The sequence below is a fragment of the Bos grunniens genome, chromosome 29 (assembly GCF_055505025.1).
Source record: "Bos grunniens cultivar Pamir isolate PY7600 chromosome 29, Bosgru_T2T1.0, whole genome shotgun sequence".
NCBI classification, from domain to species: Eukaryota; Metazoa; Chordata; class Mammalia; order Artiodactyla; family Bovidae; genus Bos; species Bos grunniens.
The window spans coordinates 7,485,372-7,623,795 of record NC_141193.1 but is presented as its reverse complement, the minus strand read 5'-3'; the positions used below and the strand labels follow the sequence as shown (position 1 = coordinate 7,623,795).

The 138,424-nt window shown below is 50.5% G+C and overlaps 5 protein-coding genes and 4 long non-coding RNA genes across 17 annotated transcripts; 6 read left to right on the top strand and 3 right to left on the bottom strand.

Moving 5' to 3' along the window:
- The first annotated feature begins 1,376 nt into the window (after nt 1-1,376).
- Nucleotides 1,377-7,227, top strand: CDC42EP2 (CDC42 effector protein 2). 4 transcript variants are annotated; one of them, XM_086384916.1, is made up of 4 exons: nt 1,377-1,447; nt 1,571-1,794; nt 5,798-5,969; nt 6,267-7,227. In XM_086384916.1, exon 4 carries the CDS (start codon nt 6,330-6,332, stop codon nt 6,720-6,722), a length of 393 nt encoding a protein of 130 aa, XP_086241042.1. In that variant the 5' UTR covers nt 1,377-1,447; nt 1,571-1,794; nt 5,798-5,969; nt 6,267-6,329; the 3' UTR covers nt 6,723-7,227. The 4 variants fall into 4 exon arrangements, with proteins under 4 accessions (XP_086241042.1, XP_086241041.1, XP_086241039.1 ...); XM_086384915.1 differs by lacking the exon at nt 1,571-1,794; XM_086384913.1 differs by lacking the exon at nt 1,571-1,794 and having other exon boundaries at nt 5,798-7,227.
- Nucleotides 7,228-17,239: 10,012 nt separating this feature from the next.
- On the top strand, nt 17,240-29,876 carry DPF2 (double PHD fingers 2). Of its 2 annotated transcripts, XM_086384909.1 has the most exons (12): nt 17,240-17,291; nt 21,507-21,667; nt 22,052-22,159; nt 22,486-22,649; nt 23,461-23,553; nt 23,716-23,794; nt 24,304-24,345; nt 25,335-25,472; nt 25,600-25,728; nt 25,869-25,981; nt 26,502-26,583; nt 28,578-29,876. In XM_086384909.1, exons 1-12 carry the CDS (start codon nt 17,260-17,262, stop codon nt 28,652-28,654), a joined length of 1,218 nt encoding a protein of 405 aa, XP_086241035.1. In that variant the 5' UTR covers nt 17,240-17,259; the 3' UTR covers nt 28,655-29,876. The 2 variants fall into 2 exon arrangements, with proteins under 2 accessions (XP_086241035.1, XP_086241036.1); XM_086384910.1 differs by lacking the exon at nt 24,304-24,345.
- A 2,880-nt stretch (nt 29,877-32,756) lies between these two features.
- On the top strand, nt 32,757-35,733 carry TIGD3 (tigger transposable element derived 3). Its single transcript, XM_086384912.1, has 2 exons — nt 32,757-33,031; nt 33,952-35,733. The coding sequence occupies exon 2, from the start codon at nt 33,968-33,970 to the stop codon at nt 35,381-35,383; it is 1,416 nt and encodes a 471-aa protein (XP_086241038.1). The 5' UTR covers nt 32,757-33,031; nt 33,952-33,967; the 3' UTR covers nt 35,384-35,733.
- Nucleotides 35,734-46,833: 11,100 nt separating this feature from the next.
- SLC25A45 (solute carrier family 25 member 45) lies at nt 46,834-53,093 on the bottom strand. Of its 2 annotated transcripts, none has more exons than XM_086384908.1 (6): nt 53,021-53,093; nt 51,577-51,620; nt 51,318-51,389; nt 50,816-51,001; nt 48,419-48,677; nt 46,834-48,294 (listed from the first exon to the last, which is right to left on the bottom strand). In XM_086384908.1, exons 3-6 carry the CDS (start codon nt 51,342-51,344, stop codon nt 48,026-48,028), a joined length of 741 nt encoding a protein of 246 aa, XP_086241034.1. In that variant the 5' UTR covers nt 51,345-51,389; nt 51,577-51,620; nt 53,021-53,093; the 3' UTR covers nt 46,834-48,025. The 2 variants fall into 2 exon arrangements, with proteins under 2 accessions (XP_086241034.1, XP_086241033.1); XM_086384907.1 differs by lacking the exon at nt 53,021-53,093 and adding an exon at nt 52,529-52,584.
- A 7,342-nt stretch (nt 53,094-60,435) lies between these two features.
- FRMD8 (FERM domain containing 8) lies at nt 60,436-81,775 on the top strand. Of its 3 annotated transcripts, XM_086384904.1 has the most exons (11): nt 60,436-60,555; nt 60,866-60,950; nt 62,602-62,769; nt 64,939-65,040; nt 65,369-65,427; nt 65,552-65,718; nt 67,972-68,196; nt 69,546-69,669; nt 70,576-70,719; nt 76,875-77,073; nt 80,080-81,775. In XM_086384904.1, exons 2-11 carry the CDS (start codon nt 60,866-60,868, stop codon nt 80,196-80,198), a joined length of 1,392 nt encoding a protein of 463 aa, XP_086241030.1. In that variant the 5' UTR covers nt 60,436-60,555; the 3' UTR covers nt 80,199-81,775. The 3 variants fall into 3 exon arrangements, with proteins under 3 accessions (XP_086241030.1, XP_086241032.1, XP_086241031.1); XM_086384906.1 differs by lacking the exons at nt 76,875-77,073; nt 80,080-81,775 and adding an exon at nt 71,433-71,738; XM_086384905.1 differs by lacking the exons at nt 60,436-60,555; nt 60,866-60,950 and adding an exon at nt 61,349-61,488.
- Nucleotides 81,776-91,174: 9,399 nt separating this feature from the next.
- LOC147341892 (uncharacterized) lies at nt 91,175-94,575 on the top strand. Its single transcript, XR_015157953.1, has 2 exons — nt 91,175-91,829; nt 92,015-94,575. It is a non-coding gene; the product is annotated as an uncharacterized LOC147341892 (long non-coding RNA).
- Nucleotides 94,576-111,695: 17,120 nt separating this feature from the next.
- Nucleotides 111,696-112,441, top strand: LOC147341891 (uncharacterized). The gene is made up of 2 exons (XR_015157955.1): nt 111,696-111,836; nt 112,068-112,441. It is a non-coding gene; the product is annotated as an uncharacterized LOC147341891 (long non-coding RNA).
- A 3,102-nt stretch (nt 112,442-115,543) lies between these two features.
- LOC147341890 (uncharacterized) lies at nt 115,544-131,216 on the bottom strand. 2 transcript variants are annotated; one of them, XR_015157956.1, is made up of 3 exons: nt 131,079-131,216; nt 116,193-116,310; nt 115,544-116,000 (listed from the first exon to the last, which is right to left on the bottom strand). It is a non-coding gene; the product is annotated as an uncharacterized LOC147341890 (long non-coding RNA). The 2 variants fall into 2 exon arrangements; XR_015157957.1 differs by lacking the exon at nt 116,193-116,310 and having other exon boundaries at nt 115,907-116,000.
- A 1,812-nt stretch (nt 131,217-133,028) lies between these two features.
- Nucleotides 133,029-136,917, bottom strand: LOC147341889 (uncharacterized). Its single transcript, XR_015157958.1, has 2 exons — nt 136,672-136,917; nt 133,029-135,369 (listed from the first exon to the last, which is right to left on the bottom strand). It is a non-coding gene; the product is annotated as an uncharacterized LOC147341889 (long non-coding RNA).
- Nucleotides 136,918-138,424: the final 1,507 nt, after the last annotated feature.

Genomic DNA, 138,424 nt, shown 5'->3' with positions numbered 1-138,424 from the left:
AGATGTTGGCAATTTGATCTCTGGTTCCTCTTCCTTTTCTAAAACCAGCTTGAACATCTGGAAGTTCACGGTTCACATGATGCTGAAGCCTGGCTTGGAGAATTTTGAGCATTACTTTACTAGTGTGTGAGATGAGTGCAATTGTGCGGTAGTCTGAACATTCTTTGGCATTGCCTTTCTTTGGGATTGGAATGAAAACTGACCTTTTCCAGTCCTGTGGCCACTGTTGAGTTTTCCAGATTTGCTGGCATATTGAGTGCAGCACTTTCACAGCATCATCTTTCAGGATTTGAAATAGCTCAACTGGAATTCCATCACCTCCACTAGCTTTGTTCGTAGTGATGCTGGCAAACTTAATTGTTCTTTGCCATGTAACAAAACACATTCACAGGTTTCCCTTCTTTAGGGGGAGCCATTACTCTGCCTACTGGATTCTGCTTCTCCCCATCCTTCCCTCCCTCCTGGCTTAGGTGACCTTCGCCTCCACCCTCAGCATCCTCCCCTCCTTCAAGATGCCTTCCTGACCCCCTCTCCTCCCCTCCCACCTTTACAGTATGGAAGATTTTATCATCTTGGTCACATTGTACTGTCACAGCTGTCAGGTCCCCTTACCTCGTTACCATCCACTCTTTGCAGGATCTGCCTTTCAGTAAATGTTTCTTCTACTGAATGAATGAACCCACCAACCGACCAATCAATAAGCCTCCTGGTCACCGTCATCCGCAAGCCCCAGGACCTCACCCTGCCGCCGCTCAGGCCCCATCCAACGTTGTAAAGAGACTGAGTACCAGTCCCACCCCCGCCCCGGAAGCCACCTAGCCTGAAGATAAATACGGTAAATACGGGCGTGGCCTGGCCATTCATCCCGCGCACACCCTCAAAGCCCTCTTTTCTAGGGGACGGCAAAGTCCTGAAAGCTCTCGGAAGTCTGTAATATATTGACGTAAGCGCCTCCGAGGCCTCATTCATTTCCTCAGCAGTCACTCAATACTTTTATGCCCGTGCCCTCCAGGGAGGGAACCCTCCAGGGACGCTCCTCTTCTGAATTCTAAAGAATTCGGTCTTTCGGCTACCTCCCCGCTCGGCCTTCATAGAACCGAGAGTTTTGGCTCTGACGGACATAGCCGGAGTCCGCGGAGTCCAGCCCCATCACTCGACTCGGCCCAGCCCGCAGCGGCCCGAGTTCGGACAGAACCCCCGGTCCTGCGGCTGCTGGACCCCTCAGCTGCGCCTCGGAAGAGGGAGCCCAAGCGGGCCCGCGAGTGGGGCGAGGCTGTGGGTGTGGCCTAGATGGAGCGGCTCCGGCATTGGCTCTACGGGCAGGGGGCGGGGCCATAGGGGCCACAGTCTTCCCTGTAAGTTCGCAGCTCAGGTCTATCCCACAGCCGCGCGGTCCAGCTCCTGCGCTTTCGCCTCTCGCCGGTCAGCCGCCTAAACGCACGTCAAGGTGAGTTCAGGCACGAACTCTGCAGCCAGACCTCGGCTCCTGGGCGGGGGGTCCCTCGAGAGGTGCATCCTTAAGGCGCCTCATCCCCGATCGCTCCTCGGTCCCCAACTCATCTCTACGTAGGTCCTTTCTGCCATGAGATGCACGGCATTTCTCACCCGCGCTTCAGTCCCGGCGGCCACGCCCGCGTTCCCCTCAGCCTGCGGGGCGCCGCGCATCCCGAACCCGAATTCCCGGTCCAGTCCTCCATGCTGCGCTGGGCCCCCCGCCCCACCCCCGGGACCCAGGAGTGCCCTCCTGCCTTTCAGCGCCCTCGCCAGAACCCGGGGTCGTATTTTTAGTCGATGGTGAGGTGTCCTCCTATCTTTAGCCGTGGCCGCGAGTGTCCTGAAACGGATCTGGACTGGGTTGGGCTGCGCTCGGGTAGAGGGCGGGGAGGGGGTCGGCCCCGGAACCCGAGCTGGGGCTGAGTAGCAGGACCCGCCGGAGCCACGGGGCGGGGGCCGCACGCCCGAACTCTGGCCCTGCGCCGAGCGGACACTCGGACATCGCCTAGGCCGGAAAGCACAGGGGAGGCTCCTCCCTGAGCTTGGATACCCGGGCAGGGTCCCCGATCGCTCCCTCTTCCCCCGATTGTCTGGTTGTGAGCCCAGAATCCTCCAAGGGAAGAAGATCCTGCAGACAGTCCGCACCTGGTAAGCCAACTTGCGTGCCTCTGCTTGGGAAGCGCCCGCCTAGATCTGTAGATTCGCTGGAGACCCCGGTGCGTGCAGGACCCCTCCGGGACAAGGGCGGTAGAGGGAAAGCGCGCGCCACCTGGTGGCCACGGAACCGAGCGCCGCTCTGCACAGGGAAGTTGGGAGACCCCGCGGCCAGCGAGGGCGCCTGTACCGGCGGACCCCTCGGCCCAGGGGCTGTTATTTTTCGGTCTTGTCTGGAGCACTGTCCCCGGAGAACCAGAATGCTTGAGGAAGTCCCTATAGGTATTTGGTTGAATAAATGTCAAGGCTGACAGTGACCCGCTAACCCCCTCCTACATCCACACTCTGACTTCCAGGAACTCCCTGGTAATGGCCTTGTTGTCATCCCATTTCATGGATGAGGAAGGTGAGGCCCAGAGAGAAAAGATGTTTTCCAGGTAGCAGTGAGTTCAAGGTTAGGGGCCTGCCTTTGGATCACCCCTGGTGGGAAGTGGCCTAGTATTCCTTGTGAGGAGGGGGCTCTGCCTCCAAGAAGTCATTTTCTCTAAAGGAGGCCCCGGGCTCCTTCCAGAGCAGGCCCACAGAGCTGGAATGGCTCCTGTCTGCTCCTCCCAAAGCTGCAGGGTGCAGCCCAGCCCAGCCCCTAGAGCCTTGTCCTGATGGACAGCTCATTCTCATACATCTGGACACTTGCACGTTGAGACATGGAAGCAGCCAAGAGGTAGGACTTAAATGGAGGAGGCTTGGGGACCTGGCAACCCCAGCCCAGATGGATCCGTTTCCCTCTTGCTCCCCAGGCAGTGCACATATTATGGTATGGCCCATTGTATCAGAGACACTGGAACCCAGCTGGGTAGCAGTGCCCACTCTTCCTCTTACTAGCTGGGTGACCTGGGCAAAGTTGCTTGATGTCTCTGAGATTCAGCGTCTGCCTCTGTAAAGGCCAGTGATGACACTGTGTTGTGCCTCGGAGGTTAAAATGGAAACCATGCAAGGCTAGCTGGAGCCTGGGGTCTTGGTGTTGCCAAATCTGAATATTTGGGGCTTGATGGTTGCAGTTCCCAGCTCTCCCCTGGTGGTTGACACTGGCCCAACCCTTCCCCCCAGCCTCAGTTCTCCTCACATCTGGAATTGGGTGGATACATCTGGCTCAGAGCACGAGAGCTGTCAGGGACGCCGGATCTGTTGTGGAAACACTCAGGCTGTCTTGGCGCCCCTGTATGATGGAGGGCGGGGGGAGGGGGGAGGTCTGGCCCAAGTTCTGGGCAGATCCCACCAGTTGGCCTCCTTCTCCATGAGTGAAAAGGAAGGAAAACTATCCCAGGATTTCTCGCCTGCCAAGGGGACAGATAGGATATATGTCAGCATGCCTCCAGACCTGGCATGGTGGGCACAGATAAATGTCTTTTAGATAAATGAGTGATGGGAGTCCAGGACCTCAGAGCACGTCCTGCCTCCCTCCCCCTGCTCCAGCTCCTTCCAAGCTTAGCTGGAATTCTGCCACTGGAGAGTCATTCCTTTGTTTCCTGTTAAGCTGCAGGTGCTCTGGGAGGGGCAAGATGTCCGGTCTCTGGCTCAGCACCACTGACCCGAGCTGTCCCGTCCTGGGGTGGGGTTTCCTGAGTAAGGGCCTGGCTGGGGGGAGGACTGTAGTTGGGATTCTGCCTCTCCTGCATCCTCCTTCCTCCATCCTGCTCCCTCCTGCCAGCCCCCTCCTTCTTCTTTCACCCTGCTCCTGAGGCTGAATGCAGAGGGGACTTCCCTGGTGGTCCAGTGGCTAAGACTCTGTGCTCCCAATACAGGGATCCTGGGTTTGATCCCTGGTCAGGGAACTAAAAGATCCCATGTGCTCAAGTAAGAGTTTGCTTACTGCAACTAAAGACCCTAGTGCAACAACTAAGACCCGGCACAGTCAGATAAATAAATAAATATTAAAAAAAAAAAAAAAAAAGATGAAGAAGAAGAATGGGGCAGAGGAACTGGCAGAGGCTGCTTGACCCTTCCCCAGCGATTTCCCACCTGCTCAGCCCCTGTTGGCCCCAGGAGGGTGGGCTCACGTGGTCACCCACTGGGCGACCTTGGACAAGTTTCTTTGCCTTTCACGCTGATTCTACACACCAGGCCAGTCCCCTGCTGTGGGAACTAGACGGAGTGCTCGTTCCACTTCCTTTTTCTGTTAAACCTGTATGACATCCCTCCAGAGTGTATTTATTTTTTCCACCTTAAAAATATCTGTGTTTATTCTGACTACATGAATAATATTGCTCATAAATAATACATGCTTCTTATTAAGAATTTGAGCTTATAGAAGTATGAACAAGAAAGGGGAAGTCACCTGAAATTCTACCATCTTTAGAGAACTACCATCAACATTTGGCAACCATCCTTTCATACTTAGCTTATGTATATCATTTTTTAGTAATGAGACCAGATATTAAAGATAATTTTTTATTGAGGGCAACTTTTCCTCCCGTGTCACAGACCCCCACACTCCATCCCTGCCCCCCTGCCTCTAGGTAGCCCCTATGCCAACCTAGTGCCAGCCTTCTATATTATTTCCTGCTCCGATATAAGATATAATCCTATGCAGACCTGTATGTGTAGGTACACATACATGCATGTATGGGGAGTGGGGAGCGGAACTGCTTTCAGCAAATGGGATCTTCTAGACTACATTTTTGCATTTTTGCTTCTCTCATTTTGCAATGCCTATGGGAATCTCTCCAGAATGTCTGATAGCTCTAACTTTATTTATTTATTTGGCCATGTCATGTGGCTTGCAGGATCTTAGTTCCCCAACCAGGGACTGAACCTGGACCCACAGTAGTGACTGCAAGTCCTAACCACTGGACCACTATGAAATTCCGAGAGCTCTAATTTTAAATGGGAATGAAAGGAGAGCGGTTGCGATGATGAATGAGATGGGTTTGCAAAGAACGCAACAAAATCCCAGGCATGGAGCAGAGCCCCCACTCCCCAAGTATTTATATCCTCCACTCCCTCTTCTCCTTAGCTGCTGGGACAGAAAGGAGGGGCAGAAACTACAGTAGACTCAGTTTCTGCCCATAAGGAACTCCTAACCGGGAGGAAGAGAAAAGGGAAGCTCTGAGCAGGCATCTCCCTTCCAGGTGGGATGTGATTGGGCCAAACCGGTATACTTTCGGTTGGGTGGGCTGAACACCTGCTGTGCATCCAGTCCTGGGCCCAGCCCAGGTGGGTGAGACAGAGGTCACAAGACCTCCATCCTCGGTCAAGTCAGGAGCTGAGACAAATCTGAGACAAGTGCCCCCGTCTGCCCCCCACGCCCCCACCCCTGATGACGGCACTGGTCACGTCTCGGGCACAGTTGAGTGCAGATGATGAAGATGAACAGAGCTGTGGACTCAGAGCAGGAGACCAGAACCAGGGCTGTGTATGTGACTTCAGGCCTGTCACTCAGGGTCCCCACTCACAGAGGGAGGGGCTTGGCGCTTGGGATCCAGGCCTTGAGGCCGCAGTAAATCTGTGGAGGAACACAGGATCTTTCCAGGAGGGCTCCCCACAAGAGTTAGCCCCGCATGGGCTCCTGGGGCTCCTGAAGGCACCTGGAAACCAGACAGGTGCCTCGCTTTTGTCCTTCCATCTCTTACTCATATCCTTCGTGTTTCAGCTCCTCAGCCCGGACCGGAAAGAATCTCTCAAGGACAAGCCCGGAGAGTTGCTGCCTACCAGCTTTGCGCCTGCCTGCTTCCGGTTTTCAGAAGCGTTTTCAGCCTTCTTGGGAGAAAGTGATTTTGGCTGTCTCGGCCCTCTGACTTCGCTGATCGTTTCTTAGCCCTTTGGCAAGTGTTTGGTGTCTGGACACCTCGCTCTGGGTGTTTGTGGTGGACGGGGGTGAGAGGAGACAGCGGAGGGCGCGGTCCTGCGAGTGGCTGGTCCCGGTCCCCGGGGGTGAGGTCGCGATGTCCACCAAGGTGCCCATCTATCTGAAGCGCGGCAGCCGCAAGGGCAAGAAGGAGAAGCTGCGGGACCTGCTGTCCTCGGACATGATCAGCCCGCCGCTGGGGGACTTCCGCCACACCATCCACATCGGCAGTGGAGGTGGCAACGACACGTTCGGTGACATCTCCTTCCTGCAGGGCAAGTTCCACCTCCTGCCGGGGACGGCGGTGGACGAGACCCAGGAGGACAGCGGCTTCGAGATGCCCTTCCAGTTCACACGCACGGCCACGCTGTGCGGGCGGGAGCTCCCGGACGGGCCGTCCCCTCTGCTCAAGAATGCCATCTCCCTGCCGGTCATCGGCGGGCCCCAGGCTCTCACCCTACCCGCCGCCCAGGCCCCCCCCAAACCCCCTCGCCTGCACCTGGAGACCCCGCAGGCCTCCCCGCAGGAGGCGGGGACTGTGGATGTGTGGAGGATCCCAGAGGCTGGCGCCGCCCACAGTGAGCTGACCACCGAGTCCGGGGCGGAGGAGCCCTTCCTGTCCCACGCCAGCTCCCTGCTGTCCCTGCACGTGGACCTGGGGCCTTCCATCCTGGACGACGTCCTCCAGATCATGGACCAAGACCTGGGCCACCTGCAGATCCCCACATAGGACCCGAGGGCGGCTAGTGGGGTGAATGCCACCGAGGCAGGGGGTGGACACCAACCCTGGTCTAGGACTCGGGGTCCCTGGGTCCCACCTGTGTGGTTGTTGGCCAGCGATTTCTCACTTTGAGCCTTTGTCTCCCTCCCTCCCACCCTCTCCACATGGACAGAGTGGCCTCTTTGCTTCCGCCTAAGCCCCACAAGGACACATGCCGACGTCAGCCCAAAGCGCCCCTGTGTGTCTCGGGCCACCTGGACCCCCACTGCCAAATGTTCCTCAGATCCCTCAGACGAAGGCTCTGCTGAAATGGACTCCACATTTCACCTGCCTCTAACTCAGCCTCGATGACACCCTGATGGGAGGGGGGCCAGGGAAGAGGCGGGGCACAGCCAACTGGACCTCTGGCTCCATGCTGTGGATTGGGAACCTGGCATCAGTGACCGGTGTCCCTCCACCCCACCCCTCCCACATGATCAGGGGATTCAAGTTGCAATAAAACTTGCTGCTGCTAGTACTTGTGTTCCCGGTACTCTGTTCCGGGCCCCTCCTCAAGACAGGCCAGGCTCTGGGAGCTTCGGGCTAACTCACTCCAGCCCCAGAGGGCTTTATATGGTGGGATGGGGTGCAGGAAAGGCCTGCCTTCTGGAAGAAACTGTACGGTATTCTGAGCCCATAGTGAGAATGAAGCCCATAGTGAGAATGAGCCCATAGTGAGAATGAAGCCCATAGTGAGAATGGCACTAACCAAGTGCCAACTGGGGATATTCTGACATTGACTGGGGTGTCTGATGAGAGGTAGCTGGAGTAGGCCAGGCACTGGGCCTGGGAGACTGAGGTCTAGCAAGAGAGGCCCAAGAGCCAAGGAATAACCACAGGCCTAGTGCAAGGGACCAACAGCTTCTCTGGCGTCAGGGGACTGAGGGAGCATGCAGAAGGGCAGGCTAGACCTGGCGCTGGGAGGGATCCGACTGTGTTCCTCAGTGGACCCATCTCATCAGTGCTGCTTGTTGGTCTACAGCGCATCACATGTGCTCCAGGTGCTGGGACGTGACCCCCTGATCTCCTGGAGCTCGCAGTCTAGTGGGGGGAAGGATAGCAAATCTGTAATCAAGTGCATTTTCAACCGTGTTGAACACCGTGAAGAAGACACCAAAATCATGAATGCCTGGGGCAGGGTGGGGTGGTGTCAAGATTCTGAGCCAAGCCTGAGGGCAGACGGGCTTATGCTCATTCTTGAACAAACACGCTGAGGCACCTGAGTGAATGAGAGAGGATCCAAAGCTTGGCCAAAAGGGCCTAGGTCTCTGAGTCCAACCTAGCCTTGTTGAGAGTCAGTTTTCCCATCTCTAAAATGGGAATCAGCGACACCTGCCTTGCAGGGTTGCTGAGAAAATCAGGGATAACATTTCTTTATTTGCAGATAGAAGGTATTCAAACATGGTTATGAAGGAGAGATATGTGGTCAGACTCAGGTTTTAGAAGGGTCACTACAGAGGCCAAGGGGGAGATAGATCACAGATTAGAGAGGAAAAAGCTGTTGCAGGAAGAGAATTGGCCCCAAGTGGGGACTGAGAGAGAGGGTGGGGCTTGATGTCTGGAGGCGCGTGCTGGCCTCAGTGACCCCTGCTCTTCCACTCTCTGCTGGTTCTTTTCCATCCTTTTGACCCTACAAATCTGACTCCCACCTCACCTCCAGCCTTTCCTATTTCTAGGCCAAGATTTCATACTAGAGGCAGAGGCAGAATTGGAGCAGGGGACATTTTTCTTGGCCATACTACCTTTTTATTTTTCAGTGATTTTTTAAAAACTGATAAAATATATATAATGTGAAATTTACCATTTCAATCATTTTTAAGCATATGGTTAAGTGGCATTAAATACATTCACATTATTCTGCAACCATCACCACTATCCATTTCCAGAACTTTCTCCATCTTCCCAAAGTGAAACTCCATACCCACTAAACACTGACTCCCATCCCCCAACCCCAGCCACTGGCAGCCACCTTTCTACTTTGTCTCCATGACTTTGACTTCTCTAGGGGCCTGACACAAGTGGAATCACATGTTATTTGTCTTTTGTGTGATTGCCTTATTTCACTTAGCATGACAACTTCAAGGTTTATCCATGCGGTAGCAGGCACTGAAATTTCATTCTTTTAAAAGGCTGAATAATATTCCATTGGGCTTTCCACATAGCACTAGTGGTAAAGAACCCACATGCCAATGCAAGAGAAGAAACACAGATTCAACCTCTGGGTCAGGAAGATCTCCTGGAGAGGGAAATGGCTACCCACTCCAGTATTCTTGCCTGGGAAATCTCATGGACAGAGGAGCCTGGTGGGCTACAGTCCATAGGGTCATAAAGAGTCAGACACAACTTAGTGACTTAGCACCCAATATTCCATTGTCTGTATATTCCACGTTTTGTTTATCCAGTCATCCAATCAATGGACACCTGGTTTGCTTCTGCTGCTGCTAAGTCACTTCAGTTGTGTCCGACTCTGTCCGACGCCATAAACGGCAGCCCACCAGGCTCCCCCGTCCCTGGGATTCTCCAGGCAAGAACGCTGGAGTGGGTTGCCATTTCCTTCTCCAATGCATGAAAGTGAAGTCGCTCAGTCGTGTCTGACTCTTCGAGACCCCATGGACTGCAGCCCGCCAGGCTCCTCTGTCCATGGAAGTTTCCAGGCAAGAGTACTGGGTTGCTTCTACCCTTTGGCAATTGTGAATAATGCTGTTATGAGCATGGGTGTACATATATCTGAGTCTCTGCTTTCACTTCTTTGGGATGTGTTCGGAAGTGAGATTGCTGAATCCTATTATCATTCTATATTTAATTTCTTAAGGAAGAGCCATTTTCCATTGGAGCTGCACCATTTTACATACCCACCTCCAAACTTTTTGTTTTTAATCAGAAATTTTGGCCATCATTTAGAGAATAGGAGTTGCAGTATCTGTAGTGGGATTTTGAACCCAGGTCTGTGAGGCCCCAAAGCCCGTACATGATTGCAACCCTCTCCTCCCACTGGGGTTCAGCTTCAGACCCTGGTAATGTATGAAGGCAAAGGGTGGGGAGCTGAAGGCCAGCACCGTCTTGCCTGCAGGCTCCCCCTCAGTTCTTGGGTGACTTGGCCCCATCTGCCCAGGAGGGGAAGACAGGAAACACGACACTTTCCTTATAGCTTCACCCAGCCAGAAAACAGCACGTCACCTCAGACCTGAGATGAGGATAAAGTGGCCATGGAAGGCGGACCTTCTTGTCCTGGGTCCCTGGAACTGCTCCCTACCTAGCAGGCACATTCAAAGGACTCTGGGAACCCGCTCGGGGCTACCATGCCTGGGTGGAGAAAGGGAACTGGATGGGGAAACTGAAGCATCGGATTATCTAAACTTGGGACTAAGGTGGACAGAAGTGGAGTGAAGGACCTTCCCCCTTCAGTTTGAATAGAGCTGTACATACTCCCTACAGATACCACTCCCACAAAGGAATCCCCCTATATAGGAAGTGAAGTTGTTGGATGGCCAAAAAAAAAAAAAAATCCCACAGGAATTTCCTGGTTTCCCAGTGGTTAGGACTAGTGATTTCACTGCTGTGGGCCTGGGTTCAATCCCTGGTTGAGGAACTAAGATCCTGCAAGCTATGTGGTATGGCCAAAAAAAAAAGCAAATATCCCCACAGTCCACTGTTTTAAATGCCTGACATCCATGCACTTCTTTATTGGAGTATTTACTCTTAAAAATATTACATATATTATTTTCTATAACCTGTATATATCACCTCTGGTATAATGTCTGTCCCTGTCAAAAACACACCCACTTGGGACTTCTCTGGTGGTCCAGTGACTAAGACTCTGTGCTTCCGGTGCAAGGGGCTCGGGTTCGATCCCTGGTGGGGAATCGGATCCCACGTGCCACAACTAAGGGTCTGCATGCTGCAACTAAAGATCCCATGCGGTAACTAAGACCTAGGACAGCCAAATAAATACTAACTCATTAATTATTATAATAACAATTTAAAAAATGCATTCACTCATTTCCCAAAGGGAGACAACTCAAAACCTTGTAAAGGATCACATCCACTTCCGAGTCCAGGATGTCGAGATGATGCCCATTACCCCTGCAGTTCTTTACCAGCTCATCTCAATAGTTTGCAAACTATAAACTACACTGTACAGTTAATCACCACTGTGTACAACAGTGGAGAAAAACAGAGAAGCGTGGGAGAATTAAAATATATTTAAAATTATACTTGACACAGCAAGAAAAGAAATATATGTAGAAGCTATAGACTTTTCTACAACAAAGCTGTAGCTGGTATGAATAACCTCCCTTCTTTGCTACACGGCTCCTGTTCGCTTTCCCTCCAGCCTGCATTTTGCCTGTTCAGGGTTCTTCACCAGGTTGACACATTCCAGACCTACTTTTTTCAAGAATCTGAGCACTTGGTGGATCTCCCTGTAGAGAACTGATATTTCCCCCAAACTTTTTATTTTGAAACATTTCAAACCTACAGAAATACTGAAAGTATAGTAGAAGGGGGCGACAGAGGATGAGACAGTTGGATGGCATCACCGAATCAATGGATATGAGTTTGAGCAAATTCTGAGAGATAGTAAAGGACAGGGAAGCCTGGCGTGCTGCAGTCCATGGAGTCACAAAGAGCTGGACGTGGCGTAGCCACTGAACAGCAGCAACAATGTACACCCACATATCTGCATCTAGATCTGCCAATTATTACCGTTTTTCCTAATTTGCTTTCTCTCTTGAATATAAAAACTTTTTTCCTGACCTTTTGAAAGTACGTTACAGATGTCACAACTTGTCAGTATTTTTTCTGTTAAGTCTTTCTTTAGCTTTCTTGGGCTTTCTTTGCCATCTTCAATGTGTGAGTTGGTGTATTTCATCACTTTTGGGAAATTATTGATCATTTTCTCTTTAAATATTGCCTTTACACCTTTTCTTTCTCTTCACCCTCTGAGATTCCAATTAAATATATCTCAGATCTCTATATTTATCCTGTTTCTACCCTAATTCTGTATTTCCTGTCCATATGTCTTCCATGCTGTATTAAGGACAAGATAATATCTTCCTGCATATCATACAGTTCAGTGGTCCCCAACCTCTGGAATCTAATGCCTAATGATCTGAGGTGGAGCTGATGCAAGAATAATAAAGTGCATAATAAATGTAATACACTTGAATCATCCTGAAACCATCCCACCCTCCTCCAGTCCATGGAAAACTTGCCTTCCACGAAATGGGTCTTTGGTAACAAAATGGTTGGGGACCACTCTGGTAGCACACTCATTCTGTCTTCAGCTGTGTCTAATTTTCTTTTTAACCAATCTATCGTGTTCTTAATTTCTGTTATTGTATTTTTCAGTTGGAGGAGTTCGATGTGATTCTTTAAAAATTCTGTTGTGACACTTAACAGAAACTTGTCACCTGCAGATGTTTTTACACTTGTCTTTATCTTCTTTAAACTCAGTAAGCAGTGTTCTTTTATGGTCGGTATCAGATAATTGCAGCATCTGTAATCTCTGTAGGTCAATTTGTGCTTTCTATTGGGTGCAGTCAGTTCTTATGCAAGGTTTCTCGTTTTTTTTCTGTGCCTGGTTGTCTTTGACTAAGTGCTGGATATTGTATATGAAAAAGTACTTTTAAGACATAATTTAAGGCCTTGGATGACAGTACATTCTTTCAAAAAGGATATTTCTTCGTCCCAAACATGCTCACTTCTACTAGGTGAACAGAGGCATTATAAGGATCAGTTCAGTTCAGTCACTCAGTCGTGTCTGACTCTTTTGCAACCCCATGAATCGCAGCACGCCAGGCCTCCCTGCTAAGTCACTTCAGTCATGTCCGACTCTGTGTGACCCCATAGACGTCAGCCCACGAGGCTCCCCCATCCCTGGGATTCTCCAGGCAAGAACACTGGAGTGGGTTGCCATTTCCTTCTCCAATGCAGGAAAGTGAAAAGTGAGAGTGAAGTCGCTCAGTCGTGTCCGACTCTTAGCGACCCCATGGACTGCAGCCCACCATGCAATCCCCTTCGTTCATGGGATTTTCCAGGCAAGAGTACTGGAGTGGGTTGCCATTGCCTTCTCCATGTTCATCGTCAATTCCCGGAGTTCACTCAGACTCATGTCCATCGAGTTGGTGATGCCATCCAGCCATCTCATCCTTTGTCATACCCTTCTTCTCCTGCCCACAATCCCTCCCAGTATCAGAGTCTTTTCCAGTGAGTCAACTCTTCACATGAGGAGGCCAAAGTACTAGAGTTTCAGCTTTAGCATCATTCCTTCCAAAGAAATCCCAGGGCTGATCTCCTTTAGAATGGACTGGTTGGAGTCTTCTCCAACACCACAGTTCAAAAGCATCAATTCTTCAGCGCTCAGCTTTCTTCACAGTCCAACTTTCACATCCATGCATGACCACTGGAAAAACCATAGCCTTGACTAAACGGACCTTTGTTGACAAAGTAATGTCTCTGCTTTTCAATATGCTATCTAGATTGGTCATAACTTTCCACCCAAGGAGTAAGCATCTTTTAATTTCATGGCTGCAATCACCATCTGCAGTGATTTGGGAGTCCCAAAAAATAAAGTCTGACACTGTTTCCACTGTTTCCTCATCTATTTCCCATGAAGTGATGTGACCAGATGCCATGGTCTTAGTTTTCTGAATGTTGAGCTTTATAAGGATGGGTCCACTTTAATCCAAATTCAAGGCTTGAGTTCCCGGGACCACTAGTCCATTGATGTTGGGATCACACCTTAAAGTATATATGTATTAGTAGCGGGGTATCTGACTTGGAGTATCTGACCTTGCACAGGCTCTGAGTTTTGATTTTGACCCTCCCCACCAAAGACCACCAAATAAGAGCTGAGTTTCAGTTATATCTTCAAGATCAGTAAATGTCCCCAAGACAAAAACTGTCTTGAATTCTGGGCTTACAGCTCTGGGTTTCAACTTTCTAAATGTTGGATCAGTAATTCTTCACTATATTATTAGCTTGTCAATGCTTTTAAGATTTTTTCTTTTTCTTTTTTTAAGATTTTTTCCTCTTAAAAAGAGGAAAAATCTTATTTTCTATTTCTCCCTTTTTTATTTTCTATTCAGTAGAAAGGTTGGAATTAAATACCCAACCAGGAGGCCTGTCTCCCATTAACCACCTGAATGCAATATTAGAAAGATCTCCTGGGTTTTGTTTACATTTCTCTTTGTCCTCAACGGGTAACAGCAATCCTGCTTACCCTAAACAATTAGAATCAATCACCCCAGCCATCAATGATACTTCCTTTTTACTTTCTTGCCCAGTGACAGGTAGAACTCAAAACAGCCCATTGGCAATCTCAGATCCTATTAATAATTCAGAGAAATCATTATTGCGCCCCCTGGTGGAAGCCTTCCTCGTGTCCCAAAGGCTCTGGATCAGCCAGAGCCCAGAGTGGCGAGAACCGAAAACAAACATTTTGCAAAAGAACCATTAGCTGAGATTGCAAGAGGCTGCACTCCCACTTCCACTTCTCTGTAAGAGAAACACTATATGTATCAGTCACTGGTTCAGAGCATATAGAGGATCTACTGTTCAATGATGGAGCATTTCTTAAAAGAATCCTAACAGAGAGATTTCCCTGGTAGTCCAGTGGCTAAGACTACACTCCCAATGCAGAGGGGCCCAGGTTTGATCCCTGCTCAAGGAACTAGATCCCACATGCCCCAACAAAGTGTTCACATGTCACAACTAAAGATCCCACATGCTGCAACAAAGATCAGAGCTCCTACGTGTGGCAACTAAGACCCAGCACAACCAAATAAAGAAAAAATCCTAAAAGAATCAAAAGCCATTGGCACTGGGCTCATAAACTGCCTTTCCAATAACAGAGAACTAGGCTACTTATCATTACTAATATCTTTTATTTTAAAACTTTTATTGAGATGTACCTACAGGAAGTGCACAAATCTTGGGTGGGTCAATGAATTTTTACAAAGTGAACAAAGTTGTGTAACCCAACAAGGAATATTACTAGCATCTTTGTAGCCACCTTATGCCCCCTCCTTGTTACTAACTTCCAAAGTGAACCACTTTCCTGACTTCTGCCCCATAGTTTAGCATGTGTGATTATTTGATATAAATGGAATCACACAATATGTCCTCTTTGGAAATTGGTTTCTTTTTTTCAAATATTAAGTTTTTGAGATTCATTCATGTTGTTGTGTAGCAATAGTTTGTTTTTTTCCATGTTGCTTAATCCACTCTAGTGCTATGGGCATTTGGAATGTTCTAGTTTGGGGCCAATACAATTAATGCTATTGTGAGCATTCTTATACATGGTTTTCCATATATGCATGCACGAATAGAATTGCTGGGTCAGAGGGTATGTGTGTGTTCAGCTTCAGTGCTCACACACTGTCTTAGCTCAGGATGTTGTAACAAAGTACCATAGACAACAGATATTTATTTCTCACAATTCTGGAGGCTGGGAAATCCAAGATCAAGGTGCCAGCAATTTGGTTCCTGGTGGAAGTCCACTTCCTGGCTTGTGGACATCTGCTTTCTTGCTGGGTCCTCACATGGCCTTTCCTCACAGAGAGATCTCCAGCTTCCTCCTCTAAGGAGGGCACTAATCCCACCATGAGAACTCCACCCTCAGGCTGCATCTAATTACCTCTGAAAGATCCCACCTCCAAATACTATCAGACTTAGTGGGGAGGACTTAAACCTATGAATTTGGGGGTGGGAGCTTCCCTGGTGGTTCAGACAGTAAAGAATCTGCCTGCAATGCACGAGACTGGGGTTTGATCCCTGAGCTGCGAAGATCCCCTGAGGAGGGAATGGCTACCCACTCCAGTGTCCTTGTCTGGAGAATTCCATGGGCAGAGGAGCCAGATGGGCTACAGTCCATGGGGTTGCAGAGTCGAACACAACTGAGCAACTAACACTTCCACTTTTCACAAACATTCATGCTGAAACACATACTTTTGAATTCTTTTGGTGTCACCTTTGATTCCCACAATCATTTGGGGAACAAGAGTGCAACAGTATAGTCCCTAGGTTTTCCTTCCAAGCTGCTGACATCTATTCTGCAAACTTGGTGCAGGGTAAACAGTGACAAATACCACTCAACTCTCACCTCCCAAACTTGATTTTAAGGCATAATGATGATATGTCCTGATTCTGAAATACTAAAATGGGGCGGGGGGGGGAGATTATGTGCATCTTAGAATTGATGAAATACAGCATATTATCAGGATCAAAGACCAAGCCCTGGGGACTCTGACAGGTCTAGGAAGATGTGAGGATAGAGAGCCAGCAAAAGAAGCTGAAGGAGCTGCCAGTGTGATAGGCAGCCAGCCAGGAGAGTGTGTCTCAGAGATGAGTTTGAAAAAGAAGTGAATGGCCAGTGTTGTCATGGGGGCTGATAGGTTGATAAAGACAGTGAAGTGAAGTGAAGTGAAATTGCTCAGTCGTGTCCGACTCTTTGCGACCCCATGGACTGTAGCCTACCAGGATTCTCCGTCCATGGGATTTTCCAGGCAAGAGTACTGGAGTGGGTTGCTATTTCCTCCCTGATAAAGACAGGGAGATCTCTAAACCTGTTGAAATGGAGATCATGGTGTCTTTGTTAGATGTTTCAATGAACTGATGAGAACAAAATCCCCATTAAACTGGGCAGAGAGACACTCAGAAATCAATCAACAGAGATAGTGAGTATAAACAAGAATATGTGCTCTGAAAGGGTGAAAAGAAAGAGGGTGATAAAGGCAGAAAGGGCTTAAGGAAGGGCTCTGATATTTTAAAAAGAGGATATTAAGCCATGTTTGCAGATGAATTTGCATGATTCAATAGTGAAGGAGAAGTGAATGGTACAGGAGAGGAAGTTGCAAGAGACAAGTTCTTCAGAGGAGGAAAAGAGCTTAGGGGTAGGAAACAGGGGAGAAGAGGTGGGGATCAATTAAGTTGGTGGCAGGAAGGTGGGGGAACTTTTGTCAGACCCCAATATTCGGGCCAAAGATCTGTCAGGTTCTTGCAGTTAATATTTCTCTCCCTAAAATGGGCAGCCCAAAAGGAGTGTGCACTGCTCTTACCTTCGGCTACCCACCAACCCCTAGTCTGTACGTGAGGGCAAAGGGTTATTAACCACGAGGTTAAAGGTCAGAAAGGTAACAGGACGCATGACCTCCATCTAGACCACCTCTGGGTTTGCCAGTTCTCACCAACCTCTCACCTTCTCATTTCTGGACCTGGTCAGATCCTCGCTCCCTTCTCCCTTCTCCCTTCTCACTAAACGGATGAGGCAAAACAGGAGCAGAAGCCTCGGGGCGCGCGCCCGCCTCCATTGCGCCTGCGCATTCGTCCCCAGATTTCCAGGCCGGGGAGAACCCGGCAGAAGCTCGTTCTCCGTCGCTCGCTCTCGGGCGCACGCGCCCGAGTGGCGCCTGCGCAGAAGGACAAGGAAATTACTTCTCTCTGCGGTCCCAGCGCCTGCGCGCTGCGGGCTCCGGGCCTCCCGGCCTGAGGGAGAGGAGCCGGGAAGATGGCGGCCGTGGTGGAAAATGTAGTGAAGCTGTGAGTGGCCGTTTTTTTCTCTTCCAGGCTGGGAGGTCTTGTAAGGGACCTGGAAGCAGGGGGCGGTGTGGGAACGGACGAGGCGGAGAGAGGGACGTGCCTGGAGACGCCGTGTTGCGACTCCTGGAGGGGAGGGCAACAGGAGACTCGGGAGAAGACGTTGCGCTTCTTTAGAAACTTGTGGAGGCCCTGAGGGGGGCACACGGGAGCCCCTAACGGGCAGCCTCCCTGTGGGGCTGGGCGCTCCTTCAGGCGAAAGGTTTCCAGAGTATGGCGCCCTTGTTGCGTACGGGAGACGGTCCCGGATTCGCCTCAGTCCGGGAGAGCCGGGCCGACCCCCGCGAAGCGCGGCCGGCGACCCCTCCCCATCGGCTGCCCGCAGCGGGCCCCGGAGGAGCAGGCTTGGCCGCCCTGGCGCCGTTGAGCGCTCAGGGCTGTTTTGTTCTGAACAGCCCCGTGACGTTCCTGGGCGGGCGGGGGCGGGGGTGGGGTGGTCCTTGAGTATCAGGTACCCGAGACCAAAAATATTCCTGGGGAGAATTTGTGGAAGAGCAGATACAGAGGGAAAGAACTTCAGGGAAGAGGGGCTTGGCGCCGGCCAGTCCCAACCATCGGAAAGTGGGCACTGGACGGACGCAGTCCAGGACGCCCTGGCCGCCCCTAGGGGCATCTAGGTCGGCCGTCTTCGCTCTGCAATACTCTTCGACTGGGCAGATTTCAAGCGAAGTTAAAGTTCGTGGTTGTTTGGCAAACTGAGAATGGCCTGTTAGCTGTGAGTTAAAGATGCTTTGGGACTTGATTTAACCCAGCCTCCTCCCCGAAGAAGAATCTAAATGAGTTTTCCAATGGGGTCTTCCACCCCCACCCCCACCCCCGTCGGCCAATACAGCAAGCTCTTTAATGGACACATTTGGCTTGGTGCAGCGGTAGGAAAAATGAGGTGACCAGCTGTCCAACTTGGCTTTTGGATTTTGACTGGGTGAGAAGGTAAAGGTTTGGGAACTCTCCTAAGGGGCACACAGCTTCTCATCTGTCTTTGTAGTAGACTGAGCCCCACTGTTCTCAAGAGCCTTTTTTCTAAGGGGACGTTGCTTCTCTCCCTCCTCCTGCCTGGAGCCTTTTCTTTGAGAATGCTTTCCCACTTCCATTAAGCTAAGTGCCTTCTCCTTGTGGGTTTTTTGGTCGTTTTTTTTTTTTTTTCTTCTAACATGCTTTCAGCTCCATCCTGCTGCCTCTTCAGCCACCCCTACTCCCAGCACTATTATCTTCCTCTCTGATCTGCCCACTTCAGTTTCCCCAGCACTCTCTCCAAGCTGACATTTCCCTCAGTTTAGAAATGACGCTGCTGATCTACCATTTATATGTTATCCATACTGACTCAGATGTTCTTTCTTTGTTTCCCTGTCTTTCTCTTTGTTGACTGCCCCTGTCCCATTGTAAAGGGAGGTTTTACACAGGTTTTATGCCTCTCAAAAAAGAATCAAAGCTTCTACCTTGGAAAGCTTACTGTAATGGGGGAATGTCAAAACTTGCCTAGGTTTAAGAGTTTTACGTAGTGAGATTGTTTAGGTTGGAAGACTTTCATCTGAGAAATAAGGTCACCAACCCTTTCATGCAGTATTGGAAGTGAGGGGTTGCCCGTTTAAATAGAACTTGACTTCTTATTTCTCTTTAAAGATCTGTAGAGATAGTGAAGGTCACCAACCGCTGATTCCTGAGTACCAGTAATAACTAACCAACTTTCTGCTCCCTCAGTTCTAGCTGTAAAGAGCTGTGGACCACAGTTAATACATTTTCCTACAGAACCTGCTCTTTAAAAAGAGACTTCCAGTCTTCCTGTACTGTTCTCGTCCTGGAAAGAGACGCTTTTCTTGACCACGGTGTGCCTAGTCGTCTGACTGCTGAGGTTTTACATTGAGGTCAGGACTACTAGCTCATCTTTTCTGACTTGCATCTTGTTCTGGGAGAAGAATTTTCCTTTTGTAAATTCTCCATCCCTCCCAAATGTGGTGTCAGAATTGAAACAATCTTTAAGGGGTCTTACTGGGGCAAAATAATAGTATAAAAGAGCTGTGGTTGCTGACTGGTTTTGAAATCCTCTGAGTTAGGTAACAAGATATGGAGAATGTTAGCTTAAAATTTCTTGTAGTAGGAGCCTTAGATTCTTAAGGGAGCTCTCATTCTTCTTTGCTCTATCCTCATCAGATCCTCTCTTCCTCCAACTTGTATTTCTTTATCAGCTCTCTCACTCACAATGCAGTTTGCCCCACCTTCTGAAATCCCTTTTAACTCACAGGAGCTTTGATAGAACATGTCTCATCCATACCTCAACCCCACCCCCACCCCTGACAGTTTCCAGCCTCCTTGCTCTGACTTTGCAGTTCTCAGCCTGTCTAGCCCTTCCTTCCATCTGACTTACAGTGTCAGTATCAATTTCCATCATCAGAAACAAAGGCGCTGCTGCACTCAGCCTTGTTTATCCAATTTTTCTCTGTTTAGTGAGGACATGGCTGCCTCCTAAAGGCGAGCAAATATGAGCCTATTCCTTCTCTTTATTCTCCAGCACAGGCTTCATGTCTGCCTCAAATTACAGTCATTACAGCACATTGAATCAAGCCAGACTGTCTTGTGTCACTGCCTGCGTGCAGTGTATATCTTTGTTGGTTGCTGGGAACGTTCTAAGCTGTGCCTCAGTGGTCTATTGTGGCTGCCCAGTGAAAGCCCCTCTTAGATTCCAGAGCAGGGTTTGTTGCTGCAGCTTGAGTTATGAACATAAGCTACAGAGATTTACTGTCTTCAACTTCTCATGCTTGGAGTCTCCCTCTTGTAGAATATGTCAGAGCTTATCTAGTTCAGCCACCCTAGTCAGTAGCATACCTGAGGTCCACATGGGTTGACTAAATGTCCACATGTATGTGGTGACTTGCAGCCAAGCCAGATCTTTTTACTTCTGAGTCAGGATATTCCAGACACCTTCTTGGGTGCTGAGGATATTGTGGGGAAGAAATCATCTGCCCTCAGTTAGTTTACTTTAAGATCAATCAAGGGGAATTCCCTGGCGGTCCAGTGGTTAGGACTTGGCGCTTTCACTGCTAAGGGCATAGGTTCAATCCCTGGTTGGCAAACTTTAAGATCCTTCAAGCCACTTAGTGCGTAGAAAGAAAAAGTTTGCTCGAATATATAAATGTGAATTGTATTAATTTAAGCTCTAGTATTACTGTGCTTGTTAAACCCTGAAGGATGAGAACAAGGTTGGTTCTATATACATGCTTCTTAGAACCAGATTACTCCTGGCACTGCAGTTTTGCAGCTTTTTAAAGCTCTTAAAAAGTTCAAATTTCAAAGGAGGTCTTTTGAGTTCAAAAAGGTTCTTTCTTAAAAAAATTGTTAGTGTGAGAATGGAGAAGGGTCTAGAATAGGCCTTTCTGCAAACAGGTTTTGTATCAGTGTAATGGTACTCAGTAGAAAGTAGGCTTCAAGGGTGTTCACGTATTTCCAAATGTTTTCTATTGATTGTAAAGTTAGTATATAGAATTAGCTACTTGGCAAATACCTAGTTTAAAACTCAAAAGATATAAAATGGCACAAAGGAGAAAGTCCCCTAGTCACCTGGTTTTTCTCCTTGGACGCCTACAGTTTCTTTTCCACCACTTAGGGACATCCCATAACACTCCTCAGCCCTGTACCCCACCGCCCCTCTTTTTTTGTAGTTATCTTGGAGATTGTTTAATATTTGTACATGAAGAGCTTCCTGTTTTTTGTTACAGCTAAGTTGAATTTCTTTGTGTAGATGGGGTTTGGTAAACTTTAGTAAGTCCCTCCAGATCTTTTGAACTCTTCTTGTTTGTAAACAGGAGTAACTTCAGCTTCTCAGAATCCTGAGGGTTAAGAGACGTAGCACTTTGGTTACCAAAGGGTTGGAGAGGCACAGAACAAACATTATTTTCTTCCCCTCTTTGTGGGTTAGACTAAGGACTGATTAGACACAGGGTGCAATCATGTGCTCTGACGGTAATTTATTTGTAAGGTACTTTTCCTCATAATGGCCTAGTGAAGGGGTTGGTGTCCCATGAGGCAGAAATGGAAGCAAATAAAAGCAGAGTGACATTCTCCCAGTCCCTTGAGCCTTCTAGAGACGCAGATGGCAAGGGAGAGGGATAGCCCAGCACACACACACACGTGCGCAGTCACACCTGAGTTTTGTCTTTCCTGAAGCCTTGGGGAGCAGTATTACAAAGATGCCATGGAGCAGTGCCACAATTACAACGCCCGACTGTGTGCTGAGCGCAGCGTACGCCTGCCTTTCTTGGACTCACAGACGGGAGTAGCCCAGAGCAACTGTTATATCTGGATGGAAAAGCGACATCGGGGTCCAGGTGAGAATCCACTCAGGAGCCCAAGGAGGAAGCAGCTTCCTCATCTTAGGTGATGAGCCAGCTGAATAGGTTTTCCCTTTTGCTTTCCACCCCGGGATGCGTACGGTCTTCCCGTGATTAGAATCCTGGAGAGGTCGAAACACCTTTTGTTTTCCACAGGGCTACACTGCTCAGGGTCTTGCTGGGCTCTGGAGAGCTATGTGTTAGCCAAAGCTCCTGAGCTTAATCTGTTTTCTTGTCCATAAGCCATGCCTCCTCCAGCCCCAGGTGCTCACCAGCCATATTCCTCCCTTGCTCTAGAACGGTACTCATGTGGAAAGTGTTTGATACTATTTTCTAGAGCTGTGTTAGGGTTTAATTTCTCTCTTTTCCTTCCTTCCTTAGGATTGGCCTCTGGGCAGCTGTATTCTTACCCTGCCCGGCGCTGGCGGAAAAAGCGGCGAGCCCACCCTCCTGAGGATCCAAGGCTTTCTTTCCCATCTATTAAACCAGGTGAAGCATAGTCCCTCCTGAGCGGGATATACCCTGCTGCAGAGTCAGAGGCCTGCTAATCACCTGTTACGTACCAGGCCCAGTGCTAGATTCTAAAGATACTAAAATGAATGAGATGTGAGTCTTTCTGTAAAGAATTCAGCCTAATAGTTAAGAGACAAGTAAACAGACAAGTTATGGTGCCAAGTAAACCAGAGCATCTTGGTTCCTGGGCACCCAGAAACCAGAAGGCAGTGACTGGCTTGTGATTGGTCTGACCCTGTGTAGACCAGGCAGATCTGCGTTCAGCCCTTCTGAGCCTCACCTCCTCCTGACCTTGCCCGCAGACACAGACCAGACCCTGAAGAAGGAGGGGCTGATCTCTCAGGATGGCAGTAGCTTAGAGGCTCTGTTACGCACCGACCCCCTGGAGAAGCGAGGCGCCCCCGATCCCCGAGTTGATGATGACAGCCTGGGCGAATTTCCTGTGACGAACAGTCGAGCACGGAAGGTACACGATTAACACTGTGGTTAAGGAAACTGTGGTGGAAACCAGTCTCCTCTTCATCAGAGGCCAGCCAGTAATCAGAATAGAAGCAGAAGCTATGGGCCAGGAGAGGCCCCTGCTGTTCTGTTCCTGCTCCATTCCTTAATGAGCACTGGGTACTGATGGGCTTCATTGTCATCATCCCGTCTTTCCTGCTCCTTTTCTGGTAACTATAGACTCTCATCTTCTGTTGCCACCTGAGTTTTTTTAGTGCCTGGGGTTACCTAGGTGATGTCCCTGCCAACAAGGAAGCAAAAACTGTACATAAAAATACGTCAGGCACTGTGCTAAGCACTTTCCCGTCATTTTCTGCAGTCTCTACGATCTTAGGAAATAGGTACCTTTGCCCATTTCACATGGTGGGGGGCGGCGCTGCAGCACATTAGTGAAAAGAAAAACTTGCCACAAGTAAGCAGCATAGTTTAACTCTGGGACGTTAGGTGTTGGAAGGGAACCGCTGCTGACATGCTCCCAGGTGGCAGATCAGAGGCAGGAGAGGGCATGCCACTTGGGGTATCGGAAAGTTTTATGAAAATGTGGCATTTGATTTAGCTACTTGGAGATGGTGGGAAAGGCATTCCAGGCTAGGGGAACAACATGAAGAAAGGCCCAGAGAAAGGAGAGCCCAAAGCCTTGAAAGAACAGCAGTGAGGAGTGAGGCTGGAGTGGAGCCGCTGGGTCATGGAGGCGGCCCTGGCAGCCTTGGCCAGTCCCAACGTGGGGGAGCTGTTGGATGTTCTCATTTCTGCCCATCCTAATCCTCCTGTCTACTCAGCGGATCCTAGAACCAGATGACTTCCTGGATGACCTTGATGATGAGGACTATGAAGAAGACACTCCCAAGCGTCGGGGCAAGGGGAAGTCCAAGGTGAGGGGCAGCCCGGGGGATTGGGGAGCCTGCAGAGTCCCACTGTCTTACCGCTTGTTGTTGCCATCATCCTTCCTGAATGAGATTAGCAGCCACTACCAGGAGAGTAACTCTTCAGGCCTAGACACCTTAGTAAGGGCATCTTTTTGCTCTTATTTGCAGAGTAAAGGTGTGGGCAGTGCCCGTAAGAAGCTGGACGCTTCCATCCTGGAGGATCGGGACAAACCCTATGCCTGTGACAGTGAGTGCCTCACGAGTGGGTGGGTAGTCCTTGCCTTGGACCCAGCTCCTCGGGATATGAGAGGAGGGAAGGTTGTATTCTTGCTCAAAGTGGTAAAACAAGCTTGGACTCTTGTCCTGCCTGCTGACTGGTTCCCTCTGAAATCCCTGAGAGGCCCTGGCCTCTGCTGCACGACGGGTGAGCCTTGCATGCTCTGGGGGAGATTTCTCCTGTCCTCTGGGGTGGGGGTGCCCACGAGGGACACACAGCAGGCAGAGTTGGCCTCTCAGTAGATGACATCTGGGCCTGCTGGCCCCAATCTAGTCAGGCCCCAGGAGTCCAACGCTAACTTTTCCAGCGTCTGTTCCCTCTTCCCCTTTTCTCTGACTCGCCCCACTTCTGTCCCTCCACCCTGGGAGCACCGTCGCCACTGGGGTTTCTCTCTCGTTTGCTCTGCTTTCCTGCTGCTGCTATACCTGTCTCAAGTGTACCAAGGCCCTCTTCTCATGACTTTTCTTTCTGTCTTTCAGATAGTTTCAAACAAAAGCATACCTCGAAAGCGCCCCAGAGAGGTAGCTCTCTCAACTTCTCAGACTTTTGGTTTTCCTATCCCTTTTTCCCTTCTCCCTTTGTTCCTGCCTTTCTCATCTGTGACGCTAGTGTTAAGGTCCCTGGAATGGCATGGAGAGAGGAGCCCTGGCCCTTCTGTTGCGGTCCACTGCTCACAGTCCCAGAAGCTGCCTCTCCCTGCTTGTCTCCCACCATGTTGCTCTAGGGCTGCTTGGGCCCACTGCATGGGGTGGCTTTAGAAGCATTCTGAGGGACCCATTGTCCCAGATCCCTCTGCTTCCGCTTCCCCAAAACAGACATGTGGTGGTCAGCTAATGTTCCCCACCATCCTGCCACCCTTCCCATCCCTTCCCCATTCCTTTCCTGCTACCCCCTATTCTTGGTATCACTGCTCAAAGGTACAGGGTGCCTCGTCGGGATCTGCTTTCCTTGCTGGTTGAGGGGTCGTTGGTTGGATAGAGCACTGATGTGGGCATGTCTTTGAGTTTCTCTGGGGGACAGCTACCCCAGGAGACTCAGTTGATAGATTTTCCCCAAGAGATCCAGAGGTGGGCTATGTTGTATTTGGGGAGTAGCATGAGCCTACATTTACTGAGAGAGAAAAAAAGTCTGGAGTCTTAGCTTTCCTCCTGCCTGCCATTATTTTAAAATTATTGCAATACTATAGAAGGTCCCTTTCCTTCCTGACTTGGAGCTCCCCAGACTATTCCCAGGGCAGGCAGAAGGCAATAGCTCAGTCTCCCAGACAGCTTGAGTGGAGGAGCAGAGGTGGCCGTGCTCTGGGCTTTAGTAAGTGGAGGAGCCGTGGAAGCTTGAGCCCCAGGCCTGCTGTTCCTGGCCACGGGGAGGCGGTTCTCAGTAGACGTCTGTCCCTGAGCAGAGCTGATGGGGGCGGTTACCTCTGCCTCAGGTGGAGCCCACAGCTTAGAGGGGCAGGGATGAGGTACCCTCAGATCCTAACACCTTTCTCTGCAATCTTCTCCCCACTCAGTTTGTGGAAAACGTTACAAGAACCGACCAGGCCTGAGTTACCACTATGCCCACTCCCACTTGGCTGAGGAGGAGGGCGAGGACAAGGAAGACTCACAGCCACCCACCCCAGTTTCCCAGAGGTCCGAGGAGCAGAAATGTAAGCTGGTGTCAGGGGCGGGGCAAGCAGGAGTCGGCCGGGCTGTGAAAAACCCTCCTTGCGGGGATGTCAGGAGACCCAGAGGCCTGCATGGGTATCATCTGAGTTCTTCCCTTTCTCGTTATAGCCAAGAAGGGTCCTGATGGATTGGCCCTGCCCAACAACTACTGCGACTTCTGTCTGGGGGACTCCAAGATCAACAAGAAGACAGGACAGCCCGAGGAGCTGGTGTCCTGTTCTGACTGTGGCCGCTCAGGTATCTGAGCCAGTGCAGCCCCTGCCGACACCCAGACCCTGAGGGCCCGTGGCTCACCAGCATCCCAGTGGCTGTCATAGCTGGGTCCCCTCACTGCTCCCCAGCCTTCAGCTCCCTGATTCGCTCGCTCTCCTCCACAGGGCATCCGTCCTGCCTCCAGTTCACCCCCGTGATGATGGCAGCAGTGAAGACCTACCGCTGGCAGTGCATTGAGTGCAAGTGCTGCAACATCTGCGGCACCTCCGAGAATGACGTGCGTGTCCCCCCCCACCCCCCCACCCCACCCCCAGCACACTCCTGCTCGGCTTTTCCTGTCCTTTCCACCAGGAGGAACTTTGATTTGTTTGGCAGGTGTTCACTGAGTATCTGTGTCAGACCCTGTTTTAGGCACTCAGGACACTAAAGACAAACAACGTCCCTACTTTCATGGGCGTCACCCTCTTGTGTGAACAAACAGTTAGCAAGGAAATGAGTGGCATCTTTATGCTGTTCCCTTCAGAGAACGTTCCATGCAGTAGTGTGGTTAACTGTTAGAGTAAGTGAATAACTGATTCAGATAGAGCTTTTCTGAGGCTGTTGGGGTCCCGGTGGGATGACAGTGACTTTCTGGATGGAGAGGGACAGCAGTAGTTTTCTGGCCAGAGGGTCCCACGTCTGTTCTTCCTGCCATCTGCCCCCACCCCTCTTGGAAGAGCCCTTCTAACCCATTCCCAGCGGCCCAGGCAAGGGGAGTCATTCACCTCCCCCTTCCTCTTCCATCTCACCTCCTCTAGGACCAGCTGCTCTTCTGTGATGACTGCGATCGTGGCTACCACATGTATTGTCTAACCCCGTCCATGTCTGAGCCTCCTGAAGGTAGGTTTCCCTGTACTCTTACTCAGAACAAGTATTTATTAGTGACTTGGAAAATCACTTATATAGTGAGTGTATTCCTGTATCAGTGATACAGTCTTCCAGGTTAGGGAGTAGGCTCTTAGCCTTCACTCAGTTCTGAGTGCTTTACTAGCATTGCACCTTTGGGGTTTAACGTTTGTACATTATCACCAGATAACATGCACAGCCACAGAAAACGGACAGCCTGAAAGAAAACAGATGCTGAGCAGAAAATAATTACCAGAAGGAGAGATCTGTTATCTTTCAACCAGCCTACAAAACTCAGTCATAGTTTGTCTAGTGGGGGACTGTGGTTTCACCACTCCATGCCTGACAGATTGAGTGTTCATTTCCACCAGTTGGGAGAGGGAGCTGAACCTGGGACCTGAACAGTTTGCTCAGGCCCTCCAGCAGTGTTTAGTAAGATGCTTCAAATTTATGGAAGGTCTTCAATGAAACCATTGGGGACACCAAAAAGTGGCTGCCTCTCCGCAAGTCCTCTTTGCACCAGATTTCCGTGCTGAAGTCCATCCTTTATAGAAATTCAGAAGCTTACTCAGGAGTACATGAAGCCCAGGAGCTGTTACTGTGACAGAGGATGTGGGCCAACATTGCAGGCGAGAGAAAGTAGCTCACTGCCTGATGTGAGCTGACTTGCAGTGTAGGTCAGACTGCTGTCACCCCCTAGGAGGATGCCACTGACAAAGTCTGAGGGCCCTTTAACAGCTGCAGGGAGGATGTCTTGCTCATTTGTCACACCGCATTTGTTTATCTGTCAGGCCACATTTAGGGAGAAGCAGCATGTTTTGTGTTCTATTGTTTTTTAACCATAAAATACCAATTCACAGGCACAATTCTGCATGAACTGTAGAAAGGCTTTCCTGTGGAAGTGCTGTCAGACACTGCTGTGGTAGAGAGTTGCAGACAGCTGGGGAGTACCCGCCACAACCATCAGATGGTCTAGCCTCTAGGCCAGGAGTTCCAAACTATGACCCCAGGCCAAATCGAGCCGAACCTAGTATACATAATTCACAAGCTAAAAATTATTTTTACATTTTCAAACAGAATTAAAAAAAAAAAAATGACTGAAACTGTGTGGCTCACAAAGCCTAAAGCAGTTAACACTGTCTGGCAGTTTACAGAAAAAATTTATCAGCTGCTATATATTGACCTTTGGGTTAGGAAGGACCTTAGCTTTTTGAGAGTCACCTCTGAAGAGCTGATAAAAGCTATGGATTCTTTCCCTCAGAATGATGTTGAAATACACGTATGTACAACTGTGTTTATAGTTTTGAGGTATTAAGGGCTAATTTTGTTTCTCAAGGCCTAGAAGAATTTAGCTGTAGCAAGTATTAATAAATGAACAAAATAAACCAGTTATTTTGCTTATAAGGAATATTATTTTCTGGTTTTTTTTTTTTTTTTTTTTTTAATGAAACCAGACTTGGGTCACAGTAAGTTGCATCATCATAGCTGGCCCCCTTTTCCTCTCATTGGGTCCTCAGCCTCTGCTCAGACAGCTGGTGACAGTGGAGAGCCCGTCTCTTCTGTCTGTGGGCTTTGCAGAAAACTGTCTTCTGTGGAATCAGTATTGGTTTCTCTAGACCCTCTATTCATCATCTTTATTCTAGCCTTTGGGGCCATGAGAACAAAAGTCTGGCTCTTCTGTAATCACAAGTTTAAAGCTCGGTTGCTTTAAAAAAGTTCTTTGTCTCCCCAGGTCCTCTTTAGTGATTATAATTATAGGGCCCAGAGGCCCTGGGAATCTCTCTTCTAAAATAGGCCTCCAGGTGATGCTTTCTTTCATCTCCATTGAGAATTATTTTTCATGCTGTTTGAAGACCTAGAGTTTGTCCCTGCTCAAGATAACTGAAACTTTGCTGCTGCAGCACATCTCCAGTCCTCCCCGTAGCCAGTCCTGCCACTGGAGGTGAGGATTGTGTGGAGCCCTCCTGACCCTCTGTGCTTCTCTGCAGGAAGTTGGAGCTGCCATTTGTGTCTGGACCTGTTGAAGGAAAAAGCTTCCATCTACCAGAATCAGAACTCCTCTTGATGTGGCCACCCCCAACCCCTCATACATCTAGGGCTGTTTCTCTCCTCTCTGTTTTCCATACCCACTTTCCCTTCCCCCTCTCTTTCTCAAGTCCAGAGAATTGCAGGTGGTCATGCCAGCCTGCCTTTGGCAGCAGCAAGCTGAGGTGGCAGCTCTGACCACCTCTGGCCCCAGGCCCTCAGGGAGAACGGAGCAGCACCCTGGCCCAGGGCATAGCTGTGGGCCCAGCTTCTCCCTGCTCTCCCTGAAGAGCATTCACTCTGTCTACCTTGGGCCGAGGCCAGGGTTCAAACATTGTCCTCCAAGAGAGAGTGGGAGAGCAGCTCACTTCTCTCAGCTCAGCCTCCACTCTGGTCCCACGGTTTTCCCTTCCTGTGAAGGTGAGTCAGACTGGGGCATATGCCAGAGCAGCTGGGAGTGAGAACTGAGCAAGCTGGCAAGCAGCTGCCCATGCCCTCGTGCTGCTTAGCCTCACTGCCTCCTTCCCCCAGAGTGGCTTCCTGTGGCCCTCTGTTCCTGCAGCCCAGGATCCTTTACCTGAGCCAGGTAAATGCTCTTGGTCCTGCTCCTGGCTCTACCCTGTTCCCACAAACCTACCCCAGGGGGAGTAGCAGCCTCACCCTGATTGTTCCTTGTGCTTGCCTGTCTCATTCTCACAGGCCCTGGTCTCTAGTGACTGAAGCATTCCCCACCCTTGTTATTTTCTGTCTTCTGCCCCACCCCCCTCCTTATTCCCTTTGGTTTTGTGGGGAGAGGGGAAGCATCATGGGGCCGGGCCAGAAGCTTGGGGGCCACTGGGAGATATTGGATAATGTGCCTGTTTTTTAACTCGATGAAAAAGCCTACCTCCAAAATCCCCTTTTTGTTCTTCCTGGACCTGGGCATTCAGCTCCTGCCCTTAACTGAATTGGGAGCCTCTGCCGCCTGCTCTGTGTATCCTGGCTCCTGGGTCGTGGGGAAGCCACCTAGACATCTCTTTCTTCCCTCGCACACTTGCTAGCAGCTGGTAAGGTCTTCACACCCTGATTCTTTAATTTTCTGCCTGGTGACACTTTAAATAATAGGGGGGACTGTTCATCCCAGGACAGCCTGGAATGTCCTTCCCCTTGGCTGTGGGCAGGCCCTAATTCACTGTCACTTTGGAGTTGAGGTGTCTTTTTTTTCTTTCTTTCCTTAGTTCCTATATTCTAAGCATTAGTACAAATAAACATTTTTACACAGAGCCTTTTGCTGGATTCTTTTATCTCCAGGTCTCCTTTGCTGTTTAAGGCCACTTTATCCTAAAACTTCCTTAGGACAGTGGTTTTAAATGTTTTGAAGCATAGCTTTTCACCCAACTTAAAATTTTTGCTTAACCTTAGTAGATTAAGTTGATACAAAATTGGGTACTTTGTTTTAATCTTTTATGTAAATTATGACAATTTCTTATAAAGAAAAATGAAGTTGTTTTGATTAATACAAAATTTGAGGGCACTCCTGGTGGCTCAGTGGTAAAGAATCCACCTGCCATTACAGGAGAAACAGGTTTGATCCCTGGTCTGGGAAGATTCTATATGCCTCGGAGCAACTAACCCTAACCCGGGGGCCACAGCTATGTAAGCCTGTGCACCAGAGCCTATCAGCTGCAACTGCGGAGGCCCACGTGCTAGGGCCCGCGCTCCCCAGCGAGAGAAGCCGCCGCAGGGAAAAACCAGAGCGTTGCACCTGGAGGAAAGCCTGTGTAGCAACGAACACCCAATGCAGGCAAAAATAATGTTTTAAATGCAGTTAAAAATAACTTGAGAATCCTGTTTGTTTCTGTATTTTTGTGTCTTTGGGGGAGATTCTGCTGGATTTGTACATGCAAGTAATGACAACTTTATAACAGTTGACCTTGCAATTTAAGATACTTAAAAATAGGTCCAGAAGCTTGATTATTATATAAATAGAATGACAAGAAGACTCATGACATCATGATGAGACACATGACTTTTTGCATAAGCCGTGAACATGAGATGAGAGACCCCAACCTTGTGAGTGAGCCCACAGTGCAGTGCTACAGCCTTTCCAGACAGATTTATGAGCACAAAAAGGAGTTTCTTTTTCCTTCAGCCAACACGTGAAAGGTATGAATCAGTTATGAACCCCCTGAAACATGCTTAGGGTTTTCTGGGCCAGCCTGAAGGCCACTTGTTCCTCCTGGAAGGCAGAGTGGCCTGGGCCCCTGTGCTCAGTTAAGTAAGCCAGGTGCTCCAGTTTGGAATCATATTAGGGACACAGCACAGCCCCCATCCTCCTGTCTGTACCTGGAAGTAGGCCTGGAGCAGAGGGGGTAAAGCAGTGAAATGATCCTTGCTGGTGGATTAAGTGTAGAAGATGAGATGCTGATGAGAGCCCTGTATCATTGAGAAGAGATTTGGAAAGGTTGCTGAAGGAGGATTTAGGATGGGACATAGAAGGATGGAAGAGGGATCAGGGTTGGGATAGGAAGGAAAGCCTGTGAGAAAGGGGGCTCACCTGTGGCCCCAGACTTTGACTTGACTGAAGGGAGAGGAAAGCAGTCTAGAGCTGAGGATTCGGCACTCCAGACTCGGGGTTAAAGTCTACATTGGACTTCAAAGAACTGAAGTCTACCAAGGAAAGGAATACTAAATCTTGACTTTAGGAACTTGAGTCTTGCCAAAAAGATACCAAAACTAAATAAAAATTAATCTCCACATGCCCTAACTCAGAACTAGCCCCAAGCAAGTAGTCTTGAAGGAGGAGACAGAATAGGCTCTATTTTGAAAGCAGGACTCCATCTTGGGCCAGACTGTGGACTTTGAGCTGTATGTCCAGTATCTATGGAAACGACATACCAACAGGAAAACCAGACCCCCGGATGGAAGAGCCCCAGGGCTCATACCTAGACTCTCCATGGCCTGAAAGAATACCCTGATTATCTGTGTAACCCAATAGTCATAAATTTTATTATGCTTCTTGGGGTATGACCACAGGCCTGTTGATAATTGTCCCCTGTTAACCACAGTAGACTTAAGGCATATGAATCATGGGTTAACTTTGTATCTTTCTTTTCCTTTGTTCAGACTAGTTTCAGGGAATTTGGGGAGGTGGGTTTGGGCAGATACACTTAGGGTATTGTAGCCACGCATTCTGGGAAACAAACTCACTTGGACAATACAGATAGTGGAGTGCAGTTTATTACACCGGCAGGCCCAAAGCAGTCTCCGCTTAGCCAAGAACCCCGACCGGTTTTTGTGAAAACCTTATATACCCTAAGTGTACAGTGCCCAAACCCACTTCCCCAAATTCCCTGTAACTAGTCTGAACAAAGGAAAAGAAAGATACAAAGTAGCCTAGGTAGTTAACAGTAGACAATTAGCAATAGGTCTGTGGTCATACCCCAAGAAGTATAATAAAATTTATGATTCCATTGGGTTACACAGATAATAAGGGTATTCTTTCAGGCGACAGAGAGTCTAGGTATGAGCCCTGGGGCTCTTCCATCCAGGGGGGTCTGGTTTTCCAGTTGGTATGTCATTTCCATAGATACTGGGCGTACAGCTCAAAGTCCACAGTATGGCCGAAGATGGAGTCCTGCTTTCAAGATGAAGCTTGCTCTGTTTCCTCCTTCACGGGTATATAAGGTTTTCACAAAAACTGGTTGGGGTCCTTACCTAAGAGGAGACTCTGCCTTGGGCCCGCCGGTGTAATAAACTGCACTCCACTATCTGCGTTGTCCTTCTGAGTGAGTTTGTTTCCCAGAATGCATGGCTACAACAGTCTGTTGTATCTTGGCTGACCGACCTGAGGTCAGTGCTATCCATGGTAACATCTTTTGTGTGGCTTATAACCTGCTTCTATTTTTCAAAGACCACTGGGTAAGGGGAACGAGATCTGTTTGGTAGATGAGGAAGCTGCCTAGGGTCACGGCCAGGAAGACGTACTGCGTCCACGCTGTCGAGTCCTGTCAGGCTCCGAGGGCCGGGTCCCTGAGGCTGGCGGCGCATGCAGGACTCCCGCCGGGACCAGTCTCCGCCTCGCCATCCCTTCTTGCAGAAAGCTCCGTCCCCTCGGGGACCTGACGACCCGCCACTTTCGCAATGTCCAATGAGACTTAGCCGGGGGCGGGACGGACTTCACCGAAGGCCTATCTAATTGGTTCGGGGCGGGGCTGCGGCGGGTGGATGCTGAGCGGCGGACATCGGTCTTCCCAGCCAGGAGAGACCCCCGCGCGGGCTTCGCGCAGAGGGTGCGCGCGCCCGCCGCCCGCGCAGCCCCTCTGTCCTCTCGGCGCGTCCCTCTCCTGCTCTCCGGTAGCGGCCGGGAGAGGGGCTCGGGAGTCCGGCCCCAGCCAGAGTTGGGACCGGGGCGGCAGCCGCGGGACGAGCGCCTGAGGTGGGTGCAGGGCGGAAGGGCTGGAAGCCGGGAGGCGGGGAGGCCGGGCAGGCAGATGACTGGGTCCGCCCTGCCGATGGACTCCAAGTCACCAGAGGGAGAGGCCAGCCGAGTTGCGGAGCCCGACTCCTCGCCTGCCTGGGTCCCGGACGCTCGTCCCCCCGCCCTCCCAGGCCACAAGCCTCCCCGCTGAGGACAACCCGCCCCTCTCGCTGCCCGCGGCCTCCTAACCCCTCCTGCCCTTTGTCGCCTGTGCACCTGCCTTTCGGCCTTGTGTTTCCACCCACCCCCTCTCCAGGCCGGACCCCGGCCCAGCCTTCCCTGCTCAGGACCCAGCCCCAAATTAGACTTGCTTCTTCAGCCCCTAGTCCGTCCCTCTTTGTCGTCTGTACACCTGTCACCCCAACTCTGTTCATTCACTCCACCACCCGCCCCCAACATCATCTAAATTCAGCCTAGGCCCGGCGCCCCCTCCCTGTCCTGGGGGTTCCTCCCGCCCGCTCTGATTATCCCCTACACCTGCCCCCCTCGGCCCCAGCCCCTGTCCTCCCCCGTCCACGCTCCTTTGTTGTGTCTGCAGCTGTCCCCTCGTCTCTATTCATCCCTCTCCCGGGGACCCCTTTCTCCCTCTGACCAGGGGGCCATCCCCTCCAGGCTCTGTTCTGTCATTCTCCCATCAACGCCCGGCCCACTGCCCACTCAGCCTGGCCTTTTCCCTTCCTTTCAGCCCAGCCTTCTCACCTCCTACCCAGGGTACCCTCGCCCTCTCCCAGCTGGTCCAGCCTTCCCTGGACTGCCCCCGCTCCTCCACACCAACCTGTCTCCCTGCCTCATATACTCTCTTTTCCTTGCTGCTCTCCTCTCCTAACCTGCGTGGCCTCCACTGTCAGTCCCCCGCTCACCCTTTCCTCCCTGCCCAGGTGCCGCCGAGAGGCCATGGAGCTGTGTGGCAAGAAGAAGCTTCACGCCCTGTCCCTGGCCGAGAAGATCCAGGTGCTGGAACTCCTGGATGAGTCCAAGATGTCCCAGTCGGAGGTGGCCCGGCGCTTCCAGGTCTCCCAGCCTCAGATCTCCCGCATCTGCAAGAATAAAGAGAAGCTGCTGGCGGACTGGTGCAGCGGCACGGCCAACCGGGAGCGCAAGCGCAAGCGGGAGTCCAAGTACAGTGGCATCGACGAGGCTCTGCTCTGCTGGTACCACATTGCCCGGGCCAAGGCCTGGGACGTGACAGGGCCCATGCTGCTCCACAAAGCCAAGGAGCTGGCCGACATCCTGGGCCAGGACTTTGTGCCCAGCATCGGCTGGCTGGTCCGCTGGAAACGCCGAAACAACGTGGGCTTCGGGGCCCGCCACATATTGGCGCCTCCGTTCCCCCCTGAGCCGCCTCCCCCAACTCCCACTCCCCAGGCCCAGCTGCCTCTTTCTCTTAAAGATTTCTCCCCAGAGGACATTTTTGGCTGTGTTGAAGTGCCCTTGCTGTATCGGGCAGTGCCTGGCAGAGCGGGTACGTGTGATCGGGTGCAGGTGCTGCTGTGTGCCAACAGCAGGGGCACAGAGAAACGGCGGCTGTTGGTCTGTGGGCCCCAGGCTGCCCCACGATGCTTCTTTGGGGTCAGCAGTGAGGCCCTGCCTGCCTCCTACCACCCTGACCTGGCCATCCCCTGGTCGGAGTGGTTGTCACAATTCGATCGGGACATGGGGCGGCAGGGCCGGCAGGTGGCCTTGCTGATGGCTGCCCGAGTGGTGGAGGAGGTGGCTGGCCTGCCTGGGCTCTGCCACGTGAGGCTCTTGCCTCTGTCTGCTGCGAGCCCCACACAACCCCTGCCCAGCTCCGTGGTCCGGGCATTTAAGGCCCATTATCGGCGGCGTCTGTTGAGCAAATTGGCTGCCGCCCAGAGCGAGAGGGCTGGCACGTTGCTGGCCGAGATCGGGGCGGGCATCACAGTTCTGGACGCTCTGCACATGGCAGCAGCGGCCTGGGCCAAGGTGCCTCTCCAGCTCATTGTGAGCAGCTTCATTCAGGAAGGGCTGGCTCCCGGCAAAACGCCAGTGGCCCAGGACCAAGCCTCAGAGGTGCTGCAGGTCCCCGGTGGGCTGAGCCTCGAGGAATTTTCCCGCTTTGTGGATCTGGAGAGTGAGGAGCCTGTGTCTGGAGCGTGCAAAGAGGAGGTGGGCCCTGCAGACGAGGCGGGAGGCGGAGAGGACGGCTTCGAGCCCCTGCCCACCAAGGCTGATGCCCTCCAGGCTCTGGGCACCTTGAGGAGGTGGTTGGAGTGCAGTGGCACCACCCCAGAGCTATTTGAAAATTTCTATGCCTGTGAAGAGGGGGTGGAGCGACTCTGCTGCCTGTGAAGGGCTCTTCCTGCCGCAGCCCTCTCTCCTGTTTCCCATGGAAACGCCCTCTCTCAGAAGGCAGGTTGGGGGCTGGTCTCTTTCCCGTGGAAATGGAGCTTTTGTGAAAGGTGTTGAAGGGAGACAGGTTGGGAGACCAAGTCTAGGCTCTGAGCAAAAGTTGTCCAACCCCTAGAAAAGAGAGTCTAAACACAGGGCGGTGGGGCAGTGAAGCTCAGCTGCGTAGTTTCGGAACCTCTGTGGAGGCTGGGACTTAGGAAGGTGGAATAGGAATTTACAGACAGACCGACCCCTTGAACTCCGTGTTCAAAACAGTTCTGCTTCTGGAAATAAAGCTTTTAATCAGAAAAGCGGCCAAGGTTTTATCTTTATGTGTGTATGTGTGCTCAGTCATGTCCGACTTTTTGCGACCCCATGGACTGTAGCTCACCAGGCTCCTTTGTCCATAGAATTTTCCAGGCAAGAATACTGGAGTAGGTTGCCATTTTCTCCCCAAGGGGATCTTATCGACCCAGGGATTCAACCGGTGTCTCTTGCATCTCCTGCATTGGCAGGCAGATTCTTCACCACTGTGCCACCTGGGAAGCCCATTATTTTCATGAAAGGAGGGTATAGAAACTTTCAACTCAGGTTTTTTTGTTTTTGTTTTATGCAGGCCACTTTTAAAGTCTTTATTAAATTTGTCACAGTATTGTTTCTGTTTTATGTTTTGGTTTTTGACCTCAAAGTATGTGGGATCTTAGCTCCCCAACCAGGATTTGAACCCTCATGCCTTGCATTGGAAGGCGAAGTCTTACACACTGGATCACCAAGGAAGTCCCAAGACTCAGATTTTTTAAACTGATTGCCAAAGATTGCTGCCATGCAGATGTCTAGAGCTGTCTGAGAAATGACCAGGAGTGAACCTCCTCTCCCAGAATTCCAGCAAGAAGGAGCCCTGGGCATGGGGATTCCTCATGGGCTAACAGACAGACAGATTCCCAGGACATTCTGCTTCTCTGATCATTTCCCTCTTTGGGGAATTCACCTCTATTGGGGTGCTGTCTGAGAAAGGAAAAGGGGCAGGCTAAGAACATTCTAGGGAAACAGAAGGAGCCAGAACTTGGAAGTCATTCATTCTTTTTTTTTTCATTTGTCTGATTATTTCACATCTCTTTAGCAAGGCTTCTTGAGGGCAAGGTTGCAAAGGCCGTGTCCCTGCCGGGCAGGACCTTGCAGACAGTGGCGGTGGAGTGTGATTAACGGCCATCCTAAAGGCGTGTGCACAGGGCTGTGAGCCCAGGAAGCCTCCGGAGGAGGGGAGCTTTGAGTTGCAGCTGAAGGACAGACAGACAGGAGAGTCAAGGACAGTCCTGGCCAAAAGGCAGCGGGCTTGGAGGCAGCTTTTCCCAGAGCGCACAGGGAGGCCCAGGGGGAGCAGGAGGGGCCTGGAGCCCACTGAGCCTAGTGGTGGGGCACCCCCAAAGAGTTTCAGGTTATTTGTAAGGTTCTAGAAAACATGTGGAGGATGGGTCAGAGATGTGAGACCTAGAGGAAGAGAAACTCACTGGTCCCCGTGAGAGATGGGGCAGCCCGAGCCAGATCGAGGCAGCAGGGCAGGAAGGGCATAGTTTACCTGGAAAGGATCGGGACTTTGGACGCAGACAGACTCAGGCTGGTGAGGAGTCCAGCCCATGGCAGAAATCGTTCATGTGGCCTTTCAGGTCGACTGCAGGAATCACAAGCCAGAACAGTGCAGTTTTCTGGGGGCATCGCTGGCAAGGACGCAGGTCAGCTGTGCATCTCCAGCCCAGGCCTCTCCCTATGGGGCCTCAGCCAAGACCCTTACTGGGTCTTACTGGGATCCTTACTGGGGTTGCGGGCTGACACTTCTTCCACCCTGATGCAGCATCTTTCACTCCCAGCCCTTCCTCCCTCCCCTACTCTGACCCCCAGAGCCCATAAAGTGGAAGGAGCCCCTCCAGCAGCCTGCCATCTGACCCTCCCCTCCAGACTGGTGAAAACGGGCCCCTGGGGAGCTGGTACCTTTTTTTGCTCCTCACAGGGACACCTCAGTGAATAAGGCCAACTGTTCTTTCAGTTTGGCTCGTCGTCCTCACTGACCACCTCTATGCCTGGCTGCTCAACAGTGAGACAAAGTTATGTCACGGTCCACTCGTAAACTGTTCTGAAGCTTCTTGCCAGCTTTCACTCCCAACATAAGATCCCAAATCACCTGCTTTTCCCCACAGATTCTGCTTTCCTACCTGCATTCACTCCTTTTTCCTTGTATTTGTTTATTTCCCTGCTCTGGGTCTTGGTTGCGGCACTTGGGATCTTGAGTTGAGGTGTGCAGACTCTTAGTTGTAGCATGTGGGACCTAGTTCCCTGACCAGGGATGGAACCCAGGGCCCCTGCCCTGAGAGTGAGAGTCTTAGCCGCTGGACCACCTGGGAAGTCCCCCTGCCTGTACTCATTTAAGTTGTCCTTTTCTAAAGTCATTCCAGTTCTGACATAACTCTTTAAATGTTGAAGCCAAAACTTAGAGGATCTGTGAAGACCTGACCGGAGTAACAGAGGGGACGGATGAGCTCCGTTCCCAGGGGTCCTATTCCTGTTGCAGGAGCAGGATACAGCATGGGGTTCTCTCATTGACTTCATCCCAGAGCCTTTTTTCTTTTTTTTAAACCCATCCATTACGTCTTCCTTTCTTGTACTGTTACCAGGTGTCATACTTACCTCTTCCTGGGTGGCTCCATGTGCTCATTTAAGCAGCATTCACTGACATTTACTGAATGCTTTGCTTGTGAAGTGGGTCCTATTCCAGGACCTGAAGCTAGTGCTGAACAAGACAGAGAGAAAAAAGAGAGAATCTTCCTCGCTAAGCCCTTCTTTCCTGGTAGAGGGGATAAAGAAGAGACAAGTAAAGAAATACACATGGTCATTTTGGACAGCAATAAGTGCAAGATGAAAATAAAATAACGACGTTCTAGAGAGGGCTTCCCTGGTGGCTCGGTAGTAAAGAATCCTCCTGCCAGTGCAGGAGACACGGGTTTGATCTCTGGCCAGGAAGACCCCCTGAAAAAAGGAAATGGCAACCCGCTCCAGTATTCTTGCCTGGGAAATCCCATGGACGCAGGAGCCTGGTGGGCTGCAGTCCACGGGGCCAGAAAATAGTTGGAAGCGACTGAGCACGCATCCACACAATAGAAATTATTGCTGTTGTTACATTCATCATCAGCATCAGTCTAGAGGTGATGAACGTGGGGTGCAGAGATCCCCAAAGTAGGAAGATCGGTTCCCTGTCTTCTTATATCTGCATTGTCCTGTGAGAAATCTCTCTCCATCTACCTTCCGCTTCTCTTCAGCTGTGACAATTCTTTTGGGTTGTTTTTTTAATATATATAATCATTTTTTTCAATGCAAAGAAATAGAGGAAAACAATAGAATGGGAAAGACTAGAGATCTCTTCAAGAAAATTAGAGATACCAGGGGAACATTTCATGCAACTGCTACTGCTACTGCTAAGTCGCTTCAGTCATGTCTGACTCTGTGCGACCCCATAGACAGCAGCCCACCAGGCTCCCCTGTCCCTGGGATTCTCCAGGCAAAAACACTGGAGTGGGTTGCCATTTCCTTCTCCAATGCAAAGATGGGCACAATAAAGGACAGAAATGGTATGGACCTAACAGAAGCAGAAGATATTAAGAAGAGGTGGCAAGAATACACAGAAGAACTATATAAAAAAGATCTTCATGACCCAGATAACCACAATGGTGTGATCACTCACCTAGAGTCAGACATCCTGGAGTTCGAAGTCAAATGGGCCTTAGGAAGCATCACTGTGGACAAAGCTAGTGGAGGTGATGGAATTCCAGCTGAGCTGTTTCAAATCCTGAAAGATGATGCTGTTTAAGTGCTGCACTCAATATGCCAGCAAATTTGGAAAACTCAGCAGGGACTCCACAGGATTGGAAACTCCACAGGACTGGAAAAGGTCAGTTTTCATTCCAATCCCAAAGAAAGGCAATGCCAAAGAATGTTCAAACTACCTCACAGTTGCACTCATTTCACATGCTAGCAAAGTAATGCTCAAAATTCTCTAAGCTAGGTTTCAACAGTACGTGAACCAAGAACTTCCAGATGTACAAGCTGGATTTAGAAAAGGCAGAGGAACCAGAGATCAAATTGCCAACATCCGTTGGATCATAGAAAAAGCAAGGGAATTCCGGAAAAAGATCTACTTCTGCTTCATTGACTACACTAAAGCCTTTGACTGTGTGGATCACAACAAACTGTGGAAAATTCTTCAAGAGATGGGAATACCAGACCACCTGATCTGCCTCCTGAGAAACCTGTATGCAGATCAAGAAGCAACAGTTAGAACTAGACATGAAACAATGGACTGGTTACAAATTGGGAAAGGAGTACATCAAGGCTATATATTGTCCCCTTGCTTATTTAACTTATATGCAGAATACATCATGTGAAATGCCAGGCTGGATGAAGCACAAGCTGGAATCAAGATTGCTGGGAGAAATATCAACAACCTCAGATATGCAGATGACACTACCTTTATGGTAGAAAGAGAAGAGGAACTAAAAAGCCTCTTGATGAAGCTGAAAGAGGAGAGTGAAAAAGCTGGCTTGAAACTCAACATTTAAAAAACTAAGATCATGGCATCCAGTCCCATCACTTCATGGCAAAACGATGGGAAAACAATGGAAACAGTGTCAGACTTTATTTTGGGGGGCTCCAAAATCACTGCAGATGGTGACTGCAGCCATGAAATTAACAGACGCTTGCTCCTTGGAAGACAAGCTATGACAAACCTGCTGCCGCTAAGTCGCTTCAGTCGTGTCCGACTCTGTGCGACGCCATAGACGGCAGCCCACCAGGCTCCCCCGTGCCTGGGATTCTCCAGGCAAGAACACTGGAGTGGGTTGCCATTTCCTTCTCCAATGCATGAAAGTGAAAAGTGAAAGTGAAGTCTCTCAGTCGTGTCCGGCTCTTAGTGACCCCATGGACTGCAGCCTACCAGGCTCCTCCGTCCATGGGATTTTCCAGGCAAGAATACTGGAGTGGGGTGCCATCACCTTCGATGACAAACCTAGAGAGCGTATTAAAAAGCAAAGCCATTACTTTGCCAGCAAAGGTCCGTCTAGTCAAAGCTATGGTTTTTCCAGTAGTCATGTATGGATGTGAGGGTTGGACCATAAAGAAGGCTGAGTGCTGAAGAACTGATGCTTTTGAACTGTGGTGTTGGAGAAGGCTCTTGAGAGTCCCTTGGACTGCAAGATCAAACTCGTCAATCCTAAAGGAAATCAGTCCTGAATATTCATTGGAAAGACTGTTGCTGAAGCTGAAGCTCCAATACTTTGGCTATGTGATGCCAAGAGCCAACTCATTGGAAAAGACCTGATGCTGGGAAAGACTGAAGGCAGTAAGAGAAGGGGACGACAGAGGATGAGATAGTTGGATGGCATCACCGACTCGATGGACATGAGGTTGAGCAAGCTCCGGGAGTTGGTGATGGACAGGGAAGCCTGGCGTGCTGCAGCCCACGGGGTCACAAAGAATCAGACACGATTGAACAACAACAATAACTCATTTTTTAAAACTTTTAAAAAATGATTTTATTTATTTATTTTTGCCTGTGCTGGGCCTTTGCTGCTGCACAGGCCGTTCTCTAGCTGCAGTGAGTGGGGGCCACTCTTCAGTTGCGGTGCACGGGCTTCTCACTGCAGTGGCTTCTCTTGCTCAGAGTATGGGCTCAGTAGTTGTGGCACACGGACTTAGTTGCCCCGAGATATATGGGATCTTCCTGGACCGGGGATCGAACCCATGCCTCCTACACTGGCAGGTGGATTCTTTACCAGTGAGCCACCAGGGAAGCCCTATAGTCATTTTTGTACTCTCTTGTTTCCTCTCTTTTAATTCTTTTATATATTTAGATCTTTCATGCGTGGTTATTTTAAATTCTGCATTTGCTGAGTGTAATACCTGAAATCCTGGCGGGCTAAATCTGTTGCTTTTGTTTCTCCTGATGCCTTAATTCGTGGTGGCTTTTTTCTTAGTGGGTCTGGTGGTTTTTTGGTCCTGGAATTTTTTTTTATTGGTTGCACTTAATCTCTGGAAAACCTGAAAATCCCCATTTGGGGACTCTCCTTTGGAAAAACCTGTAGTTATTCCTATGAGACACAAGGGGGCAGTACATTCATGATAAATTAATTCCTGGGAGGAAGGTGTCCCAGAGCTGAAGGACTCCCGTAGCAGATGCTGTGGTTCATAGGAGCCCATCTTTTTTTTTTTTAACTTTTTATTTTAACTGGATTATAGTTGATTAACAGTGTTATGTTAGTTTCAGGTGTACAGCAAAATGATTCCGTTATACATACACATGTATCTATTATTTTTCAAATTCTTTTCCTATTTGGGTTGTTACATAATACTGACCAGAGTTTCAGGAGGCCATCTTATTTTGAATTTTTTCCCACCACAGGGAAAGGCAGTTTTCTTTGTAGGTTCCCTCTACTGGTGGGTGGAGTTTTTCTGTTCTGCTCTCACTAAAGGTGTAGCCCTTTCCAGGATCTTGACTTAATTTATGAAGGTTGTGTTCGGCTGCCTCACTCTCTGGGCCAAAGTCTTCTGTTCTTCTGTGTTTCTTTCATCTTCAAGTTCTCAGTGTCACCGTTTGCCTCAAGGGCAGCACAGTTCCAACACATGCTCACTGCCTTGTTTTGAAGGGGTCTTTGGGACGTTCCCTCACGTCTTGCAAAGTTAGCAATGGTTTTACAATCATGTTTGTTATCATGGTTGAAACCTAATGCCTTATAGTAGGAGGGCTCTGTGTAAAATCTAGAGTGGGGAAGACCAGTTTTCATTCATTCATTCGTTCGTTCAACAATTATATATTGAGCTTCTGTAAGCCCACTAGTGTTTTAATGAGCAAAAGAGTCAAGATCTCTGCCTCGTGGAGCTTGTAGTTTAGAGAAGAGACAATTATAACCAAAGAGAAAATGTTAGTTACTCAGTCATGTCCGACTCTTTGCAACCCCATGGACTATAGACCACCAGGTTCCTCCGTCCATGGGATTCTCCAGGCAAGAATACTAGAGCGGGTAGCCATTCCCGTCTCCAGGGGATCTTCCCCAACCAGCAGTTGAACCTGGGTCTCCTGCATTGCGGTAGATTTCTTACCATCTGAACCACCAGGGCCACACAAATGAAAGTATGTGATTACAGACTGAAAAGGGGAGAGAACATCAAAGTACAAGCCAGTGGTTCTCAAACTGCGGCTGAAACCAGCAGCATCCAGGAATATAGTGAAAAGCAAATTCTCAGACCCTCTCTAAACCAAAGGACACTGACCTAGAAAGAGGAGCTGAGGACAGTTTCACTATGGAGGTGATGCTGAACTGAGAGCCAGAGGCACAGAGAGTGAGAATAGCGTGCACAACGCAGATGTCCTGCGATGGGAGGGAAGCGAGAGAGGAGGAATGTCCAAGTGCTTTACAGGCCGTGGAAGGAAACTGCCTCGATTCCTCAGAGCAATGGGAGGCCATCCAGGGGCAAGAGGAGTAGAGGGACCTGATCAGATTCGCATTTGAAAAGTTATTTGTCCAGATTCCAGACAGGACTTGGGGTGCATTAGTAGGATTGGAAAAGGGAGAACAAGTCCCAAGTTTAGCAGCAGGATTCACAGGGGTTGGGGACCCTTTTGAAGTGGGAGCAGGGGAGAAGGAAAGCTGCTCTTCTGGCCTCCGAAACTCTAGGCACGTGTGGGATGCTCAAGGATCTGCGACCAGAGACAGTTGGCCACGTGGGCCGGGAGCTCAGGCCAGCACTCAGGCCAGAGATGCCAATGAAGGGCGACTCCTCTTGGCTCAGTGAGTCTGGCAAAAGTGATTTAACCAGAATCATCCCAGGGTTCTGCTTTGTCCCCCTTTACCTGCATGTGTAGCCCTTAAGTCTGTATACCCAGAAATTAATCTCCTCCATTTCTCCTACTGTGATTGATGCTGTAAGAATAAATACGACAGGGGACTTCCCTGATGGTCCGGTGGTTAAGACCTCACCTTCCAGTGCAGGAGGAACAGGTTGAGTCCTGGTCAGGGAATTAAGACCCCACAAGCCTCAGGGCCAAAAAACCAGAACAAAAAATATAAGCACAACTGTAACAAATTCAATAAAGACCTTAAAAAAATAAGTACGACATTTGATGACCCAAATCCAATGAGACACTGTTTAACATGTTTACCCAAGTTGTAAACCATTTACTTGTGACCCTCAGACACCACCCCCATGTTCAACCTCAAAGCAGGTTCCTGTACTATTTCCTAGTTCTCAGGGACTCCTCTCTGAATGAGTCTCAAATAATGATGCGTAAAAGTGAAAGTCGTTCAGTTGTGTCCGACTCTTTGCGACCCCATGGACTATACAGTCTATGGAATTCTCCAGGCCAGAATACTGGAGTGGGTAGCCTTTCCCTTCTCCAGGGAATCTCCCCAACCCAGGGATCAAACCCAGGTCTCCTGCCTTGCAGGTGGATTCTTAACCAGCTGAGCTATAAGGGAAGCCCAATAAGGCCAAACAACATGTGTTAATTCCTTAAGGAGTTTAACAGGCATATTCTGACCCCCTGCTGATATGAAACCATCTGGCTTTTAAAAATATCTTTGGTCATTTCCTGCCTGATCTTTGTTTGTCTTTCCACCCTCCTTTCCAAGAGGAGTGAGTTGTTTTCTCTTTAATCACACTGCGCTTAACCCTCACCTCACCACAGCACTGTTCTCCAGGCCAGCTGGCAGCCCTTGCCATAGGCCAGTGGAAGCGACTCAGGCTTGGGACCGCATGGCCAGCCAGAGGGGGGCCTGCCACTCTCTCTGGTTCTAACGAGGAGCACAGAGGAAGGGAGCTCCCGCCCCTCCACACAGCGAGGAAACAAACTGTGCCCTGCAGTGCAAAGGCAAGCTTTCGGGTGGAATTACAGCCCCCAAAGGATCTAATTAAAACAAAGTTGCAGGACTTCCCTGGTGGCACAGTGGATAAGCATCTGCTTGACAGTGCAGAGGACATGAGTTTGATCCCTGGTCTGGGAAGATTTCCCATGCCGCCGAGCAACTAAGCAAGTGTGCAACAACTATTGAGCCTGTGCTCTAGAGCCTGCAAGCAACAATGACTGAGCCCACGTGTCATGATTGAAGCCTGCCTGCCCTGGCGCCTGTGAGCCACACCGAATGAGCCCTGTGCCACAACTGCTGAAGCGCCTTGAGCCCGTGCTCCGCAACAAGAGAAGCCACTGCAGTGAGAAGCCTGTGCGCCGCAACTGGAGAGTAGCCCCCGCTTTCTACCCCTAGAGAAAGCCTGCTTGCAGCAAGGAAGATACAGCGCAGCCAAAAAAACAACCCATAAACAGAAGCGATACTATAACAAATTCAACAAAGACTTTTAAAAAATGATCTACATCAAAAAATCTTGGGGAAAAAAAAGTCAAAAAAGAATTTTGGAAATTTTATCATTATTATTTTAATTTTTTTTGAAGCTGTGTGATTCTGTTTTATTTTTTATTTTTTGGCTGCACCACACAGCATGTGGAGTCTTAGTCCCCCAACCAGGGATTGAACCTGCACCCCCTGCATTGGAAGTGCTGAAGCTAAACCATTGGATCACCACGAAAGTCCAAAAAAAAGCATTTTTAAATTTTCTTTTCTTGCTAACTGGTGAGGTGGTGAGAAATGACGAACTACAGAGGACCACTCTGGCCTCCTGCCCCATTTCTAAGAACCACCTCCTATTTCACATGCATGCTGTTCGCTCCCTCGGAACCAGCCCCCGACTCCCCTGAGAAGTTCCGATGACTACTCCCCAACACTGCGGTGTCTGGCCTGAAATCCCTGACACTGCAGTGACCCTGGAGATCTTGGACTGGCCACTTGGGCTCAAGGACGGACCAGTTAGAAGGGATCTCAGAGGAAACTGGGGCACAGAACGGGCACTGGCTGCCTCAGACAGACCCTGTTTTTCCACACCAGGAACATGGGCTGCCTGAATCTGCGTGAAATCTGTGTAAGAGAGGAGGCCACCGGAACTGGAGTTCCAGTCACCAGAATGACAGCTTCCTCAGCTTGAAAAGGTGATGCGTTTTTTCCCTTAGAAGCATCCAGAGCACCATTTCTTAAACTTTAGCCTGGAAAGGTCCATATAGCCAAAGCTATGGCTTTTCTACTAATCATGTATGGATGTGAGAGCTGGACAATAGAAAAAGGCTGAGTGTCAAAGAACTGATGCTTTTGAACTGTGGTGTTGGAGAAAACTCTTGAGAGATCAAACCAGTCAATCCCAAAGGGAAGAAACCCTGGATATCCATTGGAAGGACTGATGCTGAAGCTGAAGCTCCAGTACTTTGACTACCTGATGCAAAGAGTGAACTCGTTGGAAGAGACCTTGATGCTGGAAAAGATTGAAGGGGGCGACAGAGGATGAGACAATTAAATGGCATCACCAGTTCAATGCACATGAGTTTGAGCAAACTCCGGGAGATAATGAAGGACTGGGAAGCCTGGCGTGCTGCAGTTCATGGGACACGACTGAGGGTCGGACACGACTGAGCAACTGAACAACAACAGAAGATCACAATGAGAGTTTTGTGCAACACTGATTCCCAGGCCCCAGCCTCAGAGGTTCTGATTCCGTCAGTTCAGGGTGGGGCCTGGGACTCTGCCTTTCTAACCCCCCCTAGGAAGTCCTCTTGCTGCTGCTCCATGAACCACGCTGGGATCACCCCGACCCTACCCACTGTGTTAGTTCGGGTGAAGGCTAAAGAGATGTCAGAATGCAGCAGCCCAGGGCGGCCAGTCAGCAGTGTTCACTGAGTCCCTGGGTTCCAGGAGCCCCCTATATCCTCACCAGTGGCCCCTATTTCCAGCCAACAGTGAGGAAACTCCTCTGAAGCAAGCGATGGGCAATTTGCACACATTTCTTCTGCTCACATGTCGCTAGCAAGAAGCCAAGCAGCAGTCCCCACCGAGGGGAACAGAGCCTCACTCAGCGGCCGCGTGCCCAGCGGCCATGCTGTGAGAAGGGAGGAATGCTTAGGGTCCTGTCTGCTGCTGTTTCACATGATCCCATAAACAAGGGATCCGAAGAGCACACGGGGAGGTCGAGTCCGGGTGAATCTGAGCTTAGGTGTCTTGTGGGAGACGGTCACAAGCCCCAGGCAGAGCAGGATAGCAGAGCAACTGAGCTCTGGAGGCGGAGGCGCAGATGCGTGCAGGCGAGCTGTGTAAAGCAGCAGCCGTGCGGCCTGGGACGGGTGACGCGCTGTCTCTGAGCCAAGGCCACCTCCTGTGTGAACCGTGGTGATAACACTGTGATTGTCTTTATACGGGGGCCCCAGTAAATGGCAGGCATCCCAGGCGTTCAGGTCACCATGCTCGGGCGGAGGGGGCCCTGGTTGATCCCAGACTAGATTAGGATGTCTGCTCACTTTATTTGCCAATTAAGTGAACCTTTTCAGCTAGTTTTTAATTCCACTTTAGCAATAGAGATGGTGAAGAAAACAAGTGCCCTCGATGGGATTGGGCTAGGCAGACACTACTCCGCTGGAGACCCCAAGAGGGGTCGGGGGAGGGGATCTCAGTGGAAGCTGGTAAGAGGGTGCCCGGGAGGACGGTGTGGTGGTTGGAGTGAAGGATGGAGGTTAGGACTGCGCTTCATTTCACAAGCATTTATCAGGCTCCTTCAAGCATGGGGCTCCATGCTGGGAAACGACCAGAAATAGGACCCTTGACCTCAAGGAGCACCCAGTCTAATTGGGAAGCCGAGAAGCAAACCCGCAACCATGATTAAGTATAGGCCAAGGCTGTGATCAAGGCATGGGGATGAGCAGAAAGGTCTGGAAACCCCAGAGTCAGTTCCGGGCAGGGGGAGGCAAGCCAAGGAAGAACTCCAGGAGACAGGCCCAGGTTGGAGCTGGCTCAGCCCTGGGATGGGGGAGTCAGCCTGCAAGCACTGCCCACTGCTGGCTGAGAGGAAAGGAACCTTCTAGGTGGGAGGCGATGAGAGAGTACGGCTTGTTCAGGGACCTCAAGCAGGACTGGGCTGCTGAGAACAGAAGGAGAAGACAGCTGGGGGGCAGAGGGGAGGAGGGGGCCTTTTCCTGAAGGTGACGGAGTCACTGAAGGATTCTGGACTAGAGGAGGCATAAAGGCTACCCTCAAGTCCTGCACGGAGAGGTTTGAAGGGAAGTGAGGTGGGGGGCCAATGGGGATCTCCTCACTCAAATCCAGGGAGGGTGGTTAGCACCAGGCAGCTCTTAAAGGGGCAAAGTCACAGGACGGGTGGGGCGGGGGGGCCGGAATGTCACCAGCACCGCTGGCTCTGAGTTTACTTCTCAGATTCAGGAAGCCAAGGAATCAGGGCACGTGCTGCCAAGAGGCCCAGAGCAGGCTTGGACTTTGGGGGCGGGGCGCGCCAGGGACCCCAGGCCTCCTGCTCCCATGCCGTCTCCCCAGCCCCATCTGGTCTGAGCACTGGAGGTGACTTGGTAAAAGGGGGTTCACCCTCTGCATCAGACCCACAAGTCAGTGCTCTCAGCTTGGCCTCCAGTCTGGGCAGGTGGGCGGTGGTCCCGCCAGGGAGCTGCTGGAGTCGCCCGGCGGCTCACCCCCAGGAGAGGAGGAGGTGCTCGTAGCTGAGGAAGGTGACAGCGTTGACGGGAAAGGCGCGGGCACTGTTGATGGTGAGCCCCCGGAAGAAGACCCCCAGTCCTTCCTGCCGGGCGCTGCTCACCATGCAGTCCAGCAGCCCCCCGTAGGCCCTCTGCTTCAGCCCCGCCATCTGCATCCGGGACTTGATCACGTCCAAGGGGGTGGCGGCGACCCAGGAGGTGATGCCGGCAAAGCCCCCTGCCACCAGCACTGTGCCCGAGCCTGGGGGGCAGGAGTGGAGAGGCATTCAGCCGAGGGACGAAACAGCCCCCGTCACAGTCCCCCTCCCCGTCCTCCCCTTCCTTCCTCCTCTCTGTCCCCCGCCCTCTGACGCCACTTCACTTACTAGGGGTCTGGCCGTCCAGCGTGAATTGGCGACACAGCCACTCATAGGTGACGAAATAGATTCCCAGAGTGGGGGTGTCCCTCAGGGTCAGGGCCCAGGCTCCCCGGAACAGCCCCCGGGGCCCCTCGGCCTGGAAGATGGAGGCCGCACAGTGCACGGGCCCCCGGTACCGGGGCGGGGGGCTCCCCGGCTTAGCCCTGGGCTCCGTCTGGTTTTGTAGCCGGACTTTGATGAGATCAAAGGGAGCCAAGCAGTAGGCCTGTAGGGAAGGAAGCAGGAAGGACCTGGGCAGACCTTGGGACAGGAACAATCCCTCCGAGTTGTCTTGACGGGAGGAAGGCAGCGAGCAGACACGGCAGCATCTTTCCGCAGGGCCTCGCGGGCTCCCGTGGCCGCTCTCAGCCTCTCTCACGCGCAGTGGGGAACGGGCCAGAGACCCCTGACAGCAAGGAGGCCTGGCCCTCTCCTCGGCCGAACTTGCTGACACACCCATGGCGCTAAAGAAAGAGTTCCCTAGCGGGCCAGTGCTTAGGACTCGGTGCTTTCATTGCCATGGCTGGGCCCAAAAAAAACAAAAAGAGAATTCCATCTGTGCTCACAAAACAGCGGGGGATGGACCCCTCCCCACGGATAAAGAGGTCACCTCGATAGTGTTGAGGACTCAACTTCATAGACTCCTCCGGCCTCACCTGCTGCCAGACGCCTCTCAGAGGCCCCTGGGTGGGGAAATTGGCCTCACAAAGCCCCAGACTCTAGCGTCCCAAGAAGGTGGGTGACAGGGTGGGATCTGACGGTCCTCGAACACGATGGCTGAGGCGGACGAGACAGATCTGGGGTAACATTGGTGCTGGGGGCTCGGAGGGAAGGGAGGGGCCGAGGTGTGAGTCAGGGGTGCAACTAGGGCACGTTCAGGTGAGGACTGAAGTCCCAGCCGAGATCGGCACATCATTTCTGGACTTGGGTGTTTTTTGTTTTTCTTTCGTGGAAGGTACCCAAGCTCGCAGCCCTGGAGACGGCTGACGGCGGCGGAGCCTGCAGGCTGGCTCTGGTGGTGATCTTTAGAGGGTGGCAGTTGGCTTACTTACTCCCCCACAGGAAGGGCCGTGGGCTGGGGTCCCTCCCTGTGAGGTGGTGCTGTGATGTCACCCTCCCAGCAGAGCCCATGGGCAGTACTGAGCTGAGGGCTGCTCTGGGGGGTGGGTCCCTGGGGGTGAAGACATGGCTGGGCCAAAGGCAGGGTGGCGGGGAGAGGTGGGCTCGGGTCCCTGCCCTCCCCACCCTGTGCCCACCACAGGGGCCGTGGGGATGTCAGACACTATACCAGACTTAGCCGAGTCAAATGCAACGTTTGTACACAAGAGGTTGTCATTCCCTGCTTTATGCTAACTAGAGTCTTCCTGTCCATCTCCACGCAAAATATACATTTTCCGTCCCAGGTGGAAATCAGAGCCTTGGTCTTGGTAGTAAACGGGGCTCCATGTGGTCCCTGGACCCTATCCCCATCAATGACTGGACAGTCCCCAGTTCCACCATCTGTTCTGCTTTCTGAGGAACCAGAGAGGAAGGAAATGGAGAAGTTGGGCCCGGTTGAGCCTAAATCAGGCCACTTGGCCTGGGGGCTCACTCTCTTCCTTGTTTTTGCTGGATGCATGTCTCAGGGTTTGGGAAATATGCAGGCATGAACCCCGCACTAGGGGCAGAAGCAAAGCCTGGACCTTTCACGTCTCATGAATTATTAATTCACTCAATGAGCCCCTGACTCTGTTCTTTGTCCTTGCTCTCTACCCTGAAGTGGACAGAGCATCAGGGCAGGTGTCAAGTAGAGGGTGACCTGGGGTACTAGCTGGGGGGGCGTGGAGCCAGGTGCACACCCTTGGACCTCTGCACTCAGGGCCCCCCTTAGCTAGGGCTCCCCCTGCTGCCCTGTCCCCTCCACCCCACCCCTCAAAACCCAGTACTCGAGCGCCGAGAACAAAGACCAGAACCAAATGGTTAGTCACTTAATAATTAACACCCTGGACCTCTCCCAGCGAGATCTGTGGATGGGCCACAGGTGAGGGTCAGAGATGGCAACAGACCGCCCCCCCCGAGGTGGGCACCAACGGCTGTCCTCCTGGCACTGTCTCCCCCCTCACCCCAGCTCTCTTGCCCCTTGCCCCTTCTGTTCTCCATGACTCTCCCCTCCAGACCTAGAGCCTAGAAGGCCACTGCTCGGCCAGGTCAGGTCCCAGGAGCAGGCCTTTCCCCACCACTCCTCACGTTCCCCTTGAGAAGGCCGGGGGTCTGTGGCTGTGGGTCACTAGAGGCGGGTTGGAGGGAAAGGAGTGAACTGATCATCACTATGCAAGTGTGTGTGTGTGTGTGTGCGTGTGTGCGCGCGCCTGTACACCCCCTCACCTGCAGGAACCCCCCGGTGCAGCCAGCTATGAAGACGTGTGTGTAGCTGGGCGGCTGGGCCCGCCGCTCCTGGTGGGAGGTGGCCGTCAGCGCCAGCAGGGCGTTGCTGTAGACCCCGAACAGGACGGAGTTGACCACAGCTATGCTGGCGATGGGGAAACTCATCCCCTTGAAGAAGCCCAGGAGCTGCAGAGACACGGTGCGAGCTGGCTAGGGGCTCTGGGAGCCTCCCATTGGCCCTCTCCAGGCCTGGCACGGCCTCCTCTGGCTGGAAACCACTCCCAAGTCCGCCCACAGGCAGGTGGAGGCTGGCTAAGGCCGGGGATGGCCTCAGCTCCACTTTGGGGGGCATGAAGCTACTGTTCAGCCCATCCCCTGGTGGCCCCAGACTTGGGTCTTCTTTCTCTCTTCCCGGGGGCAGAGCCCTGCTGGGAGAGAAGGAAGCTGGCCCCGACAATCCAGAGGCCTCCCACACGCAAACCCCGCAACGCAGGCCACCCACCGACTCATGGCGGTAAGTCTTGACCATACAGTCAACGATGCCCCGGTATGTGGTCTGGGTCTGCAGCCGCACCTGGACAGGGAGGACAGAGCAGGCGGGAAGGCCGGGCGTCCAGCCGGCTCATTCCTTGGGCCCTTTGGGCAGGACCCCAGCAGGGCAGGAGAGGCGGAGAGAGCCTCTGCGAGCCAGGCCCTGCTCTCTCCCTGATGTCTGCTTCAGGCGACATCTTTCCTTCCTTGGGCGCCTCCCCTAGACTCACCTTCACAGTGTCAAAGGGGTGTCCCAGGACCAAGCCCAGAGCTCCTGTGGGGACGAGAAGGTGCTAGGAGTTAGGCCCCTTGGACTGGGCTGAGGAAGCCAGGGTGTGTCAGGGGGGAGCAGAAGTTGCCCCCTGGCACCTTCCTCCGTGCCAGGCACTGGGCAGGGAAGGTGTGGGGAGCAGAGAGAGAGAGCGAGCCTGGCCCTGCCTGGAGGACGCACATGCAGAGGGGAGGAGCCAACCCCAGACACACAGGGTCATCGCCCGTCCGGACTTGACCCCCGAGCATCCTGCTGACTTGTCTAACTGGGGGATTCCAGGGCTCCGGCCTCCCTTCAGCTCACAGCTGCTGTCGAGTGCAGGGCCTTGGTCCAGGCCCCGCCTTCCCAGCGCTCTGCCCGGGCAGTGCAGAGTTGGGGGCTCTGAGAGGACGCCTGCTGGCACCAGGGGGGCCCAGCCCCCCAGCATCTCCCCACCTCCTGGTCCTGCCCTGCTTAGCAGAAGCTGGTCCTGGAGCTTCGGGGAGGTCACTCAGATGCTGGGCCGGGGCGACAGCACAGCTGGCCTCAGGGCTCACAGCCCATTGCCAGGTAGGACAGAGGTCCAGAGCGGAATGCAGGACAGCGGGTGATGTCAAAGGTGAACTGTCCTCTGAGCCCTGGAGATGGATCTGCGGCACAGGTGAGTCTGGGAGAGCGCTCACCACGGCCCCACCCCTGACAGGTGTCCAGGTTGGCGGGGGGCAGCCTGGGGCTTGGCAGTAGCCCCCACCCACTGCACCGTCCTCTCCTCGCCCCCTCGGGCAACTCCCAGGAGGCCCAGGGACGGCTGGTTCTGGACACTCCCAGGCCACCAGGACTTTGGCTTCAGCTCCTCTCAGGTCACCCACCTTCCCCAGGAAGAGTGACCTGCAATTGGCATTGATATGACAGAGGCAAGAAAAGTGTCTCACCGGAGATCCAGCCGGCCACAAACTCCTCCGCGGGCATGTCTGGCAGGGGCGGGCACAGATGGCTCCAGCAGAGGAGACGCTGGTGAAAGTGTAATTCCACCCTCCCCGGACCCTGGACTGATAATCTGCTACTAATGTTTAACCCTGGGTGAGGGCCGGGTGCCAAGACCTCAGGGGACCAGGATGGGGAGCCAACCAGCTCTAGAGATGTGCAGAGTGTGAGATCTCACGGGGCAGGGAGGATGGCCCACCGTGGCCTGAGCCCCCTGACAGCCAGCGAGGGCCTCGTGGTGTGACCAGGCCCGGCAGCCAGGCTTGGGCCCTGGGGGCGTCCCTCCGGGGCTGCCTCAGTGTACAAGGATTTAAGGAGCCACCCTCCCTTGGCCCAACTCCTGTTCATCCCCCAGCCCTGCACAGCAGGCTGCTCACCCCAGCTTGGGTAGGTGGGGCCTGGCCACCAGGAACCAGGCCCAGCCAAGAGGAGTGACTCACCAGGGCCGGAAGCCACCTTCTCCGAGGGTTGTTTACCACGGACTCCCCAGCATGTGTCAGAAACAGCCTCCCTTGCCTTCTCCTCCTGGAGCCTCTTTCCCAGGGGAGAGCTAGGGACATGTTGTATAAAGGATGGTGTGTCTCTCTGCCTGGGGTGACCAAGCTATGATGCCCACTTCTCTGAGGGCAACAACTCAAGCCAACGGGCTAGGGACCGGAATCCCTGTCTTCCTCTCTGCTTCCTTAAACCTACTTCCCCTGCTGCCAGCTCACTAAACGAAAGGTTACTCCAGTCACCCTCTTGCTCTGTTATGAGCTAAGCCATGCTAAGTCACTTTTGTCGTGTCCGACTCTTTGTGACCCCACGAACTGTAGCCGGCCAGGCTTCTCCGTTCATGGGGTTTTCCAGACAAGAGTATTGGAGTGGGTTGCCATTTCCTCCTCCAGGGGATCTTCCCAACCAGGGATCAAACCAGCATCTCTTAGTTCTCCTGCATTGGCAGGCAGGTTCTTTACCACTAGGGCCACCCGGGAAGCCCCAAAACACACATGCTTTGTTTTGAAAATGCTATTTTGTATCATTTGAAAATGTGTTGCCTCTTGGCCTTACACCTGGAAACTAACACAGCATTGTAAATCAACTGTGTTACTGTTGCTCTGTCCCTAAGACCTGTCCCATTCTTTGCAACCCCATGGACTGCAGCACGCCAGGCTTCCCTGCCCTTCACTATCTCCTGGAGTTTGCTCAAAGTCATGTTCATTGAGTCCATGAAGCCGTCCAGCCATCTCATTCTCTGTCACCCCTTTCTCTTCCTGCCCTCAATCTTACTGAGCATCAAGGTCTTTTCCAATAAATAAACGATACTTCGACTTAAAAAATTTTGTTGCCTCTTTTTATAAATCAGATGATTGCTCATAGGTTGTGTTTTCTATAAGTGTCTGGTACTTTGATTTTTCCTACTCTGTCATCTCTCTCTGCCCCACAAGGGGAGACATGTACATGGAGTGAAAGATGCACAGGGTTTGGCATCTTCTAAACTGAGTTCCAATGCCAAAGAATGCTCAGACTACCGCACAATTGCACTCATCTCACACGCTAGTAAAGTAATGCTCAAAATTCTCCAAGCCAGGCTTCAGCAATATGTGAATGGTGAACTTCCTGATGTTCAAGCTGGTTTTAGAAAAGGCAGAGGAACCAGAGATCAAATTGCCAACATCCGCTGGATCATGGAAAAAGCAAGAGAGTTCCAGAAAAACATCTATTTCTGCTTTATTGACTATGCCAAAGCCTTTGACTGTGTGGATCACAATAAACTGCGGAAAATTCTTCAAGAGATGGGAATACCAGACCACCTGACCTGCCTCTTGATAAATCTGTATGCAGGTCAGGAAGCAACAGTTAGAACTGGACATGGAACAACAGACTGGTTCCAAATAGGAAAAGGAGTACGTCAAGGCTGTATATTGTCACCCTGCTTATTTAACTTATATGCAGAGTACATCATGAGAAATGCTGGACTGGAGGAAACACAAGCTGGAATCAAGATTGCCAGGAGAAATATCAATAACCTCAGATATGCAGATGACACCACCCTTGGCAGAAAGTGAAGAGGAACTGAAAAGCCTCTTGATGAAAGTAAAAGAGGAGAGTGAAAAAGTTGGCTTAAAGCTCAACATTCAGAAAACGAAGATCATGGCATCTGGTCCCATCACTTCATGGGAAATAGATGGGGAAACAGTGGAAACAGTGTCAGACTTTATTTTTGGGGGCTCCAAAATCACTGCAGATGGTGACTGCAGCCATGAAATTAAAAGACGCTTACTCCTTGGAAGGAAAGTTATGACCAACCTAGATAGCATATTCAAAAGCAGAGACATTACTTTGCCAACAAAGGTCCGTCTAGTCAAGGCTATGGTTTTTCCAGTGGTCATGTATGGATGTGAGAGTTGGACTGTGAAGAAGGCTGAGCGCCAAAGAATTGATGCTTTTGAACTGTGGTGTTGGAGAAGATTCTTGAGAGTCCCTTGGACTGCAAGGAGATCCAACCAGTCCATTCTGAAGGAGATCAGCCCTGGGATTTCTTTGGAAGGAATGATGCTAAAGCTGAAACTCCAGTACTTTGGCCACCTCATGTGAAGAGTTGACTCATTGGAAAAGACTCTGATGCTGGGAGGGATTGGGGGCAAGAGGAAAAGGGGACGATAGAGGATGAGATGGCTGGATGGCATCACTGACTCGATGGACGTGAGTCTGGGTGAACTCCGGGAGTTGGTGATGGACAGGGAGGCCTGGCGTGCTGCGATTCATGGGGTCACAAAGAGTCGGACACGACTGAGTGACTGATCTGATCTGATCTGAAACTGAGTTCCAGTCTCAGCTGCCCCGGCCAGCAAGGTGATCTGGTCAGGCACGTGCTTTTTGAGGCTCTCTTGTCCCATGTCATCTGGGAGGCTTGGGAGGCCATCAAAGGGGCTTTCCCGGTATTGGTGTTGTCTACAAAAATAATCAACAACAATCTGCAATAAGAATTGAAAAGAGTTTTATTTGAGTCAAACTGAAGACTATGCCCCAGAAGACAGCCTCAGATAACCCTGAGGAACAGCTCTGGAGAAGCATGGTTTTCAGCACAGTTTTATGTCTGATCAGAACAAAGATCCATCTAGTCAAAGCTATGGTTTTTCCAGTAGTCATGTATGGATGTGAGAGTTGGACCATAAAGAAAGCTGAGCGCCGAAGAATTGTGCTTTTGAACTATGGTGTTGGAGAAGACTCCTGAGTCCCTTGGACAGCAAGGAAGTCCAACCAGTCAATCCTAGAGGAAATCAACCCTGGATATTCATTGGAAGGACTGATGCTGAAGCTGAAACTCCAATACTTTGGCCACCTGATGTAAACAACCGACTTATTGGAATAGACCCTGATGCTGGGAAAGATTGAAGGCAAGAGGAGAAGGGGATGACAGAGGATAAGATGGTTGGATGGCATCACTGACTGAATGGACATGAGTTTGAGCAAACTCTGGGAGATAGTGAGTGACAGAGAAGCCTGTCTTCTGCCCCGCTGGACTGCTCTGCTGCACTTCATGAGGTCGCAAAGAGTCAGACAAGACTTAGTGACTGAACAACAAGGACAAGGACAAAGAACATCAAGCGAATCAGTGATATATTCCTTCAAAGTTTCAGAAAAACAAATCAGCACAAACACGGCAAGGCAATATGGCCTTGGTGCCTGGGAAGGGTGTCATCACTGAGGGAGCACCTGTGTTGGTGTCCCAGGAAGAGGGGCAGTTCATCTTTATTTTTAAGATGGACATTCTTTTTTTTTGTTTTTTTTTTTTGTTTTTTTTCCGGCTGCCCAGTATGTGGGATCTTAGTTCCCTGATCAGGGATCGAAACCACGTCCCCTGCAGTGGAAGCCCAGAGTCTTAACTGCTAGACTGCCAGGGAAGTCCCTTAACATGGATGTTCTTTACTTCTGGTCAATAATTAAAGCAGATCTACAGTGTATGTTTGATAGGCCACAAACAGGCTGTTTTAGTTAGCATCAAATTCAAGTTAACTCATGTATAAGCCAGAGTGACTCCCCCACACCTCAGTAAGTGAACATTCCTTTTGTCAGTGTCCCCGTTCAGGACCACATCATGCAGGATCATGTTTCTGATTGTCTGTTAATCTCACATGTATTCCTATGAGGTATGCCCGGATGCAGGCAAGGTGCTGACTGCAAGTTTGGCTGCAAACCCGGAGGAATATGGCATTAGGAGAGCATGGGGGCACTCCAATGGAACACGGGCTTCACATTGACAAACATGAAATATTCTCTCCGATTTCTATTCTCAGGAATGTTGGGCAATTGGGGCCTTGGGGTGGAGGTTGAGGAGAAAGGGGTCTTCTCTCAAGGGCACGGAGACCTCAGGCTCAGGTGTCACTTCTCAGAGAAAGCTGTGATGGCCCCAAAGCAGCCCCAACCCCTGGAATTGCCTGGACACCTCCCTTTCTCTCTACTTCACCACCTTTCCATGAGGAAACGCATTCATAGTACCTCCAAAACATACCCCTGAATCCAATCTCTTGCCGGCTCCCCCATTGCTTCTGCCCTGGCCCCAGACCACCATCACAGCCACTTGAATACCTCCCTGCAGCTGGCCTCTCTGCCCCCGCCCCATCCCTTCCACTTCCCCTTCCTGCCTGTCCTTCACCAGCAGCCCGATAATGCAACTGAAATTGAAGTAGACCATGTCTCTCCCCTGCTCCACACCCTGCAATGGCCCACACCGCTGCTCCCTCCTCCAGTTGGCTTCCTCTCCATGGGCTCAGACATCGCCTACACAGTGAGCCCGCCCTGACTGGCTCGGTGACCGCTGTCGTCTGCCCCACCTGCCCAGCGTTCCCGGTGCCCCTTCCCTAGCCCAACCTTCTCTTTCACTCATCACCTTCTGACACACCAAGCAATTAACTTGTCTGTCTGGGCAGGTATCTCTGGCTGTTTTGTTCCCTCATGTTATCTTAAAGGCTTAGAACTATGCGTGGTACAGAGTAGGCAATGAATGAGATATGAATGAGCGGACAAGTCAGGGAAGAGCATTAGAGAGCCCTGGGTCTCCAGTTCTCTCTCCCCGTTTCCAAAGGGCCCCAAAGAATGTACAGTTCCCAAACACCCCCTACCTGCCCCTCCAGGTCTCCTCCAGCTCTTAGTTTCCCACCAGCCCAAGGATCAGTCCTGATGGTGCTTCTCCTCTCCCACAGCTGCCAAAGCAGAACGCATCCCCCACCACCACTTACTCGTGGGTGGGAGCAGAACCTCCGACCTCCTCCCCCTGGAACTATCCTGGGCTCTTTAGGCTGCCCCCAAAGACCTTCCCGAGCCCTGGTCCCTCACGATGGCTAAGCTGTAATCCTAGTTTTGCAGCTTGTTCTCTCCTGAGTGATGCTGGGCAATCCCTCCGTGGGCCTTTACTGTTTGCAAAAGTCAGGGACCAGCCCAGCAGATAGCTGAGTCCCAGGCTTCTTGGCTGTAAAGGCCATCAGGCTGCCTGTCTCTTCAGAATGGGCCCCAGTCTGTCCCCTAAGCCTACCACACGCCCCCAGCTCAAGGGAGACCACTCCCCAGAGCCTTACAGAAGGGCAACCCCACGCCCGGCTAGCTCTTCTCCAATTCTCCAGCAAGGTCTACCAGGTTAACCCTCGGCCTGGCAAAGCAGAGCTCAAGTCTTGACATTCTCTAGCTCACAACCTCCAAAATGGCTTCACTGCCTGCCAACACCCCCCTCCGTGCCCCCCCCCACATACTTCTACTCCTGGTGTTCATGCCATCCCTGACCCCCACTGGGTGCCACCCCACCTTCCCACCTGCTGTGCTGTTTGCTCAGGCCTTCCCTGGTGTCCTAACCATGCTCCTGCAGCTCTCACTACCTGGAATGCTTTTAGGAATCTCTTCCAGCTCCCCTCCTCGCCGGACCTGGGTTCGTCGCTTCACCACCACCACCACACATACTGCCAGACATCAGCTTTGTTATTGAACCTGCTGATCCTGTTTTCTCATGAAATGGAAATCTGATGCTCACCTCTTAACGTCTGAGAAAGATTATAGCACTTAGAAAAGGATCTGGCACGTTTTCTATGCTCCACAAATAGCAGCTACCATTATTCTTATCAGCACTCACAGGGTCGTCCCTGAGGTTGACATGAGGAAACACACATGAAAGGGCCTAGCACGCAGTAGGTGCTCAGGAATTGAGGACCTTGTTCTTCCTGCTTTTGACATTTTATAGCTCTTATGGCATTTCTGTCACCTTATGGGGCTTTAAGGGCTTCCCAGGTGGCGCAACTTGGGACTTCCCTGGCAGTTCAGTGGTAAAGATTCTGCCTTCCTATGCAGAGGGTATGGATTCAATCCCTAGTTAGGGAACTATATCCAGCATGCCACAGGGTGCAGCCAACATTTTTAAAATAAATAAATAAACACAACATTGTAAATCAACTATACTTCAATTTAAAAAAATTTTTAATGCAAAAACAAAAAAAACATGCATCTTTCTCAGTGTTCTCTCTCCTCTCTCCCTCCACCCCCACCCCCTCAGTGAAACCATAACATAACCTTTCTGAGGGCAGGAGCCTTGTTTCACCAAGGTCTCCACGCCCTGCCCCAGCCCAAGCCCGACACCACAGTAAGCACTCAACGTACTGAACTGTGTTTGCACTTTACCCCAGCCAGTTTAGGGAAGACACCGAGCCATTGTGTCCCATCCCAGAGCCGGGAACCTGGAGGCGGGTGCCGCTTCCCACTGTTCACATCTGAACTTCTCTGAGTCCTTAGGTCATGTTGGGAAGGAAGACAAGATATAATGGGCCAATCGTGGGGCAACCTGGGTCCTGGAGGCTAGGCAGAGAGCTGTTTCAAATATTGAGACTTGGATTGTGTTAGGCTGGAGCTGCCTTCCAACACACTGCAATCAGGGCAGGTGAGCCCTCTACCCTCCACCCCTCACCCCACCTCCTGATCACCCAGCCCATTGCTGTCATTTGGAACAATCTCTGGCTTCTCTGTCTCAGGAAGGTGATCCATGGACCTGTTTTTTCTGAGATCTACACGCCAGGCACACACATGCTGGCCTTGCCAGGACACGTTGGTGACATGACCCTGGGGATAGGTGCTTTCACACCTGCCTCCTCTGGGCCCCAACCCCTCTACCCAGCCTGGGAATGCCGCAAGGTGTCCCAGGATGTGTGTCTAAGATAGTGAAGGCTCATGTGACTGCTCCCTGGATTAACAAGAGTGCCCAGCCTGGATTCCTGACACGTAATCTGAGGATCTTTGGAGGTCATCGAATCCAATGTCTTCGTCTGACAGAAGGGGTAACTGGGGACCCGAGGGGAAAGGACTTGTCTGGAATAGTCAAGACAGGTACCCCAGTTCCTGACTACTGTGGGGAACTGACCACCTCATCCCCACTCCCGGCCTCGAGGCACTGCGGTACAGCAGGTTGCCAGCATCACCTTTACCCAGCACCCAGCACAGTGTGGCTCCGGGACACGTCCCCACGAAGCATCTCCCTTTCAGAAGTGAGGGGACTAGTCCAAAGTCACACGCGTGTGAGCGCCAGAGCTCGCGCCCCCATTCCCTATTTCCTTGAACCTTCGCCACATTCTGCTACAGGCCAACAGACGGGGCCTGTGTGTGGGGATCAAGGGCCCCCTAGTTACTCTGGTAGGTGGCGGGGCAGTTTCTTCGGTCGGCCACCAGGAGCCTTAGGCGGGCGGCCGGGATAAACGCGAGCCTGCAAGGGGCGTGCGCGCGCGGGCGGGAGGCAGGGCGCGTGCGCGGCGGCCCCGGGCTCCGATTGGCTCGCGCGGCCCGAAGAGGCGGGGCCGTGCGCGCCGCGCTTCCTCCGCCCCGGCTTCCGCGTCGCAGCCCCGGGAACCCGGGCGCGGGCGGGATCCTGCGTCTCCGGTGGCGGTGAGGTCGGAGCGGCACCTGGGGGCCCCGGTCAGGGCAGGAACCTGGACTGAGGCAGCGGGCGCTGCGTTCCTGCGAGGTGAGAGAGCGGCGACGCCCTGCACGGGCCTCCGCCCCGGACAGGGGTGTTGCAGTGTCGTGCCTGGGCATCTCGGCGAGCCGAGCTTGACCCTTCTCCTGACCACCACGGCCCCGATCTAAAGTTGACTGAGGAACCCGCCCCCCGCAGTCCCTCACCCCGCTAGTCTGCACACCTGTGCCTTCAGCCCTGGTGTTCACCTTCGTAGATAGCTCTGAACCCCTTCCTTGCTCAGTGACAGCTTGAAGGGCTTCCCAGCACCCCCATCCTTGGACCCTCCAGGAACAACTTTTTCTCTTTTCTTCTGCAGATGGACGGGCCGGAAGACAGTACCGGGCAGCCCGGCCCAGCTGATCGGTCCCATCGAAGCAGTGTGTCCTCCGTGGGAGCCCGAGGTGGGTCCCTGACCCCAGTCCCCACCCCGCCGTAACTTCCTAGGGTTCCAGCCCTGAGGAAGTGGCCCTGGCTCATCATCTCTGTCATTGAAGAGAATTTTATTTATTAATTAACAAGTAAGGTCTGTTGGGATGTGGAAAAGTGACAAGTCAGTCCGAGGACCTGGGCTCTGTCACACTAGGCTACTTGCAGAGTTGGGTACTCGCTTGTAAATCTTCCTCACTTGTAAAACCTTAGGTAGCTGTGAAATTCACATAAAATCTCATGAATGAAAAGTGACATATTCACTTTCTCTGTTATTTACATTTTGTAGGAAGAAAATTGGGCCCTAGAGAGGTTAAGTACAGGACACTGGAGCCTTTACTGCCCTAGACGTCCCTCTGAATTTCAGCCTCCTGGCGTGCTGCAGACCATGGTGTCGCAAAGAGTCGATACGACTGAGCTGAACTGACTGAACTGAACACTATTTTATGATCTCTCAAGAAAGTGACTGTTAGAGCCTAACAGACTGGGGATCCAAAAAGCACTTTCATTTGTGTTAGTAATAAACTATACCTATGTGTTTCGCAGGCTTCACCTCATTTGATTCACAGAAGCTCTGGGTGGGGTAGAGGATGATGGGTAGTGGGGAATAGGAATTAGCCCTACTTGGTGCCTGAGGCGTGTGATGCACTGACTTGCTGAAGCCAGTCAGCCAGCCGGAGGCCAGGCAGGATTGGAGCCCTCAGGGCTTCTTCACAGTGCCTGTGGTTCCAGTGATGGAGATTTGAATCTAGCTGCCCTTCCAAGGGTCTCCTTTGGGCTCCAGGCTCCAAACAGGCATCCATAGGCTGTCACCAGGGAACACTCAGCTTTCAGGGTTGTACCTCAGCTGGCCTGTTTAAGACTTAAGTCCTTCTGAAAGGCCATTGTGTTGAGTCCTGAGGCCTGAAGAATCCTAAGGAGGCTGAGCCCTGAAACTTGCTATACCGCGGGGTGGCCTTGGGATTCCTCTGTCCCCACGTTAGCTTGGGCCAGAGAGAGGTAGTGGCTTGTTTAAGGTAATAGCTTGTCACCAGCTCTCTTCCTCCTTGCTTGATTTACTAACTGCTGTAACCTCAGGATGGGTTCAGTCTCTCTGCCCCAGTCCCACCTGTGGAATGTTCTCTTTCAGGGGAGAAGCACAGCAGAGTCCTTGGGGCTGCCGGGGGAGTGTGTTGCCGGTGAAGCAGCCAGCCCCAGTTTGAAATTTTGGAGGTTTAGGGTGGGACAAGGCTGATTCCTGGGCCAGAGTTGCAGTCTTCCTGGGTGGTTTGAAGGTCTCCAGCAAGTCCTAACAGACTTAAAAAAAAAATTATGCATTTATTTCAGCTGCACTGTGGCTTAGTTGCCATGTGCAGGATCTTTAGTTGCTGCATGTGAACTCTTAGTTGAGGTACGTGGGATCTAGCTCCCTGACCAGGGATTGAACCTGGGGCCTCTGCGTTGACAGCATGGAGCTAACAAGCACTCTTCACAGTGTCCTTCGGGGATGCTGGGGCTCTGCCTCTGGAGTGTAGCCTTGGTCACCCCAAGGGTTACAGGGTCCAACCCTAGCAGGGGAATGGAAGATGCTTAGATGGCACGCCTGTGCCAGCTGGCTCAGCTGACCTTGTCCGGCCCTCATTGCAGCAGCCGACGTGCTGGTGTACCTGGCGGATGATTCGATGGTGCCCCTGGCCGTGGAGAACCTGCCCTCACTCAGCGCCCACGAGCTGCATCGGGCCATCCGCGAGGTCCTACAGCTTCCAGACATCGCCCTGGACGCCTTTGCACTCTGGCTTGTCTCCCCTCTGCTGGGTAAGGCTTGGCACTGAGAAGCCCAGGTTGGGGGGCTGGAAGGGCACAGGCAGGGGAGGAGGGGGCAGCTTCTAGAACCTCTGGCCACTCTACATCAGGGAAAGGTGGGACTCACATGTGTCCTGGAGCCACCCATGCCTTCCAGGACCCAGAGCCTTGGAATGATGCCTGGCTTCTCTGCCCCCGTCTCCTTTCTTGATGCTGGTGGCAGAGAAGAGGCCGTGCCTGCCCCTTACCTCAGGGCTGCTGGAGCCTGATCATCAGGAGGAGTGGGATGGGGGACAGAGAGGGAGCTGTGCACGTTCACAGAGCACATGGTCCATGCCACAACCTGAGCTGGCATTTTGCAAGTAGAGTTTCACCTTATCCTCATGGCCCAGCCTGATCATACTGATGAGGAAATTGAGGTTTGGAGCAGCGGGGGCATTGAGTGGTGGGACAGAGATCGGAACAGAAGCCTGGGTGGGCCCCCAACCAGCCTCTTTGAACTGCACCCTGCTCTTTGGAGGCTGGGAGGAAGGTGGGACCTGCCCCAGGACGCAGCCACCCCAAGGGTGAGACTTTAAAGAGCGCGGATGATGAGTGGGAACCCAGCTTCTCTGCAGGGACCCTCCAGCCCTGCCCGGTTTCTGATCACCTTGTCCTGCTTTTTCAGGCTGAGATCCCAAGGTGGGAGTGTAGCAAGAGTGAGGGCAGTGGGGGCTCTCCAGCCCTCAGGCCTGGGGGATGTGCGGCGGGCTTGCAGAGAGCCCCCGGGGCCTCTGAACAGGGCCACTAGCCTGCTGACTGGGTTGGGAAAGGGGCCAGTGAGAGGATGCTCCAACTGGTGCCAGGGCCAGGCTTGTTCTGGGATTAGATACTCTCCCTTGTAGAGAAACAGGGGCAGAAGGGTATGCCTGGTCCCTGGGCCCCCAGGAGTTTGTGCCTCTGCCCTGGAGGGAAGATATGCTGGCTTGGTGGGAAGGGGAATGCCTGTCTCCCCACCCCCACCCACCGGTGGGAGCTTCCTGCCCAGCTGTTGCTCTCGCCCACCCTCTTCCTGCTGACCAGTCTCTCTTGGCCGCTCCCCACCCAGCTCAGCCGCCCCACCTTCACCCTCTGGCTATTGGGCAGGACTGCGGGCCCCTCTGCTTGTGTCTCTGGAAATCTGGGGGTGGTGGTTTCATGTGGCCCCTGCCCGGCCTTCAGCTCCTGTCCCTGCAGTCGGCCAGCTGACTTCCTCCCCCACTCCCTCCTCGTCGCATTCCATCTGCCCCCTCACAAGAACATGAATGGGCTGCCTGTGTGGCCAGTGGGTTATGCTGGGCACCACCCCAGCCAGGGGGCCCCAGCACGGGGTCAGCGCCCACTCTGTTCCCAGGCTGGGTTCAGGAAGGCTGAAAGGCCACTTCAGCTTTGACGCGGGCCCTCAGGACTCTTGGCCCCAGTCCGCCCCCAGAGTGGGTGTGGTGGTGACCCACGCCCCAGGGCTGTGAGGCAGGGAGGGGTGCTGCCTGCTGGAGCCACCCTTCAAGCTGGATGTTTGGGAGGGTTTGACCTTCAGAGTGCCATTGTTACTCTGCGTGGAACAGGGCTCCAGGGACAGTCCGTCTCGCTGAGGGGCCAACCTCTAGGCAGGAAGGCCCCATCTGGAAGTGTGGGACCAGGGTCCCATACTGATAACAGGAGTCCTCTGAGCTGCCGGGGCTTGGGGTAAGGCCATCTGGAGCCCAGAGCCCCCAGGGGACATGCTTGGGTGGGGGCTAGCAAGGGAGAGGCCCAGGCAGGGCCTGGAGCAGGGAGAACAGCTCCCTGGGCCTCTGAGCCTGTCACCAGCTTTGGGCTCTGCTTTCCAGGTAGTGCCAGGGGCAGCAGGACCTCCACCCCCAGCACCTTCCGTCTGCCTCAGCCTCTCGGCTATAGCCCACCCTGGGCACTGTAGGGAACAGTCAGGCTGGCTGCCTGGAACCTGACCCCCTCTCACTTGCTGTTTGACTTTGGACAAACAGCTTAACCTCTCTGAGCCTCAGTTTTCCCTGTGGATGAAGTGAGAGTAGGGTTATTCCAGGGCAGTTGCTGTAAAGCACTTGACATGGTTTGGTGAACGTTGGCCCTGAGCGCATCGCTGCTGTGAGCGTGGGCAGTTGCGCTGCTCACAGCTTCACAGCTGCTTTCCCTCTCCTCTCGCAGAGGTGCAGCTGAAGCCCAAGCACCAGCCCTACAAGCTGGGCCGCCAGTGGCAGGAGCTGCTGCTGCGATTCACTGACGCCCCGGACGACGACGTGGCCATGGGTCAGTGCTGCTGCCTGTGTGTCCCTGGCTTGGGGGCCCACCTGGGTCTGGGGTGTGACCTCCCGGCCCATCCAGACCTCCCCTGGCAGGTGGAGCTGTGCTCGCTGAGGGCAGGGCCGGCATCTCCCCCAGGGGAGGGGAGCCCAGGATAGGGTGGGCTGAGGGGAACAGTGAGCACCTCGAGATAAGCCACACATCTCTGGACGGCTCTGGGGTTTCCTGAGCGGTAGTGGAGAAGACTCCCCCAAGACTAAGGAGACTGGGTCACTCAGTGGGGAAGGCAGGGTGGCTGTGCAAGGCGGCCGGTGACCCCCTCCTCTCTCCCCAGATGAGCCTTCCCTACAGTTCCGGAGAAACGTGTTTTTCCCCAAACGGCGGGAGCTCCAGGTGAGTCAGGGAGCCCCAGGCGGTACTACCTCCCCAGGGTATCCAGCCTTCCCTTGGCCCTTGGCCCCTGGACACGGGTGTCCCTCTGGACTGAGCCATTCCTCCCTGCCACACCGGCTCGCAGATCCATGACAAGGAGGTCCTGCGGCTGCTCTACGAGGAGGCCAAGGGCAATGTGCTGGCCTCCCGGTACCCCTGCGACGTGGAGGACTGCGAGGCCCTGGGTGCCCTGGTGTGCCGCGTGCAGCTTGGGCCCTACCAGCCTGGCCAGCCCACCGCCTGCGCCCTGAGGTGAGGGCCCATGGAGGGGAGCCCCTGGTCTCGGAATCCTGGTTCCAAGTGGTCTTGCCAGGTCCTGGAGTCAGGAGGCCCTGATGCTGTGTGACCTTGAGTGAGTCACCCCACCTCTCTGGACCTCCTCTTCCTCATCTGCTCTAGGCTGAGGGGCCTGGGCAGTGGGAGACAGGTGAAGTGATACCCGTGAGAGGACCCCTACTTGTGCACAAGGGTGGAGCCCAGCCCCCGTCTGAGGTCAGAGGGAGCTGGGCTTGTTCTCTTGGAAGTCATCGCCGGGGACTGACCACATTCTGAGTCCCAGTTGCCACCGATTGTCCTGTTTAGTCCTGAACTCCAGGGAAGAGGCCCCATTTCCTGACACTCCAGCATGCTGGTCCGTGCTTCCCAGCTGTCTTTCAAGAAACTGTGCTCTTTGATTGGCAGGGCCTGGGATTGTGACAACTGAGTCTACCCGGGTAGTAGACCAGGCCTGCCTCTGACCTCTGTAGACAAATCCTGAGGTTTAGCAATAATTGCAATGAGGATGTACTTGAAACACAGCCTGTCCTAGACTCAGGGTTCCCCCCACACCAGCCCTTTGGTGTATGGCTGTGTTGCGGGGGGAAGGATGTGCAGAGGTTGGGCCCTGTGCCTGGTGACTAACAGCTGGGGCCCAGCAGGGCCACCCAACCTCAGCGGAGCCTGAACGCGCCCAGCTGAGCTGGCTTGAGGCTGGCAGCCATAGAAATCCCGGCTCTTGTGATGGCATGTCTGGTCCTGTTGCGGGTGACAGCAGACCCAGCTCAGACTGTTTGGACTTGAGGGACTTTGTCAGGACATGGACGGGCCCAGGGTGACTGAGGGCTTCCCAGGTGGCTCGATGGGTAAAGAATCCACCTGCAGTGCAGGAGATGATGGAGACCCGGGTTTGATCGCTGAGTCAGGAAGATCCCCTGGAGAAGGAAATGGCAACCCACTCCAGTATTCTTGCTTGGAGAGTCCCATGGACAGAGGAGCCTGGCGGGTTACAATCCACGGGGTCACAAAAGGTCGAACACAACTGAGACAGTGGAGGGTGACTGAGGTTCAGGGGCTCTGATTGGGTCCCTCCCACCCACCAGACCCGGTCCTCGCTCTCCTTGGCCAGCCCTTTGTCCTCTGGACCAGCTTGCACTCAGGCAAGCTCTTGCCTCACAGTGGCCAGGTGGCCACAGTGGTTACACGTTGGCAAGAAGAGACCTCATCCCTCACGTGACCAGAGTCCTGAGACTCATGATGACGGCTAGGCCCAGGTCCACCCAAAGGAGACAGCGTGGCCAGGACACTGATTGGCTGAGGTCCAGATCCTCCCTTGGACCCGCCATAAGCCTGCACAGACCCCATGGACTGAGGGTAGGAGGCCAGATTTCCAAACGACAAGGGGGAGCTGTGGCTGGAAGCAGAGATGTGGGTGGCCCTGAGAAGTGGAGGGGCAGCCCCCTGGACGCCCCTCCTCCTGCTGCTCTACGGCCAGGCCTCTCCCCGCATTATGTTCCTTTCTGTGTCAGGGCCGCAGGGCTGGCCACCCCCTCCGTGGCCTGGAGTCTTGCTCCTCCAAAAGCCTCCTTCCCTCTTCAGTGAAAATGACAACCTCAACTGTGTGTGTTCGGCCCCTGCCATGTGCCAAGCACGTGTCAGCACCCATCTATATGAGTAGGGATCCCTGTCATTGAAACATGGGGAAACGGGCTTGGAGAGGCGCTCATGCCCCGAGCCCCAGCTGCGGTCCACTGGAAGGGGCGGCGCCCAGCCACAGTCGGAGGGCTGCCTGAGGGGGAGACACGGTGCTGTCACGCCAGGATTCTTGAGTCTGTGTGATTGAAAATGCCCTTTCCTTCATGAGCCTGTGCTGGTGGTGATTTTTTTTAACATCTGTGTTTAGCAGAACAGAACATCACCAGCTCTAGGTCATTTGCACTATCTTTTGATCGTAAAATTGCTGGCTTAGGATTCCAAAGCTTCCTGACTTGATGACACAGACTTGATCCCGAGACCCTCTGGTCACAGTCTGGTTCTGGGGTGGGCCTGGTTTCAGCTCTCATCTTGTCTCCTGGCTTTGCCTTCTGGCCTCTCACCAACCAGGCGCGCTGCAGGGATAGGGGCAGTGGGCTCTCTGGGGGCTTGTGTCCAGGCGCCCCCCATGCTCCCCACACCCCAGGACCGTGGCATCTTCCCAGCCCGCAGGCACGGAGCCGTCCTCAGCCCAGCCCCATCTCCCTTCCTCCACAGGGAGAAGCTGGACTCCTTCCTCCCTGCCCACCTCTGCAAGCGGGGCCACGGGCTTTTCGCTGCTCTCCGGGGCCGTGGGGCCAAGGCCGGAACGGGCGAGCAGGGCCTGCTGAATGCCTACCGCCGGGTGCAGGAGGCGGCCGGCAGTGACGGCGAGCGCGAGGCCTCCCTGAGCCCCCACTACCGCGCCTACCTCCTCAAGTGCCACGAGCTGCCCTTCTACGGGTGAGCAGCTCCCAAGTGCGGCCACAGCCCTGGGCGCTGTGTCCCTCCCCGGCCTGTGAACCCATCTCCAATCCCACTGAGCTCTGTCCTCACTCGAGGTGCGTCTAGATGCCAGCGCCTCAGGCTCCGCGGGTCCCGGGCTGGACACTCTTCCTCCCGTTCCCCTGTCACGAGCTCAGACACCGGGCAGGTCCTCTCCTCTCTCCTGCTACAGTCACATGGCCCGTGGACCTGCCACCTCCCCTTCCGCCAGCTCTTGTTCACATAGGCACTTCTAGCCCTTAGCTCTTGGGTTCCTACTGGGTGCCAGCACCCTTGAGGTGCTAGAGACCCCTCGGTGAGCAAAAGAGACCACCTTCCTGCCCGTGAAGAGGCTGTTCTAGGGGCAAGAGAGACAGCAAACAGTAGAATCAGAGAACAGACCGTGGGCAGGCAGGATGAGCTGTGAGGACAGTGGCCACACTCCAGAGAGTGCCGAGGCTCAGGCCGAGGGCGGTGCTGCTCCCCTCCTGGGGCTTCAGGATTTAACTAAGGCTCTGGCTTTGCCAGAGACCTGGGTTTGATCCCTAGGTTGGGAAGATCCCCTGGAGGAGGGCATGGCAACCCACTCCAGTGTTCTTGCCTGGAGAATATCATGGACAGAGGAGCTTGGCGGGCTACAGTCCATAGGGTCTCAAAGAGTTGAACACGACTGAGCGATTAACACCTTTGCTTTCACTGGCTTAGCCAGGGGTGAGGGCCCAGGGCAGCCGGAGTGCGACAGGCCACGAGGGGGCCGGAGGGAGAGGGTGGCAGCTCAGTGCCTGCGTGTCCCAAGGCCCCTGCCCCTTTCCCTTTGTCAGCGTCGAGTCCTGAAGTGGCTTCCCTGCCTGAGCAGCCCGTCGGGGGACGGTGGGCAGCCTCAGCCCCCAGGCTGTCCCAGCCTCCGCCCCCAGGCTCTCCCAGCCTCCAGCAGCTTCAGCTCCCATCTCTGAGCTCTCGGGCTCCTGGCCATTCCTGGAACATCACTCACTCTGTCTGACACCTGTGTTCATGCTCTGCCTTCTGCCCATGGTGCCCAGCTCGCTCTGAGCCACCCAGTTCCCCTCCTGTCCTATCTATCCCAGCCCTCCTATCCTGCCCGATCAGCTCAGAGGCCACCACCTCCACAAAGCCTCTCTCTTGCCCACCTCCTCTGTTCCTCCCTCCCTGGGATGGGTTTCCACTTAACCTTTAGTCACCCAAACAGCGTAAGCATCTCAGGTGCCTGGGACAGGGCCTGGCCGGTGCACTCACTGGTGGTTGAACCCCGACCCTGACCTTGTTCTTGGTGCTGGAGGGGACAGACTAACCCCAGCTTCCCTCCCCAGGTGTGCCTTCTTCCACGGCGAGATTGACAAGCCGGCCCAGGGCTTTCTGCACCGGGGCGGGCGCAAGCCAGTGTCTGTGGCCATCAGCCTGGATGGCGTGCATGTCATCGACTGCAGAGAGAAGGTACGTCCTGCTCCTCCAGGGGGCACCTGGAGCGGGAGCCTCAGTGGAGAGGCGGGCAGTGGGGTCCTTACCCAGGCCTTCCTGGTTCCCTGGGGCCTGTGGTTGGCCTCGGGGCAGGGTGGGCAGCCTTTCTGGCCTCCCTCTCTCAGATGTCTCTGGGGCTTCCACTGTCATTCTGGGGGCTTTGCTGAGCCTACTGTGGGTCAGCTTTCCTGCCCAGCCTGCAGGGCATGGAGGTGACCGGGGGGAGGGGCTGCAGCTGATGGAGAGCGCTTGGCAGGGCCTGGCTGCTCTGCCCGACCAGGGGCTGCACACTGGTGGTTTTCTGGAAAAACCCCACGATTGGGAGCCCTCCTGGCTGTCGGAGTCTTGCTCTGCCTCCTGCTTTTGGCGCTGGCTGTCTCCGCTGGTTGTCTCAGTCTGTGTAGAAGTGGTGTCAACAGCCCGCCCTGGGGGCTTCTATGCACCTGAGCGGGAGTCCCTCCCATGCCAGCAGACAAGTTTTGGGGGTACTTCTGGTGGTTCCCAGAGAGGGACCCCAGCCCTTCCTGGGCACCTGCTCCCCGACATGCCGGGTCCAGCTGCACCTCCTGCCGAGATGCCACCCAGCTGATCTCTGGGGAAGGAGGGTCTCCCCTGCCCCCCATCCCAACTCTCAGGGGCTTGTCCCACTGATGAGAAGGGCTGTGGGTTACGGGGTCTCAGTTCCTGGACCACAGCCCTCCTTGAGGGTCTGATGGGAGCGGGGATTCCTCTCCAGAGAGAAACTCATACGTGAGTTTCAGCTCAGCCTTGGAGGTAAATATTAGCCTGGCCAGGTGTCCCCTCCTAGTGATGCCCTCGGGGATGGGGCAGGGCAATGGGCCTCAGCCCAGAGGAGTCCAAGCTCTGTTTCCCGCTGGCCAGCACGTCCTGCTGGGCCTGCGCTTCCAGGAGCTGTCCTGGGACCATACCTCCCCCGAGGAGGAGGAGTCTGTGCTGTGGCTGGAGTTCGACGGCGACAACGAGGGCACACCGGTCAACAAACTCCTCAAGATCTATTCCAAGCAGGTAGGGGTGGGTGCTGCCTGCATCCCGGGGATGGGCATGGAGAGGGTGGACTTAGGGGCCTCAGGTTATTGGAGGTCTCAGCCTGGCTAGCAAAGAGGTGAGAGGGCTGCTGAGGGCCTGGACACCACGGAGGTGACTGCTGCCGACCGGGAGCCACCCTTGAGGGTTGGGAAGGCCTAGCCAGGTGGTGGGGCAGCTGGGGCAGTGGTTGGTGGGGGGCTGCCCAGCGCTGTGTGACCAGCGTGCCTTTGTTTCACTCTTGTGTGCTCAGCACCCTGTCTTCCCACCCCAAACTCCACCCCTGCCCCTTCTCCTCCCACCTTGGTCACGGCCGAGGGCCCTTCCAGGACTGTGTGCCTCGGTGCTGCCCTGCCCAAGCACAGAGATACGCTCCAGGGACTCCCCATCGGTGAAAGCACACGGCCCTTCCTGCCGCCACCTTGAGCCTCTCACCCCTCCTGGCCACTCTGCTCCCTCTGCCCCCGCTTATTACTGGCCTAGACTCTTTTTTTTGTCACACTGGAGCCTGTGGAATTCTAGTTCCCTGACCGGGGATCAGACTTGGGCCCTGAGTGATGAAAGCAGAGTCCCAACCACTGGAACACCAGGGAATTACCCAGGTCTCTTTTTTTTAATCTAAATGTTCTCTTTTATTTCTTTAGCACAGTTTTTTTTTTTCTAAATCTCAAACGTCCTTTTCTTTTTAAAAATAGGCTCATTCGGCTACATTGGGTCCTAACTGCGGTACGCGTGATCTTTGTCACGTCACGCGGGATCTTTCGTCGCAGCACACGAGTCCTCTGGTTGCGGCGTGTGGGCTCCGGAGCACACAGCCTCAGTGGCTGCAGTGCACGGGCCTAGTTGCTCTGCAGCATGTGGAATCTTAGTTCCTGACCAGGGATCGAACCTGTGTCCCCTGCATGGCAAGACAGATTCTTAACCACTGGACCACCAGGGAAGTCTCCACTTTATTGAATTACAACATACATACAGAAAAGTGCCCAACTCCTAAGTGTATATGGCTCAACACATTTCCTAAAAGAAACCCGTGAAACAGACTTCCCGGGTGGACAATGGGTGGGAATCTGCCTGCCAGTGTAGGGGACACAGGTTCGGTCCCTGGTCCAGGAAGATTCCACAGGCCGAGGAGCAACCAAAAGCCCGTGTGCCACACTGCTGAGCCCACACTCCGCAACAAGAGAAGCCACCGCGATGAGAAGCCTGTGCCTGGAGAGTAGCTCCCGTTCACCGCAACTAGGGAAAAGTCCAAGCAGCAGCGAAGACCCAGTGCAGCCAAAATTAAATAAATTATATATTTAAAAAAGAAACCCATGTAACACCTTTCAGATTAAGAAGTCCCCTCCTCGATCCCCCTCCCAGCCGTGCCTCCCACCCAGGGACCCCCGCATCCTGACTTGTGTCACCCCAGAGTCTTTGTGCCTGGCTTCGAGCTTTACGGCAGAGGGTCCCCACGGCGCGTTCTGTTCTGCCCAGTCTCGCGCTCAGCCCTGTATCGGGGGCTCCATCCTCGTCCCCACTGTAGGTGCCAGTGCCGTGGTCTCCCACTTGCACTGGGCAGTCCCGCGTATGAATTTGCCCCTCTTGACTTTTCCGTCCCGTTGCTGACGGGCCCTTGGGTGTTCAGTTCTGACTGTGGCAGAAGATGCTGCCTGTATCCTCTGTGCGCACGCCCAGCTTCAGGCCCAGGAGCCGACTGGTCCCTTCAGCCACTCTGGTGGTTGAGGAGGGATATCTCCTCGTGCTTCTTTTCTTTACTTTCTAGTCAACTTTATGAGATATAATTTACAATAAAATGCACCCGTTTTGAGAGGTGAGTTTTAACATGTTCACATACCCACCGCCACCACAGGCAAACTACAGAGCTGCTTGTTTGCTGTCCACGTATCTTCCTAGAAGTGAAACGTCTCTTCACATCTTTTGCCCATTTTTTATGGGCATTATTTCCATCACCCCCAAATCTCCACGTGATTTTAGTTGGCATTCCCCCCACATACACACACACAAATGAGGTTGAGCACCTTTATATATATATATATAATGATGCTCAACCTTTATATATATATAGATGGCTCATATATATCTGCCATGTGGATGTCCTGTTTGTTGAAGTCTGCCAATTTTTCTTTGGAGTTTTTTCTCTCTCTTTTTTTTTTTAACTGTTTTATACATATCTCTTCTGACTTCAGACTCATCTCTTCACTTGCTATCTGATACCTCCTCTTAGCTGTACCTAGAGTTTTGCTTTCTCCAGAATGTCATATAAACACACTTATCTTATTTACCCAGGAGAAAGAGACATATGTCCACATACAGACTTACACTAAGATGTTCATACAGCTTGTGTGTCATAACCAAAGAACTGAAAACCACACGAATGCCTGTCAGCTGGTAGATGATGAACAAATAGCAACCCAACGCTGCAGCATACACACTCTCTGCAGCCTTTTGAGCCTGGCCACTTTCACTAAGGTTCACACCCCTGAGATGGTCCACATTTCACAGTGTACCGGTTTTTCCCTTTTGACTGTTGAGTAGTGTTCCACCGGGCGGATACTCTTTACCCACTGAAGGGTATTTCCAGTTTGGGACTTCTGTGAATAAAGCTGCTCTAGACATTTGTGTGCAGGCTGTTGGGTGGCATATGCCTCAGTTCTCTGGTGTGAATACCTAGGAGTGGGGTTACTGGGTTGTATCAGAACAGCCTTACTGGAAGCTACCAAACCGTCTTCCAAAGGGACTGTGCCATCCTGCAGTCCCTCCAGCCGCGTCCGAGTCCAGAGCTCCGCATCCTTGCTCAGCGCTTGGTGGTGTCAGTGTTGTTGGTTAGTTTGCCATTGTAATGACTGCGGTAGTGACAGGTCAGTGTGGCTGTCGTTTGCATTTTCATTGTGACTTATGATGTTGATTATCCTTCTGTGTGTTTATTTGTTATCTGTAGGTCTTTGATGGAATGTCTGTTCAAATCATTTCTCCACTTGGTTAAAATCGGGAAATTTGTAACATAGTTTTATTTATGTGTTTTATTTCTGACCGTGCTGGGTATTCATTGCTTTTTGTGCAGGCTTTCTCTAGTTGCAGCAAGTGGGGGCTACTCCTCATGGCGGTGCTCTGGCTCCTTGTTGCGATGGCCTCTCTCGTTGCAGAGCAACAAGGGCTCCAGGCGCTAGGGGCTGCGGTGGTCGCGGCACAGGCTCGTCGCTGCAGCGCGGGCTTAGTTGCTCTGCAGCACGTGGAGTCTTCCTGGACCAGGGATCGAACCTGTGTCCCCTGCATTGGCAGGCAGGTTCTGATCCCTCGTGTCACCAGGGAAGTTCCTGAACTGGCTTATTTGTTTTCTTAGTGAGCTATAGGAGTTCATTATATGTTCTGCATACCAGTGCCTTATCAGATAAGGGTATCAGATAAATATTTTACAAACGTTTTGTCTAATAACTTGACAAAGTCTATAACTTTGTCTACAACTTTTTATTTTCTTAAAAGTGTCTTTTGAAGAGATGTTTTTAAATCTTCCAGTCCATTTATTTTAAATGATATTTTAAAAATTATTTTATTTATTTATTTTTGGCTTTTCTGGTGGCTCAGACAGTAAAGAATTTGCCTGCAATGCAGGAAACCCAGGTTTGATCCCTGGGTCAGGAAGATCCCCTGGTGAAGGGAATGGCAACCCACTACAGTATTCTTGCCTGGAGAATTCCATGGACAGAGGAGGCTGGCAAGCTACAGTCCATGGGGTCGCAAAGAGTCAAACACACGACTTTGACTTTGTACTGGGTCTTCATTGCTGCACGGGCTTTTCTCTAGTTGTGGCGAGCGGTGGCTACTTCAGAGTTTTGGTATAGAGCTTCTCATTGTGGTAGCTTCCCTTGCTGTGGAGTACGGGCTCTAAGGCGCACAGGCTTCAGTAGTTGGGGCACGTGGGCTCTAGACACAGGCTCAGTAGTTGTGGCACACCAGCTTAGTTGCTCCTTGGCACGTGAGATCTTCCGGGATCAGGGATCGAACCCGTGTCTCCTGCATTGGCAGGGGTATTCTTTACCACTCACCCACCAGGGAAGCCCCTGGTCCATTTATTTTACATCTCCATTTATCTGTCTTTGATTTCTTTCACTAACATTCTGTGGTTTTCAGCATACATATCGTATCTATCTTTTATTAGATTTATCCCCCTCCCTATTTGTTTGGTGCTGCCAGAGATGGTACACCGTTTTTTAATTTCAATTTCCAGTTGTTGGCTGTGGCGTATAGAAACACAGTTGATTTTGTTTTCCTCATATCCTATAACCCTGTGAAACTCACTCGTTGAAAGCAGGTTTTTTGAGGCTCCTTTGGGATTGTCTCTGGGCCGTTCAGCGTCGTCTGTGAAGGGGGCAGTTGTGTTCTAACTTTGCAGGCTGCGTGCCTCTCCCTGGTCTCACCTGGTGAGGCGGGGTGAGCAGACATCCTGGGCCTGAGGGGAAAGCCTTCAGTCTTGCTCTAAGTCAGCGTGGTGTTGGCTGTGCGTTCTTCATAGATGCCCTTCATCAGGTCAAGGAAGTTCTCTTCCATTTCTAGCTTGCTGAGTCTTATCCTGAGTGAATATTTCATTTTGTTGGAGGCAGCTGAGCTGTAATGGCAGCCTCCCCCAACCTCAGGAGCTGTGTTGGAGGATCTCAGAGGGCGCCCTGGTGTGCTCAGCTCCTTGCAGCTCCCTCAGGGAGGAGAGGAGGGTGTGTGGGGCCCGGACCTCCCATGCAGTTTCCTGCCCTGCTTGCCCTCCTCAGGGTGGCTTGTGTTGCTCTGGAGCAGCCTCGGGTCCCCCCATCGGGCAGGCAGTCACCGACCGCCCCCTTGGCCTCTGACCCTGCTCCCCAGTGGGTTCTCATCTTGGGGTCCAAGGCCAGCCTGTGTCTACCCCAGTCCTTGCTGTGTCCTGCTCCCTGAACATGCCCTGCCTAGGCGACGCCACCTGCTGGCAACTTTCTGTCTGTGGATCTGCCAGCCCTGGCTGTCCCCGCCCTAAGGTGCCCAGACCCTGCCCTCTCACATCTGGTCACATCACCTTTTATGTCAATGTGTGTGATGTTCAAGTCTGTTGAGAAGGCTTCAGGAATGTGTTCAGGGGAACCGCCTACTCCACTCAGCTGACCTCACTATTTAGCAAGCCAGGCTCCCCTGTCCTTCACTCTCTGCTGGAGTTTGCTGAGATTCGTGTCCACTGAGTCGGTGATGCTCTCCTACCACCCCATCCTCTACCACCCCCTTCTCCTCGTGCCTTAAGTCTTCCCCAGCATCAGGGTCTTTTCCAATGAGTCAATTCTTCACATCAGGTGGCCAAAGTATTTGAGCTTCACCTTCAGCATCAGTCCTTCCAATGAATATTCAGGACTGATTTCCTTTAGGATGGACTGGTTTGATCTCCTTGCAGTCCAAGGGACTCTCAAGAGTCTTTTCCAACACCACAGTTCAAAAGCATCAATTCTTTATGGTCCTTCTTTATGATCCAGCTCTCACATCCTTACATGACTACTGGAAAAACCATTGCTTTTCAAACTATTCAGACTTTTGTCAGCAAAGTGATGTCTCTGCTTTTTAATACACTGTCTGGGTTTGTCATAGCTTTCCTTCCAAGGAGCAAGCATCTTAATTTCGTGGCTGCTATCACCATCCGTAGTGATTTTGGAGCCCAATAAAATAAAATCTGTCACTGCTTCCACTTTTTCCCCATCTGTTTGCCATTAAGTGATGGGACCGGATGCCATGATCTTATTTTTTTAATGATGAGTTTCAAGCCAGCTTTTTCACTCTCCTTTCTTTCGGGAAGATCCCCTGGAGGAGGAAATGGCAACCCACTCCAGTATTCTTACCCGAGAAATCCCATAGACAGAGGCGCCTAGAGCGCTACAGTCCATGGGGTCGCAAGAGTCAGACACAACCACACAATTAAACAGCAACAATCTGACCCCTGAAGTCAACCCAAATGGGGTGCCTCCCCTGGCCCACAGAGCAGACTCCCCTTCTTCTATTGTGTAAAAGGTATTTGTTTCCTCATCGGCCTCCCTCACCAGCTGGTAGGGCATGTGGGTCTGGATCCTCTCGCTCTGCAGCAGGTAATAGAGAGCCCCCCAGGCCTCACACCAGCCCCTTCTCCTCCCCAGGCCGAGCTGATGAGCAGCCTCATCGAGTACTGCATCGAGCTGAGCCAGGCTGCAGAGCCCGCCGCCTCCCAGGAGGCCGGCCCCACCTCGGCCTCTGGCTCCTCACCACCCCCTCACCAGCGCCCCCAGCTGCGGAGGCAGGGCAGCGTGGTGTGCAGCCGCATCCAGCATCTCTCCACCATCGACTACGTGGAGGAGGGTGAGTGACCACCTCATGCTGTGCACACACACCTACACGTGGTGCACATGCACACCACGGGGAGTTCTGGAAGTGGGAAGCAGTTCCAGATGCAATGAGTTAGCTTCCAGCCGGCAGGACCTGGCGGGGGACAAGGGCTGGGTTTGAGCATCCCATCGTTTGATGGAGAGTCGGAGGCTTCTCTCTGGGGCCCCAGCAGTAAGAGCCCCTCACTGCTGTGTCCACAGGCATATCCAGACATGAAAAACTAGAAACTACTGGTTTTTAGTAGTTCTTAGTTACTAAAGCTATGGGTATAGGAAGGACGGATACACACCCTGTGGAATCGGTGCAGCTGGTAAAGATGACATAGGTGCCCTAATGCATGCTTTGCCTGCTGGCTCAGTGGTAAAGAATCCGCCTGCAGTGCAGGAGATGCAATTTTGATCCCTGGGTCAGGAAGATCCCCTACAGAAGAGAATGACAGCCCATTTCAGTATTCTTGCCTGGAGAATCCCATGGACAGAGGAATCTGGCGGGCTACCGTCCATAGGATCGCAGACGCAAGACACGACTGAGCGACTAACAAACATACACACGTGATCTGCAGTTGATTGAACTGGTGGGTGAGACGGAACCACGTCTATGAAGGGCCAGCGAGAAGTTATACTTGGATTTTCGACTGCACAGAGGGTTGGCATCTCAACCCGCCTGTTATCTAAGGGCCAACTGTATTTGTAGTTCATCAGCTACTATAAACAGCATACCAGATCCTTACCTGGAATCCATAACTGTTTCCTCGAGATAAATTACTGGAAATAGGGTTGCCAGGTCAAAGTGTGCAGCCACTGTACCCCCGCAGTGAGAAGGACGCACGTGCCTCTCCATCCTCACCCATGACAGGTGTTATCACCCTGAGGGCTGTGGGCTCATCAGAGTTGGTGTTCGGATGCTGGTGAAGCAGGGCCGTTTTTCCGTGCAGTTTCTTCATCAGTTCAGTTCAGTTCAGTCGCTAAGTCGTGTCTGACTGTTTGCGACCCCATGAATCACAGCACACCAGGCCTCCCTGTCCATCACCAACTCCCGGAGTTCACCCAGACTCATGTCCATCGAGTCAGTGATGCCATCCAGCCATCTCATCCTCTGTCATCCCCTTCTCCTCCTGCCCCCAATCCTTCCCAGCATCAGGGTCTTTTCCAATGAGTCAACTCTTCACATGAGGTGGCCAAAGTACTGGAGTTTCAGCTTTAGCATCATTCCTTCCAAAGAAATCCCAGGGCTGATCTCCTTCAGAATGGACTGGTTGGATCTCCCTGCAGTCCTAGGGACTCTCAAGAGTCTTCTCCAACACCACAGTTCAAAAGCATCAATTCAGCGCTCAGCCTTCTTCACAGTCCAACTCTCACATCCATACATGACCACTGGAAAAACCATAGCCTTGACTAGACGAACCTTTGTTGGCAAAGTAATGTCTCTGCTTTTGAATGTGCTATCTAGGTTGGTCGTAACTTTCCTTCCAAGAAGTAAGTGTCTTTTAATTTCATGGCTGCAGTCACCATCTGCAGTGATTTTGGAGCCCAAAAAAATAAAGTCTGACACTGTTTCCACTGTTTCCCCATCTATTTGCCATGAAGTGATGGGACCAGATGCCATGATCTTCGTTTTCTGAATGTTGAGCTTTAAGCCAACTTTTTCACTCTCCACTTTCACTTTCATCATGCGTTACCATTTATTTCTGTTGCCTGTTTTTCTTCTGTCACTTGCTTTTTAACATGAACGTATTATGTTAATACGGTATGTTTGTTAGAATTAATGAACTGACACGATGCAGTAAATTAACTGAAGTCCTTAGTTTTAACCTACCTAACATCCTCTTTCAGATGCATGGTCCCATCCAGAACACCACACCTCATGTGGCTGTTGTGTCTCCTTAGGCTCCTCTTGGCTGTGACAAGTTTCTCAGACCTTCCTGGTTTTGATGACCTTGAAGTCTTGAGGAGGACTGGTCAGGCATATTGTAGGATGCCCCTTTACTGGAATCTCTCTTCTGTTTTTCTCCTTATTAGACAAGAGTGAAGGGTTTGGGGGAGGAAAGTCACAGAGGTAATGTGCCATTTTTGCCACATCATATCAAAGGTGCATTATCAACATGATTTGTGACTTTTGATGTTGACCTTGATCACCTGGCTTGAAATTTTTAACTTTTAAGAAGTCTTTTTAGGGACTTTCCTGGCAGTCCACTGGTTAGGATTCCAGGCTTCTACTGCCAGGTTCGATCCCAGGTTGGGGAACTAAAATTCCACAAGCACCACCCTCTCCTCCCTCCCCCAGCAAAAGTCTGTCTGTTTCATCACGGATCATTTTCAGCCAGTGGTATGTAGTGTAGGTATTTTGTGATGTTGGTCTCTTCTTTCTTCTTTTTTGTAATTGAATGATGTGTGTGCTCAGTCATGTCTGACTCTTTGCGACCCCATGTACTACACCCCGCCGGGCTCCTCTGACCATGGGATTTTCCAGGCAAGAATACTGGAGTGGGCTGCCCTTTCCTACTCCAGAACTGAACTACAGTTGACATATTATATATTCGTATATATAGTGATTTTGCCATAGTGATTCAGTATTTTTATACGTTATGAAGTGATCTTCCTGAGTCTGGTCATCTGTCACCATACAGAGTTACTATAGTATTACTGACCATATTCCTTATACTATCCAGGACATCCCTGTGAGTTCTTTTTTAGCTGGACGTTTGTACCCCTCTCCAGTCTCTTTTCGAACAGGTTTAGACACCACAGCAGGCCCACCATCAAATGGAAACCCTGGTGACCTGATATAGGAGACTGGGCCCCCCCCCCAACCCCGATCCTCTCACTATGGGAGGGTTGGGGGTCGGGCTGAGGCTCACGAAGCTGGTGGGAGTGAAGAGGGGAGCTCAGCCTGAACAGGCTCCAGAAGGGGCTCCCCTGGGGCCGGGCCCCTCCCCGGGGGGGCACCCTCCTCAGTGCGTCCCTCTTGTTCCCCCAACAGGTGAGACGATCAAGCGGGTGAAACCGAAACGCACCACATCCTTCTTCAGCCGGCAGCTGTCCCTGGGCCAGGGGAGCTACACCGTGGTCCAGCCCGCCGACAGCCTGGAGCAAGGCTGAGGGCCGCCGTGCAGGCGGGAGAGCATGGGGGCATCGTGCTGCCTGAAGGCGTGTGCCGGGGGTAGGGCGGCCTCCGTGTGTGGCCAAGCCGCTGCTGTGCCGGGCTGGGGTGTGCAGAACTGGCTGGGGGCTGCTGCAGGCACCCTCTTGCAGCCTGCCTGCTGTCCCTGGACTCCGGGCTCCGCTGCAGTCTCAGAACCAATCTGACTAGGCCCCAGCCACCCCCTCCCACCCAGGGACTCGCCTTTGTGCCCTCTCAAGACAGAGTATCCCCCGCTCTGAAGTCCCTCGGTTGGCAGGTGGCTGAGCAGTAGGGCTCAGGACACTCTAGAGGAGCATGTGTGTCTTTGGTTTTTTCCCTGGACATTGGTGACCACATCCCCACATTCCAGCTCATGTGGCCAGGCTGGGACATGGCCCTGCGAGGAGAGGGTCGGGGCCTCCACAGTGAGGCCCCCACAAAACCCTCTCCAGTTCGATGGAACTGGAGGGCCCCCTGTGCCCCTCACTCTGGTCTCCTTTGTAAGCAGGAGACTCTGACCAGCAGGAAAGCAAGCCTGCTGATCTTTGGTGATGTCACTGTGCTGGGAGGTGGCTGCCCTGTGGACCCACCAGCCCGCGGGCCCACATTCCACACCCAGAGGAGCTCCCAAACCCCCTTGAGGCTTCCAGTTTCAGTTTTGATCTTTTTTTGATCCGCTTTGGTTCCATGAAGCCTGCAAACTCAGGCTACTCACGAGGGTGCCCCCACCATCTCGGAGCTGCTGGCGCTCCTTCCAGGATGATACTGAGGTTTCATCCAGCCCTAGGCCCATGCACGGGAAGTCCCTGGCAGGGAGGGGTCTGTTCTTTCTCGGGGACCTTGTAGGGCGGTTGATGTGGCCTGGGTGGGGCTCTTCCCATGGCCTCCTGCCTCCTCCCAGAAGAGCTGGCCTCTCAGCCTTGGGCTCTTTCTCAGCGGTCACCCCCCTCACCACCACCACTGGGGCGCTTCCGGGGACTTTCCACAGGAAGGAGGCAGATCCAGCCCGACACAGGGTTTGCATTGTCTTTCCTTCCCGGTGGAGAATGTGGGGAAGGGAATGTGAACCTCTTGTCTCCGGATGTCAGAGCCCACTCACCTCCTCCTCCCTTTGTTGGCTCTTGAACACTCCAGATGTTTGGGGGGGGGGGCTTGCCCTCCAGCAGTAGGGCCTTTGTTATCTGTCATAATGAATAGGTGTCTCCAGCCTTTGCAAATGTCCCAGCTAGAGGACATCTCATCTCTCCTGGAGACCTCATTGGCTCCCAGCCCCTCCGGCTCCTAGCCCTCTGGTTATCTGCTCCCGTGCACTGTTTTGATGCCAAGTGAATTCTTATCTGACAGATTGAGGGGCCTGAGGGACGTGATGGGTGTGTGTGTGTACACAGATTACTTGTTTTGACTCTTCAGCCTCCTCTTCCTGTTTTCTGAGCATCCATTGTGCCTTAACTTTTTCTCTCTGCCCTTGTGGGACAAAGCAGTGTTTCACTAAGTGCCTTTTGAATGTTCCTATCCTTTTGTATCATGTGACTTATTAAAATCAATTTCCAGCAAACTTTGTTATTGTTGTTCTGTTGCTAAGTCGTGGACTGCAGCACTCCAGGCTTCCCTGTCCTTCACTGTCTCCCGGAGTTTGCTCAAACTCATGTCCATTGAGCTGGCGATGCCATCCAACCATCTCATCATGTGACTTATTATTAATAAAATCCATTTCCAGCAAACTGTGGGGTGGTTTATGTTATCAAATAATGAGAGTGTGTTAATTACAGTCTGGGAGTTGATTATAGGCTGCATATTTGTTTTTTGTTAAATATGCATGAAGAAGGACTTACCTGGCAGTCCAGTGGTTAAGACTCCATGCTCCCAATTCAAGGGGCACAGGTTCAGTCCCTAGTTGGGGAACTAAGATCTCAAGTGCTGCAAGGAAGATCAAAGATCCCACGTGCTGCAACTGACTCCTGGCACAGCCAAATAAATACTTTTTAAAATAAAAAATCAATTAAAATACTTGATAAAAAGTAAATAAAACAACCCACAGGGAATTGCCAGGTGGTCCAGCGGTTAGGACTCACTGCTATCACTGCTAAAGCCCCGGCTTCAATCCCTGGTGCAGGAATGAAGAAACCACAAGCCATGTGGCATGGCCAAATAAATACAAATAAAACAACCCACATTCATGATCTCACAGTTCTCGAGGTCAGTCTGAACTGAAGTCTCACCAAGCTGAGATCCATGTCGGCAGGGCCACATTCCTTTTGGAAGCTCCAAGGGAGAATAAATCTATTTCCTGGGACCCCTTCCTCCATCCCTAAAGCCAGTGAAGGCCAGTGGGGTCCTCACAGCAGTGCTCTCTGCCTTCTCTCTCCATGTTTCTCTCTGGCTTTTCTGCCTTCCTCTTCCTCACGATTACACTGGGCCAAGGCAGATAATCAGTCCTGAATATTCACTGGAAGGACTGATGCTGAAGTTCCAACACTTTGACCACCTGATGGGAAGAACTGATTCATTGGAAAAGACCCTGATGCTGGGAAAGACTGAAGGCGGGAGAAGGGGACAACAGAGGATGAGATGGTTGGATGGCATCACCAACTGGATGGACATGAGTTTGAGCAAGCTCCAGGAGTTGGTGATGGACAGGAAAGCCTGGCGTGCTGTGGTCCATAGGGTCGCAAAAGGGACGGACACGACTGAGCGACTGAACTGAACTGAAGGCAGATAATCTAGGATAATTTCCCTATTAAAGTCTGAAAGTGAAAGTGAAGTTGCTCAGTCGTGTCCGACTCTTTGCGACCCCATGGACAGTAGCCTGCACCAGGCTCCTCCATCCATGGCATTTTCTAGGCAAGAGTACTGGAGTGGGTTGCCATTTCCTTCTCCAGGGAATCTTTCCGACCCAGGGATCGAACCCAGGTCTCCCGCATTGTAGACAGATGCTTTACCATCTGAGCCACCAGGGAAGTCCATCTATTAAAGTCTACTGATTAGCAATTTGAATTCCCCTTCGCCATGTAACTTAACATTCACAGGCTCCGGGGTTAGGATGCAGACATCCTGGGGGTCCTTATTCTGTCTACCGCGCCATCTTTCCTGCTTTGTGCTGCATGCGGCAATGGGTTTGACTCCTCTCAGCGGGCTCTGACCAGGCCTGCGTAGGCAGTTGCAGGGGAGCTGGAGCGGCTGCCTGTAGGTTGCTGGTCCGGCTGTGGCCAGCAGGGGGCAGTTGAGCCCGCCCTTTCCTCTCCAGCTCAGCGGCAGAGGCGGAGCCCGCACTTCCTGCCCGTATCCTACGCAGCCCGGAACCCGGAGCAGCTCTGCGGTCCTCGGGTCTGGCGCTGCATGCCTGCTGCTTCTCAGAGGGGCCCCCTGGCTTCTGACCGCCGCCACCTTCCTCTGGTCCACCATCAGGGGTTTTGGGCCTTCAAGAGCACCAGATACAGGGTTTCTCCCTGTGGTCCCCAGTTGGTGTTCAGTTCAGTCGCTCAGTCATGTCCTACTCTTGTGACCCCATGGACTGCAGCATGCCAGGCCTCCCTGTCCATCACCAACTCCCGGAGTTTACTCAAACTCACGTCCATTGAGTCAGTGATGCCATCCAACCATCTCATCCTCTGTCGTCCCCTTCACCCGCCTTCAATCTTTCCCAGCATCAGGGTCTTTCCAGATGAGTCAGCTCTTCACATCAGGTGGCCAAAGTATTGGAGTTTCAGCTTCAACATCAGTCCTTCCAATGAACACTCAGGACTGACCTCCTTAAGGATGGACTGGTTGGATCTCCTTGCAGTCCAAGGGACTCTCAAGAGTCTTCCCCAACACCACAGTTCAAAACCATCAGTTCTTCGGCACTCAGCCTTCTTTATGGTCCCACTCTCACATCCATACATGACTACTGGAAAAACCATAGCCTTGACTAGATGGACCTTTGTTGGTAAAGTAGTATCTCTGCTTGCTTCTTAATATGCTGTCTAGGTTGGTGAGGGACCATGTTCTTCAAAGATCAGGATCTACATCCCAAGAACAGATTCTGCTTTGGGACTGTGTGTGTGTGTGTGATGAAAACAGATTCTGCTTTGGGATTGTGTGTGTGCTGTGTGTATGTAATGAAAACAGAGTCAAAATATTTAAAACCATGGAATCCAGGAAGTGGGGTGGGCACATCCGGGGTCCGCCCTGCTCCCCACCTTGCGCACAGGAGGAGCTGACTGTCCCAGGCCCCAACCCTCCCCCCACCCCACTTCCTGGCAGTCCCGCCCATCTCTAAGCACCTCCCTTCCCCCACCCCTACTGCGCCCTCAGCTATTTTGAGCTACTTGTCATAGGTATAATTTGCAAGCAGCAGAGTAATAATAGCTCCAGCTCTTCCCAGGACCTCTGTGTCCCCTACCCCTTTGAACTTGGCGTTTGGGGAGGAGGGGGAAGTGGTGATAGCTGACTCTCTGGGTCAGTAAGCACAGGCCTTGCTCCCAGCATCAAGGTCAGCAGCCTCCAGGGGCAGATGAACCATTTGGAGGGGTTCCTCTGCCCAGAGGCAGCCCTGGCACCACACACGCCTTTCTCTCTTTCTCTCTCTCTCTCTCTCTCTCTCCCTCCGATGCCACTCAGGCGGCCAAAGGGAGTCGGAACAGAAAAGTCTCCTTCAGAGGGTCAAGGAGAGTCTGAACAACCAGTGCTCCAGCGAGGTCACTGAGGGGGTGAGACAGGCTCAGGCCGGAAGACAGTCCCATCCGCAGGGACGCAGCCTAAGCGAGCTCTGGCAGTGGGGGCTGCAGGCGGGTCTGGGAGAGGAGGAGGGGGGCTGTGCAGACCCAGACATGGGAGGTGTCAGCACCGCTCCTCTGTCCATGGGATTCTCCAGGCAAGAATACTGGAGTGGGTTGCCATTTCCTTGTCCAAAAGAGAGGCAGTGGCGGAAGGTCAATATGTAAGATTTGGTGAAGGGGGAGTTCCATGCAATCAAGCACTTACTTTACAAGAGGTTTTCTGCTAGTCACAAGCATCTGATGTCATCATGAAGGGATTTAGTGCTTTTCTAGATATGAGGAGATGCAGGATTGAGACCATGAAATCAGTTCCTGAAAATATCCAATTATCTACAGACCTGCCCTACCAGGGTACAGAGTGCCTCACTCCACCTGGAACTCCCTCCAGGGGTTGAAGGTCAACAGCTGCAGAGCACAGGGTTCAGTCTCCACAGAAGCAGATGGCAAATGGCCTTGTTGTTCAGTCCTTGGCAAAGCTTTTGGCACGTGCCAATTTGTAGTTGACAGTCTGCAACAGGGGGGCTGGCAAGGAGATCTGGAAGCCACTAGTGGGGCAACAGTGGTCAAGGGGGGCAAGACGTGTGGGACCAAGTCCCTCATTCCACAGGCCTTCCCTCTGCTGGGGGCTTGGGGGTGAGGACACAACCGCTCAGGGTGGGGCAGAGGGGACAACTGAATCTGGTCAGCACTTAGGGGCAGGGCTTCAGGGCACAAGGACCATGAACCTGTAAAGGAGCTGGCAGGAGAAGGGCAGAGAGAGCTCCAGGCAGGAGGCCAGCATGGGCAAGGCTCAGGGATGGCAGGGAGGCAGGTAGAAGGGCTGAGGCACCAAGGGCCTGATGCCCTTTACGTGGCAGGGAGTCCCAAACATCCGGATGCAAGAAACACATTGACAAAGTTATTTCCTGGAGGCATGGCCTGAGGCCTGAGGCCTGGCCTTAGGAACTGGGTGGTGCTCCTGGTTGGAGCTGCCTGGCAGTGGCCAAGAAAGGACTTCAGGAACCCAGAACCTACGTGGCCTGGGACCCCCAGAGGAGGCGTGGGTCACACCTGTGAAAAGCCCTCTCCTAACTTAGCATCCCCTCCTTGCCTTCCTCCCACTTTTCTACACACATGGATCCAAAAAATGAGTGTGAACTGCAGGTGGGCTGGCCCATCTACTCCTCTGTCTTACACACCAGGGTCTGGGAGTATCCACCCCTGGCACCCTCTCCCTGGAATGCCTCCCACCAGCAGTGGCTGAGAGAGGCGCCCCCTGGTTCCCTTAGCCGCCCAAAAAATGAAAGTGAAAGTCACTCAGTCGTGTCCAACTCTTAGTGACCCCATGGACTACAGTCTGCCAGGCTCCTCTGTCCATGGAATTCTCCAGGCCAGAATACTGGAGTGGGTAGCCATTCCCTTCTGCAGGTGATTTTCCCAACCCAGGAATTGAACCAGGTCTCCCACGTTGCAGGCAGATTCTTTACCAGCTGAGCCACCAGGGGAGCCATAAAAAAAAGAGCTTGCCTGCTGAATCACTTCAGTCTTGTCCAATGCCTCCATGGGATCTTCCAGACCCAGGGATCGAACCTGCCTCTCTTATGTCTCCTGCATTAGCAGGGGGGTTCGTTACCACTAGCACCACCTCGGAGGCCCAGCTGGAGCTGCTCAGCAGTGACCAGGGCCACCCTTCATGTGAACTGCTGGTCGGGGGCCACAGGGAGCAACCCTCTCCTTTCTCCTCCTCTCAAGACCTGGGAGTCCAGGGCTGGACAGGCCGCCAGAGCTGGATCTGTAATCGAGCTTGTGGGCCTGCTGCTGACCTGGGAACTCATTTCCTTCCTTCCATCTGTCCAGAAACATCCCAAATATTTACTGAGAGCCTCACAGTGGACAGCAAGCTTTTTGTTGTTCAGTTGCTAAGTTGTGTTCCACTCCTTGCAACCTCATGGTCTGCGGCCTGCCAGGCTTCACTGTCCTTCACGATCTCCTGGAGTTTGCTCAAATTCATGTTGGTTGAGTCAGTGATGCCATCCAACCATAACCTCCTTTTGCAAAGTGACCTTTACAAAACATAATTGTTAGGGACTTCCCTGTCAGTCCAGTGGTTAAGACTCTGTGCTTTCACTGCAGGGGATACAGGTTCAATCCCTGGTCAGGGAAATAAGATCCTGCATGCTGAGTGACAAAATAACAAAACCAAACCAACGTAAATTGTGTGGTCAACACATGCCTGGAGGTCTGTTCCATGCCAGAGCCATTTTCAGAGACTGCCGGGCCCAGTGGAGGACAAAACAGAGAGAAACCCCTCCCTTGAGGAGCTCAAGTCCCAGTGGGGGTGGAGTAGGGTAGGATGAAGGTGTTAGTGGCTCAGTCATGTCCAACTCTTTGCTACCCCATAGACTGTACCTCTGTCCATGGGATTCTCCAGACAAGAATACTAGAGTGGGTTACCATTCTCTTCTCCAGGGGATCTTTCCCACCCAGGGATAAAATTCAGGTCTTCTGCATTGCAGGCAGATTCTTTACCATCTGAGCCACAGGGAAGGGGTAGGGAGCGGGGGACTCAATGAGAAGGTGACCCCGGCAGAAGCCAGGAGGAGCTGAGTGTGGACTGGGCCAGGCGACCACTGGGTGAAGTGCTTTTAGGCAGGACAGTATTCATCAGAATTATGAAGTGAGAACAGGAAGGCGCGCTGTGAGCATGTGAGGGCCTGCCAGGGTCATGCTGCAGGGGGGTGCGGGGAGCAGGCTGAAGCCCAGGCTGAGGCCCGCTTCCTGCCAGGGCAGGAGAGGCCAGGGCAGGCTGGGCAGGAGTTCCTGGTTGTGGTTCCTGCTGGGCTGCAGTGAGGCGGGCCAGGGCAGGAAGGGCTCTGGGCCAGTACGCGGTGACTGTGCAGTTCCTCACTCAGGCCCGGGGACCAGGGGCCTCAGGGCTCAGAGGGAAAAGGCCCCCGCCGCTGGTCTCCTGTGAGTGGTGAGCCCAAGGTGACCCAGGAGGCCATGGCTCTGGAATTGGACCTGGGGGCGGTGGGGGGCAGGGTTCTGGCACCTTCTCTAATGGCTGCAGCAATACTGTCATCCTGTCCCCATTTGAACCTGAAGTACCACCCCTTCTCACCCCTCTCCTTCTCCATTTTTGGCCACACTTCACCCCTTATGGGATCCTGGTTCCCTAACCAGAGATGGCACTCGTTCCCCCTGCAGTGGAAGTGAGGAGTTCTAACCACTGGACCACCAGGGATGTCCCTCACCCCTCATCTTCTCTCTGCTGGATCCTTTTCCAGGTGGTGTGTATGCTAGTTAACAATCCAGCTGAGCAGGCTGCAGAACAAGTCGGGGAGGCAACCCTGGCTGTGAGAAAAGACTTGGAACCTGGACTTTGACCCTGAAATCCTGGGCAACACCGGTTGCCCAAGGGGTCCTTCCTAACCTCCTTTCCCCTCCAACCATGAGCTCCTAAGCTGGCTGGCCAGAAGCAGCAGGCTTCAGCCACCCACCCGGGTGTGGCAGACCCATCACTACCCAGCCCCACCCAGGGATCCAAGGTCATCTTGTTTACGCCTGTTTCCTGGAACAGCTTGTTTTGATCTACAGAAATCTGCTGACACACTGGCCGCCTTGCCCCTCCTCCTCTGTCAGGATGGAAGTATTTTTAGCCTTATTTGCAGAGAAAGAGGCAGAACCCAGGTCCCACATTTGTCCACCGTACTGTGAGCACTGCCTTGGCCCCTTAAGGCAGCACAGAGTGGTCCCTGTGTGGCTTTCTACCCTCATCTGAGCTCAAACACGTCCCACATCCCGTTTCCAAAGAAAACTAGCTGTGGAAAAGTCCATGGCCAGGAGAAACAAACCAGGACCCACTGCAACCCTGTCATTTTGTCCTTGAAATGGAGCTGGGCTCCTCCAGACATAAGGGCACAGAGGAGGTGGTTCATTCCTTTTGTGCTGGAGTCATCAGATCTGTAGGATCCTAATGCTTTCTTTGTGCCTACTTCCACGTACTCCTGCTCTCCTGAAAAAGAAAACCTAAGGTAGTGTGGTCCTGGAATTTGGGAGTATGTGTGAATGAGAAAGTTATTAGACCAGGTAGAGAGCAGCATCTGGAGAAGGGCATGGCAACCCACTCCAATATTCTCGCCTGGAGAATTCCATGGACAGAGAAGCCTGGCGGGCTACAGTCCATGGGATCACAAAGAGTCGGACACGACCGAGAGACTAACACACAGAAAGCGGCAAGCTGAGACATCAAGCAGACACACAGCAGTGACTACATCCTCTCAGGCACCTTGTAGATAAATATAGAGCTGAGCCCACAGCCTGGTACTGTGACTCAGCAGAGAAGGTACTTGCTTGGTATTACACACACCTCTCAGCCTTTCTAGAACATTCTGACATGCAATTCCCTTTTTCCACACTGTTCTTTCAGGTCTAGTCTCCCCAACCCACCTACGGAAATGTCAGGACAAGACAGATGAGCCAGACCTTGGGGAAAAGTGAGCTTCCATAATCTTTCCCTGGCTGGAGAGAGCAGCTGAGCTGCCCTGTGAACAAGCCTGGGCTTGCCACATACTCAACCTTCTGGGTCGACGGTCACATGAGCAACAGCAGTTTTCCGAGAACCAGGAAGGGTGCAGCAGCTGGCCCCAGCCCCCACCTAGCAGCTGCAGATGCCATCTTGCAGAGGCTGAGGGGAAAAACCTCCTTCCCCAGTTTTCCCCTTGTTGCCAAGGGAGCCTGTTGTCACAGGTGGGTTTGTTTAGGGTGTGGGTGTTTATCCTGGGAGAAGACTTCCTGGCTGGAGTTGGTCCAAGAGGCCCTTCTCAGTTCTCCTTACTCCTGACCACTGTCCTTCCATCCCATGCGGCAGGGCTGAGAGGACGCCCCGTGGGGGTCTGGGGCTGCGACTCCCCTTACTCTGGTCCCTACATGGGCAAGGGAGGTGCCAGCGACCCTTTCCAAATTCTCACCAGTCCCGCAGGCGCTGCCAGGCCTCGGTGAAGTGGACAGGCGCTCACGGGGTTGCTTTTGCTTCCACTTTGGAAGAGCCACATTGAGGGCCTGCTCCCTGTAGGCAGTCACCGGGAGGTGCCCCCCACAATCATCAGGCAGACTCCCTGAGGCCCATCACAGGTTGTCAAGTAGCTTGGACAAACTAGTTCCCTTCGCACCCCAAATGTTTTCCCTCACCTCCCAACCCCAAAGGAAAGAGGGTTATCTATATCCTTTTAGTCTTGTTGCCATACAATTACACGTTTTGTTTTCTGCACAAACAAGCTCTTGCTTTTCATTACCTCACAACTACCTTTTCCCAGTTAATAGAGAATGAATAATCATAAAGTACTCTAACCCAACAGGCACAACTTTTGTGATGAAATACTTCAAGCTTCCAGGCCCCTGGTAACAGAATAACAAAGCGATGACACACGTCCCTCAAGCTACCAAGCAGCAACATGGGGGCTTAACTTTTTAATCAACGTTTTAAAAATCACAGCGATGTTTCTTAGCCAGAGACACTGAGCACAGCTGTGGGTGCGGTTCTCTAAGAGCCGCCCCGGTGCAGACGTGCTCACAATCCACGACCCCCGCAGGCGGAGCCCTGGCTCCAGCCCGTCGGGCCGCGGGCTTCCCCTCCCCCGCCCCGCTCCCACCCGCAGGCCTCAGCGCTGACGTCACCGGCGCTCACGAGGCCCAGCCGACGCCCGAGGAGTCACGCGCTGCCGCTCCAACCCCACCCCCGCCGCTAGGGAGTGATGCGCCCTCTGCAGAGATCCCTCCGCGGCCGCCGCCTGGAATTTTCCAGACGCTCTGCCGGCGCTTCTTTCGGACTTCTGCTGGGCAGGGGTGACCTGAGGCGACCCCCAGCAGTTCCCTTCGCTTCCAGAGAGCAGCCCCAACCCGCCTCATCCACTCCCCACCCACACCTCCCCTCAAGGAACAGGAAGCCTGCCAACCCTCGGCTCCATCACAGGCTGAGAAGGGGATTTCTCTCCCCATCCTCGTCCCCGTTGGAATCCGCCTCCCCCCCAAGGTGACCTTGAGATCTGTCGTCGATCTCAGGAAGCACTTGCTTAGAGGAGTGGGGATAATTGGGGAATTCGAGACCTGGACACTCGGGAAACTGGGAGCCGCCCCGAGTCGTCTACTTGGCCAGGGTCGGGGAGGGACTTTTTTTCTAGTGGCAGTGGAGGAATCGTCCCGTTGAGCAGTGCCCCAGTGACGCGGCCCAGGACTATAAAAGCAAAAGTTGTGGCCTGTCCAGCAGGAGTTAGCGACAGGGAGGGCCGGGGGCCTGGGCTTAGTTGTGGAGGGCGGAGTAGACCAGTTTAGGGTCTTAGGGGACCGATGAGAGCGATGGCAGAGTTAGATGAGCCTGGGGGATTTGGGGTGCCAAGAGAAGGAGGGTTAACGGGCGGACTAGATCTTGGGGAAATTGTGCTGGGGAGAGCTGTGTTGAAAGGGCTCTTAGTAGTCCAGGGGGAAGACGACACCCCAGGCCTGGCTGTCGCAGCTGTCTGCTGGAGAAGGGGAACTTGACCTTCGGGTGGGCGCCGCTCCTGCGTAGGCTGAGCGGCCCCCGGTGCCCTGGTTTGTGTAGGAGGAGGAAGACAGAGACGGAGAGGTGGAGGAGGTTGAGGGTCTTGTCTCCCTTGCTGGAGGCGGAGTTGGTCAGTCGATGCTTTGAAAAGGAGCTGGAAGGCAGGCAGTGGGGTGCAGGGTGGCAGGTGGGCAGGGAGGGCAGGACTTGAACTTGTCAATACCAGCAGCCCCCTTTTTTTCCAGACAAAGGGTTGTGAGCCTGCCTGGGGATGAGGCCTCATGTGGTGGAAGCTGCCCTTAGCTTCGCGGGGCTGACAGCTCTGGCCCAGGGCGGTATGTAAGTCTGGCTCGGCCCGGGACAGGGTCCAGCCAGGCCCAGCCTGGTGAAACCCAGGTCTGGGTGTGAGGGTGGTCTAGGGAGTGAGTGAGGAGGTAAGGTGCCGGTCCAAGCGGTTACTATTATGTCTGGCAGGCGGGAGCTGTAGGCAGACAAAATTGACCCTCACTTTATTTTCCAGGTGGCAGTGCTCCCCTTTGGACTTTTCCTCTAGGTTCTGCGCTAACCTCTTCTGCGAGCTCACTCTGCCCACCCCCCACTCCCCCTCCTCCCCTTCACTCTCTCGAGGTTACCCATTCACTTAAAACATTGCTTCTGGTAATCTGGTAAGACGGGAAAGTTGTTGCCATTGGAGTCGGTATCTTGGTAACCGTCAAGAGGAGAGGCATCCCCTGCTGAGACTCTGGGTGGGCGGGGTGGTGTTGCTTGCCAGTGGAAAGGGTGGGGATTGAATGCACCCTTGGGTGGGCCCGCAGCGACGGTACCATCTAAAAGCTACGAAAATGCCTCATAGACGGTGGTTTGTTACTGTAGTGTTCATCATGGCGATCTGATGGCACCAGGAGAAATGGAGCCCCTGGCCAGTGTGAGTCGTAGCGGTGCAGGAGGGGAGACCCTGGAGGAAAGAGCCCGCCTAAATTGCTGTCTGCAGAGTGAATTTCCAGAGGCTTAGGAGGAGGAAGTTCTCCAGTGGCATATGTTTCCAGGCCTTGCTCAGGAAGCCCTGTATTCAGGAGGCCATCCTTTAAGGTTTTCATGAGCTTATGAGGGGCAGTCTTTAAAAGGCCAAAGCAGATGGAGCCGGGCCGTCAGCAGATGTGTTGCTTTGAGTATTTGATCCGGGAGCAACGATCTCTGGGCACGTGAATGTCAGCAAGCACGTCTCCTGGGTTGGAGGTTTCAGATGCTGCCATCTTCTAAATTGTCTCCTGTCATACTAGTGTGCTACGAACCTTGTTTCCAGAAGACTCTTAAGCTGTAGAACATTTTAACGCTGATGCCACAACACAGATGATGCCTTGTAGATGGAGCTTGCACATGGATCCCAGTGACCCTCATCTACCCACCTGCCTGCCTGTGCTTTTGTCAGAGGAATTCTTAGTGTGATATATAATGTGTGTGTTGGGAAAGCGTTCCAGACTGAAATGCATTAGGCAAATACTTAAATGAAGCCAACTGACTTAAATGAAGCCAACTGGCGAAGTGGGGGTGGGGTGTCATTGTGCTGTGCTAGGTGGGAGGGCGCGATATGGTCATGTCCAGATGGTGATAAAAATGGCAGGTTTCGTTTGGTCACTTCTGCTACCAGAAGGGAATAGTTGGGGTACCAAGAGTAATCTTCTGTTCATCTTGCTCTATATGCTTAATTTATCTTACTTGATTAGATTTCAGAGGAATCTTCGTGTTCAAATGGGAGGGCCCTGAGGTGAGGGTTTGGGTGGGAAACAGCCTGGGCTGGGGAGGGTGAGCTGAAGAGAAGGCTGTGATTAGGTGTGGCTTGCGGAGGGTGGGAGGGTAGGGAAAGTGGGTTGAAGGGAATTCTCTGGAGAAAAGATCAGTAGGCAGAGCTCTGGGGAATAGAGCTCAAAGGCAAAGAAAATGCTAGTTAATAGTACATTGTTAATGTTAAATTGTTACTTGAAAAGTTTCTACAATGCTTAAAACTGCTAAGTGTGGGGAAGGAAAAAAGCAAAATTGTTTTGCTTTGCTACAAGAAGGGGAAGACTGAAAAGTTAACTGAAACCTGGATATCAGTCTCTTGAAAGATTGTTAGGGACTTGCATCAGCAGATTAACATCTTTCACTCCTTTGCAAGCTTCTTAAGTGGTTTATCTGAAGGTGTGCAATGTTCAGGGACTAGTTTCAGAAAAGACTTTCAGTACCCTAATTGTGGGCTTTTAAAGTATTTTGAGATTTTGGTACAGGCTTAGATGCCCTCTTCTGGGTTTGTAACATTTTTGTTCACTTGATATTTTGCAGTTGAAAGTTTGAGCAAAGTGAAAACACAATGGTTTTTAAAGGAGTTTTATATGTTACTTCCTGCCTTATAAACATCTTATCTTTTCTTTGTGATGAGTAATTAGTAATAGCCAAAGTGCTTGCTTTTCATCCTCATTGTAACAAGGAGAACTTAAATCGTGATCACTCTAATTACTGTAATATTTGGTAGCAAACAATCTATGTACCCTTGCTAAGGTTCCAGTTAATAGTTTACTCCATCTTCAGTTTGAATGTTTGTGTTAGTGAAGGTGGTACTAGAGGGGAAACTTAACCAAAATCAGGTAGGGAAATAAGCAAAACTGGGGGTGGGGAGTTTCTTTCCTGGATTATGGTATTTGTAAACATTTAGGGAAGTATCAGTTTTGTGAGAATACCAGTGACTATCCTGTCCATTTTCCCATTGAATTTCGTTTTGAGAATTTTAAACCCTCAATACTTACGACACGGAATTTTTCTGGGTTCTCTCTTGAATGTTTACAAGTATGTTGATCCGATCTTAACCTGTAACTTGGGCATGTGATACAGTTACTGTCATGAATTTAGAGTATTAGTCATGTGTCTATGGGGAAATATGTTCCGGTAAGCTGTTGTGAAACTGAAACTGTAAAAACAGGTGGAAAGGGTTCTTGTACGTTGTTCTGTATGGTAAGAACCAGTCCTTGTTGCATCATGTATGTGACTACTAACACTTTCTTCCCCTTTACAGCACAAATAAAGGTTTGCGTTCTGGACTCATTAGAATTGCTTGTATTGCTATATTTTTTCAACCCTGATCTTGCCTGTGTATCATGAAGTGAAATGTACCTTCATACTGTAGATTTAGGCTTGGATTCACTAATATAACTCCAGACTGAGCTCGTTGAGCTCGGTGTGGTAACCTCAACAGAACGGGTAGGTCCTGAATGGCCTGCATCCCCAGTGGCAGTTGGGGATGGACTCTGCTGACTGGGAGTGTGTGATGGTTGTGCAAAATGTGATGACAAAGCACAAGCCAACGAAGGTCATTGTCAGGGTGGGGGGACTGTTTCCTAAATTCTTGGAATTTTACCCAATTCTGTTTCCAAATGATATTGTCAAAAAGGGGATCTCTCTCGATGACTGTAAGCAGCCTAACAAATGGAAAGAACATGTAATATATGTTTGACGTACTTGTGGTCTTTGGGAGGCTGGAATGTGTCTAGGATTTGGGTTTAAGCACATACTTCTCATTTTACTAAAGAGTTGCGTAAGTGCTGTGCTAAGCAATTTGGAATCCAGGGTGTGTGTTGTGTCTAAGCTGACCCTGTGTCCTGGGCGGGGAGAGCCCAGCAGTGATGCTGTTGTGTGTTCATTGGGGCCCTAAGGTTTTGCTTTGCGCGAGATGAACTTGGAATAGAAACCACCACCCGCCTCTACTGAGAAGGCTTTTATGTCCAAGGGAGTGGGAAGGGGACAGGGACAGGTTGTGCTCTGACCACAGTGAGGGGCTGGGAGAGCAGCTGGGTGTGGCCCCTGCAGAGACTGGAATTAGGTTCCCGCCTGTCCGAGGCTCACAGCTGTCCAGGTTCCAGGATCTTTCCCTGCTCGGCACCTTGTTCTCTGATTTCCCCAGAACAATCGAGGCTTCCTTTCCTACCTTGCCCTTCTTGTTTTTGCTCAGCTCTCTTCTGCCTGCTTTTCCTTTTTTTCAGAACTTATTTTTTCTTTTGTTTTTATACAGTGGTTATCAAACTCAAGGGTAGCTGCTATGAGTGCCTCTGGGTGCTGTTACCTAGCGACCGGTGGGCTGATGAAGGGTTTCTCCGCAGGGGTGTAAATGTTCGTCTTTGAAAAGGGACTGTGAGGTGGACCTGATGGTACAGGAGCAGAGCAGGCAGCTAGAGGCTGTGCCCATGCCCTCCTGGCCTCTGCCTTGTCCCAGGGCCCTGCCTGTTCTTTATCCTCTGTTCACAGGTCAGGTGGGATAGGTCAAAGGTATTGATGGTGTTGGTGATCACTGCTGATCAGTTTTTGTCTTCATACACAGATCTGAATTCAGCCTTCCCTCTGAACTCTGAGAGGCAGTGGATGGTACAATGAAATTCAGTGAATGGGCTTGTAGCATTTAGTAGACAATGGAGACCTGGTGCAGCTAAATGTAATGGGGTATAAAAATAACAAGAGGTGAATTTGGAAGTTCTTTCAAAAAGAAATAGCCGGAGAGGAAGTGTTGGTTTAGGCTCCTTTGTGGGCCCAGACTGGACACCCTGAGAACTGTGGAAATGGCCTGTGTTACAGAAGGGGTTCCTCACCCCCACTTCACTCTCTTGGCTGCCCCTGGTTTGTCTTACTGGTTGTGGCCATGAAGGGACTCCTTGAACCTCTTATGCCAGGGCTAACCTCTTGTGTACTTAAGTTTCTGGAGGAAATGTTAACCTCTGGCCTTGAGCAGTACTTGCTATTGTGCAGTGCTGATATTAAATGAAACGGCAAGACAGGCTTTGGATATTTGTGGTAAATTTTAAATGGTTAACATGCAAAAATATACAGATGCAGTCTGGAAATGACAAGAGGAAGATAGAAAAATAACCAGAAATAAGAAAGCTGTATTTGGGGAGGGTGGCCTTGACCTTTGGGTGAAGGCAGCTGCTTCTACCCTTGGTCTCCCAAGTAGGATGCCTTCTGTTGAAGGCTCCACCTTCCAGGGCCCTTCAGCGTTGCACCAAGTAACTGTGAGTTCTCATGTTGTAAAGGGCTTTATTGTAAAGTTTACAAATAAGAAAATTGATAAAAAAAACTCAGTAATCTTATTGACAATTGTTATTGGCCTCTTTGCTTCTAGAGGTTTGGTTTTTTTCCTATGCATAGGATATTTATACCTTTTTACACAAAATTGGAATTATACTGTAGATTCTGTTGTGCAACTCTTTTCACTTAGGCATCTTTGTGGTGACATAATGTGCATTGTGTGACTTTATCAATTTAAAATATTTTCATTTAGACAACATGTAAGTTATTTTCCACTTTTTTTTAGTAAGTAATGCTGTGATAACCCTCCTTCTAGCTCAAACTTTATCATACCTGATAGTATTTCTTTGGGGTACATGAATGTATTTCAGCACATGAATTGCCTTTGTCAGACTTCTTACGTCTGAGTTCATGTTGCTAAGTTGCCCTCCTGGGAGGGGTTTTGTAAATAGCATCCTCAATCTTAAGGTAAACCTTGTTGGCCCCGCTTTTTCTCGAACGAGGTAGTTTCACACTAAAAACCTTTGCTTCCGTTTTGGATCCAGCAGCGTTTTTTGTGTGTGAGCCCTGCTAGTGACGCTGAAATCCGTGTGTTTCGACATCTGCAGTGTTGTATTTGCGTCCATGTGTGACTTCGTACTTCGAAATGGCTCATTTTTCTATTTTGTAAAAGCACTTATGTATTAATAATGCTTCATTCTGTTTGATGCAAATATTTTCCCAGTTTGTAGATTGCCTTTTCATTTTTCAGTCATATAAAAGTTAGTGTTTCTGAGTCCGTCATTCTTCATGTGGTTTCTGTACTTGTGTTATGTCTAGATCTCTCCCAACCCCAAAGTATGTATCAATCTCTTATTTTGTGACAATTGTATGGTTTCATTTTTTTACATTTAAACGTTCAATCCAACTGGGTTTTATTAGCAGTCGGGGCTGGGGGTGTGTGTGTGTGTATACAAGAGGAGGCCTGGTGCCCGCCCAGAGCCCCCGGGCTTGCTCCTTCCCTGTGGCTGGATGATGGAGTGGCAGAGAGTGCTGTCAGCTGGGAGACTTGTCACAACTGGACAGTTCGCTGAAGACGTGGGGGCAGGTGGCTATTGTGTTAACTGAGCCCACCTGGCACCCCTGGGTGGGGCGGTTCTGGTGCAGACAGACGTGCGGATCTACTCCTGACTGGGAGCAGTTTCTGAGCCTCGCGGGGCTGGTTTTCCTCCAGTGTGAGGTGGGAGAATGGATGTCTGTATTTGGCACGTGGCCGCTCCCCACTGAGTGGTGATGGTGATTCCTTCGCCTCCTTTGTGGCCAGCCTAGGTCCAGCCTCTTCCTTCTGGTTCCCACTAGTTCCCCGCCTTCTCTGGGCCTTTCATGTCGTATAATCCGTGTTCGTGTTCTGGGCTGTTCTGGTTTTCCACCTTAAGTTTGTTTCCATGCAGATTTCCCTGTATCAGCAGAGTCCACAAATAAATGTGTTGGAAGTGCTTTTTCTCAGGAATATTAATAATTCTCCCACAGAAATCCCATGGAGGACTCTTCTAGAAGCCTGTGAGTGCTCTGAAACTGTTTTTCCACAGAAAGCATAAGCTTGCTGAAGGGGTTCATGACCTCAAGAAAATACCATAATGAACAGTTGCAGTACTTTATCCTATTATGCGTATGCTATAAGACGTTGAGCCGGTTTCTTAAGTTGTAAACAGCGTTTTAACTGTTTTCAGTTGTGCTAGTATGAGCATCTCTTAAGTTTTGTGAAAATATGTAAATATGTATTGATAGAAATATATGTATATCCATATCTGTTTTCTAGGGTGGCACAGCCTGGGCACTGAGCATGCATGGTTTTCTAGCTTTTGTCACAGACTCTCAGATACTCTCCAGATACCTTACACTTCCTCTTGTGAGAATATCCATTTCCCTTCATAATTGCTAGCATCCGGTTTTTCTGTTTTATTTATTGCTACTTTCTAAAAAACGAGTGGTAAAATATGCATAACATGAATTTCACCATCTTAACCATTCTACTGTACAGTTCAGTAGCGTTCAGATAATCTCCAGAACTTTCTCATTTAGTAAAATTGAAACTCTGTACCCATTAAACTCATCCTCTTCTCCCTAACCCTGGGCAACCACCATTCTGCTTCTCTGTTTCTATGAGTTTGAGAACTCTGGGTACCTCGTATTAAGTGGAATCATGTGATATTTGTGTTTTGTGACTGGCTTATTTTATGTAGCATAATGTCCCCTAGGTTCATGCATATTGTACCATGAGTCAAGGTTTTTTTCCTTTTTAGAAGAAGATTCCATTGTACGTATACATCACAACTTGTTTATATTGGACATAGCTATTGACCAGCTCATCCTTGAGCATTGGGTTGCTTCTACTTGTAAGTTGTGAATGATCCTGTTATGAACATGGGTGTACAATGCCTTCTTGAGACACTGCTTTCGATTCTTTTGGATATAGAGAACAGTACTCAGAAGGGGTATTGTTGCCTCATAGGATATTGCTATTTTAAATCTGGGGCGAACTTTCATGCTATCTTCTGTAGCAGCTGCACCATTTTATACTCCTGTGGACAATTTACAAGGTCTCATATCCTCAGCAACACTTGTTTTTAGTGTAGCCATCTTAACGGGTGTGAAGAGATACTTCGTTGTGATCTGATTTACACTTCCCTAGTAGTGGTGTTGCATCTTTTCGTATGCTGTCTGCCCAATTCTGTATCTTTGGAGAAATGTCCTTTCACCTTTGCCCATTGAAAAAATGGTTTATTTTTTGTTGTTGATTTATGGGAGTTATTTACATATTCTGAATATTGACCTCTTATCAGATACATGGTTTCAAACATGTTTTTCCATTCCATAGGTTGCCTTTTCACTGTTGATTGTGTCTATTGATGCACAGAAGGTTCTAATTTTGATGTAATTCAATTTATCTGTTTTTACTTTTGTTTCCCCTGCTTTTGGTGTCATGTCCAAGAAACTGTTGCCATGTTGAATGTTATAAAGTATTTATTGTTACTTTATTTTAAAACTACTTACATGGTCAGCCTGTATTTATGTAATAACTTTTTAGTCTATTTTACCACTTGATTTACCATTTGTATTTTTTCTTTGACCATTTATCATTTAAAATTTCTATATTGATTTTTATAAAGATCATGAATTCCTTGTATAGTTGGGAAGGGAAGCTTTTGCCAGTGATTATCAAACTTACTCTCATTTTTTCCTTTTATTGTTGTGCTTAGAAAGTATTATACAAAGACATTTTAAAGATTGATGTAACAAGACTAATAATAACAATGAATTAAGACTGTTGGGTTTGCTTCTGATTACTTTTTCTTTAGTAGCTAAACATGTGTGTACTCCCACCTTACAGTAAATGCTCTCCTCCATTTAAGGAGTTATGTGTCCAGCCTACTTGATGTCTCTAAACTAATTACACTGATAAAGTTGAATTATCAGAGTTGAATTATCAGACTTCAAGTAAATACTGTCATCACTCTTTTGTTCCAGGTCTGTCAGTATTAGCTTCTTGTCATTATCTGCCTGAATCTGCTTCTCAAATTTTTAGTCTCTAGTTTTTGTTGTTTCTAATCAAATGCTTTGGATTGTAATGACTTAGTGTTCATTATAAAATCTAGTAAGTGGAAGATATGATACTCCTTAAGACAAGACTATTCCTTCTCTTTGTTGGAACTTGAGCAGACAGAACTGGGCTAATCTTTGGTTCGAGACATAAAACATGGCTGTCTTTTTTTTGGTTCCGTGATGTTTTAATGCTGTGGCAAACATTTCTGAATCTTCTAGTATATAACTAGGACTTGTAGACACTGACTTTGGCCACCTGTGTGGTTCTGCTCATTCCCCTTCCTGCCTCCCTCTAAGCCAAAGTGGTTATGATCCTGAATACTAAGTTTTTCTTTTACTTATTCTTTTCTCATCTAACTTTGGAAAAAGGAAAAAACTTACCTAAATGAACTATAATTTTCATTTTAGTAGTTTTTAACTTTATAGAAAAAGTATATAAGTTTCTGGAATTTTCTCATTTAATGAGGTTACCATTCATCCTTTACCTTAGTGTGTAGTTGTTTTGGAGCCTCTCATGTGACTATATGGACATAGTTAATGATTCCATTTTTCCCATTGTTTTTTATTCTGGTCAGTGTCATTGGATAAGTGGTAGGTGGATGCTCTCTTATACAGAATTAAAGTTTGACTAGGTTGTCACTACCAAACACCACCCCCTGACCCCAGCCCCTACCACCTTGAGTGCTGTTTCCTGCTAGACGTTTTTCTGTACACTTTTATCCACATCTAATATTAAAAAATCTATGTAAGTGGTAAAATACTGTTTTATAGCATATATCATTACTGACTTGCTTTTTTCACTTGGCAGTAGGGAGATTCCCATGAGTACGTGTTGAACTGCCAGCCTTGTATTAAGCTGCTGGGCACTAGTCCTTCACTTGGACGTTCCGTGGGTTATTTAGAGCTTCTGCTGCTGATGGATATTTACACTCTTTCCAGTCCTTTTGGATGCTGTGTGATCATTGTCAGACACACCCTGTGTGCATACACATGAATGTTTCTCAGAGTCGGTACCAAAATGTCAGACGTTGTATACTCAATTCTGCCCCGTTCTCCAGAGTGGGCGTACAAATGTGCTTGCCAGAGTATAGTGCGTATGTCCATGTCCTCTTAGACAGTCTGAAGAGCAAGCTCTGAAATTCCTGCCAGATGCTGTCTTTGATCTGTCATGTTCACAGTGACCCACTGAGACTCTAATGGGTACAGTGGACTCCTGTCATCTGTGGGTTTACATTTGTGGGCTTGAAGCTGATGGAGGTGCCAGATCCAAGGCATATCATCATTGGTAATCTTCTTGAGGTATAATTTTGTAAATTATTCATGTCATGAGGCTGCTGAGAGTACCCAGCCAAACACTCTCCATCCACGTCACCCTGTGGCTTTGTTCTCCACTTGTCTGCATTGCAGCAACTCTCGAAGGGACCAAAACCCGGAAGATTTAGGTAAGTTCGTGGTTAATGTCACTATACTGTGTACTGTATAATGGATGGGACTGTGGAGTGTATGTTTGTGGCAGAATTTATATTAATCCCTTTATAAATCACTGGTTTTGCATTTAAATTTTAAACACTGTGTAAAAAAACATAGAAGATGTTTCTCTGTAGTTCTTCTCCCAAGAATAGTTACTAATAGAAACTTCATTTATTGTCCTTCAGAGATTTCCCCTCCTTGGACATACAACAGTTTTATCCTATTATTATCTGCTCAATCGCAAACATGCGGTGTGACTGTTCTGCAACATCTTTATTATTTTCATGATTCTATAATATTTACTTAATCTTGCACATGTTGGTATAGTCATCTTAACCATTTTCCTGTTGATGAGTTTTTAAGGTGGTTTCCAGGGTTTTCTGGCCTACAAACAGTGCTGCAGTGAGCGTCTTACAAATACCTTTCTGTGCATGTGCTATGCCAGCCCTCGGGTCATGATGCTGCAGGAAGCGTGAACTCCAGGCACACCTGCTCCAAACGCCCTGCGCCCAGCTCGCCTGCCCTGGTGCTGTCCAGGTCTGGGGCTCACAGTCTTGTGCGGTGGGTTGAGAGTTTCTGCTGCCCAAGTAGAATAATGCTGGTCTTCTCCTAATGTGCTGTGGAGTTCAGTTGAAACTGCTTGTTCATACCAGATTTTAACTGAAGATGGTATCCAACTTTTTAGCACAAAACAAGGACAGGCCTAACAAACCTCAGTCTTTTCCAGTGTTCTTCCCCTAAGGTTGAAAAACAAACTTCTAGAAAAGCAGTTGTGACATTTGCAAAATTACCTTATGTGTTTGGTCTGTTGAAACCTGACTGGCCGCTGTCTGTAGGCATTTCTCTCCTCAGGGGAAAGAGGAGTGTTCAGGTGAGGCACAGTCTGCTCCCTGTCTCCTCAGCGCTGCCTTGGCTGCTTTCTGGTTTAGGTGCATGCTCGCTCTCCTCTGAGAGGCCACTCGATGGCGGGAACACAGGTGTGAATCCCTCTGTCTTTCACTCTCCTTGTAGGGTCACGAGGAGTTCGGGATGTGTCCCCCAGCCTTGTTCTCTCCTCGCAGCGTCTGGGGTGATTGCTGCAATGTCCCCCTTACTCTTCTTTCGATGTGACAACTGTGTGACCCGCCGTCTGGGTGTCAGATCCAGGCTCTGCCTCTGCCCTGAGCTGACCCTAAGGGCAAAGACTCCTCTAATTCAACTTAAAGGTGTAAAAAATGTTCAAAGTAAAACCTGCACATGTTAAAATCCAAACCCATGAGAGTTACTGTGATGTGTTTTCCTCTAACCCCGGCCTCCCGTCCCGTAGAGACTGCTATTGTGGCCAGGTAGTTGCTGGAGTTTTCTGGAGAGCTCTTGTATGCACTTTGCTGTGAGGCCCTGATAAACCACAGGCCCTGTGTTACTCCGCGTGGTTCAGATAACGGTGCACTGAACTCACTGTGCACCTGTGCTCTTGTCTGCCTTGGGCACTTCAGTGTCTGCGTGCAGGTCCATGTTTGAATTGCCCATTCCCCTTTTGAGGAACAACTAAGGTTGTTTCCAGCAACTTTTACTGTATGTAAATCTATGCTAAGTGTCAGTTTCTATGTGTTTCTATGTACATGGCAGCTATATCTGTGTCGTACGCTTCTTTTGAGGGAAATTCTGGCCCGTAGTTCTTCCTTTCCAAACATGAGGGAGCCATCAGCTTACACTCCAGGAAGGCTGTTCTGGTTGACCATTTCCTACACCTTTACTGACACTGTTCTTGAACTTGGTTATTTGTCTATGTGAAAAGTAAAAACAGTTATTTCATTGCAGTTTTGATTTGCATTTCTATTGGGGTGTGTACTTAGGGAATTTTAAGAGCTCTTAGGGCTCCCCTTGTGGCTCAGCTGGTAAAGAAGAGCTCTTAACATATTAGTTAATAACCCTTTGTGATTTGTTTGTCATTTACCTTTAGATTTTATGCTTCTAGATTTTTTGGTGTTCAAGAGTTTTAAATATATTTAAGCTTTTTTATGAGTGTTTTCTTTTATGACTTCTGGATTTTATGAGAGGAAATGGCAACCCACTCCAGTACCCTTGCCTGAAAAATCCCAAGGATGGAGGATCCTGGTAGGCTACAGTCCATGGGATCGCAAAGAGGTGGACACGACTGAGCGGCTTCACTTTCTTTCTTTCAGAAAGACTAATCCAGCTCAAGATTATTTTTTGTTAAACCTTGTGTTTTACCCAGTTCTTTTAAGATTTTATTTTTATTTGAATCTTAGCTCCATCTGGACTTAATCTTGTCATAATGAGTGACTGGTAATCAGCCTATCATCCCTCCAAGACTTACTGGTTTATGTACCTGTTCACCATTTATCTGTCCATGTTCCAGTTCCAGTTTTCAATACTGTAGTTCTGTGCCTCATTATACGGTGAAGATAGGCCCGCCTCATTATCTCACTCCCAGATTTTCCTGGGGGTTCTTGCCTGTTTCCTTTTCCTTCCGTATGATGTCTTCATGCTGTTGTCTCCCGGTGCGAGGATAAGGCATGTCCTCCTGTTTACCCCCGTTATTTTGATTTGGGTCCATAGGATGTGGAAAGCTGTGGTCCCTTAGACTGATCTTAATCTGTCTGTTATTAATATTTTCATGACTCTGTAATGGTTACTCTCACACATTTGTATGACTATTTTAGCCATTTTCTTCCTGTGTGTCTGGGCATCCTAACCTGCTTCGAGAGAGCCCCCAGCAGCCACCCTCATGACCACCCCCATCACAGTACTTACATGTTTTTCTGCTGAGCCTAATGGGTACTTGTCACTATTGAACTGACTATGTCCTGTTCAGTGGACTTTACAGGTGAAATGCTCCAAAACATACTGCCAACAATGCCAATAGCTTTCTGCAGACCCAGCGTGAAGAATGAATTGGGCATATTCTAGGAGGTGACCTCCTAGGAAGGGAGTTCAGCGGGAGGGTTTGCATTCTGAACCTCTGTCCCTGTGTGGCTGACTCCTGTCAGCTAGGATGATCTGTGTACCCAGAATGTCAAGGGGAATCCTGTCCTGGAAAGCAGCGCCTGACCCTGAACTGCCTTTTTCTCCTGTCAACGCCTGACAGACTGTTTACAGAATGTCTTTCATGCTTTCCTGCCTTATCAGAGTGGTTATGCAAACTAGAATTTACCATTGCTTTAGCGTCTCAAGGCCGCCATCCACAGCCATGTTGTCCTGTCTGGCACACGGCAGTTGATTTGGGGTCTGCTTCAGTGGCCTGTTTGTCCCCTCGCTGACCACCCTCCCCAGCGCAGCCCTTCCTCAGGGTTGGCCCACCCCTCCTGTACCAGACTTGCGGTGTCTGTACTAGGGGCGGACTGGAGGTGACTGGAGGTGAGACAGCCAGGCCTTCCCTTCAGTTATTTTACTGTTTCACCTGTGCGTCAGTGGTGGCCTGCGTCTCTTCAGAGGTAATGTGTATGGGTTTGTTTTTCAACCCAACACAATTCTGTTTTCTGATTATGATTTTTTTCTCATTTACTGTTGAAATACACCAGGATGCTTTTCTTTGTCTTGGAAGATGTCGTTGTGCAGAAACCTGATTGTTTCCTTAGGGGAATTTCTTACTGGTGACATTACTGGCTCAGTGGGCATGGCCAGTGTGAAGGCTTTGGTCTCACGTTTCTGAGTGCCTTCTTGAAAGGCCAGCACACTTCAGCCCGGCCCTGCCCTTTTCTTGGCAGTTTAAGCCAAACTGATAGGCAGTTTAAGCAGTGTCTTAGTGTTTTAATTTGCACATATGACTCTGTAGGGCTGAATATACACTATCTGTGTTTGTTAGTTGGTCTCTGCATCTGCTTTGTGCTTCACTTTTATTTTCATCGCTTCCTGAGAATCCTTTTTTATGTTGAGGACATTTACTGTAGATAACTACAAAATGTTTTTCAAGTTTGTAATTTGCTTTTTAAGTTTACATCTTGGATCTTGCTGTTGGTTTTAAATTTTGTAACCAAATCTGATTTTATCATTAGGGTTATGTACTTCGGTGTCACTGCACAGCCTGTGAGATCTTAGTTCGAATCCAGACCCCTGCAGTGGAAACGCAGAGTCGTAACCACTGACCTACCAGGGAAGTCCTTTTTCTGGTTCTTTTTTGGTTTCATTTTTGACATTTAACGTTTTACTCCATCTAGAAGTTTTGGTGTACCGTATGAGGTAAGAATCTAATTTAGATCTTTTGAAATGGTTAACAAATTTTCCCACACCTTTACTAAATAATTGCTCTCTCTACTGATTTGTTAATTATGGGCTAAATACTCTGAATCTGTTCATGAACTCTTCAGTCTGCTCCACTGATGTCTTTCCTTGTGCCAACCCAATGTTTTAAGTATTTAGCTTTATAATATCTGCTTTAATATAAGTAATACAGGCCCCCACCATTCTTTTTTCAAGTATTTGGATTTTATTGGAGTTGAATTGCATTTATATATATATGTTACTGAAACTTCCCGTTTAGGAACTGGCCTCCCTGTTAATTCAGGATAGGATGATTTTCACCTCTCTTGGGAATTTTAGACTTCATTCAAATTAAGCACGTTTATAAAGTATGTTCCTAGAAGTATTCTGTATTGTGGTTGGATACATTTTTCTATTAAACTTTCTGACTATGGTAGCATATGGTAAGACTGGTTTTATGTATTTTATAAACAAACACATTGAACTTTATTACTAGAGCCGGTTGAGATGCAATATAGCATCTTGGCTAAAAGTGTGGACTTTTGAGTTGGGTGATCCTACTTTCATGCTGGGCCTGCCTCATTTCTGTGTGACCATCTCTCTGCCTCGGTTTTCCCATCTGTACAGGGAGGGGAGTGCTAATCGTATTATCTGTGAAGAAGTGGGATGAGGACTAACGGAGCAATGTAAGCTTTGTGCTTGGTGCTGGCCTGCCATGGCATGAGCACTGTTCAAAGTGGTTTCCAAGTAACTAACGTCATCTTTAATCATATTATCCATATGATTTATTCCGTTTTCATGCTTCTCTCCTGTCTTGTTTGCATTGGCTGTAATTACATTGTGATCCTGTTCCCTTCTGAGCCACCCACTAGCAAATGGAGGAGGCCACGCAGGCAGCCCACACCAGGTTGCCCAAGGGAGTGATTGTTCTGCTGGTGGTCCTCAAGGCGAGTTGGGGTGATCTGCTGATATACATTCTAAATTTCAATATTTATGTATTTTTTTAACATGTACTTGGAAATTCCTTGTTTTCCACTTGTGGTAATACAAAGTTTCCTTTTAACTAGATTTATTTTTCCTTTTTTAACTGAAATATTCACAGTACCGTAAAATTCATGCTTTCAAAGTGTATGATTAAGTGGGTTTTAGTATGTTCAGTGGAGAAGGCAATGGCACCCCACTCCAGTACTTTTGCCTAGAAAATCCCATGGACGGAGGAGCCTGGTAGGCTGCAGTCCATGGGGTCAATAGAGTTGGACACGACTGAGCGGCTTCACTTTCACTTTTCACTTTCATGCATTGGAGAAGGAAATGGCAACCCACTCCAGTGTTCTTGCCTGGAGAATCCCAGGGATGGGAAGCCTGGTGGGCTGCCGTCTATGGGGTTGCACAGTTGGACACGACTGAAGTGACGCAGCAGCAGTATGTTCAGTATGTTGTGAATGTGCTGTGTGTTCACATTAGTTCACATGCACTAATGTTCCATTTCCATTATCCATTTCCAGGACGTTTCATTATTTCAAACAGAAGTTCTCTACCCTTGCAGTTTCCCATCTTCCAACCCTACCCCCCCCTCCCCCCCCCCCATCCCTGGTTCCTTTATTACACTCTCTGGCTCTGTGAATTTGCCTTTTCTTGATACCTTGTATAAGTGGAACCATACGATGTTTGTCCTTTTGTGTCTGTCTTATTTAGTGTGGTGTTTTCAAGGTTCATTCATGTTGTGGCAGGCAATAATACTTCTTTTTGTGACTGAGTAATATTTCATGGTATGGATATACCATATTTGTTTATCCATTCATCAGTTGGACATTTGAATTGTCCCACCATTTGTGCAATTAGAAGTAATTCTTCTGTGAACATTTGTGTACAAGTTCTTGTGAAAACACAAGTTTTAAGTTCTCGTGTATACCTAGGCGTGGAACTGCTGGTTCATACAACAACTCTGTTTAACTTTAACCAGAGTGTTTCTCAGTGGAGCTATGCTGTTTTACATTCCCATCAGTAATTTACGAGGGTTCCAGTTTTCCCACATTCTTGCCAACACTTGTTCTTACCTTTTGGTTGTAGCCATCTGAGTGAAAATGATGGTGGCATCTCATAATTTTGATTTGCCTTTCTGTGATGACTGATAATGTCAAGCACATTTTTAACGTGTTTGTTAGCCACGTGTGTATCTTCTTTAAGGAAGTGTCTATACTGATCCTTTGCCATCTTTTCAATTGGGTGTTTGTCTTCTCATCATTGAGCTGTGAGTTCTTTATATATTCTGGATGCTATACCCTTATGTGATATATGATCTCCTCATGTTTTCTCCCATTCTGTAGGTTGCAACTCTACTTTCTTGATACTGTCTTTTGAAATAAGTTAATTTATATTTTAAAAGTTAGTTGATTTAAGTGGGGGAAATAGGACTGCTGTATTCAGATGTGGCAAAAAGATGTGTGAATTATGGTTTGGGAAAGTGTCTTCTGTGAAACCACAAGCGTTTGGGGGAAAAAAGAGTGTGAACCTTAAATGAGAAGTAAGTGAATGAGGAGCACCGTCCCTCCATACTGATGTCAGCGGGTTCACTGCTAGATGCACTGGGATCATTTGTTAGTAGATTATGAGGAAGCTTCTATTGTATTTTTTAAATCAGTGATAGGGATTTATTAATGTCTTTTCTGCATCTTTTGAGATGGAGCATCAGGGTTTTCTCCTTGCATTTTCTAATGATTAAGAATTAATGGGATGGTAAGCCCTCCTTTGACTTCTGAAACAAACTTTTCCAGGCCTGGAGCTCTATTTTGTTGACAGAAATGAACCAGAGGGTCGACTTTGACTTGGGGCCTTGCCAGGCAGGCAGGTGTGGGGATCTCAGGAAAGGCAGACATAACTTCAGGGCATTGGTTTGAGCTCAGCTCTGATAGCTGGTCCCTGTTCCCTGCTTTGGTGCTTATGGGCACATGCTTTTGGCCAAATTCCTTAAATTCTTAAAGCCAATTTCCTGAGAATGGGGGTAAAAACAGTGCATCGCTCTCCAAAGGTGTGAAGCTGAAGTGAGGGGTGCATGTGTGAAGCTGAAGTGAGGGGGCGGCGCCACCCTTCCTGTCCGTTATGACAGAAACACCTAAGGATGGAAAGTTCCCAGCCTTCTCTTCCCAGATCGCACACAGTGGGGTGTTTGCCACTTCTTTGTGGAGGTTGAGTGATTCTTTGAAAACTCAGTCCTGGACTAGTCAATATTTCTATCTGATCATACACTTTCTAGGTTTATTTTCTAAGAAAATCACGTCGTTCATATGTATTAGTGTGCAATATCCTTTTACATTTTATTTACATTTTAATATCCTTATGAGTAGTTTTCTTCACTTTGTTCTTTGTTTTAAATGAACTTATTGCTGACTGTGCTGAGTCCTCGTTGTCGTGCACGGGCTGTCTCTAGCTGCGGTAAGCTTGGGCTGCTCTCTAGTTGCCCCGAGCAGAATCCTCACTGTCAGTGGTTTCTCCCGTTGTGGAGCCCCAGCTCCAGGGCAGGTGAGCTCAGCAGTTGTGGAGCACGGGCTTAGCTGTCCGGTGGCATGTGGAACCTTCCTGGACCAGGGATCACACCTGTGTCCCCTGCAGGTGGACTCCGAACCACTGGACCACCACGAAGTCCTTCACTATGTTCTTCCTACTGGTTTTTCTTTTTCTTGAATAGTCTTTTAAGAACTCTATTTTATTGACCTTTTCAAAGAAGCAGCTTTAGATAAAATAACCAGTTCTACTGCTTTCATTTTGTAATTCATAAATTTCTGCTTTTATTTCATTCTTCTCTCTGGCTTTCCTTGGACTTTGTTCTGTTACTCTCTTTCTAGAGTCTTGCATACCTCATTCACTCATGTTCAGACTCACACACTTTTAACAACGGAAGGAGGTGGAGAATGGCACAGGGTGGCTGTGGCCTGAGGTCCTGCTCCAGCCCTGTGGCTCTGTCATCCCTGTGACCTTGGACAGGGCCCTCAACTACTGGGGTGTGGGGCCTAAGAGAGGCTACTGATGCCACCCAGGAGGATGTACCAATGCCAGCTGGTGGCTGGGGCCTGGCAGACACACAGGGAATTCAGCAAAGAGAAGCAGTGAGCTGCTGTCGCCTCCTTCAAGCTTTGACTTCTAACGTTCATCTCCATGGCCAGACCCTGAGCTGGTCCCCAGGAACACAGGTAAACATGATGACTGGCCCTGCCTTCATGGTACACGTTGTTTTTTAACTATGGTAATCAGGCTGTGGTTTACTGAATGGTTACTTGAAGAAGTGACGAGAAGTAGTTCTAAACACTACTGCTTTTTTGAATCTATGGCTCCCTTTGTTCATTGCTTAAAGTATTATTTTTATAAATGTTCCACGGCACTCAAGAAGGTATTCTCTGATACGTTCCACATTCTGGATCAGTCTTTCTGTGTGTTTTTTGGTCTGGTTCAAATCCAGTCTTTTTGTATGAGGAGTGTGGTTACACTCTCAGCACCTCTTCTGGTTCTCCCCACGTCTCCCAAGATCGTTCAGCAGCTCTGTTCTCTGTGTTTTGCTGCAGCATCATTGGAACAAGATCTGCCTGTTTGACTGCTGCCTGCTTGGAATTCCCTTTGTCTGATGTAGACAGGGCAGACCTTCACCCCACCCCACCCCCGGCCTGGCCATGTCTCATTTGCATTTGACTGAAGTACCTGTGGAGAGTATTTTCAACTGGAATTTGAAACTATTTTTACGCCTTTCTGCCTATGTATATGTGTTCACTTTACATTGTTAAATTGGTGCTATTTTGCTTTTTCCACTTGAGGTCACCTTGTGGGCACAGTTACCCTCTGAAAGCATGCACCTGCTCTAGTTGAGGCCCCTGGGCATCCCAGGTGGGAGACTGTTACTGGTGCCTTGTGAGCCACAGCAGCTGGGGCCCAGCATTTTGTGATGACAGATGACTGTCACAGATGCCTTTGGGCAAATCCCTCATGGCCTTGCATTCCCCACTGGAACCCCAAAGGGAAGCAGCAGTTGCCTAGTGCTCCTTGCTCACTGCCCTGTGCCCCCCAGATGGCTCTCAGTGGCCAGTGACGCGCTTACATTTGCTCACTGACTATGAGTGTGTGGTGGTTTCTTGACACCACCTTAATTTCAACCCTTTGGTCGGTGGCATGTTTCCCTGTGTAGATCACCCTCTGGGTTTCCCAAAGTACAAACAGTGAGGGCCTTGTCACTAACGTGTCAAATTAACTCTTTGCTCATCTTGCAGAGTGTGTTTTGACTACCCCCATTTCTGGGGCCTTTTAAGGTCAGAGCTTTGTTGCTTCTTCATCAGGTTGGGACTTAGATGGCCATGCACGTCTCTCTCTCCTGCTGCAATAAGTAAGTGCTGCCTTTTGTTGTGTGTTTGGGGGAGGTGAGTTGAAGGAAGGCTGTGAGGGGAGATGGGCTAGAGAGAGGGAAAGGGACACAAGGGATGTGGGTGAGGGGATGGAGGCTCGGGTCACAGGCCTGGCTCTGAGCCCGCCTGGTGGGCCCCAGGCCTTGGGGTGTGGGGTGTGTGTGAACGGGGTCAGCTCCGCTCACACCTCTCAGCCTGATGTTTGTGGCCCCGAGCAGGTCTGGGTCCCCTCTGAGCCTCTCAGCCTTTCATCTGGACTTTGCAAAGGAAGGGGCTTCTGAGCTTCTCGGGGCTGACAGCAGGGGGCCAGGAGCCCTCTCCCTTTGAGAGGCCGGGGCAGAACTTCCGGATGAAGATTACGGAGCTGGGAGGGTGCACCCACTGGACCAGTCGTGGGCCCAGGGGAGGCAGAGCCTGGCCTGGGAGCAGTGGGTGCTGCGGGCAGGGGGCTGAGAGGGAGAGCTGCGGGAGGTACTGGCCAGGGTCCACAGTGAGCCCCTTGTACCTCTGGACCCTGGAACGCAGGCCCCACTGAGTCGGTGAGAGGAGACACTGGTGGGGACCCTGTGCTTCCGACTTCGTCTTCCAGTCAAGGCAGTTCCCAGGAGGGATTCCACAGATGACGATGGCTGAGACGGAGGACAGCAGGCGAGGCAGGTGGGCATGTCTCTGACCCCAGGCAGCCGGGGCACAGCAGACCTGCAGGACCGTTGGCATTGGTGCTAGGCCTGAGTGCTCAAGTTTCCCCTGGCTCTTAGATTTCCTGTTGTGATGAAAGACTTAAGATTTTTGTCTTTCATCATAAAAGTAATCTGCATAGAGTTAAAAAATCAAGCCATGGAAAAGCTAGAAAACAAAAGTAAAATTCCTTTCCCTCACCCATCCCAGCCCTACTACGCAGAAGTGACTTCTCAAGTGTCTCAGGGTCTCGGAGGTTTCTGCACCCACACACATCCTGTCACCGCTGGCCCTGTCCTAGAAGCATCAGGATTGTAACTCGTGGGTGGGTTTGCCCGTCGGATGTCACGTGCTCCCGGACGCTGTGCAGCACAGCACGACAGCAGACACATCTCTGTGAAGCTGAGGGGACGCGTGTCCCCTGGCTGTGCCTGTGAAAGGGGTGTCCGGGGAGGACTGAGCCTGGGGGACGGAGAGCACGGAGCCGCCGCAGGTGTTTCTTTTCCTAGATGCGGCTCATGGCCGCATCCAGGTTTTGCTTTTCACCTTTGAGTCTGTGAGAAAATGAGCAGGAAAAAGCAAAAGGCGCTGGTGGTGGCACGCCTGGCACTGCTGGGCTGGGGTTCGAGTCCCTGCAGCGTCCCTGCTTCCTTCCGGCTCCCCACTCCAGGCCCTTCCCGCCTCATCAGGCATTGTGGTCCCCAAGGAGAGAGGTGTGGGGGTGGGGCACCCAGGGCCTCTCCCAGGAGCCCTCCAGCCCCGCTCGGCCCCTCAACCCCTGGAGGGGCCTGGCTGAGACAGCAGACATGGAAGGTGGCTGGAGCTCAAGGGCTCTACAGGTTGCAGCCCCCCTCCCCCAGGCCACGTGTGGTGGGCGGACGCGGAAAGGGGAGGACAGCCAGGGTGTGCTCCCCACCTGGCCTTATGCACCCAGGGCTCCTGGGATCAACTCACCACTGCCCTCCTCTCTGCTTCTGAGGGCCAGGAAGGGCTGGGTGGACAAGGTAGGCCTGGCCGAAGTGGGCAGGTCGTGGAGTGGCCCTGGGGAGCGGGGCCTCAACAATAAGCAGGCCTCGGTGCAGAAAACGCAAGAGGGGCCTGAGTGGCCCTGAGCCTGCACTCTCCTGGCACCTGGGACTGGACGCAGGACCCCAGGAGACCCCAGCTCAGAACCCAACAGGGGTGGCCGTGATCCTAGGCAAGCCCCAACACAAGCTGACATTAGGTGCCTCGTCTCTCAGCCTCAGAGTTTCCCTCTGCCCGTCCCCTAACTTTGACCAGCTTCCCTCATTCCCACCTTGCAAGAGGTCAAGAGGATCACAGCCCATTTTGCTGGACCTGGTGCTGACAGTCTGCAACTCGGAACAGGGCTGCCTGGGCTCCAGTCAAACCCTGCGATTCCCGAGGGAGCCCCTGCCCATCACTGCAATAATCTCTCCCTTTAACAACACGCATCCCATAAAGAACAGCTGGAAGCAGGAGGGGAGGTATGCCAAGTTGGCCTGGGACACAGGGCTCTCGGAGCCCAGTTTGAACACCAGGCCCCTGTAGGTCTTCTCAGCTCAAACTCCAGTCACATGATGGGACAGGTTCTCCCAGGAAGCCGGGCTCCCATACCTGGACAAGCCTGAGGCAGACACAGGCTGCAAGCCTGGAGTGGGGTCGGGGGAGGGATGGGGGGCAGAACCAGGAAAGAGAAGGGTGCGGGCCAGCCAGCCTTGGTTAAAGAATTCCTTAATAAGGGGCCTTGGCTTGGGCCTCCTGAATGAGAGCAGTGGCTGCTTTGCCATCATCTGCAATGCCTCAGCCCCTTGGCAAGTTCTGGTGACAGAATCCCTCTTTGGAGATGGTGTTTCTTGAGGGTGGTAAGAGGAGACAGAGGAGGCTATGATCCCAACGAGCAGACTGTCCAGGCCTGGGTGGTGAGATCACCATGTCCACCAAGGTGCCCATCTATCTGAAGCTTGGCAGGCGCAAGGGCAAAAAGAAGCTGTGGGACCTGGCTGACAGGCTTATGCGCATGCATGAGCAAAGGCACAGAGGCACCAGACTTAATGCCAGAGGGGAGCCAACACATGGCAAAAAGAACCTAGGTCTCTGAGTCCAACCTAGCCTGTGAGAGTCAGTTTCCCCATTTCCAAAATAGAGTCAGTGATACCTGCCTTGCAGGGTTGTTGAGAAAATCAGGGCTAACATTGCTTAATTTGCATGTGTGCGTGCATGGTCAGTCATGTCCGACCCTCTGTGACCCTATGGACTGTAGGCTGCCAAGCTCCTCTGTCCAGGGAATTCTCCAGGCAAGAATACTGCAGTGGGTTGCCATGCTCTTCTCCAGCAGATCTTCCCGACCCAGGGATCAAACCCATGTCTACAGCATCTCCTGCAATGGCACATTTACCACTGAGCCACCAGGGAAAGTGTAGTGGGATTTAAACTCAGGTCTGTGAGAACCCAAAGCTGCCATGTCTGAGTGAAGAGAGGTTCTGAAGTGGAAGAGACTGGTGGGGGCATCACAGCTGGTCTACCACCCTAGAGTCCTACCACCCAAGGGCACTGTCCTTCAGGCCCATCTCTGGGCCAGCTCTGTAGGGCCCAACACCACCTGGCAGGGCACGGGGCAGGGGCTCAACCATTTTCACAGGGGACTGTAGGGACAGTTGGCCTAGGAGGAAAGCCCACCCCGTCTTGAGTACCACACCCACTTCCAGAGTTTAAGTTGCCTCCTGCTGGAGCTGGGTTAGGATACATGCTCCCACCAAGCAGAAGAGCCAGTGGCCTCACAAGTGAAGAGGGAAGGAAGTGGACACCAGCAGCTTTCCCACACACTGCCTGCCTACTCCTGGTGGGTCTCTATAAATACCCCTCCCTGAAGGTACTCAGAGCCTGTCTTCTGCTGCTGATCCCTCCGTGGGTTCCCACCTCCACCCCTTTCAGGGCAGAGCCTGGTTCCACGGATCCAGTCACTGTGCTCTCTCAGTCACAATTCCAGCATCTCTCCCCAGCTTAGAGGCCCCTTGAGCTTGTCTGTAATACAGGGGACACGAATGCTGGCTGCTTGGCCGAACTTCAGAAGCCCTTCCCTAGGGGCCAGGAGGGAGCCGCCCTTGGCCAGCATGGTCCCCTTTACCTCACTGATGTGGGTGATGGGCATCAAACCCAGCGGGGGAAGCCCTCCACGTCCTGCTGTGGGCCAGGGGTAAGGTCAGGCAGGCCTCGCCAGGGGCACCCTCCAGACAGCAGTCTAGCCTTCTAGGTTCCTAATCCCCTATCCCTGAAAAGGCAGAGACCAAGAAGTCTGACCCACCCACTGGCCGAATGTCTCTCCCTCTCCTCATCTAGAGCTGCTGTGGGAGGCTGCTGGGGGCAGCAGGAGCTCCATAAACTAGCCCTCAACCACAGATCACACCATGACAGCATGATTAGGCAGGCCTTGGGTCTGTGTCTGAAGCAAAGAAACAACCACCTTTCTCTCAGCCACTGGCCTCCAAGGATGGGAAGAAACCCAACAGGTGAAAGGAGAACATTCCAAGTAGGAAGCAAGGCGGCAGGGGCCTGGAGGTAGAAAAGCATTGGGTTCAATTTGCCAGGAGTCTGGGAGACTAGTGGGCTACAAACAAGGTTGGAAAAAGGGTTGGGCTCCGATGTGTCTGCTCCTCCGACCTGTGGGACTCGAGTAAGGAGATGCATTTGAAGAATTCTGAGGCAAGTTTTAATTACAGGTCTAACTCAAGAGGCTACTTATCTAGTCTGTGCCAAACACTGTTCTGAATATTTTATAAATACGTGAACTTGGGGACTTCCCTGGTGGTCCAGTGGTTAAGATTCCAGCATCTGCGACGTTCCACAGCCCGGCAGGGTGCCAATTTTCCAGCTCCTCAAGGCCGGACGAGAACTGAGGACGCCATCTTGGGCACGCCCTCCGAAAGCCGTTGTGCGCCCAGGAGGATGCCTGCGCCCCGCTGTGGATCGCAGGGGGCGTGGCGAAGAGGATGGGGGTGTGGCCTCAGTGGAAGGCGTGAGGCAGTGATGCAATGCGCCTCTAGTGGCGGCTGGGTTCGTGCTCCTGCTCTGCCTCCGTTGGATTCCGTTTCCACGGTTACGGCGGCCTTGCGAGACAGTGTCCCAGGTAAGATCTAGGTAGAACTGAAACATGAAACCTGAGAGACTGAAGTCTTCAGGGCTCCGAGGAATGGGAAAGCAGTGCCTCACCCTGGGTCTCAGGAGGCCTGGCTTGCCCGGCACATGCCCCTTCTGTGGCTCTCTAGGATGCTATCTGGTCCACAGACACCCTTAAGAGCCACGAACTGTCCTGGATTCCCATACTCCTTCCCCTACCTCGCCCAGCTCCTGACTTCACTATTGTCTATCCTCCAGTCGCCAAGATGCAGCTGTTTGTCTGTGGCCGGGAGCTGCACACTCTTGAAGTGACCGGCCTGGAGACCGTTGTCCAGATCTAGGCAAAGATAACAGAGTATCACCGAGCCATCCGCCCTTTGCCAATCCTGTGGCTCCCTCAGAGAATACTCTTGGCTCTCCCTTTCCTTCCTCGTCCCATGTAGCCTCCCTGGAGGGGCTCACTCCTGAGGCTAAGGGTGTGCTTCCGGCAGATTTCCCCTCAGAATGAAGCCCCCCTGGGCCAGTGTGGGTAGAAGCCCTGACTACCCTGGAAGTGGTGGGCGGCATGCTAGGAGGTGAGTGGAGCTACAGAGGCCCCAGACTGGTGCCCAGAGGGTGTTTTTGACCCTTAGGTTTATTTTGTTTGCCCTGCACAGCGTCTAACATTTTTTGTTTTAATTTACAATATCTTAATGAGCCAGCTCATTTTGTGATCAAATGCAATGCTGCTGCTGCTAAGTCGCTTCAGTCGTGTCTGACCCTGTGCGACCCCATAGACAGCAGCCCACCAGGCTCCCCCTTCCCCGGGATTCTCAAGGCAAGAACACTGGAGTGGGTTGCCATTTCCTCCTCCAATGCATGAAAGTGGAAAGTGAAAGTGAAGTCGCTCAGTCGTGTCCGGCTCTTAGCGACCCCATGGACTGCAGCCTACCAGGCTCCTCCGTCCATGGGATTTTCTAGGCAAAAGTACTGGAGTGGGGTGCCATTGCCTTCTCTGGATAAAATGCAATATCTAGCTTCAAAAATTGGGAAGATCTAGTGACAATAACCTGTGTTATCAAATACCAAGAGTCTGCCCTACCTGACTAAGGGCTGCTCCCCTTGGAAGGCTCTCCAGTTTGCTAGAGTCCCTCCTCCTCCCTGTTACTCCTCAAAACGGTGTCAGTTACCATTTTTCAGCAGGTTTGTGCTGCTGCTTCTCTCAGAGAAAAGAAAAATGAGCTCTCTTTTTGTATCTCTATCAAAAGTGGGACAATGAAAGATGGATCCAGGGCATTGCATGTTTCAAGAAAAGCGGGAAGGAGCCAATTTTTTTTTTTTTGGAAGTAAAGAATAGCCCCGTGTGTTTAATATGCAACCAAACCTTGTGTCAAAAGAATCCAACTTAAGACACCATCATGAAACAAACCATAGTAAGAATTTTGACTGGTACGCAGAAAAGATGCATGATGAAAACCTTCATGAGCTCAAAAAAAAGACTAAACTTTCTACAGCGTTTATCATCAAATACAAATAAAACAAGTGATGCTGCTATGAAGTGCAGTTACATAAGCGAAAAAATTGCCCAGGCATCAAAACCTTTCACAGATGGTGAGTTTATAAAAGCTTGTCTATCCAGTGCAGCTGAAATCATGCGACCTGAACAGAAGCATTTGCAAACATAAGTTCTACATGGAAACACTGTTGCTCAGCAAGTAAAAGATATGGCTGAGAACTTACAGGATAAGTTGTGAGAAAAAGTTAAATAAATTATTTGTGACATTTTCTATTGCAGTTGATGACAGCACATACATAAATAATATGAGCCAGTTAATTATATTTATCTGCAGCGTTGAGAATTTTGACATCACTGAAGAACTTTTGGACATGGTACTTTATGACTTACTCAGCATCTGAAGATGACTTATTTTTGCATGTTTAGAAAAGTCTCAAAAAGTTTGATGTTGACTAGTCAAAATTAGTAAGTGTGATCACAATGGTTCCCATGTGATGGTCTGTGATAACATCGGGCTTGCTGTAAAACTTTAATGCAAGGTCAAAATGTTTTTGCAAGGATGCAGAACTTAAATCCATTCACTGCATTATTCCCCAGGAATTGTTTTATACTAAGAAGTTAAAACTAGAACATGTCATGGATGTAGTCATTAACACAGTGAACTGGATACACTCTCATGGCTCCAGTCATAGATAATTCAGTGTTTTGCTTGAGGAATTGAATATACAATATGATAATCTCCTTTACTATACAAAGGTAAGGTGGCTTAGTCTGTCATGGTATTGAAGAGATTTTTTGAATTGATAAAAGAGATAGATTAGTTCATGTCATCCAAGGGCAAATCCCTTCCCCAGCTCACCAGTGAAGATTGGATCAGAGGTCTGGCCTTTTTGGGTGACATTACAAACCATCTAAGCATTTTGAATACTTTTCTGCAAAGACGTTCACCAAATAGTTACACAAATGTATGATAGTTTGCTCTTTCCTAGTAAAACTGAAACCTTGGGCTACTCATTTGGAGTAAACAATCTGGCTCACATTGAGATTAGTTTACAGAAATGAAAGTTATGGTTTAATCTACATCTCCAAAATTGTAGAGTTGAGCATTGCATCCCAAAAAAGATTCTTTTGATTTCAAACATTATGAAAATCAGCTCACATTGTTTAGCTCACCTTTCTTAACTAACATTGATAGCTTTAACGAAGAATTACAAATGGAAGTTATTGAACTGCGGTGTGATACAGTACTGAAGACTAAATATGATGGCATTGGGGTACCAGAATTCTACAGATACTTGAGCAAGAGTTCCCCTAGATATAGAAACCATTGTGCGAAGATTCTGTCCATGTTTGGAAGCACCTATGTCTGTGAACAGCTATTTTCTGTCATGAAATTGAGTATAACTAAATTTTGCTCCCAGTTAAAGGATATAAGATTGAATTCAGTCCTACACACCGAACTTCAAAATATGAGACCAGACCTTGATATCTTGGTGCAGAAAAAAAAGGTGTCAGGTTTCTGGTTCCAAGTCAAAGGAGTAACAGATAATGAAAGAAATGTTTAATAATTATAAGATCTCTATTTTTAAATGTGTATTTCTAAATTTTATCTTTGAAATATCTAGTATTATAAATTTTGTATGTTATGTGCTTATACTATGTTTAATAAAAAAATTAAGTTACCACACTTATTTTTTGTGTTTTTCTACTGGTCTCACACCTTGAGCAAAATGTACCTGAGTTGTAGAATTTCTGTGGCTGTTTGAATGAAATTGTGGCTGTTATTAATTTTTGCCTCTTAGCCCCAGATTTATCCTTCATTGTCTGCTCTCCAAAAACAGATCTGGGCCTTTAAATATCTTTCCTTTGACACCTGGCATGATGTTAAGCTTTGTCGGTAGAGGGCACTGGACACGCATTGCCAAAGAAAGGAGTTTTCCTTTCTGGTCTGCTCACTTGGCAGGTTCCTGCAGTATGGGTGACGGATGGCAGGTACCAGGCTCCTGCAGTGCCCAGCAGTCAGCAGCCCCCAGGAACCAGCGGCCTCCCCTGCTTCCAGCAGTTACATAATTGAATCCGTCTGCTGAGACATTTCCCCATGAACAGCTTTCCCTAGTACCCTAGAGGGCAGATTTCCAGCAAATTCTTTCACTGTGACATAGAAGCTATTTCTCTGTTATTCCATAAGCCTGAACCATACCCTATCCAACCAGGTGTGAATTTTAGCCCTGCAGTGGGAAACTTCTTCCTTGGGCACCTGTTTCAGCCCTGGGGGTAGTGGCTGCTTCTTGGACCTGCTCTTTCTTTAGAGTTTTCCTTATGCCCATTGTAGTTAATTCTTTATATTAAATTGTCCCTGTTCAAGTTACTGTGTGTTTTCTTTCTCCTGATTGCACCCTGACAGACTCAGACCCTATTTTTTCTTATCTGTCTTGGGATTCCCCCCAAATAAGACTGGGTTCTGGGCAACAAAGAGGCCTTTGCCTTTGTCTTTGCCTTTACTTGAGTCAGCAAGTCACCTAACAAAAAGCAGATGTCCCTGGGACCTGTAACACTTAATTAGGCAGACTCTTAATTATGTTTATAATAGTTGGTTTTATCTGATAACTATTGTACCTCAACTTTAAGCTAATTTTTTTTTTTTGGGGGGGCTATGCCACATATCTTTCAGGATTCTAGTTCTCTAATTAGGGAATGAACCCAAGCCATGCCAGTGAAAGCATGAAGTCCTAACCATTGGGCTGCCGGGGAATTCCCTAAACTAATTTGATAACAAGAAAAAAAAAATGATTGAGCCAATTCAACAAATATTTGTTGGCAATATACTATATGCAAGGCCCTACTCTGAGTGCAAGTCAGTTCTGTCTTTTGTTCATTCCTTGACCTTGATCTGGTTACCTTGTCCCTTTGAGCTTTACCTTTATTCATAAAATGAGGCTATTACTGCACATATTAGTTTTCTGTTACTGCATTCAAGTTATATCAGTGTGAAATGGCTTAAAACAACAAATATTATCATACTGGTATTTCTAGGTCAGGAATCTGGGAGTGGCTTAGCAGGGTGGTTTCAGCGAGGGTCTCTTAAGAGTTTGCAATCAAATTGTCAGCTGGGCCTGCAGTTCTCTGAAGGCTTCAGCAGGATGAGAGGATCTGCATCCAAGATGGCACACACATGGCTGTTGGCAAGAGGCCTCAGTCCTTGGCCACCTGGGCCTATCTGTAGGGCTGCTCACAGCATGGTGGCTGACTTTCCTGAAGCAAATGGTGTGAAAGAGAAAGACACAGTATCTTTATAACCTGATCTTGAAAGCGACACACCATCGCTTCTGTCTTATTCTGTTAGTCACTGTATTTATCATGTATTTTATTTTCTGTGTTCTGATGCTCTAACATCTGGGGCCGTGCTGACCCTAAGATTAGCCAATCCCAAGGGATATAAACTAACCAATCAGAGCTTATGCCCACAACCACCTCCTTTGTCAGGCTCTAACACTCTAGGCCACTGTCCGTATATCCTAATCACTTCAAGGCCAGGCATCAGACAGTCCCTGTGACTCAGAGCCTGATGAAATTATTCAGAGTTACCAATACTAAACCCAGCCGTTCTGCCTTGCCCATTCCTTCCTGCAGAAAATACAGTGAAGGCTCTCCCTGTGGTTGCAGTCAGCTGTCAGCTGGGGCTGCAGTCAGTCTGAAGGCTTAGCTGGGCTGGATGTTCATGATGGCAAACCAGCTGTGGTCCTGGTTTAAGCTGGGAGCTCCAGTTGGCTATACATGAGCTCTCCAGCATGGCAGTCTTGGGGGGGTTAATAACGGAATCTGACACAGTTGATGTCTCCTCACATGTCCAAGTTGCTTCCCTTTCACCACACTGGCAACTCTTTCTCAGCCTCCTTTCTGATTCTTTGTCACTTCCCAAATTCTAAATGTTATAGCTCCTCAGGCTCTGTTCTTTTTCATTTACACTCCCTCCCCTGACGCACATTCCTCTTGTTCTCCTGGTTTTAAATGGGTGTTAATGTGCTCCTAACTCCCAAAGTTGTACCTCCTGCTAGACCTCTCTTTCCTAACTCCAAAACAGAGCTGCTGATTTTTCTCTTCAAAATCTCCTGCTGTGGTTGATGGCAGTTCTGGTATTCCTACTGCTCAGACTGAAGACCCTGGCCTTCTCCTTTGTTCCCTTCTTCTCCATAGCCCACAGCCATTGAAACTTGTTCCCTGGGTTTAGAGACTAGAATCCCTAGTGACCTTGGAGAGAGCCCTTTGGTGGTGTTATTAGGGGCAACATCAAAGCTGACACTTTCTCAGAACTTTTAGACTATTTATTCAGTAGGCATTGACTGGTCCACTGCTGTTGTAAGATTGTGCTTGGATCAGGCAGGCGGGCAGGGTACTACATACCCAGTAGGGGGCTTCCTGCATCCCAAAAGGGAGTCTTGAAGGCCGCTGAGCAGTTAAAATTAATAGGGAATTCCCTGGTGGTCCAGAAGTTAGCATATTAAAAAGCAGACATGACTTTGCTGACAAAGGTCTATATAGTCAAAGTTATGGTTTTTCCAGTAGTCACGTAAGGATATGAGAGTTGGACCATAAAGAAGGCTGAGCGTCAAAGAATTGATGCTTTCGAATTATAGTGCTGGAGAAGACTCTTGAGAGTCCCTTGGAGAGCAAGGAGGTCAAACCAGTCGATCCTAAAGGAAATCAACCCTGAATATTCATTGGAAGGACTGATGCTGACGCTGAAACTCCAACCCTTTGGCCACCTGATGCGAAGAGCCCACTTATTGGAAAAGACCCTGATGCTGGGAAAGATTGAGGGCAGGAGGAGAAGAGGATGACAAGGATGAGATGGTTGGATGGCATTACCGACTCAACAGACATGAGTTTGAGCAAACTCCAGCAGATGCTGAAGGACAGGGAAGCCTGGCGTGCTGCGGTCCATAGGGTCACAAAGAATTGGATATGACTGAGTGACTAAGCGATAACAAAAACCAGAAGTCAGGACTCACTGCTTTCACTGCTGTAGCCTGGGTTCAGCCTCTGGTCGGGAACTAAGATCCTGCAAGCTGCGTGGTATGGCCAAATAAAGTAAAAATAAAATAAGCAAGAACATAGCTCTTGGAATCCCCACCTCACAGCTTCCTGATTTCTATTTTACGTATATTTGTATCATGTGGGGTCTGATTTCCTCCAAAGCCAGTGCGTGTGTGTGTGTGTGTGTGTGTGTGTGTGTGTGCATGCGCTTAGTCACTCAGTCGTGTCTGACTCTTTGCAACCCCATGGACTGTAGCCTGCCAGGTACCTCTGTCCATAGGGATTCTCCAGGCAAGAATACTGGAGTGGCTTGCCATACTTTCTCCAGGGGTTCTTCCGAACCCAGGAATCAAACCAGGGTCTCCTGCATTTTGCAGACAGATTCTTTACCAGCAGAGCTACCAAGGAATCCTGCCAGAGCCACTAAGAAACAACAAATTACCATGAGTAGCAGGATTGCTGCAGGTGGGCAACGGGCTGCCAGACTCAAAACAGGGAGAAATTAAAAAGAAGAATTCCAAAGGTACAAATGCAGAGGCCGCTTAGTGAAGGACAAGCAGCCTGGCACACTTCACCAGGGGCTGATGAGGTCAAGACTGGGGAATCCACAGACCACCACCGGAGGGCCTGGCCTGTCTACTGTCACAGTCTCGCTGTGTGACCTTCAGTGAGTCACTGAACTTGTCCTCAGTCTTTTAGTTTTTGATTAGAAATATTAACCTTTGTCCTGCCTATTAGAAAAAAAATTCACTGTATATATACAGTTAAAATGCAGCATAAATACAGGGGTTATTATAAGACACTGGACAAGGTACATGAGAAAACAGAAAGAGTCTAATGTTTATTGACCACCTACTTTGTGCCAAGTACTGATGCTTTGCTTCTGTGCTTTCACTCACCCCCAAAAAATACCCCTTAGTGTAGCTATTATTGGTATTGTTGTTGTTCAGTTACTAAGTCGTGTCTGACTCTTTGCAAACCTATGAACTGCAGCACACCAGGCTTCCCTGTCCTTCACTATCTCCCAGAGGTTGCTCATCCATTGAGTCGATGATGCCATCCAACCATCTCATCCTCTGTCATCCCCTTCTCCTCCTGCCTGCAATCTTTGCAGCACTGGGGTCTTTTCCAATGAGTCGGCTCTTGAGAGTCCTCTGGACAGCAAGGAGATCAAACCAGTCAATCCTAAAGGAAATCAACCCTGAATATTCACTAGAAGGACTGATGCTGGAGCTGAAGCTCCAATACTTTGGCCACCTGATGCAAAGAGCCATCTCATTTTTGGTATAGTTTTATTTATTAAAGAAAAAAAGAATACAGAGGAAATACCTAGCTTTTTAAAAGTACACTGCCAGAAAAGGGCAGCAACTAGGCCTTCATAAAAGACGAAAGGCAACCTCCATCTTCAGGTTCAGCTGGATCTAGCAAATGACAGAATCAGTAGGTCAGGAGTTCCTTGGTGGCCTAGTGGTTAAGCTTCCTGCTTTTACTACCTTGGCCCAGGTAGAATCCCTGATGGGGAAATGAGATCCCACAAGCTGCATTTTGCAGCCAAAAAAAAAAATAAATTGGAACGATACCAAGCACAGGCAAACATGTGAAGCCACAAAAATTCTCATGCTCTGCTGGTGAGACTGTAAAATAACACAATGGAGAATGATTTTGCCATTTCTTATAGTTAAACATATAATTACCATATGACTTAGCAATGAAAACATACATCCTCACAAAGAGTTTTACACACAAAGAATGTTCAGAGTGGTCTTATTCATAAAAACCCCCAAATGGACATCCTAAATATCCATCACAGATGAATATATAAACAAATTTCTGTATGTCCATACAATGGAATATTACTCGGCAACAAAAAGGAGAGAACTACTGACACATGTAACAACATGGATGAATCTCAAAAATATTGAAAACAAGCCAGACACAAAAGACTTGCCTACTTTTTATGATCTTATTTACAGAAATTCTAGAAAGCCGCAGCTAAAGTAACAGAAAGCAGACCCGTGGTTGCCTGGCTGGGTGGTAGTGGGTAGACTGACAGCAAGGGGACACAGGGAACCTCAGGGTACAACAGAAATTTCTCTTTTTAAAATGTTTATTTAAAAAAATTAAAAAAATAATAAATAAATAATAAAATGTTTATTTTATTTATTTATTTGGCTGTACCAGCTCTTAGTTTTGTCCCTTGGGATCTTTGATCTTCATCTTTTTGTTGTGGCATGGGAACTCTTAATTGCCGCATGTGAGATCTAGTTCCCTGACCAGGCATCACATCCAGGCCCCTTGCATTGGGAGCACAGAGTGTCAGCCCCTGGGCCACCAGGGAACTCCCTACATTTATATTTCAGCAGGGCTCAGCAGGAAAATGAACACGCTAGAACCAGGCACACTATACAAACACGAGGCAAATGAACAGAGCCAGCTGCAGAAAAGCCCCCTGCTACCCACACACTGGGTCTGTGTGCTGCCAGCCCTCCTGTTACAGAGCTTGGAAAACAAGTCAAGGTCACTCTGTCCCCATTTCTAGCGACGGCTGAAGGCTGGGCTGGGCCGAGCGCCTGCTTGCTGTTTCCTCCCACTCCAGCCTTCATCTCCTAAACTCACACTGAACTTCAACACCCAGATTCCTGGGGCCTCTCTCCTTGTCCTCTGATCCCCCTCTGCATTTCTTCTGGCCTGGTCTGACTCTGTTTTGCTTTGACCCTGACACCAGCTTTTCATGTATTGATTTATTGACTGCTCTGGATCTCTGCTGCTCCTCTCGGGCTTTCTCTAGCTGTGGTGAGCAGAGGCTACTCTCTAGTCACACTGTGAGAGCTTCTCATTGTGGTTTCTCTTGCTGCCAAGCACGCGCGCTCTGAGCTCAGGCTCAGTAGTGCTGCACGGCCTTAGTTGCCCCGAAGCATGGGGAATCTTCCTGGACCAGGGATTAAACTCGTGTTCTCTGCATTGGCAGGCAGATTCTTAACCCCTCAACCACCAAAGAAGTCCGACATCAGCTTCTCCCTTCCACTGTCCTGGGGTCTGATGAATCCAGTACTTGGAGAGCTTTGAAATACCTCCTTTAGCGTCCTTCCAGGTATAGTATTCCACAGCAGGAGGAAATCACAGTGAACATCCTTGTTCAGCCAGTTTAACAAGCATTTTCTGTTCCTTCTGTACAATACAAACCACTGCTAAGTGACGTGAGAAGGCTGGTCTGAGAAGGAAGTCTCCTAGAGGACAGCAGAGCCTCACAGTGGGGAGCCTTGGAGAGCCCTGGGGCCAGCTCTGCCCCAGGCGGAGACCACCTGTGCATTTTTCAATAACCTAATACAATAAATACCCTTTTTTGCTTAGCGCCTCTTAAGCTGGTGTGGAAGTTTCAGGTGAAACTCAAGGAGGTCTGGGAGACCTTGACGTGGGCCTAGTGCGCTAGTGCTGACATGCCTCAGGTATGCGACGTCAGGCAAGTAATAACGGGATGAGGGCATGTCTCTTGAGGGGAGAAAAAAGACCAGTCCTAGACCTGACCTCAGAGAAGGCAATGGCACCCCACTCCAGTACTCTTGCCTGGAAAATCCCATGGACGGAGGAGTCTGGTAGGCTGCAGTCCATGGGGTCGTGAAGAGTTGGATACGACTGAGCGACTTCACTTTCACTTTTCACTTTCATGCATTGGAGAAGGAAATGGCAACCCACTCCAGTGTTCTTGCCTGGAGAATCCCAGGGACGGGGGAGCCTGGTGGGCTGCCATCTATGGGGTCGCACAGAGTTGGACCCGACTGAAGCGACTTAGCAGCAGCAGCAGCAGACCTGACCTGCTGTGGGGCAGGAAATGTGAACTCTAGACTGGCTTCTACTTCCTCACTGAGCTGTCTCTGGGCCTGTGTTTCCCAAGGCTGTGGAGAGGCTGAGGGAGTGAAGGCTCGGCCTCCATGTCCCCTGCCCAGGCTGCCAGCTGCACCACAGCCACCCGCTCCTCAGAGGGCAGTGTGCACTCCCCCAGGGGACTCTTGGGGTCAGAACTCGGACTCGTGACTCAGAACAGATACATCCACTGCCAACTGACGCGATGGGAGAGGCAGGGGAGGCCAGGCTGCCTTGCCTGCTAGCTCCCACTCATCTCTGTGACTGCCTGTCCCCAGCGCCAGCACACTGGGAAGCCCCTTCAGGGTTCAGACTTTTCCTCTGGGCAACAAAGAGGGGCTCCTCCGTGGCCCCCGCTCTGAGGAGTACAGGAGATTCACAAACTGGACCTTGCTGGTTCCTTGGGGCTAGAACTTGAGCCACAGTCTGGTGGTTCTGACCATGGCTCCCCGCACCCCCACCCCCCACTCCCCCCAGCCTCCGTGGGCCTCAGTTCTGCTATTTAGACATTATTTTCCCACCTGCAAACCAAGTTCCCTGCCTGCAGTGTCCTGCCCAACTTATCCACCAGCTCATCCTTCCTGGCCTAATTAAAGCACCACCCACTCTCGGAAGCCTCTTCCAAACTCATGACCATGACTATCTCCCTGACGCAGGTTCCCAATGCGCTGGGTGCCTCAGTTACAGCGTTGGCAGGCCCACGCGCATCACAACTATTTATAGATGTCTTCAACTCCCTAGAAGGAAAGCAACTCAACCCCCAAAAGCAAGTTCTAGAAATATGCTTAGGAAGGTAAAGAAACCTGGGAAAAAACAACGTTGTGGCCTTCGGTAGGGGGTGTGTGTGTACTTTTACTTCTTGCTTCATACATTTCATCGTTTATAAAATTATCAATATTACAAGGCTGTAAATATTACAACCCTTGAATTTGTTAGAAAACAACATCTTTAATAACATTCTACATGAAATGTCACATACTTCTTACATGTATTCCTAGGTATTTTATGGTTTGTGTTGCCATGTTAGCACTTAAAAAGAATAAGGTAGGTCTTATGTGCCAAAAGAGATTTTCAATTCTAGTTTTGAGAAAAAGCAGGCTGCAAAATAATTTCTTCAGAATAATACCTTTTATAGAAGAAAATCTCCAGCCATTAAAATATTACATTTGTATATATGTATATGTGATATACACATGTATCAAGTAGGGTGTATACATATTTGTATAGCTATATATACATATATGTGTGTGTGTATATATATACACACAGTACATTAATATATATATGTCTGTATATATACCCAAACAAGAGTGTATATATATTCTTCACACTGATATATTTGTGTTATATATATGATATCTATATATCATATATATAAACAGTTGTCAACTTTAGGACAGGTTGAGGGGGACACAATGGTTCAAGGGGCTTTGACAGCACTATTTAAATTTTGTAACAATAAAGTGGTGGATATTTCTAAATAAACAATAATATAAATACATCACAGGATGCAATCAGGAAGCCTGAGGTGGGAGAGGCGTCATTTCAGCTAAGCCCATGAGACACTTCAACAAAGTTTAATTGGCCCTGGCAGCTGAGTCTGGTTGGACATCTTGGTTAGACAGTTTCTGGAAGAGTCACAGTATATAATTTTCAAAGTTAAAAGCATGACTCTCAATATAGGGTATGTGTCAAAGATTACTTAACGCCTTAAGGAAGGTACCCATATGGTGGAAGAGCTAGTTCAAAGAGAACTGGCGAGACGGAAGTATCGAGAGGCACCAAAAGCGAAAGTGCTGGAGTAGGGCTCTGGGTTACACACAGACTGGCTGATGACCTACAGGGGTCACTGTTACCTTGGGGGTCATCTTCTCTACCTGCCAGAGTTATTCACAGCTTCGCAGTCTGCTTAATACCGAGTTGGAGCTGACAGTCATCCTTTTGCCTTTTCAAATTCTGAATTTTTTTCTTAACTGCAGTGTTGCTGCGAACCTCTGTGGATCGCAAGTTTTCTCAGAGCGACTGGTCTGCGCTGGGTGGAGAGTGAAGTGGCCACACTCGGTGGCAGCACTCTAGGCTACTCTAGGTCTGGGCCACTGGAGCTCCTGTCTTGAGAGAGCAGGAACCAGGCAGCCCTCTGCCTAAGGTCAGGGAGCCCTGCAGCAGGACTCTCACACTCATGTCTTCAAGGAGGCTGCAGGGCTGAGCTGAGACTCAAGGACAAACTAGAATTCACCAGGACTGGGACAGGGGGCAACTGGGTGAGCCAGGAACACAAGGAGAATAAACCGAGAGAAGCCAGGGTTTACTCAGGAAGGCTGGGGTGGGACAGGACCAAAGACTGGTTCATCAAGTTTCCTGAAGGCAGATGACCTGGGGCTCTGGGGAGGAGGTATGCGGCACAAGGGAGAGGCCCTGGCCTGGGGAGGAGGCCGCTTGTGGGTGCGGGGAAGGGGACTGTGGAGGAGGCCGACTCAGCAGGTGAGGCTCAAGTGAGGAAGCAGGGGACCTCAGGCTGACAGAGGGCAGCCCTGCCTCACCCTGGGGCCTTCCTGTACCGCCCAGAAAGAGGCCCAGCTCTAGGGTCCTTCGAGAACCCTTTGGCCCCTGTGCTCCTGCCCCAATCACGTTACCGCGCCTTTGGATCAAGGACCACAGTACCTGCCCGACACTGTGCAGACACCAAGATGGGCCAAGCCGATAGGAAAAGCAGTTCTCAAAGGCCCAGGCCCACCGGGACCCAGGAGTTCCCGCCCCATAAGCCCCTCCTTCCCAGCCAACTCAGACACTGGCCAGGCTTCAGACATGGGGCCACCAGCAAGTGGCAGACCAGGGAACAGAGGCTAGGGGACCATGCAGTTCAGAGGGGACCCGCCCCGCTGGTGCCTGTCTCAGCCCCAGCTTGCACGGAGGCAGGTTAGACACGACAATAGATTTTCCGGAGGCTCAGAGGTAAAGAATCCGCCTGCAATGCAGGAGATGTGGGTCTGTGGGTTCCATCCCTGGGAAAGATCTCTTGAAGAAGATCCCCTGGCAACCCACTCCAATATTCTTGCCTGGGAAATCCCAGGGACAGGAGCCTGGAAGGCTACAGTCCAAAGGGTCGCAAAGAGTCAGACACGACTTAGCGACTAAACCACCACCACCAGGGACTCCTAGAAGCCGTCCGGTGGATATTTACTGGGACAGTCAAGGGAGGAGCCACTCTGACTGAACCACCAGAGGATCTGGTGGGGTAAGGGCCTGGCTAATCTGCGGACATTGTGTCTCTCCCCGCCCAGAGATCCCCAGGCTGGGTGGGTGGGAGGAGCCCAGGCCCCTTCTCTGCCCAGGGTCTCTGCCTGGGCCTTACCGATTGGGAAACCTGGTGCCTTTGCACGTGCACTGCCCTCCCCCAAACCCCTCTTCTCGCCTTGGTGAACGCTGGAGCCAGCGCTACACCCAGCTACAAAGCAGCACACCCTCCGGAAAGCCTTCTCTGCGAGCCTCTACCACCAGCTCCACTCTCAGCCTCACTTTCAGACCTCCCTCAGACGGGGGACCCAAGCGCGTGCTCGGGGCCTGTCACTTGTTGCGAAAAGGCTTTGGGGCTGGGGAACCGCACAGGGCTCCGGGTGAATGGGCGGGTCACTCGGCCTCTGGAAATCGGGTGTCAAGGGACTCTGGGCAGCGTGGAGGGGGGACAGTGATGGAAGGAAGGAGGGGTGTGGTGCTCTGGGGCTCTGCCCGCCCCAGATTGGGGTGGGGGGGTGGTGGTATGCAGAACTGCAAACCAGGCTGGTGCCTGCGCTCCCTCCCCCCCTCCCCTCCTCCTCCTCCTCCCCCTCCTCTTCCCCCCTTCTCTCCCCTCCTCCTCTCCCCCTCCTCCCTTCTACGGTCCTCCTCCCCCTCCTCTTCCCCCCTTCTCCCCTCCTCCCCTCTCCTCTCCTCCTCCCCTCTCCTCTCCTCCTCCCCTCCTCCCCCTCCACCCCTTCTCCCCTCGGGGCTCGGGTGGCAGCCGTGGGCTGAGCTCACTCGGCTGCAGTGACGCGCGTGCTCCAACTGCGGCCCCCGCGGCCCCGCCTCGGAACCGAGCGGGCGAGCGCGCCCGCAGCTGCGTCAGCTCCGCCGCCCTGCAGACGCGGGTCTTCAGCCTGAGCTCCGCGCCGGGGAGGCGCAGGGGTGGGCGCTTCTCAAGTCTGGGGGCCTGGGAGGCATGACTGCGTGAACGACTCTGGCGGCTGCGGGGACGCAGAGGGGTCTAGGGGACTGAGCCAGCAGTCTCCGTGTGTATTGCTTTGCTGGACTTGACTTCCCACCCCAGGTTATTCAAAGTTAACCTCACACCGCCCTGGGATAGAAGGCTCTCCTAGGTCCTCACCAGTCCCCAAGGTGGGACCCCAGACCAGTGGCCATCCAACAGGGCCAGTGGGTTCCTCCCAGTAATAAGGAGCTCACTAACTATTACCGCTAAGAAAGATCTTAACAACCCCTGCCCATTCATTCACGCCACAGATATTTACCAAGCACCTACTGTGTGGCAGAGGCTGGGCACTGGTTTAGATAATGAGGATTAATTTAGCCCTGATAAAATAGAGCCTTGTGGTTGATGTTCCAGGATTCTTCTGTGTGGATTGCTTCCCCCTGGAAGCCCTCCTAGCTCTGCCCTCTGAGTTAAGCCCCTCTTCTTTGCTCTAGTAGCCCCCAGCCTCCCCCTTCATCAGCATCCACCATACCTCCACCTCATTAATCCGGAGAAGGCAGAGCCTCTTCTGGTTTGGACTTGACCAAGGTGTTTAGTGATGACTGATGCACCAACGCCTGGTGAGAGCTGAATCCTGAGCTTTGAGAAATCCCCACAGCTTCCAGCTTTGTGCTCTGGAGTAGGCTGTCTAGGGGAAACCGGGTCTTGCCTTGAAGCACAGACCCTAGAGCAGGTATCCTGACAAACGTGTGGTACAGGAAGCCAGGATTGCAGGGTTGCCTGTCTGAGGTGAAGCCCACAGGTCAAAAAGCCTGGGGCCCCTACCCACAAACAAGGAGGTAAGCATGTGTTTTCACACAGGTGGTGGTTGGAATCTAGGAGCAGGAAGGGTGGCTGCATATTTCACATTCATTGGCCAAGGGCAGATAGCTATGTCGTTGTTCAGTCGCTCAGCCATGTCTGACTCTTTGTGACCCCGTGGACCGCAGTATGCCAGGCTTCCCTGTCCTTCACCATCTCCTGCAGTTTGCTCAAATTCATATGCATTGAGTCGGTGGAATCATTCAACCATCTCATCCTCTCTCATCCCCTTCTCTTCCTGCCTTCAGTCTTTCCCAGCATCAGGGTCAGGGTCTTGTCCAATGAGTCTGCTGTTGGCATCAGGTGGCCAAAGTACTGGAGCTTCAGATGGCCATGCTGGGAGACTTCCCCAGGGGTGAGGGGAAGGAACCCCGTCTCCCCATTGCGGAACAGCCCATCTCCCAGAGCTACATCTCTGTGAGCCTGACTTCCTCTGTCCACCCTTGTTCTTCCTTATGGCTGAAATTCCTCTATCTCTCCTCAAGGCTAGTTCATTCTCATCCTTTGACTTGCTGCTCAGATGTCACCTTCCTGGTCTACCCTATCTAAAATTGGTTCCCTCCTCTGGTTCCCTTTATCCCATCACTTTACCTTTTTCAGAACACTTACACTGCTGCTACTTACTGGGATTGTTGCCTCACTCCTCCGCTAGAAAATAAGCTCCCTAAAGGTAGAAAACCTTGCCTTTCATCTGCCTTATTCCCGTTAGATGTGCCTTGCATAGAGGGTATTTGTTGAACGAATGAAGTTCTGTTCTAGAATCATAAAAAGAATGAAGCTAGAAGTAGGGAAAACCAAATCCTGTTCTGATACTAATTTTTAAATTTATCTTGGGGACTTCCCTGGTGATCCAGTGGCTAAGATTCTGCACTCCCATTCCGCATACTGCACAATGCAGGAGGCCTGGGTTCGATCCCTGGTCAGGGAACCAGATCCCACATGCCGCAACTAAGAGCGCAGATGCCACAGCTAAAGACCCCTCAGACCACAATAAGGACCGTAGATCCTGAGTGTCACAACTGAGACCCAGCACAGCCAAACAAGGAAATATTTAAAATTTTCTCTTTATACCTACTTTTTACACAAAGGACTGGAGTCAGCTTTTAAATATACAGTGAGCCTGAGATAGGTAGGTAGCTAGATTGAAAAGTCAGGCAGAGAAAGTTCAGGCAGGTTTAAAAGACCAGGGTAAATGCCTTAGAGTCCTTTATCATTGCCAACTTTGTGCCTCACTTATAGCTTTGAGCTTCCTGAGAGCTAAAGGAAAAGGGAACAGTATTTATTACATGATTTATCTTGTCTATTAAGAGTTTCCCAGTTCCTCAGGGAAAGCAAACTTTTTGTGGGTAGTTAATATCTAAGAAGTTTCTCACATAGGCCTTCAGATGGGGATGCTCTCGACAGCAGCGTTTCGAGCTGAAGGCCTTGTTCGCAGAGCATTGCAGCATCAGCAGTGAGCTGGGTGCCAAGAACGACTCAGCACATGCAGTGCTACAGTGTGGACAAAGGGGTTTTCTGGGGCTCTGGCTAGACCCGGGCGTTGGGTGGGGGGAGGGGTGTGAGGCCTCGCATCAAAGAGGGATGGAGGGACACAATTCCTTTCTAAACAGTGTGGCTCTCATTTTTGGGCTTACACGGTCAATAATTTTATTTTCAAATTGGATGTTTTCAACACCAATATTGCTACTGATATCAATAAAATATTCCTGTTTAAAAAAAAAGAACCCAAATCGGATCAAGATCTAATCCCCTCTTTACAAAAACTGCAGAAGAGACAGAAGAATATGTCTCACCATACCACAGGGGTATAATCAGCAAAATCTACAACGTGGAAAATTCCAAGGGCCAACAACCTAGATTCCTCACCAAATAAACTACAAGGGGGAAAAAAAAAAGTGGGGAAGGGAAACCTATAGAATATAAAGAGAATCTTAAGAGACATAATCAAAGGAAATGTTTGGACTCTGTTAAGATCTTAATTGAACTCAGTTCAATTCAGTTCAGTCACTCACTCAGTCATGTCTGACTCTTTGTGAACCCATGGACCGCAGCACACCAGGCCTCCCTGTCCATCACCAACTCCCAGAGCCTACTCAAACTCATGTCCATTGAGTTGGTGATGCCATCCAACCGGCTCATCCTCTGTTGTCCCCTTCTCCTCCCGCCTTCAATCCTTCCCAGTATCAGGGTCTTTTCCAATGAGTCAGTTCTTTGCATCAGGTGGCCAAAGTATTGGAGTTTCAGCTTTAGCATCAGTCCTTCCAATGAATATTCAGGACTGAGTCCCTTTAGGATGAACTGGTTGGATCTCCTTGCAGTCCAAGGGACTCTCAAGAGTCTTGAATACCATAGTTCAAAAGCATCAATTCTTTGGTGCTCAGCTTTCTTTATAGTCCAACTCTCACATCCATACATGACCACTGGAAAAACCATAGCTTTGACTAGACGGACCTTTGTTGGTAAAGTAATGTCTCTGCTTTTTAATATGCTGTCTAGGTTGGTCATAACTTTTCTTCCAAGGAGCAAGTGTCTCTTAATTTCATGGCTGCAGTCACAATTTGCAGTGATTTTGGAGCCCCCCAAAATAAAGTCTGTCACTGTTTCCATTGTTTCCCCATCTATTCGCCATGAAGTAAGGGGACCAGATGCCATGATCTTAGTTTTCTGAATGTTGAGCTTTAAGCCAACTTTTTCACTTTCCTCAAGAGGCTCTTTAGTTCTTCGCTTTCTGCCATAAGTGTGGTGTCATCTGCATATCTGAGGTTATTGATATTTCTCCCGGCAATCTTGATTCCAGCTTGTGCTTCTTCCAGCCCAGTGTTTCTCATGATGTACTCTGCATATAAGTTAAATAAGCAGGGTGACAATACACAGCCTCGACGTACTCCTTTCCCAATTTGGAACCAGTCTGTTGTTCCATGTCTGGTTCTAACCTGCTTCTTGACCTGCATACAGATTTCTCAGGGGGCAGGTAAGGTGGTCTGGTATTTCCATCTCTTTAAGAATTTCCCACAGTTTCTGTGTGTGATCCACACAGTCAAAGGCTTTGGCATAGTCAATAAAGAAGAAATAGATGTTTTTCTGGAACTCTCTTACTTTTTCAATGATCCAACAGATGTTGGCAATTTGATCTCTGGTTCCTCTGCCTTTTCTAAATCCAGCTTGAACATCTGGAAATTCACAGTTCACATACTGTTGAAGCCTGGCTTGGAGAATTTTGAGCATTACTTTGCTAGCATGTGAGATGAGTGCAATTATGTGGTAGCTTGAACATTCCTTGGCATTGTCTTTCTTAGGGATTGGAATGAAAACTGACCTTTTCCAGACCTGTGGCCACTGCTGAGTTTTCCAAATTTGCTGCCATATTGAGTGTAGCACTTTCAGAGCATCATCTTTCAGGATTTGGAATAGGTCAACTGGAATTCCATCACCTCCACTAGCTTTGTTTGTAGTGATGCTTCCTAAGGCCCACTTGACTTCTCATTCCAGGATGTCTGGCTCTAGGTTGGTGATCACACCATCGTGATTATCTGGTGATGATAATCATCAGATAATCTTTTTTGTATAGTTCTTCTGTGTATTCTAATCATCTCTTCTTAATATCTTCTGCTTCTGTTAGGTCCATGCCATTTCTGTCCTTTATTGTGCCCATCTTTGCATGAAATTTCCCTTGGTATCTCTAATTTTCTTGAAGAGACCTCTAGTCTTTCCCACTCTATTGTTTTCCTCTATTTCTTTGCATTGATCACTGAGGAAGGCTTTCTTATCTCTCCTTGCTATTCTTTGGAACTCTTCATTCAGATGCTTATATCTTTCCTTTTCTCCTTTGCCTCTCGCTTCTCTTCTTTTCACAGCTATTTGTAAGGCCTCCTCAGACAACCATTTTGTCTTTTTGCATTTCTTTTTCTTGGGGATGGTCTTGAATCACTGCCTCCTGTACAATGTGTAACTGAAATAACAAACTGCAAAACAGAGAGAGATAAATTATATATCTGAAGACTAATATTTAAAAAGTACATTATTTTTTAAAGTGTGGAAATGCTCATCTGGTTATATTAAAAGATCTTTTTTAATTTTTTACATATGAATTTATTTGATGTCTGTGATTTGTTCTAGAATAACCCAGGGTACATGTTTTTGGGAGACAAAAGTGGCAAGCAGTTAGTAATATTGAACCTGCCTAACCCAGGAATTCTTTAAACTATTCATATTAGTTTTTTGCATGTTTGAAATTTTCCATAATAAAACATGTTTAGGGAGTCCCCTGGTGGTCTAGTGGTTTAAATTCTGGGCTTTCACGGCCATGGCCCACCCAGGTTCGATCTCTGGTCAGGGAACTGAGCTCCTGCAAGCTGTGTGGGGCACCAAAAAAACAAAAAGCTGAAAAACATTTTTAAAAATTGGATATGTTGGGCTTCCCTGGCGGTCCAGTGGTTAAGATTCTGCCTTGCATTGCAGGGGACACCAGTTCAATCCCTGGCCCAGGAAGACCCCACATGCTGTGGGGCAATTAATCTTGTGCGCCACAGCTACTGAGCCGCCTTGCTGCAACAACCGAAGCCCGAGAGCCCTAGAGCTTGTGCTCAGCAATAAGAGAAGCCCAAGCACTGCAACTAGAGAGTAGCCCCTGCTTGCCACAGTTAGAGAAAGCCTGAACACAGCAACAAAGACCAGAGGAGCCAAAAAATTCGGATATGTTGACAAAAGGTTAGCCTTTTGTCAGTTAGCCAACTTTTACCAAATAAGAACATGACAACGAAATAGCTCCCATCTGCTATCATCATCGTTTCATAAGAAGAAGGACTTTATCAAATCAAAGATGCAGGAAAGGCTGGATCTCTGATAAAGGCCAGTCAAGACGGAATGTATTTTGCTTTCTGCAAAAATCACAGCACACTACCATGGGCCAGTGCTGGGCAGTGGGCTCCAGCTCAACCATCCCTCCCAGACCTTGTGTTTTTCAAAAGTTGAGGTCTAAGCCAGTGGACAGTCCATTGGCGCTGGACTTGTCTGCTCTGTGTCTTGGGAAGGCTGTCACCTGTCTCCTCTTGGTCAATTTCTCAAAGAATCTGTGTATTTAACCTAGAAAGGCCCTCAGAGATCTGGTTTAACCTCTTATTTTTACAGATGGGAAAACTGAGGCCAAGAGAGCAAAAGTGACTTGCTAGAGGTTACACAAGACAGAATGACCTAATAGCAGAGCCCACAGTTGAACCCAGGACTTTTGATTCCTATGCCAGTGTCCCCTCCACCCACTGTTTTACCTTCTTTGACTCACGTTGTCTTTGTCTTCATTGCAGCTGGTGCCTGGGAAGATAGCTACATGGACTTGCTACCAAACCACCAGGCTTTAAATCTTGCCACCTGCTACTGTGTGACCTTGGGTCTACCTGTCTTCTCAGGGCCTCAGTTTCCTCATCTGAAAATGAGTGGGAACTGTAATAATGATCCTCCCTTCTAAGGCTGCAGTGAGGATGGAACTGGGCATGAGCAGTGCCTGCCACAGAGAACAGTGCTCGGTGTACGGCAGTTGCCTATGTTTTTACTTCCTGCGGGGATGATGAGGTCCACAGATTTAGTGTGGAGAACATGTTGCTGGCCAAAATCTTGGCTTTCTCTACCCACTGAAGCCGAATAAAAAATAGAATTTGGAGGAAATAGAAAGGTGGCTTTAATTCTCAGCTGCCAGAGAGAGGAACACAGAAGGGTTCATGCCTCAAGAACTGTGCCCTCCCCCCCCCATAAGGAGTCTGCTGCTGCTGCTGCTAAGTCGCTTCAGTCGTGTCCGACTCTGTGCGACCCCATAGATGGCAGCCCACCAGGCTCCCCCGTCCCTGGGATTCTCCAGGCAAGAACACTGGAGTGGGTTGCCGTTTCCTTCTCCAGTGCATGAAAGTGAAAAGTGAAAGTGAAGTTGCTTAGTCGTGTCTGACTCTTAACGACCCCATGGACTGCAGCCTACCAGGCTCCTCCCATGGGATTTTTCCAGGCAAGAGTACTGGAGTGGGGTGCTATTGCCTTCTCCATATAAGGAGTCTAGGGGCTTATATAAGGCAAGGGCTCGAAGTCAGGATTCGGTGATGAGGAACAAAGGTGATAAGATCTTGATTTCTTCCCCTTGCATTCTTTCTAAGACAGTCATAGTTTGGCGTCAGTAACCTAGTGATTGAGTCTGGTAGTTCAGTGGCTCTACAGCCTCCTTTCTACAAGGGGAAAGCTGTTTTAAGGGTAAACACCAGATACAGGATGTATTTAGCATGGAGTCAAAGGAAAAACTGAATTATAGCTCCTGCAGAGTTAGGGAGCAGAAAAGCAAACTTAGTTATAGACATGTAGAGTTAGGAGCAGTTAAAGTTAAAAAAAAAAACAAAAAACAACAACTAGGAATGTTCAGGCCTGCTCACACTTTTCTTTATCTATTTTGTTCTTGGGAAAGAGAAAGAGAAAAACCCATTCCTCTTTTTTCCTTTTCACTGCAACAAGCAGGCAGGCTTTTAACTTAGATTCGTAAGACGTCAGAGCTAGAATGGGCCTTCCAAGGTCCTCTATAGAATTCTTTTACAGAAAGAGAAAGGGAGTCCCTGGGAAGCTATGTGAACTGCTGATCGTCCCAGTGGCAGAACAGTAAGTGGACTTCCAAGGGGCCCCTGGGTCCAAAGCCCCTGGCCCAAGGCTCTGGGCTTTGCTAAACAAGTCAGTAGGGCCCCCAACTCCACTTCATAGGGTTGTTCCACCCTACACTAATGTCAACGCTCGTCAATTAAAGACACACGGTGAGTGCACAGAGCTTTACAGTTTACAGTGAGCATTTGCAAACTTAAAAAAAAAGAATTACTAAGTTGTGTCTGACTCTTTGTGACCCATGGACTGTAGCCTACCAGGCTCCTCTGACCATGGGATGTCCCAGGCAAGAACACAGGAGTGGGTTGCCATTTCAGTCTCCAAGGGATCTTCCTGGACCAAGAATCAAACCCGCATCTCCTGCATTAGCAGGTGGATTCTTTAGCACTGAGCTAC

Excerpts from the sequence above, each read along its gene's own strand:
- CDC42EP2 (XM_086384913.1), top strand. The coding sequence starts at position 6,090 with ATGTCCACCAAGGTGCCCATCTATCTGAAGCGCGGCAGCCGCAAGGGC.
- DPF2 (XM_086384909.1), top strand. The coding sequence starts at position 17,260 with ATGGCGGCCGTGGTGGAAAATGTAGTGAAGCT. Across the intron at positions 25,982-26,501 it reads GCGGCACCTCCGAGAATGAC|GACCAGCTGCTCTTCTGTGA; the intron begins GTGCGTGTCCCC and ends CACCTCCTCTAG. Across the intron at positions 26,584-28,577 it reads CATGTCTGAGCCTCCTGAAG|GAAGTTGGAGCTGCCATTTG; the intron begins GTAGGTTTCCCT and ends GCTTCTCTGCAG.
- TIGD3 (XM_086384912.1), top strand. The coding sequence starts at position 33,968 with ATGGAGCTGTGTGGCAAGAAGAAGCTTCACGCCCTGTCCCTGGCCGAG.
- SLC25A45 (XM_086384907.1), bottom strand. The coding sequence starts at position 52,565 with ATGCCCGCGGAGGAGTTTGTGGCCGGCTGGATCTCCG. Across the intron at positions 51,621-52,528 it reads TGTGGCCGGCTGGATCTCCG|GAGCTCTGGGCTTGGTCCTG; the intron begins GTGAGACACTTT and ends TCGTCCCCACAG. Across the intron at positions 51,390-51,576 it reads ACCCCTTTGACACTGTGAAG|GTGCGGCTGCAGACCCAGAC; the intron begins GTGAGTCTAGGG and ends CTCCCTGTCCAG.
- FRMD8 (XM_086384904.1), top strand. The coding sequence starts at position 60,866 with ATGGACGGGCCGGAAGACAGTACCGGGCAGCCCGGCCCAGCTGATCGG. Across the intron at positions 62,770-64,938 it reads GCTTGTCTCCCCTCTGCTGG|AGGTGCAGCTGAAGCCCAAG; the intron begins GTAAGGCTTGGC and ends CTCCTCTCGCAG. Across the intron at positions 65,041-65,368 it reads GGACGACGACGTGGCCATGG|ATGAGCCTTCCCTACAGTTC; the intron begins GTCAGTGCTGCT and ends CTCTCTCCCCAG.